This window comes from Astyanax mexicanus, chromosome 24 (genome assembly GCF_023375975.1).
Source record: "Astyanax mexicanus isolate ESR-SI-001 chromosome 24, AstMex3_surface, whole genome shotgun sequence".
Lineage (NCBI taxonomy): Eukaryota > Metazoa > Chordata > Actinopteri > Characiformes > Acestrorhamphidae > Astyanax > Astyanax mexicanus.
Window position 1 is genome coordinate 8209609 of NC_064431.1, and position 108664 is coordinate 8318272.

The following is a 108664-nucleotide window of genomic DNA, read 5'->3' on the forward strand; positions in this document are numbered from 1 at the left end:
ATACCAAACATTTTTTTTAATAATGTTTATTTAAAAAAAGGAACTTCAAATAATTAAAAACTAACAATACGAACAATGATCCACACGCCATCAGCCAACATCGGGTCGTGTGAGGATTCAGAAAATAGTCTGTGATGTAGGCATCTGTTTTCATACTATTTTTATTTTATATAAAACTATGATGTGATGATCACACTATTGCAAAGTAACAAATCAAGCTGTTTTGTGAGCTCCTCCACTTGTCTGCATTATGCACTTGACTCGCATCGCTGTGTGTAGCTGTTTTTAAATAATAGGTCTATGTTTCTTCAGTGTTGCAGTGTTAATTAACATCATTTCGCTCATTCAAACAGCCCGAAAATGTTTTTAAAAAGCTCAGTTTTAACACTCTGTTTACTAAAAATAATGGGTTTAAATCGTGCTTGGGCTCGATAATGACATTTTATAGGTCGGGCTGGATTTTTCAGACCCAATCTAAGCTATAGTTAGATACTGCTGCAGGTCAGGTGTAAAAAAAAAAAAAAGGTGTAAGGTGAACGAGCGTAGGCCAGTCCTGCGTGATTATAACATTCTGACCATCATGCCATAGCTTTATGTAAAATAAAAAATAGCATAAAAGGCGTAGGCCTACATCACTACATCACACACCGAGAAGCTTAGTGGGAAATCGGGCTCTGGTAGAGAGTCTAAACTTTAGGATAAATTGGTCAAATTGGTTAGTTGGCTCAGTGTTTGAATTCTCCTCCATGATGCTTCAGTGTGGGAGATCGTATAGGGCAGAGTCATGTGACTACAAACACGGTAGTATGTTCTTAAAGGGATAGTACAAGAAAACACAGCATGGGGAAAATCATGAATAAAAAAAAATGAGCAAGAGACAGTTAGAGGTGCTGAATGTCAGGTTGGATCCATTTTTGATTAATTGCCCATCTCTAATGAGACATTTCAGTATGCAAATGAAACGTGGACTACTTATGTCCGCATTCATTTGCATATACTGTTAAAGACTATAACAGAGACGATGTGCATAAACATGTGCATAAGCTCCATTTCTCAGACTGATTCATTCGTATTTCTGACAGAAATAGGTCACTTATATTCTTGCACGTCAACCTTCTATACAGCCAAATCCGGTCTAAGAGGAAAAATTGAGTTAATCACTGAGGTTTTTTTATTTGTCTTTCCTACCAGCATATGGGCAGAAGGTTTTCTGAATTGCCTGACATCTAGGCTGTCTGTTAACCAGCCATTATTACCAAATTACCTATTGCAGTGATGTCATAAACAAGAAACCTGGACTGCTACGTGTATGACAATTTCAGGTTCTGTATGGGATCCAGTGATGATCAGGAGTGAGTATAAATTCGCAGGACATCCTGCTGCCACATGTGCTCTTCTAATGGCAGAGCTTCCAACTGGCAATTTTCAGCAAGTTAATGCTCACCCACAACCTTCACTGGTTTTTCTAGATACATATCATCATTATTTTATTTACAAATACTGTATAAAACTTCATTTGATTCAATAATGTTATTAATTGGCCAATGAGTGTAGTAACAATAATGCTAGCATTTTGTCATTTATCTACAGTAATTATCTACAGCTATTTGAAGTATCGCAATAAGAGTTAGGCAGTTGAACCTGGTTAAAAATTAGGTTAGACTTAAGTTTTGGATTGAGGTAAAGGTTTGAGCTTCGAAAAAGGATTTGATAGATGTTTTGTTAATTAAAGATTAAAAAATGTAAGGACCAATAAGGATTATAACGGATGTAACATCAGATATAAAGTAAACACGTAAAATTTAAGCACTGTCATCTCTTGTTAGCAGAGCTTTACCCAGTATTTTATTACTGGAACTGTGCAGTTCATGATGGAAATCTGTGTGGGTGTTTCCTCTGGCTCTGCCTGCTCCTCATATACCAACACTAATTCCACCCCAAGGTTGCCAGGTTTAAAAGCATAACAGCAGCCATGAAAGCTAAAAAAATCCTCGTCCTTTGTCCCAAAAACGTAATGATCAAAGACGATTAAAACGGGACTAGTCACCACGTAGGAGCAGACATGTCATGTCGTACTACCTCGGCAGTGGCGCCAAAAATATACGCCAGAAGTACATTAGACACTATATTGACTCAATTAAGCTGTGAATGTGATTATATATGTTAAATTATATGTTAAAACGAGGATTGGTAAACATTACTCATGGCCATTCCTGTCAAATAGCGTTAGCTTATTAACTGTAAATTTCCAGTCTTCACCAACTTAGCTTGACAGCAGTGAGGGCATGTCATAACTGAGATCTAGATCAGGCTGCAGATGTGTAAGTTATCTGCTAATCTAAGCAGTAAATTACTGGGATCTGTAAAGTTGTAACTCAAACTCTAAGGTGTGTATTTTCGGAGCAGTGGGCTTTTTCCCAGTATAACAGATTTCGTTCAGACTAGCACAGCTAGTGTTGAATAAAGCTGGCTAGCTAACTGTGGATAAAGATATATTTGAGCCACATGAGCTGGTTTATAACGTTTCTTGCCATGGTAAAAGTTAGTGAACTCGTTCTTGTAGGTTCAGTGTCCTCACCCTGGCAACCCGAGAGAGCTTGGCGTCTGTGGAGAGGTGGGCTGGAGAGACAACTCTGGTGTTTTGAAATTGGACTGCTGTAGCCATTCCACACACTCGCTTTCATTTCCTACTGACTGCTCCTTTAACATATAGCACGTTATCAATATTAATATTTTCAGTCAGTATTAGCATATCTATGGAGCTAATTTGCAAGAAATAGCACATGTATTGTGTGTTTAATTCCAATGTGTCTAATTAAGTTCTGTTTTTGGATTTTGCTGAGATTTCACATACTTCAGTTGACTGTGGTATCCCACTGTTAAGTGGGTTCATTCGGTGCGGATGCATGTGTGTATGTGTGGCCGAGGGCAAATACAGCCTGCAGCACTGTATTAGAGTTTTTTTTGTGTGTGTGTGTGTTAGTGCAATAGAGTTAGCATGGTGCTCCTCAGAGAACCAGTGGCTGCTGATAATGCACACTCGCAGGCAGGGGGTCCTGCAGAAAGCTGCTGTGCTCCTGAGCTTTCGCACCCCCTACTGCTAATCACCGCACCACCCGCCACCCCCCCACAGAGAGGGGCTTTTTTCCCTTTTGACAAAGTTTCTGGCGCTGCTTTAACGCAGTGAGATGTTCTGATGTTGAAGAAGACAACCCTCTCCAGTGAAATTTGCATGTTGATTGATTTTCCTTTTGAAGTCTCTCCCTGAAACAGCAGGCCCTGTTGACTGACTGAGAGCCTATGGCAGCGGGATGGGGGAGGAGTCTGCACTGTTTATATAACATTGTTTATGTGACAGGTTCACAGTTTATGAATTTATGATGCTCTTTTTTTCGCTTCATTTGTTTTTTGTATAGAATGCTTTCTATATCCTGTACAACAGAGGTAACTCTTGCGCTTCCTTTCCAGGGGAGGTCCTTAAGAGAGACACTTTCATCATCATGTTTTTGAAGGTTTTTGCGACTGCACTTGAGAATACTTTCAAAAATCTTCAGACTGACTGACCTTCATCTCTTAAAATATTTTTTTCTCTTTACTTATTTGAGTATTTCTTGCCATAGTATGGATTAGAACATTACTCAAATAGAGCTATTCACTGTATACCAACTCTACCTCTTCACAACCTCTTTACAACTGAGGCACAGCTGTTATCTTAAAGGACGTGCCTACTTTAAACAATCTAAAATATAAAACATATTTTGGTGTATTACTTTATTGTTTACCAAATAATTCCATAAGTTTTCATTCATAGTTTTAATTCAGACTTTTTAAACATTTTAAAAGAATGAAAAAACACAAAATTAGTAGCGTACAAACTTTTGACTGGTACTAAGATTTAAATGTACAGTTATACAGTTTATGCAAATGGCCAAAAAAAGTCTCCATCTGGATTTAAGTAAGTAAATGATGTGGGGTTGATGCTGCAGTTGTTCAGGTCTGACAGTCTTTACAGTTCATGAATTTATGATGCTCTTTTTTTCGCTTCATTTGTTTTTTGTATAGAATGCTTTCTATATCCTGTACAACAGAGGTAACTCTTGCGCTTTCTTTCCAAGGGAGGACCTTAAGAGAGACACTTTCATCATCATGTTTTTGAAGGTCTATGCAACGGCACTTGAGAATACTTTCAAAAATCTTCAGATTGACTGACCTTCATCTCTTAAAATATTTTTTCTCTTTACTTAGTTGAGTAGTTCTTGTCATAATATGGATTAGAACATTACTCAAATAGGGATATTCACTGTATACCAACTCTACTTCTTCACAACTCTACAACTGAGGCACAGCTGTTATCTAAAAGGACATGCCTACTTTAAACAATCTAAAATTCTAAAAAAATCTAAAAAAGTCTTGATCTGGATTTAAGTAAGTAAATGATGTGGGGTTGATGCTGCAGTTGGTCAGGTCTGACTACCTGAATATACTGAATATAGACCAGGTTATTCCATCAATGGATTTTTTCTTCCCTGATGACACGGACATATTCCAAGATAACAATATCAGGATTCATGGTGCTGGAATTGTGAAAGAGTGATTCAGGGAGCATGAGATCATCATTTTCACACATGGATTAAGAGAGTTCACCACAGAGTCCAGACCTTAACCTCTTTGAGAATCTTTGGAATGTGTTGGAGAAGACTTTGTGCAGCGGTTGGTCAGACTCTACAATCATCAATGCTGCAAGATCTTGGTGAAAAAATAATGCAGCACTGAATTGAAATAAATCTTGTGACACTTTTTTACTTTTTTCACATTTTGCTATAATATTCATGCAAAATTATTCATACCCCTTTTTCACATTTTGTTGTCTTACAACCCAAATTTAAATGTATTTTATAAAGATTTTGTATGATTGATTGACCAACACAAAGTAGCACCTAATTGTGAAGTGGAATAAAATAAAAATCTGAAAGTATGACATGCTAAAGTATTCAGACCCCCTATATAATTACTTAGTTGGTCTCTGCAATTACAGCTGCAAGTATTTTGGAGTTTGTCTCTACCAGCTTTGTGCATCTAGTGATTAAGATTTTTGCCCCACTCTTTTTTAGAAAACAGCTCAAGCTCAGCCAGGTTGGATGGAGAGCATTTGTGAACAGCAGTTTTTCATGTCTTGCCACAGAAGCTCAATGCGATTCAATACTGGGCCATTCTAACACATTCATATATTTTTTTTTATCTAAATCATTCCACTCTAGCTCTGGCTGTATGTTTTGGGTCATTGTCTTGCTGGAAGGTTTACCTCCTTCCCAGTCTGAAATCTTTTGCAGCTTTAAACTGATTTTTCTCCAGGATTCCAGGATCTATAACCTAACCCTGCTTTAAACTTCTTCAGAACTTTATCTCTGACCTGTCTGGTGAGTTCCTTGGTCTTCATGTTTCTGTTTGTTTACTAGTGTTCTCTAAGAAATCTCTAAGGTCGATACAGAACAGGTGTATTTATGCTGAGACTAAATTACACACAGCTGGACTCTATTAACTAATTAATTGATTACTAAACTAGATTATCTAGGGGTTTCAGAGTAAATACTTTTGCATGTCACACTTTTCAGATTTTTATTTGATTAAAAGAAAAAACGTATCATTTTGAGCTAATTTGTGTTAGTGTATCACTTACAATCTCAATAAAATACATTTAAGTTTGTGGTTGTAAGGTGACAAAATGTGTAAAAATTCAAACGTGTATGACTACTTTCAAAAGCCACTGTATAAAATTGCCATGAAGCAGTTGAAACTCATCTGCTACATTAACCTGACAGGAATAGAACTGCAGAGGAAAAGTGCTGAGCTTGGTAATTCAGCATGCAATGAGCAGAATCCGAATTTCTCTTTAAACAGTGAAGTGTGGCTTATACCCCCTCTAATGCTTAAATGACCTACCGTGCCACAGCAGTGTGATAAATATGAAAAACACTGTGCTCCACAGAGCAATCTTCAGCCTCTTTTAATAGCCAGCAAAATTATTAACAAGAAGAAGAAGCTCCTTGAATTTAATCACATTTTCTCCCTGTAGTTTGAAGTAGACCTCTTAAGATTCACTGTACAGGAAAGGAGAACAAAGCTGAAATAATGTATATTCCATTGTGTATGAAGGAGGTGATGTTGAAGTTCACTTGACTCATGAATCAGTCAATCATAAAACTGGATGTTCTATTCACAAAAAGTTCACATCAAACAAGTCTGAGTGAAGTCTGAATGAATTAAAAAGTATTATTATTGCAGAAAATCCCTCACATTTACATAAAATGTAATTTCCAGTAATGTCCTCTTGGTGTGTTATTTATTTATTTATAGTTAGTCACTCAATGAATGCATGTAGTATTTTTTTTTTTATCTTAGGAACCTGTGTGTACATTTCTGGTGCATGCAGTGCTTGAATGGTCCACAAGGGGGCAGAAATATATTGTAGCGAGCACAGGGGGTGGGTCTGTTATCCTGTGCGTGCTGCTGCTGTATGCCTGTGTGTGAGAGGATGTCAGGTGTGGGGCCTCCCTCTTAGGTGGGGTTATGCAGAGTGGGGGGCACCACTCTGAATCTACCATCCGGTAGATTCTTAGTCAGTTTAGTGACCTTAGGGCTGTTTTCACTGAATGTCTTGCCTTGGGTTTAACTCTCCTTGCTCTTGTAAGGGCAATAAGTGAGCGGTTCCCTGTTGAATAAAAGAGCTTTTGATCTACCTCGTCTCCCGAGTCAATGGCTTCCTCACGAACGCTACACTGGTGTCAGAAGTGGGATCTGGCGGCCGAGACGGACGAGCTGGACCAGCTGATCCGGAGGCGGCACAGAAAAAGGATCCAGCGGCGAGGCAGCGACCCACGGGAGGAGGGTACCGAGCGTTACGCCTGCCCTTCCCTACCCGACGGGGCTAGTCAGCCACAAGGCCGGCTGACTGGCGAAGACTCAAGGGAACGGCGCCGTCAGCAGAACGACGGCAGCGGTCAAGAGCGGGAAGACGGCGGCCGCCAGCAGCGAGACGGCGGCGGGCTGCCTGGTGAAAGAGACGGCAGCCGGGGATGGAGCGTCCAGGACCACGCCCCGTCCACCGCAGCGTTGACGGCGACGGCTGCAAGCGTCAATCTCCCACGCTACAGTGGAGAAGTCGCCTGGGAGCCGTACGAGGCACAGTTGGCGGTGGTGGCCAAGCACTACGGCTGGGCCCCGGCGATGATCGCTACCCAGTTATGCTTAGCCCTGGAGGGCAAGGCGCTACAAGTGCTGGTGGACCTGCCGGCAGAAGAGCACGGGGACCTGGAAGCGCTCAAAGCCGCCCTGCGCCAGCGCTTCAGCAAGACTCCTCAACCGCAAGCTCTTCGCCAGCAATTAAGAGAGAGAAAGCGGGAAAAAGGAGAGAAGCTGGGCGTCCTCGCAGCGGAACTCCGAACGCTGGTGAGGCAAGCATACCCCATGTTTTCCAGCCAAGCCCGCGACGAGCTCGCGCTTGACGCATTTTTCAATGCGCTAGCGCCGGGCAGTCTCCAACGTCACGTGAAACTGTCGAAAGTGACATCGCTGAGCCAAGCGGTGGAGGAGGCGGAGAGGGCGGAGCTTATCCTCATGGATCCAAGACCCGCATCCTGTTATCTGGTGGAAGCCGAGGTAACAGACGAGGTACGAGCGGCTCGAGTTTACACAGCGGAGGCCTCCCCACGCACTCTGCGATGTTGGCGATGCAAGCGGCGGGGGCATAAGGCGAGCCAGTGCCACACCACGAGGCCGGCGCAAGACAGGAACGGGAAACGGGCTGGGAAGCTCCCAGCGACAAGTACCCTCCCTACTGAGACAGTGGTTGGCCGGCTGGGCACCAAGAACGGGTTGTGGCTGCACTGCATCATTCAAGGGCTGCCCGTGACAGCGCTAGTGGACACAGGTGCCACCGTGTCCCTGCTGCAAACTGGACTGGCCGCCAAGCTCAAGTCATCACCGTCAAGCACCTGGGAAGGGACCGACACCGTGCTGCGCTCTGTCACAGGAGAAAAGATCCACATGAGGGGCAAGAAAAGGCTCAAGGTGGAGCTGGCACGTAAAGTTCTCCAGCATGAATTCTGCCTGGCGCCCATCCGCGACGCGTGTATCCTGGGGCTGGACTTTCTCCAACATCTCGGGGCAGTCCTCGATATCCCCACAGCGTCACTCAGAGTGGGCAGGACGCGCATTCCCCTGGCAAGCACAAGTGGGCCGGAACCGTCTCCAGCAGGGAGCATACTGGCGTTTCCGCAGGTGGGTGGACAGTTTATTGTGGATTCGGATGTGAGTAATCGAGGACTTGGGGATGTGTTATCGCGGGCGCAGGGGGGCCCGGAGCGCAGTTACTGTGTTAAACACTGCCCGTGTCTGGAGTTGGAGTGTCGCTATTGCGTGCGGCTGAAGCAGCGCGAGGCAGAGGTGGATGAGAGAGTGGCTGCAGTCAGCGACTCTGGCAACGGCGAAACAGAGCCGCGTAGCCGGGAAGAGTTTGTGAAAGCGCAGGGGGAGGACCCTGTGCTTAAAGAAATTCCGCAGTCGAAGCGCGCGGGGCAGCGGCCGGACTGGCGAGACGTAACGCCGCTCGGCCCGGAGTGCAAAGCCTATCGCTCAGCCTGGGACAGCTGGTGTGAGCGCAAGGGTTTGCTTTATCGGCGCCGGGAGGGCAGATCCGGAGCGCCGCTGCAGTCTTTTTGCTCGGGAGCGCTGGAGTATGGGCGCGATCTGGCCGAGCGGCCCATGGCCGTGCATCAAGCTGTGCGTGAGAGCCACGGCGTGCCACTGGAGCCTGGGAACCGTGGGTGGTTCCATGACCGGCTGGCACCTGACCGGCACAGAGAAACTTTGGCGGTTACAACACCACCAGGAACTTGGGGTGGTGGTTTTCCGGGGGAAGCGCGGGGCAGAGCCGCTGCCCGCGTTCGGCGCGCTCCCCCGCACTTGAGGGACTTTGTGTTGGACTAAAAAAAAAAAATGTTATCGTTGTTGACTGCTGTGTTGTTGCTCATGTAGGTACATGTGTTTACCCTGTGTTTTGCCACCGAGACGGTTGGCTGTAAGGGGGGGGCTATGTAGCGAGCACAGGGGGTGGGTCTGTTATCCTGTGCGTGCTGCTGCTGTATGCCTGTGTGTGAGAGGATGTCAGGTGTGGGGCCTCCCTCTTAGGTGGGGTTATGCAGAGTGGGGGGCACCACTCTGAATCTACCATCCGGTAGATTCTTAGTCAGTTTAGTGACCTTAGGGCTGTTTTCACTGAATGTCTTGCCTTGGGTTTAACTCTCCTTGCTCTTGTAAGGGCAATAAGTGAGCGGTTCCCTGTTGAATAAAAGAGCTTTTGATCTACCTCGTCTCCCGAGTCAATGGCTTCCTCACGAACGCTACAATATATCTGATAATAACTAGCCAAAACCCAGGCAATCAGGTGCTTACAAGTCTTTTCTTTAGAAAAATTACAGATAAAGCCAGAGAGTGGTGAGTAGTACTGTTTCCTACACCTTTACAAGACTCTTGGAAACTGGAGAAAACTGGTACAGGAAGACGTCTGGCTGACCCACATGGAAACAGCTCCTTTAGCTCAGCTTAACATTGGACTAAGTCTCAGTTTCAGCAGTGAAGAGAAGAATTATAGGAATGGCAGGTACAGTGAAGTGAAGTGATAAAGTAATGAAGTTATTGCTAAGAGGCGAAATTTAAAAAGCAGCTTGTCTGAGTCATAGACAACTACAGTCTGAAAAGTCTGGTAATACAATATACAAGTTTTCTTCGAAGCTTTATTTGTTTATTTTTCTTTTTTCGTTTATTTTATTTCAGCATGTGTATTATATGTGTTTGGTTGCATGTTTAGCCCCCTGTCCTGCAGTAGATGCGATTTTTGTTGTTTAGTCTGACCCCAGCTTCAGTGGATGGCTCGCTTCAATTGAATGATTCAGTGCGAGTCGGCTCACTGAATCGAATCTCGGGCACGCGCTTGGGATGACGCCCGGCTGCCGGGCACGCGCGCGCGGAGCTGGTTGGGTTAGTTGAGCTGAGCATCTCTCTTAGACACACGGCCGCGGGTCCGCTGCGCACGGTAAGCGTCTCTCTCCGTCTCTCTACATCCTCAGTGTTTCTGTATATTCTTAGTGTTTACAGGCGCAGAAAGGCGCGCGCGTGTGTGAGAGAGGTTTAGAGGCTTGTCTGATGTTTTAGGACTGGAGAACTGCAGTAGTTTCAGGAGAGATTAATAACTTTTTCGCTTTTTCATGTTTATGGATGAAGGTTCGTTTATGCTTAACTGTGTTAAAGTTAATGGGCAGAACTTGCTGATTGTTTGCATGAGTTTTGTTTAGCTAAACTTTATTATTTAGCTTGCTGTGCAACAATGTAACCCTGATGGCAGAGAACATTGAATAAACGTTACTATTTTAGTTGCGTTGCATCTTTTAAGGTTAATGATTGAAAAAAAACAACCTTAAAATTCTAATTCTAACATTGATTCTGTGTCTATTTAAGTGTTTTGAATAGTGGTTTTCAATCTACACAATAATGATTTTGGGTGAACAGTGCACAGAGGTTCCCACAAATAATAATATTAGATAATATCAATAGTAATTATTTAAATGTCCATTTGTACCAACACAGTACATGCTATAAGAATCAAATACAAACAAGATGTACATATTTATTGTCAGTAAACTTTAAAACAAACCTTAGCACGTTTGCCTCCCAGCACTGGGGTCCTGGGTTCAAGTCCCTATCTGGATTGAGTTTCCTTGTTCTCCCAGTGTCTGCATGGGTTTCTTTCGGGTACTAAATTGCTCAGATACCCTAAAAAATCGCCCTGGTGTGTGATAAATGCCCATGTATGCCTACTCCTATGCCTACTTCAGGAGTATGTCAACTCCTCGGTGCCCGATGCAGTCCTCTGGGTGGATGGTTGTTTCTGGTTGAGAGTATGCTGTGCGCGATTGGCTGCTGCTTCTCACCGGTGTGTGTTGAGCGTGTGTGGAATGTAATTGTTAGTGTCCTTGAGTGGCAGAAAGTGTAATTGTAAGTAAGTAAGTACAAATATAACCACAACATAAAATCAGTGTTTACAAATTCTGAAGTTTGAGATCAAGGTTGTTTCAATGTATTTAAGCTTTGCTTAGAAAAGTGCTATATAAAATAAATGCTTATTTACTATCAATAGAAACATGAACGTTGATTCAACATTCTTTTGCTGTTTGGGAAACTAAGCAACTATAATGTCAGTAATGTGTGTTCACTATGCATAACATCACCAAAGCGCCATGTTTAAGGTATAGTTACAGTGAGCTGTGTAGTAGAAGTAGTGAAAATACTGAGAAAAATAGCGCCTCCATACAAGCTGAATGAAGATAACAGTCAATCTTCTTTGGATTCATTATCATCTATTAACAGCACTGATAAATACGCCCTGATTACAACAAGCTAAAGAGCTATTTCTGCCATATCCACTGAAGTACAGCAGAAAGTACTAGACTTCGTACAGTTTTAATAAGACCACATTAAGCCGTGCCTGTATGCTATCCTGGCTAATCCAAAACATTGCACTTGATGTAATGTAATGGTAGCATTAGCATTAGCTACTTAAGATGACGAAATATCAGACCATTGCACCATTTTAAGGGTAAGTGAATGAAAACAAGGTAAAATAAATTAAATGTAACTGCATGATACCTTCAACTTGATGATTATAAACACAAATAGAACCTCACCGTGACACCACTTGTCAACTTTTTTTATTATTATTTAATAATTTGTTTTTATAATTAATCTTTAAAAATATGACTTTCTTGTATTTAGCTAACCCTTACTATTATTGGTCTGTTATGTGTGAAAAACCCAAGCAAGCTTAATTTCTCCAGAGCATCTCAAGCTGCTTTACATACTCTCTCAATGTGCTGAGGCAAGCAAAATACTGTGTGTGTGTGTGTGAGTGCACCTGCCGTAGTGTCCCCATTTAAGCGCTTTGTTTAGGCGAGTCTCTTCAAGTAGGACATTAACTGTATCTAACCAGTGAAGATGAATGGCCCAGTTCCTCCCTCCCAAAGCACAGTAGTTAAACACAGCATAAGCTATAATTTCGGCTGAACTCTCATCCACCCCATGCAAATCACTTCTATTGTAAATATGCTCTTTCCATGCTTGACACATTTCCTATAAGACAGCATTTGTCCAAAAGTTTGTAAGCATTAGCTCATCCATTATTTCATTATGGCTGCGTTCCAGTTGTGCACTACACACTAATGCTAGATATAGGTATCAACTATATTGGAAGTTTAGTACACTCAATATTAATGTACTAAGAGGAAGTGATGAAGGATTTCTGTACCAGCTTATGGTATGGTGGTTTATTGGTTAGCATGTTCACCTCCCAGCGCTGGGGTCCTGGGTTCCCCATCTGGATGAAGTTTTCATGTTCGCCCTACATACTTTAAACTCAAAATTTTGTTAACTAGTATTAATAATTAGTTGGGACATGTCTTCTTAAATCAGTACCAGAAAAGGTGTATTTCTTGAGAGTAATGTGGAATGATTTCGTAGCTAAAATGGTAAAATGAGGGATGGAAAAAATCACATGAAGTACATGAAGTATGGTCTCTGATTGGTCACTATTTAGGGGGCTTCTCTGAGATATTATATCCAATATTTAAAAAAATATATATCTTCATATAGTTCTTAATTTTGGTCGATGCAGTATAATTTCTGATATCATTATCAGCAGTATAAAACCCACCACACACTGATAGAGCTGGATGATATGGTAAAAATGTTATATACACAGTATTTATCATATTTTGACATGCAGAAAAAAACGCATTAGCATTGGCAGATTCTGCTTTTCTGTTATTCAAATGCTCTTTCATGTACAGTACAGTAATTCTTATTTAGCTTTTGCTGCACACCATCCAGTTAAACATATTGTTTTTTCTTTCTGTGATGAAATATGGGACAAAATGGGACAATGTTCTTTAGGTACTGATATGATATTTTTTATTATATTTTTTATGTTATTCCTAATGCACTTATTGTCCAAACCATAGGATAATTTGGCAAAATATGATGAAATGTTGTTATTGTCCAGATCTAATATATATATTAGGCACTGATATTTGTGGGATTGTGAAGAGCTCCATTACTTCAGAGAACACAGTTTCACAACTTCACAATTGCACAAGGACATTATTTCTACTTATAGCTCACACTTGGCATCAGGAATTGTTATGTTAGTTTTTTTTTGCAAGGCTCATTCTGGGGGTCAGTGCTCATCTATGGAGACTGCAGAAGCTGTGTGTTCACGATTGAATGCCTTTAAAAGAAGCTGAACTCACTTATTACAATGTGTTAGTGCTCGTGTTAGTGTGTAAGTACTTATAGACGCATAGCATATATTTATTTTGCCAAAATCTCAGCTGGCACAAATGGTGGGGTTATGGTGGGGTTTCTGTGGCCCACTCATCCGCAGTGCCAATTCATGGCAGCGTCAGCTGGTGCCAGTGCTTCATGTGGGCACCCACACATGGAGCTTAGTCACAATCACAGATTGCCACTTCTCTAAGAGTGATGTCCATCTCAGCCATTATAGTGGGCAGTGCTTTGTCTACACACCTAGAAATAAAGGGTCTCAGCATTTGGATAATAATAATCTAGATTCAGACAAATTATTGTTTCGTGCAGAATTATGACAGTAAACAATACTGTTGGGATCGAAGTTGAGTTGCAGTATATTTCTGTAAAGTTTTTTTTGTTATAATGTAATAATAAACTAAAATGTAACGTAGGTCTGCACAATATAGAAAAAAAATATGGCACTTTTTTATTTTGATTTTTTTTTTCTGGAGATGCACCAGCATGGAAAATCTAGACCTACTACTAGGCCTTTCATTACATTTTTTTTTTTGCAAACAATATGTTTTCCCAGAAAGTATTGTGATAAACAATATAATTGGCACATTAATACCATTAATGCTACTTATATAATGATAGCACATGAAATTACACACTTTTAAAGACAATTCACTTTTTTTATTCTGGTTTGCACCTAATTTTGAACCAGAAATAGGTTCTGCATCCCAAAAAGTTCCTAGCTGGAACCAAAGCAGGTTATAGGTGAAACACCAGACAGATAGGGGTGACGCTTGCCGAATAAAAGGTAAAGACTGGTTTATTTACAGAGCCGTAAACAGGATAACACAACCAGATAACAGATTGAACAGAACTCACAGTATAAACAGAAGACGTAGTACAGGAAACAGTCCAAGAATCGAGGCCAGAGAGACAGTCCGATAATACAACAGATCCGATAAGGGCAAAGACAAAAGGCAAAATCCGTAATACAGGAAAAAGGGTCATAACAAAAGGGCAGTCAGAAAAGGGTTTGGAAAAACGCTAAGTACGCAACATGAGTCGGCAATACCTCGCAAGGAACCTATGCTAACAGAACCCTATATATACAAAACATAGAATTACTATGAACCGGAACAACTTAGAACACAGGTGAGTCTGAACGAGGGAGCGTGACGCGATTGGGTGAAGGTGAGCGGCTGACAGTGACGTCATCACCAGTGGGTTCATGGGAAATGGAGTTCGGGAGTGTGAAAGGAGAGACTGGAGACGTAACAATAGGAGGTTCTTCAGTGTGAACCCAGAGCTGTTGTGTGCAACTCCCGCTGTTGATGGTGTATTTTGTGATGTATCTTCAGTTTCCCTAAAACTAGTGAAAACGTGGGCTGGTTCAATTAAAATACCAAGCTTTTTATAAGCCTAAGTGGAACCATTTGCAGAACCAGAGTCCTTTTGGTCAAAGAGGGCTAGCAGTGTGTATGGAGTCACAGTTATTGAAGCATTAACAAACAAAATCGATGGTATTACAGTCATTAAAATGTCATTTATTGTATGATAAGTCAAAAAAAGTATATGCATATTTAAAACACAGTAAATTGAATTTCTCCATCTTTTTTGTTTCACATTTTTTTTAACTAACTGGTTCTAACATGGACTGGTCACAGCTTAGAACCCTCTTTGGTAAATGAACAGGTAAAATAAAACTAAATAGATAAAATTATGCTTAAGTCAATGGATTTTAAAGTAGAGTAGCCAGTGTTGGCCAATTGTAGAAGCACGATCAGTGTTGCTTGGTCCTTTTCTGGCATACAATAAATACTTCAGCAAGTATTGGTTTGAAGTATCTCTAGGCCAGATCTAGATATCAGCCCACTGCTGATGATCCTAAAATAAATGCAATTATCTGCCGATATCAATATAAGTTTTTGTAAAAAACATACACTCAATGACAAAAAATAATGCACTTCAGATTGCTGTTTAAGGCAAATAAGCAAATAAATACAGGTGTAGAAACTAGGTGTTTGCTTAGACACTAGGTCTTACCACTAAAGGGTGTAAAAAGGCCTTCGCATAGGCTACTTTTGGGTAGTGTACCTCCAGTTGAGAGAACGTGGACTGCTAGAGATTACATCAAGCATTCCTCATTTTTTTTAAACAGATTTCACCAGAAGTCAACAGCACAACATGTTGCGATATTAAAAATGCACACATTCAGTATTGGAATTGTTTGGGATTGGTGATATTCCATATATGATTTATGGTTTCTTGCTTATTTATTCCCCTTGCTGAAGCATTAATCTCAGAAGCAAAACTAACTAACAAACTTTCCTGAAGGTGGGACAAGGCATCGACAGCCCCAGATGAGAACCTCGGGACCCATCTCGTCTGTCTAACTAATAAGAGAGGCCAGAGAGCTTGGTGTTAATGGTGTTTCTAATTGTATCGCGTGTTGGCTGCTTTGTGCTGTATAAATTGGTGATCCCACCACTCTGTACCAATTAGCCCAAATGTGAACTTCTCTCATTTGGATTCGCAGCCAAGTGTTACAAGTCTGGACCCATTTAATGGTCACTGGTGTGTGGTGTTGTTACATGGCTTTCTGGTGTCTTAGTCTTTTCTTCATGTTGATTAGAGAAGCTTGTAGAAAAGTGTGTGAGTGTGAGGACCATGTATTTCCACTTAGCACTGCTCCTTTGTTTTGCGTTTTCAAGCCTAGGGGTAGGGTTGTCCCAATTCTTGATAGGATAAAGGGGTAGAATGATCAAATGGTAGGTCGATATAACGCAATACAACTCTGTACAATACTTCATGGCATCTGTATTACTGAAATGGATAAAATATTTCTAAATAAGCAAATACCAGAAATTATGGATTTAATGGTGTCAGTTTCACAGAATGACAACAAGTATTCTTTGCCACAAGCATAAAAAATCGCTAATACTATGTACTAGCTAACTAAATTTCCTGTTCCACCTTAAAAGGTACAGCTGCTGTATGATTTAGGGAAGAATGTGAAAATTCGAACAAGAAGATTTGAAGCTTTGTCTTCTAAACATGTCTGACTTGAGCCTCATTTAGCTGGAACACACTCTGTGCTGTTGTATTAGCTGTTAGCATGTTAGCTAACATAATCTAGCTAGTTAACTAAACTTTGCTCTCTTAGATTACATAAGTTTTTATCATGAGTACTTTGGTTAGTTAGTTAGAAACAGCTGTACTGAGCTGTCTGTTACTTTGTGTATCTGTACTAGAAGTTAGCGTAGCTTAGCAAGAACCAACACCACAGAATATAACCAAATTTTTGCTTTATGTCTGTCCAGTCGCTCTATCATTCTCCTATAAACGTTTAAAAGAGGAGATTTAGTCAGACAGACTTGAGTGTGTTCTGTGGTGAACTGAATGTTCGCGATGTCGCTAGCTGTGAAGTAAAGTCCTCTGATTAGCCGTGCTAAACATGTTTTATAACATATATAAAACTGATAGTTTAACATTTACTGTACGACTGAGTTAAATGTGTGTGCATTGTTCTCTTAGTCTGTAAACTAGCTGAACTTTTTCACCACTGTTGAATGTTTTGACACAGTATGAAAAAAGTGGATAACCTTAGCATTAGTGAGAAATAAGCTTGTGCCTGACTGTCCTCTCCAGAATGATGAAAACATGAGTGTATAGATTTTGTATGGACATTTGGCTGCTTCCCGTTCAGTTATTAATTTATGTATTTGCTTGCTTGTATCAGTTCTGATAAGACGATAATGTGATGTGAAATACAGCAAAGCGGGTAAAAGATGACCTGATTTCCAGAAGACATAAAGTTAAAGATGACATTTTTGTTAAATATTTTAAACAAGATTACTATTTTATTTCCGTCTTATACAGTTTCAAAATAACTAAAAAGCCAGAAGCAAGCTAACCTTTTTGTCTTGAATGCACTGCTTTCCTGAGGTCTTTCCTCAGATTTTCAGTGATGTTGAGGTCAGGGGAAGTTGAGGGCCATAGCAGAACCTTCTGATGGATATTGTAAAGTTATTCATTGTGGATTGTGAGGTGTGTTAAGGGTAATTTATCCTGCGGTAGAATCTCTTTTCAGCTTGTGACTTTTTTGCAGACAGCATTAATATGCAGTTTTGCTGATCGGATCATGATTGGATTTCCTCTGTTTTTTCCTGATTGTATTCATCAGACAAGCAGAAATATGCCTGCTGAAGAATAGGTCTTATTTGCATACATATTTGCCCACAGATGTTGCTGCCGGGCCTATAGATCCTGCACACTTGTAGATTGCTGAAGCTAGCATCAGTTGGCAATAAATCTAGTGACTAGGCAGGTAAAGAAATGGTTTCGGTCTAACTGAGATATCTTGGGAAACCCTTGCTTTGTGTGGGTGATAGGGCTGCAATGATTTGTCGACATAATCAACAATGTGTCAATGTGTTGTTAATGTGTGATGGACTGCAGCTGTAGTCAATGTAAATCAGCTCATCATACATTTAAAATTTGGTTTGAATTCCTGTATTTTTTTATATTGCAATATATATTGCAAAATAAGTAAATATTGCAATGCAATTTTTTCCGACATTGTACAGCCCTAGCCCTGGTTCTTGTTTACAGCATTACTGCAAACAAAGCCAATGGTAACTGGTTGGCAACCACCCTGCTACTCTCAGTTCAGTGATGCTCCCCCTTTTAAAGTCAGTGAACTGGGCAAATATTTTGGAGTGTGTTGTGGAGGCATGTATAGCAGTCCATGATCTCTCACCAGGAGGTATACTACCCAAAAGTAGTGTGAATACTTGGCAGCAATCATTGGGCTGATGCCTAGGTTTTGCCATTATTTAAACTGTTACCTTCGACACTGCTACACTGGCCGCTCTAATTTTAAATCTATTGATTTAAGCAAGTTTTTTTATATATTTGTTTCAATAGATCTATATTTTTAAACTTTTTAGTAATAAAACGTCTATGTAAGGACCAGTTAACTAATAAATTTAAAACCAAAAAAATGAAATCTCAGGAAAAACCTTTCATTTTACTGTTTTCATACAGTTATTTGGAAGCTTAAATATGTTTCTAAAGTTATACCAGGGTGTGTTGTCTTCCTGTATGTTACATTAGCAGTCAAAAGTTTAGACACACTTTCAATTCAGAAGCACATCTTGGTATTTTTCAGTCAGCTTTATGAGGTAGATTCAACTGGGATGCCTTTAGTTAACAGCTGTGCTGAACTTATCGAGAGTTAATTACTTGAACTTAATGTGTTTGAGAGCATCAGTTGTAAAGTTGTGAAGAGGTAGAGTTGGTATTCAGAATAGCTCTAGTTAAGTAATGTTCTAATACATATTATGGCTAGAACTGCTCACTAGAACTACTCAACTAAGTAAGAAAAATATTTATAGAAAGTGGTCAGTCAATTTAGAAAAATTTCAATAACTTTAAAAGTGTCCTCAAGTGCAGTCCTAAAGACCATCAAAAATGTTATGATAAAACTGGCTCTCATCAGGACCACCCCAGAAAAAGAACCGCAAGTTAACAGCATTCTAGTAGGAGCCAGCTAAATGCTTCACATAGTATTTTGGTTTGTTTTTTTTGTGTCAATTTTGAGTTACTTCATGACTCTTTAAGTGTTCCATAATATTCTGGCTGATGTCAGTATTAATTTACAATGTAGAAAAAAATGTACTGAGGTGTGTCCAAACTTGTGACTGGTACTGTGTACATGTGTAGTATTGAATATTGGCTTCGGCTTAGAAATTCCCATGTGTGAGTTCTTACAAAAATGTATTGCATTTTCAGTGTTATATATTGCGCAGCCCATATTGTTGACTAATCAACAAAGCTAAGACTACATACACGTGTGTGTGTGTGTGTGTGTGTGTGTGTGTTCCCCTGCTGTATGAAGCCCACTCACTCCTGGTGCTCTACATCAGATGATGGATAGGGGGCCAGCACCTCTGCTGTGATACACTGAGGTTTGATTGCACTTCACAGCTGTTGTACCTGCAGCACTTACCCTGCCTTTCTTTTAGTCACTTTTTTTTCCTCTGTCTTTCTTCTCTGTTCTTCTCCCCCTCTTGTTCTAAGCAGATGGGCTCTCCTTATGGCAATTTTGACACCTAAGCTGTTCCATTGGGCTTTGAGTCTCAAACACGTTCAAAGCTGCCAAAAGTTGCAGTGAGGGGTGTGAAATCCCTGATATTGTTTGAGAAGAGATGGCAGATGAGTTTCTTGAGGACGTGTTTACTCGCTTCTTGTGGTGTTTGCCTTAGTTAATCTAAGAGTGCTCGGAATCTGATTTATTTAATTCATGAAAATGTTAAACACCCATTTAGTGTTCTCATAGAATATATTTAAATGAGAATGGAATGGAGCTGTGTTGCTTTGGGAATAGTTGGGGATAGTGGAATTGGATAAATGTTCAAAATATAACTCCTAGGAAAAGCTTGGCATACCCCCGCTCCCACCCTTACCCATTTTTCTGAAAGCCATAATGACTATAATGTTATATTAAATTTGTTAATGTTGAAACATTTGCATATATACCAATTGAAAAAGAATGCATATGATTTCAATGTAAATATATTAGATAGATAGATAGAAAGATAGATAGATAGATAGATAGATAGATAGATAGATAGATAGATAGATAGATAGATAGACAGACAGACAGACAGACAGACAGACAGACAGACAGATAGATAGATAGATACTTTATTGATCCCTGAGGGGAAATTCTAGAAGAAGCTTAATTGATCGTTTGTCTGGAGTTCTCTTGAGTCTCTGCACGGATCATCTTCATATTAGACTACATACGTAACATATGTAATCATACCAGCACAATGGGTGTAATGTGGACACCTCCTTCAAACAGGTATGTTTTTGCAATATTAAAAATAAATCTGAATTAAACTGAATTGTTTCTGAAAGAATAATTTTCAAATTGATTTAGACTGAATCGTTGTGAGGTCAGAGACTTGCACTCATTATTAACGCCACATGATCACTGTCAAAACATCTTTTCTTGGCCGTTCTTTGTCAGTATTTGCTTTGACATGCTTGAGCAGTATATTTTGTCTTGCCTAACTCCATCTTCGACATTTTGTTAGTCCTTTGTAAGCCATGCCTTTGTGGTGGTCTTGCTGTATTTGTCACGCTTGTCTCCTTAGTGGAGCTGATCGGCTGGTGTGAAATTGGCCCTCTGCCAAACAAGCTGCCTCTTCATCTCGCCCAGCGCACCTCAATCTACCCTCAATCGATAGGTGTGGGTGGAGTGATGTTCTTGATCCTGATTGCTGAGCTTGAGAATATTTATATCAGTTGTTTTCTGTCACCGGTAATTTTAATCTATAGCCTAATAAAATACACATAAAACTGACTGTAGCAAATAAACAGGACATACAATGGAGTTCAGAATAAGAACATATATAAATTCAAAAGTGTACACTCTGGTTCAAGTACAAGGTAAAACCCCTCAGTTTCTGAATGAGTTTCTTTGATTTTGCTATTTATAGGTTTATGCTTCAGTTAAATTAATATTGTTGTTTTATTCTATAAACTACGGACAACATTTTTCCCAAATTCCAAATTAAAATATTGTCATTTAGAGCATTTATTTGCAGAAAATGAGAAATGGCTGAAATAACAAAAATGACGCAGAGCTTTCAGACCTCAAATAATGCAAAGAAAACACGTTTATGTTCATAAATGTTTCAAGAGTTTATAAATGAATATTTGGTGAAATAACCCTGTTTATATTACAGTTTTCGTGCATATATATACAAGAATGGCTCCTATTTAGTTGTATCAGTCATGATTACTAACAGGTCTTTGGTAATTGATTGGCAAAGAAAAGACATTTTTAACTGAATTAATAATCTAAGTGGGTGTACATATAATTATGTTGCAGCAATGTAGGGATGCAACGATATCACTTTTTTGCTTCCATTACAGACAGTCACATTTAACTTATTAACCTCTAGGGATGAGGGATATTTTCTATTTTTAGATTCCTCTAAATTCGGACATGAATAATTCTGAATTAATTCCCAAATAACTAAAGATGGATTTTCTAGAAGCTAGCTATAACTGAGAACATAATGATGACAGTACCCAAAAGGCAAAACTCATAACAGAGATGCAAGATACCCGCACTAGAGCCCCCACCAGCAAAACCAATCACTGTCTGGTTCGGCCCTGAGCATGTTGTTTGGAGTTCTTTATTAAATGCCTCTCCTCCTGTTGCAGCATTACCAGCATGCTGATTGTCTCTGAGTTAAAAGGTGTGACAATAAGTATTAGGAAAACTCATAGTCAGTAAGCAGTAAGCAGTCTTCTCATAACTGATGTTACTGCACACAGATTCGCTGTCCTGAAAATGTGCCGGATTTGCTTTAATCCAGTTCCATGTGCAACATTTACCATCCCCAGGACAGTGGGACCATGTTTGGAGCCCTGTATAAAAAAACATCTTCAGAAAAAAAGAAATGGAGCATTTGAGAACTTCTGTGGCCTGCTAACTCTTCATGAAGAATTGAAAGGGAGGCCACTTCATCTTCCTCTTTTTTTTGCCGTCTCTTTTCCTCACAGGGAGTCGGGAGCTTTTTGAAGCAGCAGATGGTTGCTGGAGCCGGGGTGCTCAGCTGGTGGAGATGTTGGTTGACGTTCTCAGTGTGTGTGTAGCTTCTCTCTCTTCGCCCCTGACTCCCTGTCCCCTGTAGATGTCACTGGGTTCAGGCGCCCTACATAAACTAGAGACGAGACTTTTTGTTGCCGTATCATTCAAGTGACTGATACAGTCTCGCTTTCAGTTCCTGCAGAAGAGGAAGAGTCTAATGACTGATGCTCTTCGCAGACTCACTCTGGAACATTCTCCAACTGTCTCATCTTCACTGACGTTCCTAATTATTTTTTTGCGGAGTTGATTCACTTTCTCAGTCTGCGTTTCTTCTGCTTTGCAGAATTCCCAGCGACATCCTCACCCCCCTGTTGCGTTCCTGCTTTTGTTGAATAACACATGAAATCTTCTGCTGCCTGCTGTGCTTTAAGACATGCCTGAAGAATATCTGCAAGAATAGATGAGGGTTCCTTATCCAATTATGTCCTAACTGCTGTCTCCAAAACCAATTTTCTGGACGTTCAGCAGCGTAATTTGCTTCTCTTGGACCCGTGAAGAACATGGAGAGCAGTTCTAAATCATCTGTATTGTTTAATGGTTTTGTGAAATATACTTGCTATTGGACTGTAACTGAGAGTATATTAGATATCCCTGCCTTTTCTTTCTTCTTTCATCATTGTTGCATGGGTTAACCCTTGCTAACCCAGCACATTATCTGCAATACGGTGAGATCCAAGAGATCAGAGTGCTGTTTTTTACCAGTAAATTCTATCATCAGCAATTGCATAAAAGCAGACAGATATTTGAGTTACAGAATTTCTTGGGCTGTTACATGAAGTTTATTTTAGTAGTTTATCTACTCAAAGCAATAAAAAGATACATTGTCACACATTAGTGCTGATATGCATTATATTCATACTGACATATAGGCCTGTCACAATAACATTTTTAAGCAGTTTTAAATTGCGTTAAGACCGAAAGAATTCCAGATATCCGTATATCCCTCGATTAAATTGTGGGACAGACTACAACAGCAGTAAAACTGTACTGTGCATGTATGTGTGTGTGGAGCCTACCCACCCTCCTGTGTCTGAGCAAAGGACAACAGAATAGCACGACTGGGAAAACACAAAAGTTATCATTGTCATTTTCATTTGTTGTACTGTAAGTTCATAACATAATAATAAAGAACAATTTTTAAATAAAATATAAATAAAGTGTATGAAATATACCAGCTCAGTTTCATTAATGGGATCTACTCAGAATCTCATAAAGATAAAGCAGTGGTCTGTTATGCTGATAGAGCTTTGCGCTGGAGTGAATCTGGATAGGGCTGTTCCTCAGTTTCTTAGTGAATGCTCTGGTTGAATTTGAGTCAGGTAAGGTAAATAGCTGACAGACTGACCACATATTTTTTATCAGAACACTTCTTCCAGCATGCGGTATACAAGTAAAGGACCGCCACTATTTAGCATACTTTCCGCATAAAACCTAAAGTATTTTTTTATTGTCTTGCATTCAAACAGAAGTTACAGATGTCTGTGTAAGTTTTGATTAAAATATGTGAAAGACCACAGCAGCAGTAAAACTGTAGCATATGTGTGTTTAAATGTATAAGTAACTTCTCTGCCTAAATTCATGCAAGGGCAGCAAAACTTATCAACGTCATGTTTGTTTATCGTACAGAAATTCAATAACATATATTCGCAACAGGTCTACTTAAAATAAAACACACCAGAATTCATTAGACGTGAGTCATGTCCCACCTGCTCGGGTACCGTCACACAGTCGGCTTTTAAAAGGTTTAAAAGGACTATAAGGTTCACCGTATTATAAGGCGCACTATCTATAAACATATAACTATACATTTTCTGGTCTATTTTCATACATAAAGCACACTAGATTATAGGGAGCATTTTAAGCGACAATAGTAAGGAACAAGGGTGTCACCATGTTTCCCTCCTATTTCAAGCAGGTCTCGCAGCTGGGGCGCCAATGTAAATGAAACTGTAATTCTTAAAAAAAAAAAAATCCTTTTAAAGTCAAACGGGCGCCGGATGTTAATCTACACAGATTTATCTCCTGAAAACTGTTTATTTGGGTGAGGAAAGTGATTCCATTTTCTTACAGTAAGTTTAGATTTCCAGTATTTTAGTGCGATTAGCAGCAGCGCTAGCTGTGGTGAGCAGCAGTCCTAACCTGGTTAGCAGCACTTAGCAGTAGTAAATGTCACCCGACAGTAAGTGCTAGCTAGACTAAGGAACTCTGAGTGTTCCAGTAAGCCAGGGTGCTATCAGCTAGTGGTTTGTCCCATATAGCTTGTTCAGACATCCCAAGTTGCAAAAGTTGATTTCAGGGAGGCCCCCCCATCTAAAAAAACATTTCATATCATATTACAATAATTATTAATATTGCCTCTGCCATGATCTGCTTTCTCTCACACTCTGAACAAATCCCGTCCGGGAGGGGGGAAAAACACTGCCCGCCCACACTAAAAACTGATTGGCTGTCTCGCAGACTCTTTGCAGAGAACAGGCCAATCAGAACCCTCTCTGTTTTCTCTCTCTCCTTCCCACACGCGGTTAGAGGAAAAAAGTCTGTGGCCTGTGTGCGCGTTTGGGGCGCTCGTTCTGAATTCTGGGAGATTATATGCGACTCGCGGGCATCAGAGAGCCGCTACCGAAATGCGGGAGACTCCTGCAGCTTCAGGGAGACTTGGTTTGTCTGCTTGTTTTAACACGGTAAACACACAAACTACAGTTCGATATTGTCTCCTCTGAACGATGAAAGAGCTAGCGCGGCGGTTATTTTCTAATACTAAATATGGCTCCAGCTTCTGGTGCTGGAGCTACTTTACTAAATCTTTTGTATAACGCTGCACTTTAGCGGAGTGACTTTACTGCTCCTTACAACCTCCTAAAATACATTTATAAGGCGCACAATTTTTAGGCAAAATTAAAGGATTTTATAGTTCAAAAAATACAGTACTCTTAGTTTGAACTTTGAAAAACCATGTAGTGTGTAAATGGCATAAGACAGGTCCAGGAATGTTTTTTTTTATTTCCAGTCTCAGACTTTCGGTCTGTGGCATCTAACCCCAGAAATCTAAATCCTGAGTGGGTGGGCTGCACATGGTCAGTAAAATGGATTAGCATATAGAATTGTGCTTCCTTTATTGTTGGATGCACTGCTGCAGTTTCTGCACACACATTTAGATCACAGTTTAGATGCTAAAGGCTTGGTAATGAGTTTTTGGAGAGTAAAAATTAATAATTATTAGTAGTGTGGTGTAATTTACTCATAAAACCCCAGACTGTCACATCTACATAAAACATAATACCTGCCTCTTTTCTGAAGATAGTGTTAACGTTAAATGAGAGCATACCTGTGAAACTGTAATTTGCACAGTTGGCAGGTTAGACTCACTTACATTTCTATGTATAATTATAAGGTCATTAACACATCCATGTTCACCCGTAAATGTGTCAGTTGTAGGTGTATTCTTTTGTAGAGCTCTGATGTAGGTATCATCTTAGTCAGTAATCTTCATTTACTTGATGGGAGCGGCTCTGGTCCTGTAAGCAATTACACCACCCACGGTCACATTTACATATGAATTCAAGATGGTCTATAATTTGCTTTGCAGTTTATCATTCATCATCACCAATTATCACCTTCTTCTTTTAAAGCTTGACAACATAATTTCACTCAGGGTTAACATGTTTGTCTTGTATGATAGTTTAAAATATATTTATTTTAAAGCAGATAAATATATTAGAAAGCAGAAAAAATTGGATCAGAATTAGAAAATTAACTGAACAAACTGTACAAAATCCTTTAGTGACTTTGTCAAAGATATTTGCTGTATCAGGTGGAGTAATGCTGCATTTAAGTCTACCCAGAGGAAAACTGTATTTCTCAAATGTTGATATTTGATGTCTTCTCCTAAAATTGCATAGATACTAGCATTAGACAAAAATAAGACATGAGATACTTCTGGGGTTAAAGGAGTTCAAAACTGAGAATTTTGTTTTAAATACAAAGGAGATCTGAGGAGATCTACAGGTGGTCTGCCAAACCCAGGTATTAAACCCACAACCTTTACATCAAAGCTAACAACATCATTCAGAAGTTAAGAACTAATGCATGCTATAGCTCTTATAAAGCTGCATAAAGCTGGATAAAATTGCTCTTCTTCACCTGTGCAGCATCTGATGAGTCGCTGGCAGGCATGTTTACCATCAGTAGACAGGTAGTACCTTGGACTGAACTGTGTCATCTAACAAACAATTTACAGTTTTTCCCAAATGTTTAAACGCATTTCTATAAAACTTGGCTCAGTTTCTCAGAACTCTAAACACAAACTGCAAATTATTAACTGCTTTCAATTTGTACAAATAAGTGATGTACGATCTGAACTTTGTAATATTACATGTGGAGTTCCTCAGGGTTCTGTACTTGGTCCAAAGTTATTTATTTTATATGTAAATGACTTGGTAAATGTGTCAGGATTTTTTAAATGTATTCTATTTGCAGATGATACCACTTTTTTTTGTTTAGGTAAAGATATAGAACGAATGTTGGATATTATACAGATAGAATTTGTGAAAATACAAACTTGGTTTCAGCTTAATAAATTATCATTAAATCTGGATAAAACAAACTATATGATATTCAGTAATAGAAAGAAAACTATTGATGTTCCATTTAGAGTTGATGGTGTTGAGGTTTGTAGAGTCAGTGAGGTGAAGTTTCTGGGTGTCATCATTGATGAAAAGCTGACATGGAAACCACACATTAATCATTTAAAAACTAAAATCGCTAAATCTATTGCATTATTGTACAAAGTAAGGGAGTTATTTAATGATAAAGCTCTGTATATATTGTATAATGCTATAATTGTTCCACACTTAATCTACTGTATTGAAGTCTGGGGAAAAGCGTGTAAAACAATTACAAATTCTATTCTTATTCTACAGAAAAGGGCTGTAAGAATTATCACCAGAAAACATTACAGTCATCCATCAAATACACTGTTTTATCAGTTGAAATTATTGAAATTCTATGATTTAGTTGACTTTTATATTTTATTATTTATGTATGAGGCTCATAAAAAAATTCAAACATTCAATTAAATTTTGTGAAGAGAAAAAGTTGTTATAATCTTAAGGGGATAGAGATGTTTGTAAAACCTAAATTTCGAACTAGTCTTAAGGAGCGGTGTACTGTAATTCAAGGAATAAGATTATGGAATAATTTGGAGAGTGATGTTAAAAATGCTAGATCAATGTATGTGTTTAAAAAAAAATGAAATAGTATAATGTGTAACTATATAAATTGTTTGAGAAGGATTTGATGTTTTTGTCTATTTTTTTTTGTTTGTTTGTTTTTGTTTTTGTTTTTTTTTCCCAAAAATTTACTATTGTTCTTAAATATTTTTGGGATAAAAGGGGCAGATATTATAAGATTTTTTTTCTTCTTTCTGCTGCCTTTCATTTTATTTGTGATTTGTATATTTCTTTTTCTGTAAAATTGTATTTTGTTTATAATGAAATGAATAAATCTTCTAAACTAAACTAAACTAAAAAAAATGTCCTGCAGAGCATCAAATAAACACTGACAAGATAAATTCAAAGCACTTTTATCAGAAGTATTTGGTTGTGTTTTTGACTTCATGAGGCCGCTGTACAAATTCAAATGCATACAAGTCCATGGAAATATGTTGGCTTTCTGTTGTTTTTGTTTATTTGTTGTGGTGTAGGACCCCCCCATTTACAGTACTACACAAATATAAGCTATGTGTACTGTATGTAAAATGTTGCAAAACTGTAATTTTCACCTATTTTCACAATGAGAAACATGATAAGGAAAATTCACATACAATGAGGACACAAAAATGTATTTATTGCAAAATGCAAAAAAACAGATCACTGTTCTTCAGACCTCTGATATTGGTCAGGCAAGAAGACCTCATCTACATCAGCTGCAATATTCTCCCTCGCCAAACAGTGTGGGAAAAATGCCTTGCATGACAAATCCATCCATGGCAATCATGTGCGTGGATGTCATCACATGCCTCCCCCATTACATGAAGTAGAGCCACACGCTCGTGGGGTCTGCGTTTGTACACTTTCCACCTCCATGCAGAAAAGAATTCCTCTATTGGATTGAGAGATGGGGAATATGGTGGAAGATGCAGCACAACAAACTGTGGATTTAGAGAACCAATCATTGACCAGAGCTGCCCAGTGGAAACTTACATTATCCCAGATGACAACATAGTATGGCTGTATCAGTCACTTGAGGCCTCTTTTATACTTTGACAAATGATTGAAATGTTCTTCTAATTAAGTTTATATAGCTGCAACTTGTGTGAGACTACTTGGTAATTAGAGTTTTGTATTTGGAAGTCAGTGATTCTTAGGTGAGCAAGGTGTTCTAAATGATGAAATTTGTGTTTAGTGATTTGCAAAGCTGTGATTTAGAATGATATTTGAGTGAGAACATATAAAATTGTGTTTAGAGTTTAGCAGTTTGGAGTCACAATGTTGACACATGAGCTTCATGTTTTTGGATTTGTGTGCATAGTTCCACATTTTTTGTGTAAACATTTGGGAAAAACTGTAAACAATATATGTATGGCTTTATTTATTCACCAGAGGTTTACAACCCAGCCAAAAGCTTTCACATAATTGGAAAAAAAGAGCTACGTTATTTTACTCTAGATTGCTTAGGTTTTAGCAAACAAATAGCATTGGCTCTTTATTTCTGAGGGTAAAAACTCCTGCAGAAATAAGAAAATACAGAAATTAATAATAAAAGCATTATTGCACTTTACATATAAGAGTTTGTGCTGACTGTTTGTGTGCTTTACCAGAGGCTAACTGTGTTTATGGGCTTTGCTAGCAGAGGACTCCACCTTGAAGTACGTCACTGGATTTGCCCACTTTGCGATGCTCACAATTCCGAAGTCGAACAGCTTTCGGCCGCTCTGTTGCTTTCGTTGATTACAGAGTGCACGCACACTAACATGTACATATCTGATTTTTCTTTTGTGAAAGAAAGATTGCTATTAAAAATGTGCAGTTGCTATTAAATCATTTGTATAGCATTATTTTTAATATGTTCTGAACTAAAAAGTAAAGTTGGGCTCTTCAAAAAATGGTAAATACGAGTTTTTTTGCAGCAGTCATGTGCACTTATTTTGTAAATACGATATTTCCAAAGTAACATAAAGACAGCAAAAGGGCATTTTGGCTGCACTGTCACTATTGTAGTGGTGGGACAATTTATGGATTTTGCAATATATTTTATTTACTTTTGATGGTATTATACTGTATTGAATCGTAGCGATATGTGGCATTTGACTTACTAAAGTTACTGTTCTTTACTGCATATGGTAGTAAAAATCTGTAAAACTGACTCCAATAAGGAGTATTTTATCCTCTTCAGTAACTCTGATGCCATGAAGTATCGCAGAGAATTGTCTTGTAATATATCAAGAAATGCAGAATCACATCCCCAACTAAAAAGTAAAGTTGAGCTCTTCAAAAAATGGTAAATATTAAAAATGTTGGTGTCATTCCTGTCCACTTACCTTGTAAAAATTATATTTCCATTGTAACGTGAAATCTGCAAAAGGACTGTTAAGGTTCTGTGTTTCACTGCTGATTGGTTTATGTTTGCTGCATTTTTCGCTGCACTGTCACCACTGTAGTGGTGGGGCAATATATTGATATTGCAATATATTGTATCGTTTCGATGGTATTATACTGTATCGAATTGTAGTAAAATATGTCTTCAAATTTGGAAAATTTGAAACTTGCCCCAAATTTGCCTTACTAAATGTACTGCTTCACGTGGTGACACTAATCAAATGAATAGGTAAACCTGCAGTGAAGTATATTATTGGTTTTGAAATTGTCTAAAACTGACTTCAGTAAATTCACAGTTCCTGGTATTTTCTTATTTAGGAGTATTTTATCCTCTTTAGTAACTCTGTTGTTGGAAGTATTGAGAGAATTGTCTTGTGATCGAATATCACAGAATTAGAGTATCGTGATATCATCATAATTGAGGGCAACGTTTCTTGATAATATTGTATTGTGAGATGCCCTCTGATTCTCCCTTTACTGCTGATGGGTTTGTGTCTGATTGGCTGCAGTGTCCTGGTATATACAGCAGCAGACCTTGACTGAATTACTCATAATTATAAATCAAGCTCTTCTCAATCCAGATAAGCAGAGAGCTTGAGTCGATTATCTAACCGCTCATTCTTCTCCTCCTGTCATCCCACGGTCACTCCGAACCCCTCCTGACTGAGTGCTGAGTCTCTGACAGGCTCGGGCTCCTGTGCCAGATGTGGTTTACGCTCACTGTGGCTCTTGTTTACAAGCTTGTGATGCGTGTGGGGGGGACATCCCGCCGAGCGCAGCAGGAGGTGAGGACTGCGTGTTGCACCAACATCCTCCACACCTCCCCCGGATCTCCAGGACGCTTTGTTTCATCAGCAGCTCTTTCAAAGGCCCACCTGTTTCGCTCGTGTGACAGCAGGCCGCCGCGGACTGCGCTACTCCAGCCGAGGCTTTGTGTGGGCCCGAGTGCAGGCGGAGAGCACCAGTAGAGCTGTGCACAGCTTAAAAACTCCTAAAGCTCCCCTCAGGGATTAATAAAGCACTTGAAATGGTGTATCCGCATCAGTAGGTATGGGTGGTTGGTCGATGTCAGCAGAAAGTGCTGGATTGGGTATTGAAGGGGAAACAAGAATGGATCAGTTCCAGTCCTGGAAGAAGTCTAGCCTGAAATAGCATGATGCAATGTTGTCATAATGTTAGCTACACAAAACTGTTTCTCCAAAATGACAACTTTATAGAAGAAGAAGTAGAAAACTTAACTTTTAGTTGAAGTTGGTGTTATTCCCAGTTCAGTTGGGAACTTTTGAGCATTTTTTATGGATCTGCTTATCATATATACAGTACCAATCAAAAGTTGGACACACCTAATTTACTGTTTTTTTCTTTATTTCTTTATTTAATTATTTTCTACTTTCTAATGAAATGTGTTCCTAAGAAGTAATGAAACATACCAATTCTGCCTAGAATGTTTCCAGACTTTTCCTAATCTTTAAAAAAACGCTTTTATTGTGGTAATTTCCGCTCTGTAGCACCCTCTCAGGTTCAACTGTGCTATAGGCGTAAATGATGTGTTTGTGTACTTTAGTAAGCAGACACATCACAATATGCAGATCAGTCAATCAAAAATTCTACCCCTCTGCTGACGTCCAACCCTCTGCGTCTCACCACTATCAGAGGCACACTGCTGCTGCTGCACTTTAGCCAATCAGCTCTCCTTCCTGCCCTGCCCCTAAACCCATACATCACCAAGTGCCCCTCCCAAACTACCCCTCCATTTTTTTTAGCCTTTTTCACATTTGTCTTTTTCTGAGGGTGGATTCAGCAAAAATCACAGTTTTTTTGTGCCCCATTAAAGACATTAAATAATGCAGGGACCTCAACAATATTCTGTAATTAATCATGGACAAAATTACTGTAAAAAAAATTTAATATTTTGTGTTGCTCTAGCACTTAAAATCTCAATAAAATGCATTTAAATGTGTGGTTGTGACGTGACAAAATGTTAAGGGGTATGAATACTTTTAAAGCCACTGTACAATGTGGAAATTAAATTAAATAAAGAAATAAAGAAAAACACTGAATGAAAAACTGTGTCCTAACTTTTGACAGGTCCTGTAATGATTTTTTAAGCAGTTCGCACCAGCAGCGCCTCATATTGTGTAGGTTCCTCTTGTGCCGCCAAAACAGCTTTAAACCGGACCCCTCAGGGCACAGCCAGCAGAAACTGTTGCAGCAATCTGTGCTACAGTCAATCTTAAGAGCTGACAGGCTGGCCTTCCCTCCCCACTCACACACTTCAGTGAGTGTTCAGCACCCATGACCCTGTCACCGGTTCATTGGTTGGCCTTTCTTGGGTCAGTTTTGGTAAATTTTAACTACTTCTTAGTATATTGTATTCTGGGAACACCATACAGGACCTGCCTGATGTTCTGGAGATAGTTTAACCCAGTTAACTATCATAGTTTAACCCTTGTCATTTAGATCTTAGAATTAAGCTGTTTCTGTTACTGTGCCTTTAAGACTAATTTATGTAAATCACTGTTGACTAGGTTCTGCAAGGATACTTTTAGTAGTCGAATAATCTGTATATTATTATTATGCTCCCCATCTCTGCTTCCTGTGGCTATGACTTCTGTTTATTTATCTTCGCTTTAAAAGGATACACCGAACACAACAGAATGCATATTTACTCACTAAATATCAGAATTTTCCACGTTAAAACGTCTTTAGTTATAAAGTTATACCAGGGTGTCTATTCTGTCTGTAAGGTATAGGCTAATTGTGTAATATCAGATATCGGCCCAGAATTCCCACATCAGTGCATCTCTGCTTCACACACACACAGATCTGTCATTTACAAGTTTATTTACTTATTAAATATCAAAACTTTCCACATTAAAACATCTTTTAGGCATTTAAAAGGCATTTAAATGCACAAAGGATGATTTAATGTGGAACGTTTTGATATTAAGTGAGTAAATGTGTAAAATGTTGTGTCTGTTACTTTTGGTGACCGAGCTAACTGTGAACTAGAGGTGAACCGATGTGGGAATATCAATGTGAGCATGTAAATAGATCATGAACTGTGATCTCAGTGGATGACTTGGGAAGGACCACTCCTGTATAAGTTGTGTGGTGTTATCTTGTGAGTGACCAAGCTAAGAGTGTGTGAACTAGAGATGCACTGATGTGGGAATTCTGGGATGATGCCAATATCTGATATTACACATTTATTCTTTACAGAGAGACTAGACACTCCGGTATAAGTTTATAACAAATAAAATAAATAAATAGAAATGAGCTTAAATCAATGGATTTTAAAGTACTTGGACCAGTGTCAGCCCATTGTGGTAGTCAGTCAGCATCACTTGGTTCTTTACCAGGATACAGTGAATACTTCTGCAAGTATGGGTTTATAGTATCTAGACATTGGCCAGTGCTCATGCTGCAAAATAAAAATATTGTCTGAAATCAGTTAAATTCCGTTATCAATGCGCATTCCTAAAGTAAGAGCATGTGCAGCCCTTAACCCCCCCCCCCCCCCCCAAGCACAATGCAACCAACCACTATTTTTTTTAATTATGACTGAAATTTACTCTTTGAATCATATACAAACAGCAGACTACTTGGAGAAGTTCATTCAGAGACATTCTGATTCAGTACGACCAGTAATGTTTTATTAATAAAACATACATCAATTTTAGCCAGTATCATTAGCTCTGGCTTTAAAACATGCCCACCTATTATGTTTTACTGCCCCTCCAAACACAGCAGTCTTAAACCGGGCCTGGAGTCAACAAATGTTTATAGTTGACATTGTCAATTACGTTGACTATTCTTGCTGTATTGTGCTTTACTCAGATAGCAATCTTCTAAAAAACCTTTGTAACTTTAACCTTAATTTGAAATCGACAGCCCTGGTAAACCCCTCATGCTTTAGTAGACACTGACAGCAAAGCAAATATAAAAACTAAAGACTAACTGAACTGTACACATTATAGTATGTTATACAATCTCTTTGTCAATTCTCACTTTTTCTTGAGAATTGCTATCGAATCATTTTGGTTGTCAAACATTCGGTGTATCCCTATTACATACAGTACATGTATTTGTGTTAAACAATCCATTTACAACTATGAGATAATATTCAGCAACCAAGCATATACCTTAATATCCACCTCCTTTTTTCTACACCTATATAAATTGCTGCTGGAGTTTTTGGATTGAGAATAGTTAACAGTGTCCTGTGGGCAGCATCAGTTAAGAACTAGAGGATGACCTACACTGTAAACTGTTCAGCAACAGATTCAGAGCTTCTGCCTCTGACTTTACTTTATCTACCAGGTGGAGCAGCTATAGGTAGGAATGTCTGACAGAGTGGAGGACAGTAAGTGAAAGGAGGACAATAATAAAGATTTTATTACACTCTGTAATTATAGAATAATATTATACTTCTGAACTTGTCCAGGTTCAAATCTACATAATCTAATTTCTTTAGCAGCCATGTATTAGCTGACAGCCTGTAAGTTTAGTTTAAATTGTGTAAATAAGATTTTTTTTTACTGAATGGTTGAATTAACTGGACTGAGTCCAAGAAACATGAGTTCCTCTTATGCGAGAACGTCTATCACCCAACCAGCCCACGATTTCGGCCACTCTGTTGTGGGGAGACAGCAGCGTACGGGAAATCAATAGGAGTGGTATATTGAGCTGCTGCAGGGCTGCGGGTCGATAAATAGACCAGCAAGCTCCTCTCTGCATTTATACAAACACACACACACACACACACACACACACACAAGAATGCAGATGAATTTACATCTACCTTGTGTAGAGGAGTGCAGTCAGGGTAGGCAACCAGGGGCGTTTACTGAGGGCTACTTAAAAGCTCGTCAGTGCAGGGTAAGTGGAGGAAATTGCATATGAGGGAGAGAGCATGAATGGTGCCAGGGGAAATTTATGGTGCGACTGCAGGCGCCTCTTCAGGGAATACAAGCCGCCCGCTTCTGTTTGTCTTTCACCAGCTGTGCACTTTTCACAGCTATATAGAAGGGCTTTAGTGCATCTGCAGAGCTTCAGCCTGATCTTCACCAAAAGAAAGAAAAAACAAAACACAATTGCTGGGTTCAGTCGCAGCACCTCAAAATGAATAGCCGTGCCAGAGTATGATAAAGACCTGCGTCTGACAGCAAAGGTAATTATGAAAACAAACTGCATCTCCCACCATCATTAGCTTGCTGAGAGGCTCTCAATTATAACAATGACTATGGTCAATAGACAATACCACATCATTATTACCAGAGTGCAGTGGGATGCACTTTACTGCCGACATGCCCGAACCAGGCCTCCACAGCTCCAACGCACACTGAAAGCCAGAGAACCTTCTCCTGAGGTGTAGAGTTCCTGTTTTATGCAGATATACAGCAAAACCTGGAGGGTTTGTAGACATACAAACCCACACCAGATTGAATGGAACACACACCTTCCAAAAAGTTCCAACTTTTGTTTTGTCAGACCCAAGAATATTTACCCAAAAGTCTTGAGGATTATCAAGATGTTTTCTGGCGAAAATCAGTCAAGCCTTAATGTTTTTTTGCTAAACAGTGTTTTTTATCATGGCACTTTGCCATGCTGACCATTTTTGACAAGTCTCTTTCTTATGATGGAGTCAGGAATGCTGACCATAACTAAGACAAGTGAGGCCTGCAGTTCTTTCAGTATTGTTATGGGATCTTGGATGAGTGACTAAAAGAGTCGCTGCACTCTTGGGGCAGTTTTGGTCAGCCGGCCAAACATGGGAAGGTTAACCACTCTTCCATGTTTTCGCCACTTCACTGGAGTCCCAAAGCTTCAGAAATGGCTTAATAACCTTTTCCATACTAATAGAGCTTAATTACTTTCTTTCTCAATTGTTCCTAAATTTCTCTGGATATTGGTAAGATATCTAGCTTTTGAATATCTTTTTGTCTACTTCATTTTGTCAGGCAGGTCCTTTTTAAGTGATTTCTTGATTGAGGACAGGTGTGGCAGTGATCAGGCCTGGGTGTGGCTGGAGAAATTAAACTCAAGTGTGATAAAACACAGTTATATTATGTTTTAACTGGCGGGCACTTTTTTAAGACCAAATTAAATATACAACTAAATGTTATTATTTTTAGTATACACCTTTTTTTCAAGATTCAGGATTCAGGATTATAATTGTCAGGTCACAGAGTACAGGTGTACATGTGAGTGAAAAACTTGGGTGCAGGTTCCCACAATTGTGCAGAGAACTATATTTACAACAAGTAATATAATGAAATAAAATAGAATATACAGATAACTTTACAATACACACAATAACAATACACATAATAACTTACACTATAGACATTGTTATATAGATGTGCAGATATCTTGAGTGTGTGTGTGTGTGTGTGTGTGTGTGGAAGTGAGGAAATAGTCCAGTAGGTAACAGAATAAGTTGTGTGCAGTGTGAAGTAAAATGCAGGCTGCAGAGTTTGTATAGATGGCAGAAGGGTGGGTTGGGCAGAACACTGTTCTACTGGCTGTTCCACAGCCCGGGGGAAGATGCTTTCTCTGAACCGGGATTTTTTTATACGATCCTACGATAATATGGCTCAAAATGGCAGATTAGTCATAATGGCTATTAGCTAACTGGCAATGCTATAGGTTTTTAGCTGGATTAATGACTGTTTGATAACAGATCAATGGTACTCTGCTGGTTAGATGAGTAGGTTCGGGGGTTTAATATGATGTGTGGATTATGGGTATAGTCACATATAGTTCAGTCTTTAGTTATTGATCTCAGAACACTGAAATGCAGCTGTCAGTTATTTTTTTTACTTATGTTTTCTGTGATTAATTAATTGAAATTAATGCATTTATTTGACAGTTCTAGGTTTTATTTTTGCTATTTACTTTTATTTCATCCCTTTTTTCCCAAGTCATTATATATTCTGTATGTTAAACTGTGCCAAAGAGATGGAGTTTTCCATTTGGAGAATGGGGAGCATTAATATTCCCCTGTACTCCCCTGTGTGATGGGCCAATATAACCCCTCTCTCATCAACTGCTCATACTTCAAATTTCTTTTAGTGCCACTGGAGTCAGTGGAATCGTTTTCTCGTTAAATGTGCCTGTAATAAAATGGCTGTTATGAATAACCTCAGGCTAATGCGAATGACAGCTCTGCAATACTAATTAAAAGGTAATGTAGGGAGAGAATGGTGTTGCTCTCTGAATAACACCCATTTACCATTTCATGGGCCTGCCTGGCTTCAACTCCAGTGGGTTTTTTAGAAAGTGAACAGCTTGATTCCTCACCGCTGCTCTGAAGGAGTCACTATGGCAAGGCAGAATTCCACAGTGTCCACAAGTGTCTGGAACTTTGCTCCATTGCCACATTTCCATGGCGTTCTCAAGAAACATAAAAAGACCTAGTCTCAGACAGTCTTCTTATTGAGGGCAGTGTAAAGAGCATTGCTTTCATGTTCTCTGGGAACAAAAGGCAGGAATGGTGAGGGGGGCGGGTACAAACCAAGTAGCTTCAGAGGATCAGAGTGACAAATGCTGGATGTTCAAAGTCTGACCCATGTCACTGATTTGCATGGTGTGATGTGTTGAGGGACCCTACTCGTCGCCTTTGATTTTTCTCCTGAGGAAAGAATCCTGCTTTGCTTTTGCTGAGAAATCGCAGCAGAAACAGTTGGTAAGAAATGTGTATATTTATGTCTTGGCAAGGTCTGGCTTGCTTGACAAAAAGCCCTAGACAATCCCATCCCGTGGATTTGAGACCAAATCCACGCTACAATATTTAGAGTGTTTATGGGTACAGTGATGCTCCTCTGTGACATGACCTGAATAGTTCAGTGAAATTGACACCATTTTTCACCAACTTAAGTTGTGTAATTGATGAGCCAAGACATGTTTTGGTGTCTGAAGAGGTGTCTGCTTCTTTTGTTTTACATTGACACTACGAGGCTGAACACAATGATAAGAATTAGTAACATGGATTAGACTAATGCCGACTTTACGTCAAACCATTTTTAAGCAATTTCTGTAGCAACTTGCTGGAGATCTCGATCATTCAGTGTAAGATGGCGAGGATTGAAGTTTTAAATCAGTCTTTTTCTGGTCCTGGCTTTCAAATAAGGTCAACTGTGTTTAATATTATCGTAAGTCTTGAGACCTGGCCGACATAAATAGTGATGTGAACAATTTTAACAACCATTAGGAGAGCTACAGGAAGCCACAAGGCAAGCACGGAAACATTTGCGGAACTAGACATGGATTAAACTCCGGTGATGGTTCGGAAACCACGGTTCTTTTTTTTATGAACGAATTACTGTACACACAAAGGTAACTGTAGCCAAAAGGTGTTTCTTTTTCTGCTCCAATGTTAAAGAGCTTCTCTTCCTGTTAAACTCCACAAGAAACATCATGGGAAATAATCTCAGAAATAATCTATTTGCAGTCTTGCAAATAGTGACCCTGCAAGATCCCCAGTCTCTGTAAAATCTTAACCTGTGACTGAAAAGTCTGTGAGGTGTCTTTATGCCAGGTTCACACTACACAGCTTTTTAGTGTTAGTGTTGTTCACACTACATGACTGGTTGTGCTGAAATTGCGAGTCCTTCAGTTTCACACTACAAAACTGATCGACGACACAGGATCACAAATTACACAATTTCGGGAAATCGCAGACTCCCCTGGCTGCTCTCCAGAAACACATTTATCATGAGACAACACCAGAACTTCCCTATAGAAGAGAATACACACTTGCGCTTGTTGTCCAGAGTGAACAGGTTCATATGAAGCAACTTTGCAAATCTGAGTTTATAAATGTCTGGTCACTTTTATACTGAAATATGTACTTATGTCCTTAATACAGAACTATATCAAATGTTTCAGCATAATTTTTTAACTCCACTTATAAACCATTTAAATACATGTATCTCCAGAATCAGCTTGCCAACCAATCAGCTCACAGTAGCAGTAATGCTAGTGCTATACAGTGTAAAACCTGATTTTTGTAGATAAACTGAAATATACAGGCATGCTTTCTTTGCTTTCTTAGTTAAACACATTATTCTACTTTTTAAAAAATGTAAGAAATACTCAGAACAAGTAGTTCATTATTATTTTTCATTTTTTAAAAGGTTTAGCTTTTAGCTTTTTTCACCCCATTCATAGATGACTCACTCACAGGCTATTTCTAGAGTTTAACAGTCATTTTATGATATAACAGGGGGACAGAGAGTGGCAGACTCTCCATAAATGGCTCTTATGCATTTTGGACCCATAGTCCTCTTGTTCTTCGTAATTTCAAGGGCCGTAGGTAGCCGCTGCTCCTGACTCCCTGTCGCCGACTGAGTCAGATATTAAACATGTTAAATATTTGCCAGACGTGCCAGCTCGAACTACTGAAAGACGCTTGCCGAGCATCTAATGTATGGTTAGCATGAACTCTGCAGATATCTTGTAATACACTTTTCTCACATGTTTTTGTCTGGTTAAGACAGACTTTTGGGGAGGTGTGAATACAGTAATCACACTTGAATGTGGACCAAAACAAACAGAGTATCTGAGTAACTGATTCAGTCGACAGTAGAAGTGTAAAAACACAAACCATATGTGGTTTCTTCCACTGTGATGATGCTATAAAATATAGAATTATCCCTCTGATTAGTGTTCAGACTCACTTACAAGATAACACCTAACAAGATATAGAAGTGTGGGTGTTCCCAAATCATCTCTCAAGGTAGGTGACAGGTAACAGTTTCCTGAACATACTGCTATCCCATGACTTTTGGGATGCCGTTGTCCCTAGAAATAGTTACTAGAGAGTCAATAGTGTAGCAGAAGGACTGCATGCTCTGGATTAATGGAGTTCCTTCCTGCACCTTTGGAATAAGCTGGAGTGGCCTCTGTGATCCTGAACTAATCATTCCATGTTAGTACTCAAAAAAATAGTAATTCTTTTGTGGCTGAACACAGTCAGATCCTCAAAGCAATGTTTCACCTAGGACTAGATATCAGAAACGGACACCAAAAAGGCACCGGCTGAAACGTTTTGGTTATATCTATGTGATGGGCACATGTGCACATGTCGAAGAGGTCAATCAGACTTTGACTAGTCCACTCCAAAATCTTCATTTTGTTTTTTTTTGTTTTGTTTTAGCCATTCTGAGGTTACTTGCTGGTGTGCAATCACTGTCCTGCTACAGAAACCGAGTACACAGCTTAAAGTCACAAACTGATGGGCAGACATTCTCCTTCAGGATTTTCTGGTAGAGCAGAATTCATGATTCCATCTGTTACAGCAAGTTGTCCAGGTCGTAAAGCAGCAAAGCAGACCATCACAGTGTTCTTTAGAGTTTTTCCTTGGAACTCTTACACTTTACTCATTACACTGACCTTGACTGAGACAAACGAGACCTGTAGTTCTTTAGATGTCGGAAACTCCTGGATGAGTTGTCCTTGGCCTTTTTGAGTAATTTTGGTAGGCCAGTTACTCCTGGGAAGGTTCATCAGTGTTCAGTGTTTTCTCCATTAGTAACTAATAGCGCTCACTGTGGTTTGTGAGTCCCAAAGCCTTAGAAATTACCTTGTAACCTTTTCCAGGCTGATAGATGTCATATACTTTTTCTCATCTGTTCTTGAAGGGGTTTAAAAAACCCTTAATACTGTTGTTTTCGTTCTTGATAAAATACCACAGATATATTATTGGTTGTTTGTTCTAACAAGATGCAAATAAAAAGATGGTTGACTGTAAAAGAGAGATATGTTGTGTGAGAAAATATATATATATATATATATATATATATATATATATATATATATATATATATATATGTGTTACAATTAAGAAAAAGCATAGAAAACAATATAATTTAGGTATCTGAATCAAATTCAAGGTATCGTATCGACATCCAAAAATTTTTAACGATACGCCGCCCTAGTTCAAGCATCAAGCATAAAGCCTTCCTAAGAGAGTGGTGACTCTTATTGTAAACTATAGTATAGATCAATAGGACAAATAGATCCATAGGACGCATGGCACGTATTGATCGGTAGGACGTGTCAGAGATACTGTTTGGGATTTCTTATTCCAAGCACGCTGATCATGTTGTTCATTTCCCGTGTTTGTTTGGTCCTTTTTAGCACCTTACTGACCTGAGCCTGTATTTCTCTGACTAACAGGAGGTGCTGTGAGTGAAGATGAAGTCCAGCTGGTGTTTACCCTTCGCCCTCCTCCTCACCACCCTCACTCCTTCCTCACAAAGCAGCGACGACAGCCCGCCTCTGAACACCAAGCGAGGCCTGAGGCAGGCTTCTCCCGCCAACAGAAACGCCCTGCAGGACCCTGAGGCAGCGCTGCATCATGGAGGCCATCGGCGGAGGCAGGGGGTGCTATCCCACAGGCCCCTGCAGACAGCTGCCCGGCCTGAGGACGACGGGACGGGCCTGGAGGGCTTGAGCCCCGTCAGGCTGGAGATGGGGCCTGGGGAGCGAGAGAGAGGTCACGGTGGGGTCAGAGGTCACTCTCACATGAGGGACAATCACCCTCCAGGAGGAGAGTTCTCGCGAAAAGGCAGGAGAAACGGACACCAGCCTGAACACCGGAGACACGGCCGCAGGGACAAGACACGAGGGAAAGGTGCCTGCATGACATAGTCTTCTGCAATGATGGATAATTAATTACAGTGTCTATTTACACAAAGCAGCTTGGCTGTTTGTACATAACCCTGCCTAGTAAATCATGTGACTACAGCCCACCAATAGAATCTCTGATGTCCATATGCAACATTTGGTGCCAGAATTTCCCATATCAGACTGCTGTAACTGAAGGATACCACGTATTTAGCTGAGTAGGTCAATTTACATAAGCTTGTTTAAAAACATTTATAATTAAGGGCTCCAGACAAACTTTTTTTCAAAATTTCCCAAACTGAGAATTATTAATCCTAATTTAAATTAATTAATTTATTTATTTAACATTGCAGTTTATTTTTGTGTAAAATAATAGTATTTCTTTTTTTTTTCATAAACTTTAGCTAGCACCATTACAACACTTTGCATAAACAATCAATAGGTTTTAATTGATTCTGTGGATCACTTTATGTCCGCAGGTTTTCATATGGTTCCATATTACTTAAATTCAGCAAAGGAAACACAGAATTGCAAAAATATCTTAATTGAAATGGCCAACATTTATTATTTTAAATTCTTAATTTTACAGTGCATAGTTCCTGGTGCATTCAGGTGTCTACATCTTAGGGCGTTAACAGATTCAGTCTGCAGCTATAGCATGGAATGTGTTGAAATACTATTATCAGATCAATACTCAGTATCAGCAGATCCACAATATAACAGAACTATTATTATAGCTATTGAGCTATTTCTATAATATCAGTGACAGCAAGTCTTTTGGTTTGGTCTAGAGTGCTGGGGAGTGTGGGTTAAAGAGGTGTTTCTATGCCAGATTAACCATGAATGCCACGTCCAGTTTAGAGTTCTAATTTATTGATTTATTGAGCAAGACTAGTCATGCATGTAGCCTTCTTTACAAAGCCTTCAATGGCACTCTTTCACCAGTACTAAATCCTGCATGAATAAATAAATGCATATACTTTTATTGAACGTACAACAAAAGATGGTAAAAGGTAACTTTATAGTAGAACACCCCCATATAAGCTCTTCAGGTACAAAAATGGTACAAAATCCAAACTTTTGCAAAAATGTGATTATTGTAAAAAAAAATTGTCTAGTAAAAGTAAAAAAAAAAAAAAAAAGAAAATTAGATTTGTTTTAACAATGCATTACTTAACAGCCTACATATAAGGTACATCCCCAGCGACAAGCTTTATATTCTTATAAGTACAAATCTGTACTTATTTCTCTTAGTGTACAGCTTGTCTGAGCCAAACAGCACTGCTGCATGACTAATAATAAAGGTATAAAGACTAAGGGAAAGACCAGAGTCTGTTAAATAGCCACATTGTTGATTGTCTTGATTTTCAATTAAAATTATTTACAAAACTACCCTTTTACAAATATTTATTGATCCCTTAACATCCCAGCAGCCATAACTATGTACAACTAAATACACTTACTTCAGCAGTGCTTTGCTACTGTTCTAATTATTTACTTTAGCAGTGCTACTTTAGTCACACATTTACATGAGTTGTGCAATTTCAGTCATAAATTTACCTCAGCAGTGATGTTTTGTGTTGTAATGTGAGCATGCTGATGCTGCTGAAAAAAGTCCTAACATTATAGGAGACACTGCAATATGACTGGAAATAAACAATTCATTGTCTAGTCTAAATTATTTATTTTGGAACACGAAAATGTATTTTGTTGCAATTTTCGGACAGATATATTTGTTGCGTCCCTAGAATGAATAAACTCTGAATAAACTATCCTTAGTTTAACTTACATTAAAAGATAAGACTATTTTTTCTAAATATTTTCCACAGTTTTCCACCTGTAAAGTTAGTTTATTAAATAAAAACACAGATATTAGCCCATCCTTCTTTTAGCACTTTAGCTAATCCTGCACATGTTTTAGCCTGGTCTTTGAATAAGATACAATTCGATGTAGCCAAACAGATTAGCAGTCATATTAATTAATTAGTCATGAAAGCAGAGTATTTAGTATTTAACTTGTTTAATCTGTTATTTAAGACATAAAGAAAGGTCAGAAAAGATTAAAGCACAAGACAGATGTAGGAAATGGATGTAGGAATGGGCCATTAAACTATATGCCACAACATTATGTTCTATTTCTGCTGTCCATTCTTCATAAAATGTCCCGATCTACAGCACAGTTGAAAAATGTGAGCATGGAGTTGGTTGGAAATAGTTTTGATATGAAAGTGACGAATTATAAGATGTTAAATATAACATCTCTGTCTCTCTCTCTCCCTCAGGGTTCTTTCCTGACCCTAATGCAGAATTAGGCTCTCTGATAAAGGACTTCGATGCGCTGGACGACGCCCCCTTCACGCCCTCACCCAATCACGACGCAGCCGTAGCCGCTGAAGCCCCCTCCCCCGCCTCCCGCATCCCAGTTGCCACGGTAATGAGCGAGCATCCCCCAACTCTGCCCCCGGCCTCCACCAAACCCCAGGTAACCGCTCGGCCAGAAGCGTCCTTCAATATGAAGCTCTATTGTGCTTCTGAAAGTGTGCAGTTCAATAGGATGTTGTTCTACTGGAGGGATTTATCCCCCTGTGGCCTGCGTTTCCGCATGATGTGTAGCTCTGAATAGTGGCATTATTTGTGGAATAGAGAGTTGGAGAAAATGGTCAGTGTGTTACAGAATGTGGAATTTGGAAATTGGGTAATTTGTTAGGTTTCAGTGCTTCTTTTCAAGAATTTTAACAGCTTCTCTAAACAACAGCCTTTTGGACTGTTGAACTTCAGAAAGTATGACCATTATTAACAGACCAACACTAAATATCTCCACGATTCTAGTTATTATTTACTAGTGCTGTCAAGCAAATAAAAATTCTAATCTAAAAGAATCTTAATCACCTTCATCACTTTTTGCAAAGAAAATATGTAAAACTCAAAATAATTCAAAATCATTTAAACAAAGGGGCAAACAAATCAATGAGTAACTGGTGTAGATAAAAAATTCCACATCTCCTTATTCCAGACGTACTTCTTACGCCTCGTCCAACCAGTTAAAGAAACAAACCAGCCTGCCTATGTTCTTAAAGTAGAACTCTGGTGTGAATTTGACTTTGGGTGTAGTAAAACATGATAAAGAGTACTAACCTTTGTTGAATAGCCCACCTTCACTCTCCTGCAGCTTTCCAAGATCCAGACTAGAATGTTTTTTTATATATATATAATTTTATTTCAATTTTTTTTCCCCATTTTCTCCCCAATTTTGCTCAGCCAATTACCTAACCCACTCATTAGGACTTTCCCATCACTAGTAATGCCCCAACACACCATGAGGGTGAAAACTAACACATGCTTCCTTCCTTCAAGCTGCTTCTGAGCGAATTGGTTCTGGTACATCAGCTCACAGACGCCCTGTGCTACGGTCATCACTCCTGGAGAGAGCGCCATCTACCCACCCTGAGGAAGCAAGGCCAATTTTGCTTTCGCTGAGCGCCGGCAGCTGATGGCAAAGCTGCATGTGCGGCGTTTAAACCTGCGACCTCCCGCTCATAGTGGCAGCGCTTTAGACCGCTGGACCACACGGCTCCCCTGACTGGAATTGGTTTTAAGAGGGCATATTTTGCCCCTGCAGATAAATCATTTTTTCACACCGTTATTCAGACTTAAAATAGCTCCACACCTCATTGGCAGAATCCGGAGAGCCCTGACATTTAAAACGAGGCATTTGAAAAATGTAAACGTGTGGAAGAAGTTTTTTTTTAAAAACACTGTTTACAACCCATAATGCACCCTAATCTCTGGGCTCCACCGTGTTAAAGTAAAGTCATGATCAGTAGAGTGACGAGCACGTAATGTTGCAGCCTGGAGAGGCACAAACATGAACCATTCTCATCTATTATGCCGACTAAAGCTGCAGTCTGAGCACAGCCCACATACTGGCCACATCTTCTTTATGTATACATCATGTACTTCTTTCAACATTACATGCTCTATCAAATAACACATCCTAGATGTGAATGAATGAAATATTCTCATTGAATACTTTGTTCTGTACAAAGTTGAATGTGCTGACAACAAAATCACACAAAAATCATCAATGGAAATCAAATTTATTAACCAATGGAGGCCTGGATTTGGAGCCACACACAAAATTAAAGTGAAAAAACACACTACAGGCTGATCCAACTTTAATGTAATGTCCTTAAAACAAGTCAAAATGAGGCTCAGTATTGTGTGTGGCCTCCACGTGCCTGTATGACCTCCCTACAACGCCTGGGCATGCTCCTGATGAGGTGGCGGATGGTCTCCTGAGGGATCTCCTCCCAGACCTGGACTAAAGCATCCGCCAACTTCTGGACAGTCTGTGGTGCAACGTGACGTTGGTGGATGGAGCGAGACATGATGTCCCAGATGTGCTCAATCGGATTCAGGTCTGGGGAACGGGCGGGCCAGTCAATAGCTTCAATGCCTTCATCTTGCAGGAACTGCTGACACACTCCAGCCACATGAGGTCTAGCATTGTCCTGCATTAGGAGGAACACAGGGCCAACCGCACCAGTATATGGTCTCGTCTCACAAGGGGTCTGAGGATCTCATCTCGGTACCTAATGGCAGTCAGGCTACCTCTGGTGAACACATGGAGGGCTGTGCGGCCCTCCAAAGAAATGCCACCCCACACCATTACTGACCCACTGCCAAACCGGTCATGCTGAAGGATGTTGCAGGCAGCAGACCGCTCTCCACGGCGTCTCCAGACTCTGTCACGTCTGTCATGTGCTCAGTGTGAACCTGCTTTCATCTGTGAAGAGCACAAGGCGCCAGTGGCGAATTTGCCAATCCTGGTGTTCTCTGGCAAATGCCAAGCGTCCTGCACGGTGTTGGGCTGTGAGCACAACCCCCATCTGTGGACGTCGGGCCCTCATACCATCCTCATGGAGTCGGTTTCTAACCGTTTGTGCAGACACATGCACATTTGTGGCCTGCTGGAGGTCATTTTGCAGGGCTCTGGCAGTGCTCCTCCTGTTCCTTCTTGCACAAAGGCGGAGGTAGCGGTCCTGCTGCTCGGTTGTTGCCCTCCTACGGCCTCCTCCACGTCTCCTGGTGTACTGGCCTGTCTCCTGGTAGCGCCTCCAGCCTCTAGACACTACGCTGACAGACACAGCAAACCTTCTTGCCACAGCTCGCATTGATGTGCCATCCTGGATGAGCTGCACTACCTGAGCCACTTGTGTGGGTTGTAGAGTCCGTCTCATGCTACCACGAGTGTGAAAGCACCACCAACATTCAAAACTGACCAAAACATCAGCCAGACAGCATAGGTTCTGAGAAGTGGTCTGTGGTCCCCACCTGCAGAACCACTCCTTTATTGAGTGTGTCTTGCTAATTGCCAATAATTTCCACCTGTTGTCTATTCCATTTGCACAACAGCAGGTGAAATTGATTGTCAATCAGTGTTGCTTCCTAAGTGGACAGTTTAATTTCACAGAAGTTTGATTTACTTGGAGTTATATTGTGTTATTTGAGTGTTCCCTTTATTTTTTTGAGCAGTGTATATATATATATATATATATATATATATATATATATATATATATATATATATATATATATTAAAAGTTTTCTATATATTACAGACATAAATGGGCTCTAGATTAATAGTTTATAATCTGCACTATAATGGGCTATGAGTATGTAGTTATTTATTTAAAATGTTTTTGTCATTGTGAACCATAGCTGTGACTTCCGTGGGTTAAAGCAAATCTCTAAATATAGATCCACATGCTGAGGGACTGGGTTGGACAGATTAATTTGTCCGAGCCACCCTACCTCTTTTTATTTATTACTCCACGAGCCCTGGACTGGGACCATGTGCCTCTCTCCATCACACAGGCCTTATTACCCAGTTCCCTCAGTGCATGCAGGGAAGGAGGCAGGGGGGAAGCGCTTAGCAGCAACGACAGAGAGAGAGAGAGAGAGAGAGGTGTTGCTCTCCTGTCCTCCTCCTCTTTCATCTCATAACCATCTGTTCTCCTCTCTCTCCTTCGTTTGCTCCTTCTCTAACATACGTTCCTCCTCTTCCTTTACCAGGTATTCATGTATTAATGGTACCAGTTCATGTCCCTCTGAACATCACCTCAGTGGATGTGAAATTTAGCAGAATATATGCATGAATACCACTAATGTTAGGGGTTATTTGCCCGATACCATGCTCATTTACTCTTACTCCTAACAGCAAATGAGACTCTGATGCTAACTTCCAATACTGTGTGCCTAATATACATTGATACACATACAAACAACGATCAAGTCATAAATATACACCTTAAATTAAGTGTTTTTCATTATTTTAGAATGTTCTGCATTGTACATAAAAACTAAAGTCATCCAAACACATGTTCAACAATTTTTTTTAAGTAGCTCCCCTTGCCTAGATGACAGTTTTGCACATATTGGCTGGATTTTCTCAGTCAGCTTTATGAGGTAGAGTCACCTGGAATGACTTTCAGTTAACAGCTGTGCTGAACTTATCAAGACCATTAAACATAATGAAACTGGCTCTTATCAGGACCACCCCAGAAAAGGAAGACCGAGACATAGAGAGAGAGAGAGAGAGAGAGAGAGAGAGAGAGAGAGAGCAATAAAGCGAGTTGGGTAGAAATAGTGGTCTCAAATTTAAAACCCAGCATCTCACGGAACCATCTTTGGCACAATGAAACTCATGAAGCACTTCGTCCACCCACTGTTACTCCACATTAACATGAAAGAATTACGTACATACAGTACAACGCCAAGTATTAAGTGAAACTTCTTTTTGATCACTCTTTTCACAGTTTGGCTTCATTAAAATTAGAAAAAAGAAGAGATTAATGGTGTAATCTGCTTTCAGAGCTGTTGAATCTAGTGGTTTTGGCAAGAACTTCAGGTCTTATTCAGCATTTTTTTGACAGTGGGTGAAGGATCAGATATAAATTGTGTTTGGCGTTCTGATAACTTCATGTTTTGCAGTAGATCTTTTATCAGCACCACAGAACAGAAAAACTCCCAGGAAGACCTACCAGACCATTCTGTTCCCTCCCGAATCAGGAATACTACAATTTTCAATTTAAAAGAGAAATTAGACGGATAATTTGACGGATGGGTCCTTAGCTACAGAATAGTGCTTAAAAGGAGTGATATAAGCGTGGTGAGCAGGCGGTCAGCCTGTTTTGTATTCTGTCTACAGGCACATCCTAGAGTTAAGGCGTCCAGCGATGAATCCCTGCTCGAACTGATATGGTCATATAGATTTGGGCTCAGTGACTCGATTCACCTCAGGCTCTCTTAATTAAGCTTCGATCAGCGCCGCTGCTTAGATTAAGAGGCCACAGAACCAGAGTTCCCCTGTAATTAATCTAACTGGGCTGGTCTGTCAGTGGGTTTTGACGAATGTTCTGCGCTGGGCAGAGCTGGAGCTTTGTGGGTAATGGATATTTCTACAACAGCAGGAGCTTATTTGTTTGTTCCATTATGTGAAAATGAGATAAGGGACATGGCGCGATGATGGGAGTATACTTGAACTGAAATTGGTGATTGTACTGTAACAGCACGCCTGATAGGTTTGTTATTTTACTCAATCCTGCATGCATTCATTTCCCAGCAGTCTGGAAAGTATGGTTAGAATAGAAAGAATCATAACAGGAGCACCACCAGGTGAACGTTTAATCAACTTTTTGCCCCTGTTTTCCCTTTATCAGCAAGGGGAGAGCTTGCTATGTATTGCAGGTCTACTTTAACTGTACATCTGTCATAATCAAGATCAAGATATTGGTAGAATAGAAGAAAAGTTAAATATTGATAAAATGAAGAAAACCCACCTGATATATGAATCAGTGGGACCCACTTGTTGCTAATGTCACACTGCACCAATTAACATGAATACAGTATGCCTTTTGCAGTGTTTACCATGGATGTCTGGAGCATTAGTATTTAAAATTGCATTATGTATATTTTTTTAATTCAATTTACTGAATTTTAATAATTCTCTGCATTCTGAAATTGTAAGGTGGCGAAATTTGCTTTTGGAAAAATACATTTATAAACAATTTAAGATACATACATTTTTTTTATTGGTTCCATACATTTTTAGATAAAAAAAAAACATTTTCAGATATTTTTTATTTTGTCTAATATATCTAATGGATGGTTCATATTTTGTCTAAATTTATATTTCCGAATTTTGAATCAAAGAAATTGTATGTATTTGTATGTTTTAAATGTGAAAATGATCTAGCAAGATGCTGCTGGACATAATCATGGTAAACTAAGCATGCTATACAGGGTAATTTGTAATATTACACGTATTAGAAGACTAGAGCAGTGATAAGTCAAGTAAACATTTTTATTTCACATTGTTGTACTATTGCACTCGTACACCTCTCTCCATCTCTCTGGCAGTGCCGCTGATTTATTCTCTCCTTTGAGACGAGTGTCCTCCCCTTCTTCTGTCCTTTACCTTCTACAGCAGCAGCTTTAGCCCCTGGCAAAGACAATGATGTCCTCTACAACACACTCACACACACTCAGGACATCGGAAACAACACAGAGCATCTGACTGTGTTTTAGTTTCTATCTCTCTGTCAAACACTAAACCTTTCCCCCCCCCCACACACACACACACACACACACACACAAACACCTTGTGCTACAGACCAGACTCTCCAGAACAGACGAAAACAGCCTCTCCGGCAGAACGTGAACATCAGGAGCAGCTCAGATTGGTTAGGGAGGTGGTGAAGCCCCACAGGCAGCGACTTCCACACACTTTTCGATGGGGAATACAGTAACAGGAAAGCGTCTCACACACTGGGAAAATAGGTGCTCCTCTCTAACACGGTTTAGGAGAATACTGTGAAGTGTGAACTGTGGCATCTCTGACACTTCTAATAGCAAAGCTGTTTTCACACACTAAAATAACCAACATCATTAACACATATGATCAGTGAACACTAAGATCAAATGGTAATCCAACAGAATGCCTACTTTTAACCCATTCACGCATTAATTATGATAACATAAATCAGGATTTTTTTCCAAATTCTTTTATTCTTCTTTCAACTTTTTTGTTTGTTAGTTTTTTGTAATGCAATCGTTCAAGAGTTATTGCGTTACATTGGCTTTCCATCAACCATTTTGGTTTACTATATGGTTTGCTGCACTTGCAGTTTTTGGCCACATGGTGGCGTGATGCAGGGTTATTTGTTATAGCAGTAAATCACCAAGGCAAATAGAAAATAATAACTTTTAAATAGCTGTACAGGCACTATAGTGACCACTATGCATTTATTGGTTATGTTGAACCAAGTTCCAAGTTATTTTAGAGCATTTCTAGTTGTAAACTCAACAGGAGATTTTGACACAATGTACAAAAAAATAACTGTCTGATCTGAATTTCAATATTCCCAGAATAGAGTATACATACACTGAGAAATCCCAGAACACTCCAGTTAAGAGAATAATTGCTTTGTTAGTCTGTTCTGTTATTATTATGTCAGTGGCATTTAATGGTCTTTAAATTACAATAATATTGTTTATAAATTAATTGCATGATGAATTAGATAGTTAGGTAAAATACTTAGTAAATCATCAACTCTGTGCAGTAGAGATGGGTCTGAATACCGTTATCGTGATATGTCAAATTGTTTTTGTTTTTGCAATACATTAAGGATATGTGGCATCAAATATCAATATTTTTATTACAGAATCCCATTGTTTTTATTATATCATATCATAGAATGCCCTGTTATTCCCACTGTCTACTGTGTTGTGACTAGTATGAATTTAAACTGTGGCTTTATATTTGTGTGTATTTTTGTGTAGAGGGCAAGTCGAGGAAAAGGTCAAGGGGAGGTGCAGCCCACTTTGGACATGGCTCTATTTGACTGGACAGACTATGAAGACATGAGGCCTGTGGACAACTGGCCATCCAACAAGAAAAAAGGTAAAAACCTGTACAGTAAATGCCTTCAGCTTTTTACTATCTTATGTGCTTTATTTCATTTATTTCAAACGTTTCTTTATTATGTGTTTTCAAAGAAGAGATCAATATAAATAATTATTAGACTCAATTTCAGCATTCAGCAGCGCAAAGTAATACCCACATTCATCTGCTGTTGGATCCATTATTGATTTGTGAAAGTAAAGCTGAGGCTCAGGCTGTAATAGGAATCGAACTGGGGCTATTTTACAGTTCTCACAAACAAAACTGTTTGATTTCTGTACATATTGTATCTGTTGTCATGTTAATAAAAGGTTTAGGTATTTATACAAACTACTATCATGTCCAATGACTTTTGTCACTTTCAGCACTAAAGTATGCTGCTCTGACCTGTAGAATGAGCCCTCCTGAATATAATGTAGATGCTAGCTTGTCCATTCCCATGGACAATTCTCACCAGACACCACTGGCAGTTCAAGGGGTGGGGCCACAAGTCATTGGCCCCAGCTGAAATCTTATTGGCCCTCTGAAGTGCCCCTGTCCTGTCATTAGAGTGATGAACACTAGTGGCGCTATTGAGCCAAATGAGATGTCCAGCCGGATCAAAGCTTATCAGCAAATATATCTACTTCGTTTAAAAACACATTTAATTTACATTTTATTTATATATATATTTTTACAATGTTTACATACTTTTAATAAATACAACTTTATTGATGTTTATCAGCATGTAATTGTATTCCTATAAATCGGTGGCATAAAATGGACATAGAAAGGCAATAATATTATTTATTGCAATAATAAAAATTAGCTATTGAGATTGTACTATCCCTTTTTTATTTAATTCATTTTATTGCTCCATTTTTTCTTTGTTTGTTTTATGCAGTTTTCCTATAGTTGAACTTTGTGTTAAGATGCTTTCAGCAAGCCCAGCCCTGTTTATTATATTTTGAACTCTAAACTAAAGCTGTATTAAATAAATATTTTACTTTCTTTTCATTTTTACAGCATTTGAACGCACTTGTAAAGCCCTAGCAGTTAACAGTTATTTTATATTTGAATTAGGGGTGGGCGATATGGCTCTACAATATCACGATATTTCAGGGTATTTTTGCGATAACGATATAGGAAAACAGAAAAAATAATTAATTAATTTCAGGAATATAGTATAATAGTATAACAGAATAATCATAATGTGGCAAAATAAATAATATAGCATAAAATAATATAATGCAGCAAAAAATATTGCAGAATATTTAGTGCATGCATATAAACTGCAAACTAAAACAGTTATACAATAAATACACCTAAAGCTTCACAGTAAATAACAGACTTCTTTTAAGACAGAACAGCCCTATTATCACGATATGGATTTTTAATATCATATAATATTTCTGTGTCACGATATATTGTATACGATATAATATTGCCCACCCCTAATTTGAACATGCAACCAATTTGCCTTCATGTTATTGAAAAAGTGATTTAAAATCTATTATTTGTTTGTTTATTTGTTTTGGACAAAGACAAGCGGCGCAGCAAGAACATGAGCAATGGCAACACGACTGACGCTGAAATCATTGAACCATGTGACCATCATCTGGACTGCCTCCCAGGTCAGTATGTCCACAGACTGGTCACTGAGCAGCCAAAAAATGTATTATAATACACTAGAATAAAAATCCTCTATTGTCATGATACAGGTTAGGGATTTGCCACAGTTTCATTCACAATAATATAACTTTATAAAACAAAACAAAAAAAAAAACACATTGTGCTGTTTTAAATGTTTTTCAATACTATGAGCCCAATATTCTGTTAAGAAACAAATGGCTACAGTACTTTTTGGACATTTTGATTCTGAAACCACTGCCATGTCTATTGTTTATCTTCAATGATTATATTGTATTGTACTGTCAAAAATTGGACGCACCTTCTCATTCAGTGTTTTTCTTTATTTCTGTATTTAATTTGTTTTATACATAGTAGATTAATATTAAAGACAAGAAAACAATTAAGAGACACATATGGAATTACGTAATTAAGAGTAAAAAAGTGTGAGTTCTCCACATTAATCTCCTGATCTAAACCTGATGAACTGAGATGGTGATTTGAGGTGATTTAATTGGGATGAGCTGGAGCTTCACAGCGTGAAGGAAAAGCAGCAGCTATCGTTCAGCACCTCCAGAAACTCCTTTAAGATGCTCAGAAAACTATTCCAGGTGACTCTCCCTCATGAAGACACTGAGATTAAAATACCATGAGTGTGCAGATCTGTCCTAAATGTGCTACTTATGGTAATATATTCTGGTTTGTTTAACACTTTTTGTTTACAGAATAATTCCACATGTGTTCCTGTATAGCTTTAATGTCTTTAATATTCAATTTACAATGTAAAAAGTTTTTGAAAAGAAACAAAACACATTGAATGAGAAGCGGTGTATCCAACCTTTCAATTGGTACTGTATGTGATGTATGCGTAAATAAAAGATTTATTCGCAAAAATAATTGCCATATTTCTTAGAACAATATCATAAAAATTCCAAGAAATTGTGATAATATTTTAGAACTATTTATAGAACCAAATTACCATACATTCGGTGTGCATTTGATGTGCTTGGATTCCTAATAATAAACCCATTCATGGATCAACCATAACATTAAAACCACTGACAGATAATAATAATTATGTTGTGTTGACGTAAGTATTGTGAGGTTGTAAAATATTGTAAAGTGTGGGTTGATCTTAGTGACTTTTTTAATGCACAACCTGTGATGGGTAGACAAAAATACAATACTGCAACAAAAAAAAATTAATTATATGATTGCATACGATATAATATATAGATGTTTAAAAAATCAAGAGTTTTATCAGATTTGTAAGAGAAGTCAATGATACAAAATGTGATGATAATAATAATGCACTCCAAATATCTTCATATATCCAGGATTAAAGTAAAATAAATTGTACTGGACATATATAATCTGTTTCTAGTAGATATTTAATGGGAAATGAGAACAGTGTGAATTATTCTTTTGCTAAAAACAGCAAAAAAGTAGTATCCTGATGTGATCATTAGTGGTAGGTGATATAACACCATATTTCAGGGTATAATTTCATTCACGATATTCGAAAATGTTGGTGATATTGTGTACGATACGATATGACACACTCCTAGTGGGCAAGGAATCTCATGGTTGAGATCTTACCTTACAGTGTACAGTGATTAAAGGATCTGCTGCTTTACAGTCTTGGTGCCAGATACCACAGGACATACCATAATATTAAGCAGGTGGTTTTATTGTTATGGCTGATCATTATATAATGATGTCCTGATCAGTGTCTAATGCTCTATTTCTCTCAAACACATCCCGATAGGATCCTGCTGTGACCTCAGGCAGCACGAGTGTAAATTGCACAACCGCGGCCTGAATAACAAGTGCTACGATGACTGCATGTGTGAGGAAGGTGGGTGGACCAAATAAATGTTTACATCTCCAGTGTAGAAAACAACAGACGCTATAGCTTATACAATTTTAGCCCCTTTTAACAGCTCATGTTTATTGTTGTTGGTGACGAGGGTGAGCAATCACAGTTTTGCCATGAGCATTGCCATGTTGTATTCCCATAGCAGCATGTTAATTTTTTTATTTTTTTTATTTTTACAAATTTTTCCCATTTTCTCCCCAATTTACACGGCCAATTACCCAACCCACTCATTAGGACTCCCCCTATCACTAGTAATGCCCCCAACACACCAGGAGGGTGAAGACTAGCACATGCCTCCTCTGATACATGTGAAGCCAGCCACCTCTTCTTTTCAAGCTGCTGCTAAAGCAGCATTGCCGAGCAGCATCACAGCACGCTCTGAAGAAAGCGCAGCGACTCGGTTCCGATACATCAGCTCACAGACGCCCTGTGCTGCGGACATCACAGTAGGAGTGATGTGGGGAGAGAGCACCATCTACCCACCCGGAGGGAGCAGGGCCAATTTTACTCCCTCTGAGCGCCGGCAGCTTGATGGCAAAGCTGCATGAGCTGGGGTTCGAACCTGCCTTTCCCATGGCTCATGTTGCTATTAATGAAAGCTGAAACCCCAGTAATTAGCATCCTGAAAACTCCATGCATCATGTTCATGTTAAGTTGTTAACTAATAAAAAAAAACTTTTAAAGTTAGTTACATAGTATAAACATGTTTCATACAGGCAAAACTGAAGCTACAATTTTTTACGTAACCAAAACAACATAGGTATACAACAAATATAATGGAAATATAATAAAACAGAATATACCTAGATTTATATAACCAAAACAATTCTCATTCAGTGCGTTTTAATAGTGAACTTTAGAGCATTATATGTTTTCATAAAGGGGGTAGAGGGTGCAGCCAATTAATTATTAATGACCAACCCTTTATTTTTTTGTGATGGGGAGCAGATATTGGTTTTTATATCGGCTTTGATTTTATTTATTTTTCTGTTGCACCTTAAATGATGCAGCCTCTGCTGTGTGTTGCACTATTTAAGATGGAACAGGAAATTTTGCTAGTAAGGTAGCTAGCTAACGAGATGTATAAATAGCAATTTTATATGCTTGTTGTGGAGAAAATGGCCAAAGTTAATATTAAACTATGATAATAGATTGTTTATAATTATTTTTAAAACAAGACCAAAATTGTAGATTTCTTTGGTAGCTTGTGTCTCTCTGTTTGAATTGTGCAACATGTGCAAAACAGAGGGTTTGAGCTAAGTGGTAGGACCAAGGGGTGAAATGGGATTTGGACCTATTCTTTACCCTGCATTGCAGTGATTGCAGGAGAGGACTTCCGAACTGGGCAGAAAATTAGCTAAAATTATAAATAAATAAATAAATAAAATTAAATGAAGAGCAGAATAAATGTATCATTCTCATTTTTTTTTTCGTGTGAAGGTCTCCGCTGCTACGCCAAATTTCACCGCAAGCGAAGGGTGACCCGGAGGCGTGGACGATGTGTGGAGCCAGACTCTGCTGACGGGGATCAAGGAGCCTTCATCACCATCTGAGAGAGAGGAATAGACCACGGCCTCAATGCCCCTCCTACCCCTCCTCCCACAGACTGCAAGATGGACTAGATTTTAAAGGACAGTGGGTCAAAAACGGCTGACCTGACCCGTCGTTCACAGTACTGTACATATGCTGCGTGTTTAAAATCTGAGTACGCTGTGTACCTACATGTCTCTCTTACTGTACATATTAATTTGTTTCTGAGTTTTTTTCTACTGATTTCTACTGCGGTTCCTTACAGAAGTCCTAAAAGCTCATGGATAAAAAAATTATTTAAGTTGTTTTCCTTATCTATTTTTTCTTTACCCCTATAGTAAGTCGGTTACAAAAAATATATGTAATTTCTTTCATTCCTGAGAACTTGATATTAAACAATTCAATAATTCAGTATGAATTTAGAACAGAGCTACAGTAACTATACCTCTTCACAACAAGTTTAATTAAGAGAAATATTAAGTTCTTGTGAGATATCATGATAATCGTCCTTTCAAATACAATATATTGCCAAAAGTATTCACTCGGCTGCCTTCACACACATTTAAACTTGAGTGACATCCAATTCTTAACCAATAGAGTTTAATATGATGTCAGCCCACTCTTTGCAGCTATAACAGCTTCAGTTCTTCTGTAAAGGCTTTCCACAAGGTTTAGGAGTGTTTTTATGGCAATTTTTGATCATTCTTTCAGAAGCACATGTGTGAGATCAGACACTAATGTTGGACAGTCTCTGCTCTAATTTATCCCTAAGGCATTATATCAGGTTCTATCAGTCAAGTTCTTCCTTTCACTAGAATTAAGGGACTGAGCTCAATTCCTGAAAAACAACCCCACACCATAATCCCCCCTCCACCAAACTTTACACTCAGTACAACGCAATCAAGCGTTGCAAGGACTGTTCTCCTGGCTACTAACAGTTGACTGTGGAATATTTAGTAGTGACAAAATTTCACAACTGGACCTTCTTGCACTTTGCACACTCTTTCACTGATGTTTATAAAAACAGCTGCATGATTAAGAGCTTGGTTTTATAAAACTGTTATTGGAACACCTGAAGGTTCGGTGATCTGTATGGGTGAGTCAATAGTTTTGGCAATATAGTGTAACTCCCCAATAGTTGTTTATATTGACATGTCAGAACTACATTTGTTGTCATGTGAAAATGACAGATAACTCTCTGAACAGTCTGAACAAAAAAAGTATATATGATGTATGTCAGTCCATGACCTTTTAAGGCCTCTGTAGTTTCCATAACACTTAACTGTAAGTACAATTTCTAGTGGTGGACTTTTGCTTGTTTTTATTCGTTTTGATTTATTTATGCTTCTCTTCTCAGCACTCATTATTGAGATTCAGAGCTACTCGCCAAGTCCAATAGGTGAAGAACTGATGGAAAAATACACCAGTCAGCCATAACATTAAAACTGCCTACTGAGGAAATTAAATACAGGCCCAAACTGAGGCTCATTGAAGCGATCCATTAATGATCCTCATATTTTAGGACATAAAGGACCTGCTGCTAATGTACTGTAAATCTTGGTGAGAGACACCACAGGACACCTTCAGGGGACTTGTGGCCTCAACAGGTCAGAGTTGTTTTAGTGCCGCGAAGGAATGTTTATAATATTACACAGTTTTAATGTTATGGTTGATTGGCGTACAGGGTGTCTCCCAAGTAGGGAGTCTCAAAAGTAAAGAACCAGTTTCAAACACAAGCTGTGGCTGAAGGGGGAAATCTGTTGGGCCATGTTTCCTATTCATTTTATATGGATGTTTTCTTACTTGTGAGATACCCTGTGTAATGGATGTATGGGTGGATAAACAGTAGCAATGGAAAGTTAGATACAGACAACGGTAGATAGATCGATGTAAAGTGTGAAGGACCTGTCAATCTAAACTGGATTTTTTTTTCTTTACACTGTCTCTGAATTTATTTGAATGGAGAATTTATTCAGCTTGAGATATCCATCTGCACTTGGTGTATTGTGTTAGCATTTCTCCAAACATGCTGTCTCAAGCTTCATAAACAAGCTGTAAGTTGTGTTTTTCTGACTTTTGTGTCCTCATTAAATCTCTACAGTGACACATGGATTTGTGTTGTGTATAGATGTACATAGATCTTTGTGTAAATACTAGTTACTTTGGGGTTTTTAAGAGAGCCTAACTTCATAAAGCAATACAAGAATCTATCATTTTTTGGATATACAGTGTCAGTCAAATGTTTGGACACCTTCTCATTCAATGTTTTTTTTTCCTACATTGTAAATGAATACTGAAGTCATTCAGACTATGAAGGAATCATGTAGTAACTTAAAAATGTTAAACAAACCAAAATACTCATTTAGGAGCTCTCTCTCCCTTTCCTGTGGCGGTGCTGATGAGAGCCACTTTCATCATAATGTTTTTGATGATCATTGTGACTGCACTTGAGGATGCTTTTAAAATTCTTCATTTTTATTTTGCGCTGACTGTTGGCACACTGTTAACTGAAAGCCATTCCAGGTGACTCTACCTCATAAAGCTGACTGAGAAAATAAAGCCAAAATGTGCAAAACTGTCATCTAAGCATGAGGAGCTACTTTGAAGAATCTAAAATATAAAACATATTTTGCTTTGTTTAACACTGTTTCGTATCACTTTAGTATTAATCTACAATGCAGAAAAAAATCTGAATTTAGGGCGTGTCCAAACTTTTGACTGGCACTGTTTATGTGTTTCCTTGAACCGCATATTTATTATTATTGTAATGCAGCAATAATGAGCTCCCTCCTAAACGAGCCAAGAATCGGTACAGGGTGCAGAATTTGATTTGTCAGGTCTGAAAAAATTGCTACCAAAACTGCTACTGCAGTGTTGGGAGCAGTGGTAGCTCAGTGGTTAGATCACTAGGCCATTGACGACTGTGTTCTGCACTGTGTTCAGTGCAGAAAAGAGTTCAATTTGAAGGCCAAATTCCATCTCTGACCAGCACAAGTTTTTTTTATTTTTTTTTTTATGGTTGTTTTGTCTTGTCTTGTCGCCATAGGTGGTAACCTTGTTCATTCAACATTGCCTCTGCTAGTTTTTTTTACTGTTAGCTTGGCCCTACTAGTCAACAGCCAGATCCCTCAGTCTTTATTCCCTCCCAAAGAACAGTTATGTGCCCCCAAGTATGGTTATTTAAGGGTGTTTTTACACCTGATCAATTAACAAGTTCGCTTAATTGGAGCAAGTCCCTCTTGGTTTGCTTACACACAAGGAAAATCAAAGGAAAAGTGCAACATAATGCGTTACAGCAAACAACATGACACATTCTCTCTCTCTCTGCTAATTGGTCAGAGCTGTCTGGGGTGGAGCCAGTAAGTTAACACAGGGAGGTCCTCTGTTCCCGCCTTGCATATATATATATATATATATATATATATATATATATATATATATATATATATATATATTTGCCGCTTTGCTTTCTAAAATGCATGGCAATGGCATATTTGTTTTGGTGTGAGTCTTGATGCTGTATTGTGACTTAATGGAGTTGCGCAGGCATGAGTGCTGTACATGCCGCATTTTGTGTGAAAACAGCTTAACATGGCTCAGAAGCAGAGGTGGTATTAGTTAGTAGCTGTAATAATTCAATAAAATCAGTTTAAACTGCACCTGAACAGAAAAAGAACTCTTTCAGAATTGGCTTGGGACAGGACCACAACGATCTCCTTTTGCGAGTCTCGATGCGGATGTTTCGGTCCAAACCAAAGTGCAACTACTATGGTTTTCACACCTTCTGAAACCATCTGAACCAAAATAAAAACAAACTGGATCCCATTTCTTACCAGTCTAATTAGTCCTGGCCTAAATATTAGGGAACAGATCCTCAGTGCTGTTCAGCCCTGCAGTGGAAAAGTGGTCAAGCTGTTTTTTTATGACATGTTTTACAGAAATGTGAGTTTAAATAAAAAATATTTCTAAACAGAAGACACAGTGCTCAGAGTAAGTGGTTGCACTGACTGCAAGGCCACGCTGTGTTCTTTCCTGTATTATTGTTAGAACACTGAAGGACAGTGTTTTTGAGGCTTGCTGGGTTTGTCATTGAGGTGTGAGTGCCTGGGGCGGTGTGTGTGTGATGGTGTGTGTGTTTTACTACAGTACTGACCACAAGCCCACTCGTCCCCCGAGCTCTGTGCGGCACTACGGCTATCCTGGGACTGCAATACACTCTCCTGCTGAGTTAATGACCTTCTTCTCCTGCTCTTTCATTTCTTTATTATTTTCATCTTATTTACAGGGTAAAAAAAAATCACATTTATACAATCTTACCTTTAAGCCAAATGTAATTTATCAGCCAAGACACAGACCACACAAACCCTGTGCTGGTATGTCAACTCTATTTGATGTTAACTCTATTTTTGCATTTCTAATTATGATGTGAAATCGAAAAATGCAAAAAATTACAAATATAACATAAAAAAAATGGCTTACCCCTCAAATGTTTTAATTGGTGGCCAAATCACACCAAAGTGGTCTCATGCATTAGTGCTGTGTTCATGCTGGTTTGTACCATTTAAAAGAATCTTCGTTCTGTAATAATATTTATTGGATTAATAATATTTTAATTGAATGTTGTGTGCCACAACACTGTCATGACGTGATTCAAAATGGCATTTTTCTCTTGGTGAAATGACAAACAAATCAAAACAAATGTGTGGTCATTGTCAAGAACAGCAATTTGTTGTTAGACATCTCACATCACACACATTTGATAGTTAGTGTTACGTTACCTAGTTATACAGTGCCTGGGCAAAAAAAGTCACCACCTGGATTGCCCTATCAAATAGATAAGATCCTCCCTTTGGATAATTAGTGGATGTGTGATTACATTTCAGTTATTTAACGCAAACTGATGCTGTAAATAGCTTCTCATTTACTATTCAAATCAGGTAAAGAATTGTCCAACGCATTATTAAAAAGTGGAAGGACAGTGGGGAAACATCATCTTCAAGGAAGGTATGTGCTTTAAAAAAAATCTTGGATGATTGTGATCGACTCTCACTTACACGTGAAATCATCAAATGGTAGAAAAACAACACTAGAAGCTGTATAGCCTTAAACAAAAAACAGTGAGGCTAACTGGCAAAAAATTACTTTAATTTGCAAAAGAGCATAAAGATTGGACTCACTGAATTAATGAAAGAAGGTTATTTGGTCTGATGAGTCCAGATTTACACTGTTCCAGAGTGATGGAGCATCAGGGTAAGAAGGGAGGAGACTGAAGTCATGCACCCATCATGCATAGTGCTTACCGTATAAGCCTGTGGTGGCTGGGCTATGATCTGGGGTTGATGCTGCAGTTGGTCTGCAGGTTTAGGTTCAGCAGCAGTATGTGCTGAAAGAATGAGGTCAGCTGACTACCTGAATATACTGAATATAGAGTTATTTCAACAAGACAACGCTTGTCCACATATTGCTGCCATCTCAAGAGCTGGCTGCATTCATTGGTCATCTTCATCAAAACAAAAGCAAAATATATGTCTTAGCTGAGGGAAAGAAAGGGAGGAATTGTGTCTCTCATGTTCCTCTTGTGGTCTTCATATTGGGTCACTCTCATTCATAACCTTTCTTTGCTCCTCTGTCCTTTGTTATCAAGGTTTTTTCTACAATGTTAGATATGTCTCTCTCTCTCTCTCACACACACACACACACACACTGCTTTGGCCTACATCCTCCACCTATAAATCTCCTTCAGCGATCATTTTCTCTCCATTCTCCACAATCTACACAAACGCGCCTCTCTGCTGCACACAAGGCAGGCCAATCAATACCGCTAATTGCTTGCAAGAAAAATATTAGCTTTGGGCCGTACCAATATTTCAGTACACACGCACACACACAAAACAAAAGGCTGGAAAAGTAAGTTGTACTAATAAAAACAACTGCAGTAGGAGCAATTTGCAAATAACTCACATAACTGTCTATGAAAAGAGCATTTTAGTGAGGAAGTCTCTCAGAATAAAAGCTGGGCAGCATCTAAACCTTCTGGAAAATTTTCAGTACTGGATGCTGGTGATCTTCGGACCCTCAGGTGGCGCTGCATTAAAAGCAGGCTGTACTGATTCTGTACTGGAAATCACTGCAGACTCTCTGAATCAAAGCAGGACAGAGCTGCACAGAACCAATCTGCAAAAAAACTGCATGTTCACATTGTGTCAGAAAAAAGACTTTGGATATCTTACCCTCTGCAGCCCATAATATCATAAAAAGATATTAGTGGCGCAACCCCTAAACATATTTAGTGCTATGTACAACCCTGCACTCTAAAAATGACAAAACTGAAAAAAATTCAAATTTTAAGGCAAATTTCTGCACTGCATTTTTTTTTTTTAAGAAATCCACCACCCGTTTTGTCAACTAGAAATCTTTTTCATATGTATATAAATTTCAAATATTAAGTCTCACTAACTTAAAAAATCCACTTCATGTTTTTAGTTGGCCTAATTTAGGTAATATAACATTTGTTTTGTAGGTTCTGCAGACTATCCTTAAAGATCAACTAAAAATATTAAGTGTTAAAGACACGTTTAAGATTAATCAAAATAATGAAGTGGGTGCAACAATTTTTGGCTAATTAAAGTTAGCAACTAGGAATTTATGACTATTACTTATCTGTCTTTATTGTCAGTCATTTCAGCTTGCAGTAATGCAGTAATGAACTGATGAGCCGATTCATTTGAATCACAGTGTTTCCATACACTGCTTCGAAGTCCAGATCGAAAGGAAAAAGCCATAAGACTGTCCCAAATCAGGTTTTGTTGCATCACACAGTTTTGAAACATTTCTAGGTTTCTTTCTATGCATTATAGTACGCACCTAAGTGTAAGCAGCTGATCTGAGATCAGAATGTTTTGTCCCCAAATGTTTCTAAGTGTGATCTCTGATCTCAGAACTGTGTTTAAATACAAAGATGCAAAAACTTTGAACTTTATTGTGGAGAAATATCATGTTGCATTGCTTTATTATTTATTTCTCATAATTTGTCAAACCATTAGCATTTGAAACTGGAAGGACCTCACAAACAAGACCTAGTTCTGCTGTTTGAGATTATTTTGATGATTGCCTATCACTTCCCTCAAGTCACTGTGGTAAATAATGATTCAAATGTCTCAGAAGATTGAATCTTTTTACGAATCATTTGGTATGTTGGTGAGGAAAAAAGGCCAGTCAGTCAAACTGATTAATTTAAGTTGGATTATGCAAAAAAGAAGCCATATGTCAGCATCTTCCAGAAACTGCAGACATATAAGATGCTTTTTCTAGATGTATCAGATCACATGGAGAAGCTGCCGTTTCCCTTTTCCTTATATATTTTTAATACTGTCCCTTTATACTGGCCTGCTGGAGAAACGCCAGAGCAATGATAGATCACACTCACACACAGTGGCTGGATACGCACTGGGACCTGCCTCGACTGTAAAGCACCCTATAAAGTATGAGATAGAACATGGAGCGAGAGAGAGAGAGAGAGAGAGAAAAGGATAGATTGCAAGGCTTTCTGAAACAATGACATTGTGTATCATGTAAGTGGCTATCAGTCACTGTAGACCTGTGTAACAGTCAGTCTTAAAGATCCGAGCGCTGGGAATTTTCACCACACCTCGTCACTCATGCATTTGTTGCCTTCTAGATGTCTAAATAATGTGCACAACCTAGATACCAAGAGTATGGTGTATGGAGGATCAGATCTTCCATAATAGATTCTACACTTTCTCTATAGTCTAAAAATCTCTATGATCAGAGGTGGAGTAAATTTGAGTACATTTTGGCAGTTTTACAGATGACCAAAATCAATATGGCTAATTCTCTCCTTATTAAGTAATTAAGTAAGTAAGTCACTTCAGCTTAGTTCAGCTATGGTTAGATAGCCATAATTTATCACATTTTAAAATTAATTTTGACACTGTGTATTATAACAATATTAATGAAGTTAACATCCCAGTTCAAACGAAATTCAAAATATGCTGCACTTGTTTTACCTTAATTCACAATAACCAGCACATTTACATGTAATCTACCTATTTAGTATTTACCCTACATCAGTTTTATCATGTCAATTCACATAATGGCTATAAACACTGTTTCATTCCAGATTGTTTACTAAAGATATGAAATATTTCAGCCAATCAGAACAGCCTGTTAAATTCTGCAGGGTGAAGAAAGTTAAGGTGCAAAAGGTCCTAGTGTGGCATCTCAGCTAACATAGAATGCTATAAGAACATTTCTGAAAATGTTTCGGGAAGGTAAGGCTTAACATTCCAGAACATTCCAGAAAAAAAACAAAAAAAAAAAACTTGACAGATTAAACGTTTTAAGAATGTTAACTGTAATGTTCAGAAAATGTTCTACTAACCAAGCATTGTTAGCTACGTGTGGACCACAATTCTCCTGGACTTTCTCACTCTGGTTATTGCCTGGAAGGAGTTTAGGGAGATTTATAATTGTCTGTTTGGATTTCTTCTGGGTACTCCTTTTCCTTTCACCTTTTAAATGCATATTTGGGATTGTGCTAAATGGCTCTTGGGTGTGTGTGTTATTTTGTAACAGACTGTCCAGAGGGAAATCCACCTTTGTGCCCAATTTTCTGGCTAGGCTCTGAACCCACCAGGACCCTGACCATGGAGATACGTACACAAAAATGGGTGGAACATGTTTATCTAATTCCTAACTGTGTTTTGGTGCATGGTAATATAGGAAATTATAAAGGAGTATATGGTAGTATAAGTTAGTAATGGATAGTGTCAGGTAGTATAGGAAGGCAAAGGATAGTATAAAGAAGTAAAAGGTTGTATAGGAAGCAGAGTGTAGTATAGGGAAGTGTATGGTAGTATGGGTAGGAAAGGGTAGTATAGGGTAGTATTGGATAGTATAGGGTGCTATAGGGAAGTATATTGTACAGGCTTATGTAAAGGATTACTGTATTATAGGGGAGTATAGGGATCAGAGTGTATGATATGGACTGTATGATAGAATGGGCAGGAAAAGGTAGTATAGGGTAGTATTGGATAGTATAAGGTTCTATAGGCTAGTGTAAATGAAAAGTGCAGTATAGGTGAGTGTAGGGAGTAGAACGTAGTAAAAGGAATTATAGTGAGTATGGGGAGTAGTAGGGCATAGCATATGGAAATTTTAGATGGTATAAGGAAGGATAGGGAATGTAGGGTAGTATGGTGTAATGTAGATAAATAAGTAGTATTATATTAAGTATAGGGGAGTACATGAGAGTAAAAGATACTAGAGTGAGTGTATGGTAGTATGGAAAGGAAAGGTTAGTATAGATAGTATAAGGTATATAATGAGAATGGGGAGTAGAGTGTAGTATAGGGATGTTTTACATAATATAAGGTAGTATAGGGAGTGTAGGGTAATAAAGGGTAGAAAATGGGAGTATAGGGAAGTGCAGGATAGTACATGGAGTTCAGGGTAGTATGGGGTTTATATTATGGTGAGTAGAGAGTAGTATATGGACGTTTTGGAGAGTATAGTGTAGTATAGGTAGTGCAGGTAAGTATGGGATAATATAGAACAGTGAGTATTAAGAATATTGAGTATAGGGTAGCATATAGATTACATGAGAGTAACAGAGTAAGATAATAGAGTGAGTGTAGGGTAGTAAAAAGAGTAAAGGGAAGAATAGAAAGTATAGGGTAGTATACAGAGTACAGGGCAGTATAACGGATTATAGTGAATTATAAAAAAAATAGGGTAGTATAGGGAAGAATACTACATGGTTCAGAGCTCAACTAATGTCAGACCCCAAACATTGTCTGATTTAATATATTTGCGCAAAATAGAAACAAATGGTAGATTAGATTTTTTGCTAAACACAATAACACTGTTTAGCCAAGGGAGACAGAGATGGAGGTCAAAGGTCACACCTGCCACCGAACACGAGTGAGTAGGCAGGTCCCATCTGCCAGACGCGTGGCACACAACAAAGACGTCCATCCCCACAGGGTGTGAGAGCACCCCCCAAAACCGGCCTTCTGTCTCAACTCTCGTCTAATTCATCCAATCACAGCTCATAACTGACTTACAGCTAACGAGCTGTCGCCACACACACAATACACAGCGCAGCTGGCTAATTCAACACACCCGCATCCGTCTATCACACTCATAATTGAGTTTTTTATAAATGTAGGCTGGTAGATGGTCTCCTGGCTCTGGGATTTTGTGCTTCAGGGGGCTTTATCAAATCAATGATTTAAATGTTGCCTGATTTTAATGTTTAGATGACAGTAGATCATGAAAATTTGTCTTGATTTGCTTTCGCTTTGATAAGTCTGTGTAGACCTTTTCTCTCCTGTGTGCTCAAACCTTTTTAATAACACGGCCCAAATACAATACATGAAAGAAATTGAATTGTCATGGTTGATATTTCACACAGGACAACTCATTTCTGTTCCGGGGATCCCATGATGGAATATAAAATGTCACGATATAATGTAATTCAGTAGACTCATAACCAGGGATTTAAGCACAAATACAGACTCCCCACCAATAAAGCTGAGCGCAGACATACAGGCTGAAACTCACCCGCCTCAGGGACTCCACACAGGTATTTAAACCCAGATTTACTCTCAGTGCACCAGCAGAATGCACAAATGAAGAAAATGAATCACTGTAACTGAAGGGAAAGAATGTTAAGAAGAACAAGGTGGATAGATATATTGATCTATCTAGCTTTTCCAGTCCCTGTAGAGAAGTGTTATATAATGCGAGGTATTGAGCTGTGGAGCGGTCGAACTGTGTTCTCTGGAACTCCACCCAATACTTTTGGAATGAGGTGGGGAAGACCAAAGCTATCATAGGTATTGAAATTAATGACCCAGGTATAAGTATAGATAAGAGAGTATAGATATTAGAGTTTAAAATACTTCTGTAGAAGTTGAAGTGTCAACTCAAGCTTTTTAATCCAGTAAGAGTGTCTAAGTATTGGTTTCAGAATTACTTAAAAATATGAAAGTAAATGTAATGGCCCTTGTTGGTTTCTTGCATTATTTATTTGCATAATAGTCATATCCTCCACTCCTTACTCACTATCAGTGTGTAGTCTTGTCAACCAAGGCTGCCTTTCCTTTAGTACTCAGCTAATAGTTATTTCTATTTAGTCAGTCAGTTAATTACTAACTTTTATTCCAGGGAGTTTAGCTTGTGTTTTTTGTCTTTTAGTATAAGATAGAATCACCCTGCTTCCCTTCTGCCAGTCAAAATCAATAACACTTTGCAGTAAAGAAAACGGTAACTTGCTTTTATGCCCTACAACCAGTAATGTTAAACTCAGATTTGAACTAAATCAATTTATTTGAAAAACACAGTGTTTCGATATACTGCTTTGAAGTCTGTATCAAAACAAATAAATTCAAATCAGCTTTCATTACATCACAAAGTTTCAAAACATATATAATAAATAAATATATAATAAAGCTGACTACTCAGCGTAGCCCCAGTGGACAAGACTACACACTGATGGATTGAACTGATTTTGTGACGCCATCTTTACTGAATACTGTGGTACTGTGACAGTACCACACCCACAGAGCACACTAGCACACAAGCTTTTCATGAATTCATTAATTTATTGAATTGTGTAATACATTGTGTTGAAATAATAATGCATCCCAGCACTCACATAACAGTAGAGCATATACAATCACTTATTACAGCTGATGTCCATAAATTTTGGGATTGAGGGCCCTCTCTGTTGAGAATGGGTAATTGCACCAAAAACGAACTGGCACATTGAATCTAGATTAATGTACCTTGAGCTCTTCATCGGTGGTTGACAGGCACGTGTGTTTATTGCGTGTAACGTCACCAAAATACCACATTTAAAGTATAGTTACTGTGGGCCATGCAGTGAAAGTAGTAGAGACAAACATACATTTAATATAATCTTTTAAGAATTTAAAGGTCCCTTTCCGCTAAAATCCACTTTTTCTTGTTCTTTGTGAAATACAGTAGGTCTCTCTGAGTTGTATATTGATGCTGCACATGAAACTGTTCCTCAACCATTGCCTGCAGTAGCTAGTAAATGTTCAGAAAAACGAGTCGAGCAGTAAAAGCACAGTCTCTACCTTAATCTGTGAATTAATATTCATGGCCTTGCCCATCATGGAGCTAACAGGACTAGAAACAGCATAGCAGTTTGTTCCTGTATTATTTGTGTAAATAATATATTAGTGTTATATGCTTTTCCCCAGTAATTCAGAGGTTATTCAAACAGTTAGAATTTGTCTGTAGAATACCACCAGCACAGTACAACTGAGATAGGTAGGTGTGTGTTTACACTAGTTAAAAGTAAAAAGTGCACCCAGGAGTTTGTTCTGAATGCCTGGGCGGCTCTGCTGCAACTCAGCTGATTTTTTTTCTTTCTGGACCTGGATTACCCACCTCCATGTGTTTACATATGATCTCTGGTGGATTTTGTGTTTTACAGAGACTATGAGTCTAAGTCAGTGGCTTACTTGACTTAGCAGGGCATTACACATGTTGTAAAGTAACATATGACATTGCAAATACTGTCATTAGTGTAAAAATGTCTTTATTTTAAAATGTTTCTATCTGTTGTCCATCTCGCTGCAGTCATAGTGCTGTTAGCCAATCAGAGACGATATGTTTGCATGTATGAATATTAATGAGCAAAAGCAGAAATCCTCGTTTCTCCCACTCCACTCCTCCACGGGACTAAAGCACAGTTATGCCGAATCACCAGAGCACAAAAACCAGCACACATGGCATTCATTCATACTAGAGACCACAACTAGACATTTTAAAGTTAATTTAAAAATTATGGAATAAGACTTTTAAAGCAATAAAATTGAAACAGACACAAAGTAGGGAAATATGCTCGCCCAGATAATATGGGTAAGGATAACAGAGACTCTATTATAGATATTATTTTATTTACAGACTTCATTGCGCTCAGATAGATAGATAGTAGGGGTGGGCGATATGGCTCTAAAATAACAGTACGATATTTCAGGGTATTTTTTCGATAACGATATACTTGGCAATATAGGAAAACAGAAAAAATAATTCATTAACTTCAGGAATATAGTATAATAGTATAACAGTATAATCATAATGTGGCAAAATAAATAATATAGCCTAAAATAATATAATGCAGCAAAAAATATTGCAGAATATTTTCATGCATATAAACTGAAAACAAAAACTAAACTAAACTAAAACAATTATATAATACATACACCTAAATCTTCACAGTAAATAATGGACTACTTTTAAGACAGAACATCTCTATTATCACGATATGGATTTTTAATATCATGATATTTCTGTGTTACGATAAATTGTATACAATATAATATTGCCCACCCCTAATAGATAGATAGATAGATAGATAGATAGATAGATAGATAGACAGACAGACAGACAGACAGACAGACAGACAGACAGACAGACAGACAGACAGACAGACAGATAGATAGATAGATAGATAGATAGATAGATAGATAGATAGATAGATAGATAGATAGATAGATAGATAGATATTATCTGATTTGATCAGTGGAATGTGTTATTAGGCAGGCTGTGAGATGCTGTATAAGACCTCAGTGCTCTCTGGCGTTTATTTAGGAAGGAATCAGGGTCACGTGGTGGAGTCATGCTGCAGTCACATGGCTGAGTCCGGCAGTGCAGCAGCAGCAGCAGCACAGTGCTGGACTTCACTAACTTTTCCCCCAGTCTCAATCTGAAGTGCTGAGGACAATCACAGCTCACAATATGGAAATCCCGGCCATAAACCTCAAGGTAAACATTAGCCTGTGTTTAGATTTGCTGGCTGAAGCATTAAAGAGTCAGCTTTTATTAGTTTATTAATTCTATCAGCAGATTCTGCTCATCAGGTGTTTCTATTAGAACCATTATCTCCATCCTTTTATCTGCTGTGTTTTATCTGATTTAATCATGTTATACAGGCAGAATGTGTTATTTTATGATGTTCTAGATGTGTAACAGGCTTTATGGTTGCACGTGAACGTCTTTGAACTGGATTAGTGAATTTGTGTGTGTGTGTGTGTGTGTGTGTGTGTGTGTGTGTGTGTGTGTGTGTGTGTGTGTGTGTGAGTGTGAATCAGTGTTTGCTTGTATTGCTATTTCTGAAAGCACCAAATATCTTCACAATGAAAAGATATGAAAAAGTGAATTAAAGGTTTTGGATATTGTGAGTAGGTTAAAGCGTTAGGTTTACGATGCTATTGCATTACTTGTTTACAGTATATTGTAAAACACATATTAGTGTATTTTATTATACGTTTAACTTTCAATGAAAGTATTTTTTAAAATTAATATAACTTATTATTTTATGCCTTTGTCCTTCCTGGCAAGCTGTAGTGGACAGTAACAGACCAGACATTTTTAACAAATTAAATGTTGATGGAAACTTGATTGACCTAGATTTGCAAGTTGTAGAATTTTTCTTTGTAAGCTTGATCTGTTTTGATTTACTCAAAATATTTTATTACTGTTATATTTCACCACAATAGAATAGGTTAACCATTCCACTGTATGTGTTATAATATAGTGTGTTTATTATTAATATGTAGGTTACCATTGTACTGTATATTTTATAATATAATGTGTTTATTATACATGTGTGTGTGTGTGTGTGTGTGTGTGTGTTGTAGGCCATCGTGCTGGTCCACTGGTTGCTGACTATCTGGTGAGTAAAGTGGCTCCTTGGTGTTTTTCCTCACGTACCTGAGGAATTTCCCCAGCTGCTCCGTCTGTTTGTGAGAGGTTGGGATTTTCAGGGCTTTATTTGGGATAAATGTCTGGATTGAAAAAGGCTTTCACTTTCCTCACGGCTGATCTTGTCTAAATAGTCAATCCCACTGATTTTAATCAAATGAGGCAATACAAATAGAGCCGCAAGGTGAATAAAGCAGGGAGAAACAACTACATTGCAATGCAATATAAAAAAAATACAGAATTTTTTTTTACCAATTTTTAATTTTGTGCTGAAAAGTGAAATCTTCCAAATAAATATGTATACAAGTAATATAACATTTATTGTGTTGGGAATGTTTTTTTCAAACACTTTATACAACTAAGTGAAGCTAAGCAACATGACTATTTAAATGTATCATGATAAATTTACTTGTCAGATCTTTTTAAGCATGTAGAGCATATAATTAGTGTTTAAATTACTATGACCCAACTGTACATTTCATTATAGAGAGTGTTCAAAATCCTGTTTAATTGGTAAATGTGCAGCAACTATCACTGTGCTGTGCATAAAATAGTTGAATTCTGTTTTTTTAAGAATCTGCCGCTGTTGATGCATTTTGTGAGTGTCAAACTTTTGTGATAAATATTGTTTATTGTGTTACTTACACCATGGATGCAGGCTTTTATACTGTATATATCAATACGGGAATTATATCAACATAAATAAATAAGTGCTTTTATCTGGGGTGCTGTTAACTTGCGGTTTCAGAGGCTGGTAATTTTGATGGACTTACAACAGAGGTAACTCTTACACTTCCTTTCCTGGGGTGGTCCTAATAAGTGGAATGTTTTGGAATGACTGACCTTTATTTCTTAAAGTATATATTTTTTACTTAGTTGAGTAGTTATTGCCTTCGAGTAGAACATTACTCAAATATGCCTATTCACTGTATACCAACTCTACCTCTTCAGAACTTAAAATTCAAGTAATTAAGGCTTGGTGAGTTCAGCACAGCTGTTAACTGAATGCCTGAATTCCAGGTGACTCTACCTCATGAATCTGACTAAGAAAATCAAGCCAGGATGTGCGAAAATGTCATCTAAGCGAGAGATGCTACTTTAAAGAATCTAACAATTTAAATGATGAAAAACTACTGAATTTATGGTGTGTCCAAACTTTTGGCTGGTACTGTATATTGCTTGATAATTAGCATATAAATAGCATTTTTTTTTCATTTAAAACCCAAAAAAATAAACATTTCTTGATACTCTCTGATCCAGATCTACTGGGTTGGATTGATACACCCCTATTAGAGGCATTAAACTCTGATGATTCCCAATGACTGGGGTGAATAGATTCATTGTGCATATCAAACTAACTGAGTGTAGCTCTCCAGCCAAAAGTATCCAAAGGACAGTGCATATTAGAAACTGCTGACTGCTGATGAAGAGCTACAACTGATAAAGTCAAAAACACACACCAAGATTCTGAGCAAATGCGTCTCAGATCCGCCAGTGAGCATTATTTCCGCATGACTGAAATACCTCTTAGTTTAAAAGCATTCAGACATGAATTTAGCTCCTTATTAACAGACTCTGAATTCCTGCAAAACTTGATATTCAATTATTTATCACATGTAAATGCTTAGAGGTGTGATCTAATTAGAAACTGGGCCTCTTAAGCCACAAGAGGATGTAAGAGTGTCTCCCACTGACCTTTTAAAAAGGCTTTCAGAGGTTACTTTTGGGCAGTATACCTTTTGGTGAGAGATCACTGATTAATAGACATGCCTGTACAATGCACTCAAATGCACAGTCCCACCTTTGCTGTGGAGTGATACACCACCCCAACTGCTGATAAACTACTGTGATGATCTAGATTGGATTGCATTGCAGACGACAGTCAGTCACCCCTAGTAGTGATACAAGGGACTTCCAAATGCCATTATTCAAGTTATTAAGTTTCGCACTGACCTCATAGAATATTATTTTTGATTTGATATATTTGAAGGGAAGTAATGCACAAATGAAATTAAAAGTGAAATGTTGTGTTTCCATCTGTGGGCTTGTAGAATGTGTAAATGGTTTTCAGTTTGTTTTTGTACTTTCACAATGTCTTTGTGCTGCAATGCCAGGTTCCGTTTCCCTAAAACATGACATCTAATTATGTAATAATTTCATCTGCAATAACAGGGGTTGCATGGCCATGCCACCAAACTCCTACGCCTGGGGAAATTTCAGCGTTTTGGCTGTGGGTGTGTGGGCCATCGCTCAGAGGGACTCAATAGATGCTGTGGTAATGGTAGGTAACTAAAGCTAATCAATGAGATACTGTAGTTGAATTATATAGGGTTAAAAGTTAAAAGTTGCAGGACTTATTTTGGAAACGAAATGAAAAGGAAAATCGAAATATCTGAATACCAAAGGAAGTAATGGGTAAGGTGTGCCTACCTTTTAGGCTGTGTCCGAACATGGCACCATCTTAAAAGCCACTGAATTCTGTTATTTTTTTTATGATTTTTTTTTATTGTAAATTTAGTATTGAAAACATTAAAGCTATATAGGAACATATGCAGAATCATTTTGTGAACAAAAAGTGTTTAACAAACCAGGATATGTTTCATACTTTAGCTTTAGATTCTTCTAAGTAGCACATTTATCTTTAAGGACAGATCTGCACACTCTTTGTATTTTAATCTCAGTGTCTTCATGAGGGAGAGGGGTCTACCTACTAGTTAAACCACAGTGACCACACCTCAGCCGTGCGCTAAATCTGACGAACTTTCTCTCTTCTCCATTTCCGTCTCAGTTCCTGATCGGCATGACTGCGACGATACTGACAGACATCATCCACTTTGGAATTTTCTACCCTGCGTTTCATGAAACCAATGACTTCATTCGCTTCAGTATGGGCATGGCCATCCTCAGCCTCATCCTCAAGCCTCTGTCCTGCTTCTTTGTCTATCAGATGTACCGCGAGAGGGGTGGAGACTACAACATCAACTTTGGTAAGTGAAGCATCTCCAGAGACGTGATAAGTGCTTCTTCTTGAAGGGATCTAGTGATGAGCTCTGGGCTGCTTTGAGATGCATGTGCCAGCGCTGTGGCTTGTAATAGGTGTGGTGATGACAGTAGTTATTTAAGATCACTTTAATGGCATTTGCTTGACCAAATAGAGTTTATTTTATTTGATATTATTTGATTTTATTTTTATTTTACTTTACTGCTTACCCACTAAGAGCATGCACTTTATTGCTTCTGTTTCTTTGGTTTATTAAACTAAATTTGAGTAATGATAATAGGGATGTACTAACTGAAATCTTTAGCTGAAATCCATATGGAACCAAATAAAACATTTGGCTTAAAGTCGATTAATAAAATGTTATTTTTAGCATTGCATAGAATAAATAACCTAGTGGCTCTGGGTGGTTCTGCAGGTTTGAATCCTGGGTCATGCAGCTTTTCCTTCAATAGCTAGTGTCTGAGAGAGAACAATTGACCGTACCCTGTCTGGGTGGGTAGGTGGCGCTCTCTACCCCCATCACTCCTACTGTGATGTTGGTCAGCACAGGCGACTGCTAGTTGAGGTATCAGAGAAAAGAGTTGGTGGGTAATTGGCCTTCCAAATTGGGGAGAAAAATGGATACTCACATTGCAAATGAGTCAGTTCTGATTTTCTCTCAGATATTTGGACACATTTGGATACATAAAAAAAAAAGTTTCAGTTCACATTCATGTCGCACGCTTGTACCGTATTTTTCGGGCTATAAGGCGCACTTAAAATACTTATTTTTTCCCAAAAATCGTCATTGCGCCTTATAATGCAGTGCGCCTTGTGTATGGATTTTGCTTGTGTTTACTGACCTCGATTTTTATGTGGTACACGGCGCTCTGTTGTGCAGAATTCCTCACCCACGCCAGAAAAAGATCCCCCTCTTGGGCTAGCGCGCGGTTACCTTTGACTGCCGTACTGCCTCTCGGCTGTGGTTCAGGGTAGCTAGTTTCCACTGTAGCTCCGTGGCCAGAACAAGGTGCCGGTAAACTTTCCTTTCCACCCGTTCTGGGGTAATAGCACAAACTGTTTCTTTTTAGCGCCCACTTCTAAGTAAAGTTAACCTCTTAACACGCGCTGGCCCACCGGCGGGCCAGAAATATTTAATATTTCATAACTGGCTGTGTTTCTGAATAGTTATGAACAGTTACAGGTTCAATATAGACATCCAATATACCATTTTAAAGCTTAGAATCTCTGCTTTTGAGCTATTTAGCCTATTTAGCCTATTTAGCGGAATATCCTTTCAGAAAATAAACATTTAGGGCGAAATATGCCTTGGTTATGATTTTAATAATTCATAACTCTCATATTTGCGTTTATCGTTCGTCCATATTTCATCGAATGCGGTCATGTCATACACCATTCGAACCGTCTGGCTCTCCGGATTCCAGAACTTTGCTTTTACTGTAGGATGTATGTTTCATGAATTAGAGCTGCGTCAGAGCGCATGTTTCCAGTAATAAAAGGCTCTCCTTTTGTCCTGGGGTAACCTCCGGTCACCGCCACCCCCCGAACACACACCCGCGCTCAGCCACAGGTCCTACCTTCAAAACGCGTCCAGACTAAAGAGAATCCATCAATCCAGTCTCCTGTAATCCACAGTTATATCCAAACAGCGCTGGAAATCACTTCATCCAGAAATGAAACTTATCCAATCTTTATCTCTGTTTTAAAACCGTTTTATTCACCGAATTCGGCACAACATGCTATTATAGTCAGAAGCCTCGCGGAGTAATGCGGTACTTGCTGTGCTTCAACATAATATTATGGTCTGTCGGAGCGTTGCGGCTACCGTTGTCAGGAGCCTCGCGGAGTAATACGTACTTGCTGTGCTTCAACATAATATTATGGTCTGTCGGAGCGTTGCGGCTACCGTTGTCAGGAGCGTCGCGGAGTAATACGTACTTGCTGTGCTTCAACATAATATTATGGTCTGTCGGAGCGTTGCGGCTACCGTTGTCAGGAGCCTCGCGGAGTAATACGTACTTGCTGTGCTTCAACATAATATTATGGTCTGTCGGAGCGTTGCGGCTACCGTTGTCAGGAGCATCGCGGAGTAATACGTACTTGCTGTGCTTGTTGATTTATTGCTCAGAGATGTTGTTATTTTTCACAGATATTGTGAAGGATTTATTGCTCAGAGTTATTGTTACTGATATAAATAAAGTTTCATTTAGTGCGCCTTATAATCCAGTGCGCCTTGTGTATGGACTAACACTAAAAATAGACCGTTCACTCATCGTGCGCCTTATAATACGGTGCGCCTTATAGTCCGAAAAATACGGTAATTCGTATTTACATTCAATCTAGAACCAAGATATGAAAGTGACTCAAATTTCACTTTCAGGATTGTATTTGATGTGTTCACACAGCCTGAAACAAATCAGATATGTGTCACATTGAGGCAAAAAATCTGATTTTAATCACTTAATCCTAAGTGTATTGATTGATTGCATCATCAAAAACTATATTCCTCAGTGAAAAATGATTCAGTTTTCAGTAATTTGGCTAAAAAGTGCTTTCCATTAGCGAATATTCAGTGCATCCCTAAATAATATTTACACCAACAGAAATAATATTATATTGTTTTTTTTTATCTGTCTTTTTTTTGTTAATCTGTTTATCCCCAGATGCATTTAATCCATTAACAGAAATAAAAATGTTTTATTTGTTTATTTGCCTTTATTCATTTATGGCAATACAAATAAAATCTGTTTTCTAACATCATAGATTCATAGACATGAATAAACCCTGTGCTGAACAAAATATCAAATGTCCTTTGTTTTTAATTTATAAATAAATCTGTCATTTGCTAGAACGCATTAAGTACTTGCTCTTTTTGAAATACAGTAGGTCACTCAGAGCTCTGAACAGATTTCGCACATTCAATGTAGTGAAAAGGTCAGTTATAAAATGACAGTAAAATTGTTTATCTGAGCCGTTTCTGGTGATGTATCCTTCACAAACATTTGTAACGGGCCTACTAGTCATCCTCAAATGGTGGTCTACACTGTTAGTTTTACAGCAGTTATTGAAAAGGTGTTAATGCAAGATTGATAAATAAATCATAAGCCCAGAATAAGCCTTGTTTGGATTTGTTTTTTATACTTTTTAATGTTGTTCGAAGCAAAGCAGAAGCGCTGTATTTCTCTGAGAAATTGAAACAGGGCAGGCAGATTGAGTCAAAGAAGGGGGTAACTGAATTAGTGAGACGGTCACAAGACGAATGCCTGATGGAGTAAGTGCTGCAACAGAGGAGTGTGCAGCAGAGAGCAGGCAGATCCTCAGAGATAGAGGAAATGAATGAGTGTGTGTAGATCCCTGTAGAATTGGCTCTGGGGCGGACTAGTCTTCATGGTGAAGATGGATTATGTGCAGGGTTAACTCTCTGAAGCTCATTTATATGAAAGCTGTGGAACTAAGTGTGTAAATTACGTTGTAAACGGCAGTCATCTGACTATGTTACAGGCTTCTTATAAATTAGCTGCATCTTTTCTTATCTTATTAATCCACTAACCTACATTTTGGCACAATAGCTTGATGTACAGTAGTGTACAGCTGCCATGCATCCATCTGATCAGCCCAAATGTACATGTTGACACTGTTGCAGGTGAGTACTCAATGCTGTCACTTGTTTTTACTTAGATTTAAGCACAGTCTCATTTCAAATTTGAATCCTTTCCCTTGTTTTTTAAGTGTCACCCTTCCCCGTGGAACTGAGTAAGGGGTTGAATTCCATTTCACCTTATATTGCAGCTACTTCAGGTGCCAGAATGTAACTGCTGCGTTTTTTAAGGTGGAACAAAAGGTTTAAATAGCTAGCTAACTACCAAGGCTTACTGCTAGTGTTTGTTTATAATGGTTATGACGAAAAGAACCAAAATATATTGAAACTACAGTGGCTTGCAAAAATGTTCATACCCCTTTAACTGTTTTTTTTTGTCACTTTACAACAACACATTTTTGCAAAGTAGCACATCATTGTGAAGTGGAATGAAAATTTTAATTACATAAAAATCTCAAAAGTGTGATGTGCATCATTACTTAGATACAATATGTCAGTACTTAGTAGAGCCACCTTTTGCTGCAATTACAGCTGCAAGTCTTTTGGTGCATGTCTCCAGCAACTTTGCGTAACTTCTTTGCAAAATAGCTCCTGCCAGAAATGTTCAACAGGATAAGGTCAGGACTTTGAGTGAGCCATTCTAGCACATTAAATATTCTTTGATCTAATCTATTCCACTGTAGCTCTGGCTGTATGTTTAGGGTCATTATCTTGCTGGGAGGTGAATCTCCTTCCCAGTCTCAAGTGTCTTGCAGCCTCCAACAGGTTTTCTTCCAGGACTGTCCTTTATTAGCTCCATCCATCTTCCCATTAACTCTTCTTTTCTGTCTCTGCTGAAGAAAAGCATCTCTACAGCATGATGCTGCCACCACCATGTTTCACAGTGGGAATAGAAAAGTTTAACATTGGTCTCCTCTGACCACAGCACCTCCTTCCACATGTTTGCTGTATCCCCCTATATGGCTTGTGGCAAACTGAAAACCGCACTTGTAGTGTTGGGTGGTATACCGGTTCATCTATTATACCGGAGGGGTGTAATGCATTTTTCTCATACTGCCATACCACTAGAGGTTCTTCGGAGCACTGTGTAGAACAGCACCACCAAAGAAGCAGATACAGCTCGTTAGCTAACGCTTTATGAGGCTGTTTTTTTTTTTTTGTTTTGTTTTACTAGTGTTCTCTAACAAACCACTGAGGCCTTCACAGAACAGCTGTATTTATACTGTGACTAAATTACACATAGCTGCACTCAATTAACTAAGTGACTACTGACTGCAATTGATTAATCTGGATTTTATTTAGGGGTTTCAAACAATTATGTGCTTCATTCTGTTGGTCTATCACTTACATTCTCAAAACTTTGATTTAAGTTTATGGTTGTAAGGTGACAAAATGTGAAAAAGTTCAAGCGGTTTGAATACTTCTGCAAGTTAATGCAATTATTATTGTAAAGCTTAGTTTCCTAATACTTCATTCTACCCCCAACAAAAGTTGGTAGACCCTACCTCTAGGTGTGAATGCTTAAAACATAGGGCTAGGGCTTAGTGGCAGGGGATGAAATGGGATTGGCCCTTAATGAGCACAGTTGATTTGGCTTGATAGTGAGCTGATGACTGTGACAACTATAGCTAAACAGAAAACTAGCTGTTCTTTATTGTCACTAATCAAACATGTTGTACCATTTAGAAGTTTGGACAAACCTTAAGTTCAGTATTTCTGTATTGTAGATTAATACTAAAGTCATCCAAACATGGAATTATCTAGAAAACAAATTGTTAAACAAGCCAGAATATGTTCCAGTCACCTGGAATGGCTTTCAGTTAACAGCTGTGCTGAACTTGTCAAGAGTTAATTATTGAGTTTCTTGCCTCCTGAGCATCAGAGCAACTGAGCATCAGTTGTCAAGAGGTGGAGATGGTATACAGTGAACAGCTAATTCATACTTTGAGAAATGAAGGTTAATCAATCTGAAGATTGTTAAAAGTATTCTTAAGTGCAGTCACAAAGACCATGAAAAACATTATGATGAAACTGGCTTAAATGTTGTCCAACCTTTTTACGGAGAGCCTTCCCACAGCTCACCTATTATATCAGAAAATTACTGCAAACCTCTAGAGGGAGCCAGCAAGGGAGTCATCAATAAATGGGGGTGAATAGAGTACAAGTCAAGATATTCTTTTAATTTAGAAAAGTATAATAATTTATTTTGTTCAAATAAAAAAGCAGAAGCCTGCCTGTATATTAACATGTTTTTACAGCAAATAGGTTTTAGCCGATAAAGACGCTATAATTACTGATGCTGTGTACTGATTGGTTGGTGAGGTGATGCTGGATTTAAGTTTAAAAGCTTTACAAATTATGTTTTCTTTACTGAAACACGTGATATTGTTCTGTGTTGAGAAAATGAGTAAATGTTTTAGTATAAAATCATCAAGCATTTACAAACTATGATTTTGTGCAGTTGCTCCATATGAACCCATTTATTTTAGATAAATTTTGCCCCTTTGGTGGCTCATTGGTGGTCAAACAAACTGAAAAAGATTCTTAAGTGGGTATTCTCCTCTCTATTAGAGATTCTAGCAACATTAGGTATGGAGTAATTATTGGTGGGCGGAGCTTGGTGAGGTTAATGAACAGTACCAGTTGTTTGGACACACCTTCTCAATCAATGTTTTTACTTCTTTATATTTTTCCCTTACATTGTAAATTAATAGTCATTCACACTGCATCATAATATTTTTGATGCTCTCTGAAACTAGACTTGAGGATACTTTCAAAGCTTTATTTCCTAAAGTATTTATTTTTTTAGTTAAGTAGTTTTTGTCATAATATGTATTAGAACATTACTCAAATAAATTTAGTCACTGCATACCTGCAACTCTACTTCTTCACAACTTTACAACTGATGCTCTCAAACACATTAAGGTGCAAGAAATTCAGGTAGATAACTCGGGTAGAGAACTGAGTTCAGCACAGCTGTTAATTGAAAGCCAATTCAGGTGACTCTACCTTATAAAGCTGACTGAGAAAATCCAAACAAAATCTAAACAAAATGTGCCTAATTTGAATAATCTAAAATATAAAACATACTCTGGTTTGTTTAACAATTTTTCGTTTACTAAATAATTTCATGTTTTTTTCATAATTTGGACGACTTTGGTATTAATCTACAGTGCAAAACATTTTAAAATAATGGAAAAACACTGAATTAAGGTGTTTCCTAACGTTTGACTGGTACTGTATGTTACATTATATTCCTTGTTGTTTTGTCATCGTCTTCTTGCACTGTTCTGTTGTCTGTTACTGGTCCTAACTTTTTGCTTTGTTTCACATTATTTTCTTCTCTCTACTGTCCTGTCTGTCTGTCTGTCTACCTACCATTCTGTCCTGTCTGTGTGTCTGTCCCTCTGCTGTTTGTCAGACTTGGAGACGTCAGTGGACAGTCGCTGCACTACAGACAGTGCTGACAGCAGTCTGTTTGGTCGTCGTTACTGAAATCACTCCCTACGCTTCTGTCCACACTTTTATATTCCAACCCAAATTCACCCTGTTTATTGTGTTTGTGTATCTTTCTTTATTCTTCACCCCCGCCCCCCACCCTGCCACCTCTTACCTGCTGTTTATATGTGTTGTGAACACACACTTACGCTGTCTCTTGATTCTTCATAAAATCTTCTGTTTTAGTGTAAATGTTCAGCTGATTTTTATTCTGTTGTGAATTAATTGTTAGTGTATGGATTTATGTGGATATTTTTGCGTGAGTAAATGTGTGTTTGTGTGTTTTTTGTACATACATATTTATTCTGATTTAGATAAGTCTTGAAAACTACGGTCCAAACATTTGGAATCTCTTACTATTTTTTATTTACTCTAAAAAATATCTATGTATAATAAAAATATATGTATTGACACATTGTGTAGGATTTTTTAAAAATGTAGAAATCACAGTAATCCAGTTATTCAGCCAGCAAATACACCCTTACAAAAAAAACGATACAATCTTTTAAAAAATTGCACCCAAAATGAAGTGTCTGATTACAGTAGTTGTTGAAAGGAAGATGAAGGTTGCCAGGAATAATAAATGATTAAATATTTCGACTGATCTGAGCAATATTTATTGAGCTTTACATGCAGTAATAGTTTGTAATGCATGTGCAACAATGCATATACAATATACTGTACCAGACCTCTCAGCATGCAGTTCCTAATGGTGTCCTGTGATATTCCACCTCATGCAGATTGTGCTGTAGTGGTGGTGTGTTGATGGCCCTTCCAAAATCATCCCTGCAACCAGTGGCCCTACCTTTTGTGAATGCAGACTTCTGTTCGCTATTTAAACAGGACAATGCTCGTCCGTATACTGCTGCCATCTCAAGAGCTAGCCTTGAAGACAAATATACTATTCCATTGCAAATAAAATAATCTCCAGACGTATCCCTGATTGAAAATGTGTGGGCCTTAATGGACATGCTATCAACACTCACATCCTCCCCTACCACACTGCAGGAACTGTGTGACAATAATGGAAGTGATGGATTATCACAGGACTCCTTTAGGAGCCTCTACAACTCTACACACTAAGACATTTGGCAAGTTGCCTTGCCCACTCATTACACACTATTTGTGTATGCTTCTGCACATTTTTACAATTACCGTATATATTTTTGCACAGAAACTCAAGCTGTTCTCACTTGACTTTAAGATCATTTAATGTCTGATTGACATGAAGCCTAGTGAGGAGAATTTCTGTACTCACTTTAATCCCATTTAAAACCAGTCAAACGCATCAGAACTTGAGGTTAGTAAACAAGTAAGGTCTTATTAGGAGCTCTTTTGGGTAGATTTTAGTCTTATGTGTAATTTATTTGGGTAATTTTAATGTTTCTTTTTAAGATTGCAGTAGATCAGACTGCTTTATTTATGTATTTATTTAACAGACGCATATCTTACATTTTCTTTTGTATTGTTATTTTTTTCCTGAGGGTCCATTTTACCACTTTATCATAATTTATAATTTCCATGTGACCAGTTTTAAGCCTTTTTTATCCTTTTAAATAAATTGTTTGAAGTTGACAAGTTACTGTTTACTGTTCCTCTGTCTCGACAGACTGTGACTGTTATATGTACATGTTGTCTGTATTCAGAAATTCAGTCTAATTCAGATGTTCAGCTGTTTGAACGGAACACGTGTAACTGAAGTGCTCTAATCTGAATTGACTGATATATGTAAATACGTTGGTTGCTCTGACCTAAAAAACCAAAAGATAATAATTAAAACAGTCTTGCTTTCTCGTTAAATTATTGGACATGAATGTGAATGTGAAAAAGTTTTAGCAGTGTTGACAGACTACATCAAATTTATAAAGTTCTATACCCTACCGGTCAAAAGTTTTAGAACACCCATGTAGTAGTCTATTTCTATTTAGTAGTCCAATGGCAGTTCTGTATGACCCACAAAAGCTGTTCTCTCTTATTTTCTCATCTGAGCCATCACTTTATTACTGCACTTCAACTGTCAGATCTCTAATTCTTCTCTTCACTGCTGAAACTGAGACTTAGTCCAGTGTTAAGCTGAGCGAAAGACTAAAGCTGTTGCCATGTGGGTCAGCCAGACCTGACTCTTCTTGTACCAGTTTTCTCCTGTTCTCTTTCTGTTTAGAGTCTTTTTAAGGTGTAGGAAACAGTACTCACCGCTGTCTGACTTCATTTGTAATTTCTCTAAAGAAAAGACTTTTAATAGTTACAGATTTATCTGTGTTCTAGTCTTTTTCTAGTTATTATGATAAAAGTGTGAATGTGATGTGTGTAAGTGTGTAAATGCTGCAGTATAGAGTGCAGTAACAATACTTCTTTATTACAAAGACTTTGTAAATTGATATTTATTAAAATCCATTTCCAAAGCTCAGTTTATTCCATTTCTTCTTCTCAACTGTAAGCTGTTAACCAATAAATTGTTTGCTAAAAATCATCCCCCTTTTTTTTTATGAATGTGATTTTTTTTTTGTTTAAACTAAAATTATTTTTTAGTTTTTAGTTTACTGCAAATATTTTGTACACTGGAGTTTGTACCATTTTTGGTTATTAACTGGACCTAAAGAGCTTAAATGGAAAAAATAATGGGAAACAAATGGGGGTGTTCTATAACTTTGGACCGGTAGCGTATAGGAAGCTATACTTTATGTCCAAACCCGTGGCCAGGACATTCCAACAGGGCAGTTAACACAAGCATATCCCAAAATCCACTTAGGCTTAGTTTCAGAAAAAATACGTGAAAGATTCTGGAACTTAAACTCTATAGAAAACCCTTGGAGGGATTTGAAGAAGCTGGTTGCAGCTTGCAAACCAAAGAATATTGGTGGACTAAAAGCCATTGCTCATGAGTATTGGGCTAAGAATCATCAGGAACACTACCAGATGGGTTTGAAAATACTATAAATAAGCTTCTATAAATTGCGTTAATAAACATAATTAAGTTGACATCCAGGCAGAACACTGCCTTTTTCATGCACTGTGTGTTGCGATATGTGATTGTGCCACAATAGACTTTCTGTTGGTTTGGACCAGATAGAAAGGATAGCCTTTATTGCTGTCAATCAGCAATGAGCTTTTAGAACTCAAGCTTTGGTAGATACTCCTCACAGTGTCCTGAAGAATACCACCCTGTTCGATTAGCATGTTTCTGTAATGTTCTGACTCAGGCATTCAGTCATTGCGATTTGGCCCTTCTCAGTGTTGGTATGGTCTTCACAAGTGGCAGGAATTGAATTACAGTGTAAAACATCTCAGAGATTGACATACTCTGGTTACAGGTTAATCATGGTGATCCATATTTGCCATATCTGCAATGGTCATAACGTTTTAACTTGATTTTTATCAATTAAATCCTTATTAATCTACTACTACTGACAGAATGAAGTGTGAACGAGTGGATATGAATATCTACCCTGACCTTATCTCCTCAGGCTTTCCCACAGTGACTCGGAACAGAGACGCCTACCAGTCCATTGACCAGCAGGACCAGTCCAGCTCGGCCAAACCATTCAACCAAGCAGAGGACCACAAACCCGGGGTTCGCACATACTGAAGACTGCATTCATTCATTCATAAGCCTCTGTCTGAGCGAATGTTGTGTTGGTTAGAGGTCTGGTAAATGTTAGCAGGTGCAGTTTGGAGGGCAGTAGTGCACCATATTAAGTTATATTTTTTTGTTGGTTTACAAGTTTTCAGCGAAATTCTGTGTTTATTTTTTCGAGCCTTAAAAAGTCGATTGCTGTATTCATATGGATAGTCATTGAATCATTTCATTTCAATGTGCCAGATTGTCTAGGTTTTCTAAGTATATGAATCAAAGGTACTTTTTAGACAATTTATTTTATAAGCAATGAGATTAATGTAATATATTTTACAATATTCAAATCAGAGCTCTAGTATCTAGTTGGATTTGTATTGTTCCAATATGTTTGGATTCTAACAATGCAATTATTACCAAATATAAAATTAAAAATAGATAACGTGTTACATTTACTTGATTCAAATATGTGGCTCACTTCCACATTAATAACATATACACTGTAAACCCACTATTTGTTTGAACTCACATATAGTTAAGGTTCGTTTTGCATAAAATTGGATATTTCCAAACAGTCAGGTGAACACTTGTGGACACATACATTTTTTTTTTTTTTTTTTTTTTTTGAGTTGAATCCATTTCTGACGCGTCAGTGTGTAGTAATTCCCCCAGGCTACCTTAAGTGAACTTATAGATATATATCATAATTATCTGTCTATCTGTGTTGAAGGCTGCAAGCATCCTTTTCTGAGCTGCTATCCCTGTGTTTGCTGTTTGTTATACTGTTCACTCTATAACCTCTATAGTATTTCAAATCTATATTGTACTTAAATTAAATAAAAAAGGAGACTTGATACAAAACTATTTCACTACCTGACAGTAAAAAATGATAAGTGACATTAAACACTGGCCATTGTGCTCATGGCAAGGCCACATCATTTATTGGGATAGCTTGACTAAGGCCTGATAGTGGGTGCCAGATGGATGGAAATGGACATTCCATTTATAAAGTTGTGTGGGTATCACATCTGTACTGTAAATATGTAATATTACTACCCATTATACAGTGATTGTGACTAGCGGTATAAATAATTTGAATTGGGTTACATATCCTATTGTTTAAAAAAGTGATCACTCATCCATATAGGAAAAGAGTTTAAAATGGAAAACAAATGAAAAGTACAGTAAAAATGCTAATGCATTACATTAAATTAATGTGGAATTGAATTAATTTGCATCAAGTAAATTGAATACATTCTGGGCTTGTTTCCCAGAGATGGATTAAGCCCAGTCCTGGACTACATTGCAATGCCAGTGAGTGCTGTATCACCATTTGAAATTCTTTTTAGTCCAATATTAGCTCTGATCTAGATCTGGTAACCAAGCCCAGTGTTTCTGTGTGTGAACACATTTTAGACAGAATATTATATCCACCTCTTGTTAATTTTGTCAGCTTCACTGAGCATATTGGACAATTTGTAGTTCTATAATGACAGACTGTAGTTCTGTATCTGTTTCTCTGCATACTTTACTATTATCCTACGTTCACCCTGTTCTTCATAACGCAGGACCCCAAAGGGCAGCTACTATTTAGGTGGTGAGTCTTTGATTTTCAGCTCTGATTAGCATGGTGGTGGTGTATGATCCACTTGTACCAAGCAGAACAACACCCACTAACACCTCAGATACAGCAGGGTAGATAAAGTGACAGTCAGAGACAGAAGCTCTGAAACAGTTTGTGTTGACCATCCTCTAGTCCTTCACAGTGTTGGGCACGTTAATTAAAAAAAGTAGTTAGTTATAGTTACTAGTTACTCCTCCAAAAGTAACTGAGTTACTAACTGAGTTACTCCACTATAAAAGTAACTATTGCGTTACTATTGCGTTACATGCCCCCCCCCTCAACTTCCTGTAATTGGTCTGAAAGTCTGAACAATCTAGAAAAGTGTTTTCAACACTGCATTTTCACACCTATAGTTTCTTTCTATGATTCGAATCAGTTGATGAGTTAATTTTTTTCTCTGTTTGGTTTGGTTTCACACAGACTAAAACCTAAATGCACCAATAAACCACTCGAGCACATTGTTTTCTCTGATTGGTCAGAGCTGTCTGGTGCACTCTGTTCTATCAAACAGTGTTTTCAGTGGGACATGCAGTGCAGAAGTACACGTAGTACACAGAGTGGCATCCTATCAGCAGTTTAGCTCAAATAAAAGGAGTATATTTGATAGCTGGGTCAAATCGAGACTGGAACAAGTTTTCAGCGCATCGAACCGTTCAGAGTTTGAGACCGGACCAAGACTACCTCCTCTAGCAGGTCTCAGTCGGGTTGTTTTGATCTGCACCCGAGTGCGATTACTCTCTTCACACCTGCTCAATGGAACTGCAACAAGGGTACAAACAAACCAGAGTCCGTTTTAACTGGACAAACAATACTGGTGTAAAAACACCCTTAGTCGGGCGAACTCTGGTTCTTTGTTCTGGAGCGTGGTTCACAGCCTCTTTCATGCCTGCTACTTTGGTTCAGACCTAAACTGAAAAGTTGAAAAGTCAGGAACAAACAAGGTAGGTGTAAAAGCAGCCTTACACACCACCAGCATGTCATTCAGTGTCACTGCAAATAATAATATCTGCTCTGTGGTGGTCTCTCCTGTGGGGTCCTGAGAATTGAAGGACAGGGTAATAGGAGAATAATAATAATAAAATATGCCGAGACACAGATACAGGACTGCAATGCTGCCTGTAATTAATAGAACTATAAAGTGTCCTATGTGATGAGAGGAGCTGGAAAAGATGAAGATTGAGTGCAAATTCAAGGAGGTTGTCATAATATTCTGACTGGACTTTGTATATCTAAATATCAAAATGTTGTAAATGAAATTACAGTTAGCAGCAGGAACTCTCAGCTTGTTTGAACAGTATTGGTGTATTTATTGGACAAATTGTACTGGGTTAGAAAGAAAATGCTGGATAATTGTTTTATAGTTGTGTTCTTCATGTTGTGTACACACTACTCTTTTGTCAGCCTGATGACTACATGGTGGTTTGTGTGAAAGACTTTATCATGTGGCAACTCTGTAGTTTATATCTGCCACTAAACGCAATACTCACTTCCTCAGTGTGTTTCTCTCTTCCTGTTGATGTGATATGTTGCCTGTTTCTGAATGAGCCAGTTCTTCCGCCACTGATTAACCCTGGTCTTGGATTAAATTGCTCAGTCTGTTGTGATTCATCATTGGAAAATGCTTTCTGCAAGAAGAAAGGCTCAAAGGAATGCTTGGGTAAAATCAAACACATTTTCGACCTTTACCTCAAACCTGTTCTATCTGCAGACATGGCTCGGTTTGAGTTTTGTTTCCTGGCCTGTTTTGTTTTGATGCTTCACAAAGAAATCTTTTAAATTGATTTTAGTCTTTTTAAAATATTTTTTGTAATCCTTTTCCATTTTTCCCTACATTTTTTCAGTTATAATCTGTGGCTTAAAGAAACAATCAGTACTAAATAAGAGCAAGTGTGTGAAATTGTTACAGCAGTCTACAGTTGTCTGATCCACCCGTGAAGCTCATGCGGGGTTGCCAGATTGAGGACACAGTGGCAAGTAATGATGAGTCTTACTCTGTAAGCTGATCAGCAAATGTATAGGTTTCAAATGTTTTACAAAAAATGTACTTGGATATAACATATAGTAGTCAGTATACAGATTGTATAGCTGTATAGATTTACTGTTTTCAGAGAATAACTCAACACACAGCCGAAGGTGATTGACTGAGCACCCGTGGGGCATCCTCAAGTGAAAGGTGGAAGGAGTGCAAGGTGTCAAACATCCACCAGCTCTGTGATGTCATCATGGAGAAGTGGAAGAGGTTTTCAGAAGAAGTGCTCGATAATAATGTAAATCTATACTGCTATACAGGCTGTACACTGACTACTTTAAGTTACTTTAAAGTGTTGTCCCATGGAAAGATGAAATAATGAAATATGTGCAGAAATGTGAGGGGTATACTCACTGTTGTACACTGTATATTAATAAAATAGTTTGTTTATTTTGCAGATTATCATTCTATAATGCATTTAGCTCTGCAGAAAAACTACTGAAATAAACATCAGACATAAACCGTGCCTCAGCCCAGTAATATATCTGGAGCAGAAGGAAAAATGATTCTTTGATCTGTGACAGTATGGGTGGGAAATATAATGCGCCATAATTGTGATAAATGCATTTCAATACATTCCAATATATTTTAATACCCAAAAATAACATGTATCCCATCACTGTATATCAGAGATATTTTGGCCACAAACAGTGCAGGATAATCTGGACTTGGCTATAATCATGATTTATTTTCTTTTTTTGTGATTCTGTCCAATTTATTAAAATAATGACATTCTGTTGTGATTTTGACTTTTATTTTGAAAGATTTCTTTTGTTATAATCTTTACTTGTTTTATTCTGATTGTATTAATTTTATTTCAATTTACTGAAATAATCATGATTTTGAAAGTGTTTGTTTAACTGATAGCTGGTAACACTTTCCAATAAGGTCATAATTAACAGTACTCATGACAGTAGTAAACACTGTTAAATGATTATATAAATAATGTTTCAAATAATTATTAATTGACATTAGTTAAGACATTAAACACTGCTATATTTTAATGCTTACAAATGTTGTAAATATTAATGAAATGTGACATTAGTTAAGAACAATGGTAACTATTAACAATGTTTTAAGTAGTGTCAGTACAGACCCTTAATGTAAGGTATTACCCAAAATATTTACTTTTTTGTGATTTTGCAATTTTTCTGACCAAGTTGTCAAAAAAGTATTCTCACGGTTTTGACAGATTTTATCAAAATAATATTTATTGTAATTGTAATTTTGACCACTTTACTATAACAATGTCTTATTCTACTAATATGTATGTTCTGTTTCTTAAAGAATGTGCAGTTATTTAGTGCTTTTTAAGTACTTAGAATATTCCAAAATTGCTAAAACAGTTATAGTTATATATTGGCCACCCTATTAATAAACCATTGGTCATCTGTTGAAGAAGTTGATGTACAGTCTGTCCAAAAGTTTGTAATTAATCATTATTAATTTATTAATAAAAAAAAATAGCAGTGTTAAATATGAATAAGTGTTCACCCCCTCACCCCTTAATAAATGGGTAATACTTTACAATAAGGGTATGGTAAATAACAGTACTTACAGTACAGACAGAATGGCTTGACTAATTATTATTAAGTGACACTGGGTGAGACATTATTAATCATTACAATCATTTAAATTAATGTCTACGTTTATTTACAAATTCATTAAACATTAAATGCATTAGTGTTTAGGGCTGCAACAACTAATCCATAAAATTGATTAAAATGTTTGATCCAAAAAATTACCTAGTGTTACTTAATAATGATAATAATATTTATGTTACTGTTGGATTAACTCTTTATGTAAAAAATAATATGTTTAATAATGGTAGGTTATGTGTTCACACTAATCGATTAACTGAAAAATATTGTTAGTTACAGCCCAAGTAAGGTTTAATCATTTTAATAATGTCTTCATTAGTGTCAGCTAATACTTAGTTGAGACATTATTTACTTTTACATTTAACATAATTTACATTTAACAATATTTATTACTGTTGTAAGTACTGTTAATTTGTACCCTTATTGTAAAGTTATTACATTACATTCTTTTGACTTTTCAGTATTGCTGTTTTATATCACTACACTAGAATAGTAATAGTAGTGAGGTTTGGTTTTGTGTATTTTGAATGATTGAAGACACTCATATTTGTGTTGTCATCTCCCATTAGGGATGTTAATGGTTTCCATAGGAACTGTGCAGCATGTTAAGCAGACAGTAATTTGCCCGCTGTTCCAGCAGTTTGTGTTTATGCTACATTTTTTATGTGGATAACGTTCGAGCGCACATCGCCAGCGGTGATGATAGACACGGAGGCGATTATATGGGTACAAATGCGAAGACAGATGATTAGCAAGCGTATGCCTCCGCGCTTCCGCCATTATTACTGTTCTCTTCATTCTGACAGGATAATTTATACAGTGTCCCCTCTCCCTCATTAGTGCTCAGAGACTGCAGCCGCCAATGAATGCTAATTGTTGCTGTTTTTATTTTATGTTACGTTATGTCGGTCAGGGTCACAAATTATGAAAAACATGCACATCTACACTCACTGGACATTCGGCATTGATTTTTAAATTTTAGTTCTTTTTTATCAGTTTGTTAATGTATGTTTGTAATTATGTGCTGCATCATTAATAGCCTTTTCATTTGTAGTGATTTTTTAAAGTTAGTAGAGCCTCATCAGTACAGTCGCTTGTCACTGTGGCAAAAACCCTTCAAGGTACAGCTAACAGAGTTTTTTTTATGTGTGTTGGCTTATTGTTTTTAGGTTTTTAGGTTTTGTTTTAAATCATCCATGCCAAACATCCTTGTGAAATTTTAATTGCCTATCTCCATCTCAGGCTTTCACTGGCTTTGTGTGTGAGCACCTGGGAGAGGCTTTAATTAACCAGTAGCCCGTCTGTTAATGATTTAATCCTGCAGGGTCCTTTACGTGCAGGACGCTCTGATGTCCAGGAGAAGGAGAATCAAGCATTGATTAATTTTCATGTAGCTGACCTGAGCCTTCTCTTGATGGGCTGAACCACTTCTCTGGAGTGAAGGACACCAGGCCCCTCGTCTCATCTGATTCACTGGTGCAAAACGCTGTATTTTAGATTGTGCACTGTTATGATGGGATATCACTTAATGTCAAAACCAAACCTCCCAAACGCTGGTACTTTTAAAAGCTCACTTTGATATATTTGATATGGGGGTCCATAAAGGGGGTGATAATGCTGCTATGGACCCTCACATCAAATACATTAGCCTCACTGCCCATGCCAAGGCCAAGAAAACAAACCTCAATCACTGGAAAACCAGAAGCTACTTGAGCTATACTGTAACATTTGATAAATTGATTTAACTGCTTGCTCTGAAAAAGTTCAGTAAATGTAACTGTTAGTTTCAAGATTTTACCTAATATCTACTATTTAAGTGTACTTAAAATAGTTTCGTACTCAATATATCTGAGTTGTACTGACTTTAAATTACACACATGGTACAATCTGAAAGTGTGTGGTATGGATAAAGTGAAGAGATATGTAACATTTATATGCAGTTTATTTTGTTTTAGCTTATAACATGTGAATGCTATGTGAGCAAATACTGAGGTCCAGAATATACAGTAGCTGGTAATACTTTATTTGGATGGTCCATTAAAGATTCCTCATTGATGCTTACCTAAATTTCAAATTCAGTAATCTGTATGTGTGTTAAGTGCAACTTAAATATAAATTGAATGGTAATTATTATCTGTAAAATAATTATCTCTATCAACCCTTAAACCTAGCCATAACCCAAACCTTAACCTTAAATCTAACCATTAAATGTTAAGATTTGAGTTCCGGTTAGAGTTAGGTGTAGGGATGAATTCAACAGAGATTCTTTGCTTTCACAGTTGAATGTCAGTTGAACATCTATGAGGCACGGTCCAAGATATTCAGCATCTTAGTAGAATACAGTATTTGGCAGCAAATATTTAGTTTCAGTCTCTATGTTAAATGAATTTGGGGAGTGTGTGTGTGGGGGAGGGTGGTCAATTTGGTCTGTAAGTTGAGGAGTCTAATGATCTGAGTGTAGAAGCTGTTGCAGAGTCTGGTAATGGAGGCTCGGACGCTCTGGTTGTAATGACTCAAAATTGGTGACAGGATACAAATGCAAGGCAGTAATAGAAACCATCATAAAAATAAAGTAACAAACAACACTAAGACTAGAAAACAAAGTACTATCTAGACAAAGAAAATACAAACAAAAACAAAATAAAATGAACTACGAAGTAGGTCAAACAAAAAGAAAGGAAACATGGAGTAAAGGTAGAGTGAGTAAAGAACTGAGATAGAATAACCAGGAGGGTGGATAACATATTAGACACAGGTGTGAACACTAATGATAGGTGGGTCTAGGCTGAAGACAAGACAGGAACAATAACAGAACCATATGTTAAAAGGCACATTGTAGAAACCCCCCCCCCCACCCCCAAACGCTGAACAACTGAAGAAGAACAGCGCGCATCCAATGCTGTTGAACAGTAAATTCTAGTGCTTCTTACCATAATTATAGTTATTTTACCTTAAATTCTACATCTGCATTGTTAAATGCATTCATGAACACAAAATTAAAATATTAAAGCAGTAACTCTGGGAGGAGCAGTCTATAGGTACCCTATTTAGTTCTGTATACGTCTGTTTAATCTTAACCAAACAAATAAGAGAGAATATTAGTGGAGATTCAGGTACAACTGTGTCATATTTTCTCATCAGAATTTTCAGTATCAGAATTTTTTTTTGGGTCCCAGGGAAGACCAGACAGGCTTTGTATAAACATGATTTCTGTGTACTGTAAAGTCTTGTATTACTAGTTTCATAAGTCTATTTTGAAGGTAAAGGTTTTTTTTTTTTTGTCACATGACATTACATCAGTTCTCACGTGTTTTATTCAGCATGACATTTTAAGGGAACAGTGTTTTTTTTTTTTCAGTGCCAGTCCTGAAGGGCCCTGGCTCACAACATCCTAATTATTTCCTCTCTTCTAATAAACCTGAGGCACCTGGAGATAATTAGCTAATGTGCTGAATCCTGAACGAGTGCAGTGAAGACAATACTCAAACTGTAGTCCTTTCTCTGCAATTTGTAGAGTCACATTAATGATAATTATGTTATAAATGGAGAAAAAATTCGAATTTCTTCTGAAATCAAGGGATTCTAGAGACCCCCGTGATCCTTTCACTGCTCCCTTCTACCCAATTTCCTGCTACGCTCCAAACCCATCACCACCAAAGGTGTGAAAAGTATTCACTTTTATTACTCTGAGATGTAGATACTAGGGGTTAAATACTTCTGTCTAAACTACTTAAAGTATAAAAGTAAAAGTAATGTAAGGGGGGGAAAATGCCAATAAGGACAAAATCTTAGTCTGCACCACAGGATCCTATAGTGCACTACCCCCTCCCCAAAACACATTTTTCTAAAAGCCATAAGGACTATAATATTATAAGGTTTATACTTCTCATCCAACCACAATCAGATACACTCTATCCAGATGGTGAGATTTATCTGGATAGGTTTTTTTTGAACAATGATAAGCCGGAGTGAAAACAAGCTGAATTGAAATAGGAATAACAAGGCTATTTTTAAAATGTAAGTAGTAGAAAGTTTAGATAATTGTTTGAAAATGTAAGAAACATAATTACTCCAGTAAAGTATAGACAATCTGTATTTGTACTTCTGTACTTGACACCTCTGATCATCACCATGACCAGATCTGTGGATCTGGGACTGCATATATATATATATATATATATATAGATTGCTTAACTCTCATATTTTTCCGGCTGCAGAAATCACTAACATGTCTGTCTGACTACTGTCAGCAATAACAATGTTGTAATTTCCTGCATTGTCTGTTACAAAATTTAAAATTGTGCTTACAGTTTTGGACTGCATTCAATTCATTGGCAAATTTGTTGTCCTAAGCCAGATCGGGGCCTTAGGCAATTGATTGGCTTGCTTGCCTTGTTGCAAAGGGCCTGAGTATCGATTGTTGGTATTGGAGTCTGGTTTGTGATTATGAGTACAAGTACATTTTTCCAACAGTGAGTAAGACAATGTTTTTTTTCTTGACTAGCAAAGTACTGTGGCGAACCCGCAGCCGAGCGAGGCTAGGTAATTAATTAAGGTGTTTTTTTAATAAAAAAGGTCGCTGCCACCACCTTTGTTTCACCGGGGAGGTCCGGTTAGAGGGAGACAAAAAGTCTGAAGACAGAACCTGACGTTCAATTATTTTATTAGACACAATTATAAAATAGCTATACAAAAATAAACACTCCTATATATGACCAATATAAAAATAGACTTATTTAAAAAGTACTCAGCCCATGTAGTTCATTCATTCACATAGAAGGGTAACAGGTTACTTAAAAACTACACACTGTGAAATAAACCCACTCTAGTACAGACTCACACGTGTCAATCACTAATATTACACGATCAGAGAAGCACCGTTAATTAATTCACATAGAAATGTAACGGGTTACTTAGAAACTACACACTGTGAAATAAACCCACTCTAGTACAAACTCACACGTATCTTTCATCAAATAACTCACTAATACCACACAATCAGAGAAGCACAGCAATCGTACCTAGTTTATCCTCAGAATAAATAACACACGGCTGAAGAGCTAAAAAGACATACGCATAAACACACGAGAAACTACAGACCAGTCAGAATGATCCTAAAATAATAGTGAGTTAGAGTAACAATGGCCAGAGCTCAAACAGGAGTAAGAGAGAGAGAGATAGAGAGGGAGTGATAAACACTTGCGTTCAGATGCGATAGATACAGAGTCCGGAGCGCACACTCGCTGTAGTTCATCAAAGTCCCATAAAAGTTCAGTCTTCTCCTTGGTTCACGCCAAGGCAAACAGAGTTCAGTGCACTCTCCCAGAGCACGCCACACCAGCGTCTCATCCGCCCCCTCAGTTCACTACACTACCTCCTCCTTTCGGCAGAGGCATGTCCCCATGCCCGAAAAAAAAACTGCATTACAGACATAATCTTTAAAATGTTTTGGTGGACGACGTTCACGTGTCGGACGCTGCTCTCGAGGTGGCTGTTGTGCTACTGGCCTAACCGGCTCGATTCGCTGTCCTGTTTCTGCAGTTCCAAACGTAACTGTCTGTTCAGCACTATTGGGGACCATCCCCTGTGAATGATGGCGCTGTGCTTGTAGCCACCATGATACAGGAACTCTAGGGCTCCCAGTTTGTTGCTGCCCATCTACCTGAGACTTAGGCAACGATTGCCAATGTTCAGGTTCGGAGGGCCCGGACGGGGGCCTCGGAAGCTCGGGTGCGAAGGATCTGGGCGGCTGTCTCGGCGGCTGCTCGGGTGCGAAGGACCTGGACGGCTGTCTCGGCGGCTGCTCGGGTGCGAAGGATCTGGACGGCTGTCTCGGCGGCTGCTCGGGTGCGAAGGATCTGGACGGCTGTCTCGGAGGCTGCTCGGGTGCGAAGGACCTGGACGGCTGTCTCGGAGGCTGCTCGGGTGCGAAGGACCTGGACGGCTGTCTCGGAGGCTGCTCGGGTGCGAAGGACCTGGACGGCTGTCTCGGAGGCTGCTCGGGTGCGAAGGACCTGGACGGCTGTCTCGGAGGCTGCTCGGGTGCGAAGGACCTGGACGGCTGTCTCGGAGGCTGCTCGGGTGCGAAGGACCTGGACGGCTGTCTCGGAGGCTGCTCGGGTGCGAAGGACCTGGACGGCTGTCTCGGAGGCTGCTCGGGTGCGAAGGGCCTCACGAGGTCTGTTTCCTCCAGTAACTGTGTCCCCAGCTCATCTTCAACAGGATCAGTTCCCAACGTACCTGAATCAAAGCAGGGTTTCAGTCTATTGTGATGAACAACAAAACTGCGCTGTCCCTCTCCTTTAATCCGGTAAAGAGCATCAGAGATCTTTTGCTCAATCACAAAGGAGCCTTTATACTTCTTCTGAAATTTTGGACACTTTCCTACAGTCCTAGTAGTGTCGCGTACCCAAACTCTCTCTCCTTCTGACCATTGTTGTACACTCACTTTCAAATCATAGTACTCTTTTTGTTTACCAGAAGCTGTACCTAGATGTTTTTGTACCGCTGTATGTACAGAATTAAGTGTAACACCCAAACTCTGTACATACTCTGAAACAGAAGAGAAGCCTTTTTCTGGTTCCAAACCCAAGACTACATCAATAGGAAGCCGAATTTCCCTCCCCAGCAAAACTTCATAGGGGCTAAACTTTGTACTAGCTTGAGAACTGCTACGATAGGCCATCATAACAAAGGGAAGTAGTGTGTCCCAACTATTTTGATTAGCCTCTACAAAAGATGCTAGCATGCCGATTATAGTGCGATTAAGTCTTTCGACTAACCCATCAGACTGAGGACTATAAGGTGAGGTACGTGTCTTATCAATTTCTAACAGCCTACAAAGCTCCTTAAACAGTGATGATTCAAATGTTCGGCCTTGGTCAGTGTGAATAACTTGGGGCATCCCCCACCTAAGAAGGAAGTCAACCACAGCTCTTGCTACTGTAGTTGCTTCTTGGTTCGGTATGGCATAGCTCTCAGCCCATTTAGAAAAATAGTCAGCAATCACTAAAATGTATTTATTGCCAGTAGCAGTAACTGGCAGAGGACCAACAATATCTAACGCAATACGCTGAAAAGGGCGAGTCGCCACTGATGGCATTAAAGGAGCCCTAGGGGTTTTCCCAACAATTTTGTGTGTGGCACATACCTCGCAGACTCGACACCACTCCTTGACATCCTTACTCCAGCCAGGCCAGAAGAACCGTCTTCGGACTTTATCCCTAAGTTTTGCAACTCCTAAATGCCCACCGGTTAGTGTATTATGAAGACTATATAAAACCCTCGGGACCCATGAATTAGGCAAAACCACCTGCTTACCAATTACGTAACCTGGCCTTCCACCAGATCGCACCAGCAGGCCCCGCTCTACTTCCAGCTGATCCCACAGTTCCAACAGCCGTTTCAGAGTGGGAGTTCCTGTAACACACTCCTCTTTATTACCAGTTACCTTCATGTGCTTAAGTTTCTGTATATCGGCATCGTCTTCCTGTGCACCTGCCAAGTCCCAGTCTTCCACTTGCTCCTCTTGTACATGGCACGCTGCAGAAAGAGTAGACTCCTGCACATGTTCCTGTACAGATGTGTAATTTTGTCCACTAGCCTCTTCGATAGACGAACAGTTAAGTTGCGCTGTTGCTCCTTGAGATGCTTCTGCAGACACAACAGAAGAGACAACCCTGGACACATTCACATTCCCTCCTTCCTGCTCATTCATAAGATTTCTCTCGTCAGTACAAGTTAATGATGCTGGCCGTATCGGTCGTCGTGACAAAGAATCGGCATTAACATGTTTCTTCCCTGGGCGATGTTCGATTTCATAGTCAAATTGGGCCAACTGTTCCAGCCAGCGTGCCAGCTGACCTTCTGGTTGACTAAAATTATGCAGCCATCTTAATGAGCTATGGTCCGTCCGGAGTAAAAATCTCCTTCCCAGCAGGTAATGTCTAAAATAAGAGGTAAAATGGACTACTGCTAACAGTTCTTTTTTTGTTGTTGCATAGTTCTTCTCTTGTCTCGAGAGGGCTCTGCTTGCATAAGCCACCACTTTTTCAAATCCATCTATTTTCTGGGACAAAATGGCTCCAATGGCCACATCACTCGCATCAGTGTCAAGAATGAATGTCTGCCCCGGGTCAGGAAAGGTTAGAATGGGAGCACTCACCAGCTTGTCTTTTAGTGTCTGAAAAGCAGTTTGGCACTCCTGAGTCCACTTGAATGATACCCCCTTTTCAGTCAATTTATGCAGCGGCCGGGCCAATTCTGCAAACCCTGAAACAAAGCGGCGGTAATAAGAGGCCAGTCCAACAAAACTCCGTACCTCTGACATTGACTGGTTCCGGCCATGCTTGCACCGCCTCCGTCTTGGCAGGATCGACAGCTACCCCCTCAGCTGAGATGATATGTCCCAGATACTGGACTTGATCTGCAAACAGGTGACACTTAGCAGGTTTTACTTTCAGGTTAGCTTGGCACAACTTCTGTAACACCTCATCCAACCGGACTAGGTGCTCATTAAAAGTCCGTCCGAAAATTATAATGTCATCCAGGTAAACTAAACATGTGACCCACTGTAAATCTGCCAGGACCAACTCCATCAGTCTTTGGAAGGTACTTGGGGAGTTACATAATCCATATGGAAGAACATTAAAATGGAATAGCCCGTGGCGGGTAGCAAAAGCAGTCTTTTCTCTATGCTGTGGATCAATTTGTACTTGCCAGTAGCCGCTAGCCAAGTCTAAAGTGGAAAACCACTTGGCTGCAGCCAGAGCATCCAGTGTATCGTCAATCCGTGGAAGAGGGTATGCATCTTTCACCGTAACTTCATTCAATCGTCTATAATCAACGCAAAATCTCAACCCACCGTCTTTCTTCCGGACCAGCACCACTGGAGCTGCCCATGGACTCTGAGACCTAGAAATGATGTTATTCTTCTCCATATCCTGCAGATGTACAGCAACTTCACCCTGGAGATGAACTGGAACACGGCGAGGACACATCTTGATAGGCGGAGCCAGACCGGTGTCAATCTGGTGGTGAAGCACAGTAGTTTTACCCAAGTCATGGTCACCCTTACTAAAAACAGCCAGGTTTTTGTGAAGGAGTTGTGTTACAGCCTCTAATTGTCTTTGCGAAAGGCCCCTATCATGCAAACCCAACTGTTGTAATAATTCTGACACCTGTTCTTGTTGCTCATCAATTACCCCCACAGGAGTAGCATCACTTACAATGGTTGCTTTTACACTAAGTTCACCCACCTTAGTGCCCTTATGCAACAACTGGGGTTCAACACCAAGGTTAATCAGCCTCAAGGGGGTGACACCATCCCTCACAGTGGTAAGAACACGAGCTACCAGCACATTACAATTTTCAGACAAGCTAAGACATGGCTCAACCAAGCCCTCAATTTCAGTCTCCAGCAGCCCTTCTACTTTCCCAAACACAAGACGCTCTGTTCGGGGTAATATGCTAACATCATCCTGGATTATTACTCGTCTCACCATCTCATCTGTAGAGGAGCACGTCAAAGGAAAGCATTTGCCCATTAGCTTACACCTATTCCAAGGCAAATCTAACTCCATTTTATACTGCCTCATGAAATCTATACCAAGCAGAACTGATTGGCTAAGACCATGAACCACCAGAAAGCTAATATCTACCACCAACTCTCCAAACCTACAGACTCCTAACCACTGGCCTTCCACTTTTAACTGTTGTCCGTTAACTGCCGAGACTCTAGTGGAACATTGTCGCAGTTCATTTACCCCATCTCTACACTGCTGCCAGAATTCAAAATCCATTAAACTAACCTGGGCCCCCGTATCTAACAAAAGTGGTATTTTCGTGGCATTTATTTCTCCTTCCAAGTAAATACCACTACCACACTGACCAAAAGACAAAACTTTCTTGGGTCGTGGACAAGAAATATCACAGGCAGACGACTGACCCCTATCGGCCGCCTGTTCTAGTTTCCCGGCACATATGGACAATTACGCCTAGTATGTCGATCACACCCACACTCCCAACACAGCTTTGAAGCCCTGGCCTCATATCGCTCCCTTGCCCTAGGCTGTGGCCTTCTAAACCCATCTGAATGCACCTCATCACCCACACGTCTCACTGCATCATAGCTAGGTCGCCTACCAGCATTAGGGTGCCCAACTGGGCCATTTAAAACAGTTCGCGACTGGCCAATAGCTTCTTTTAACTCCTGCACTTCCTTCTTTAAAGACTGAACTACTGCAAACATTTCATTGTCCTGAAACTTTTTATTCACTGACCCCTTATCTAATTCCACTCCTCGCACTCGAGAATCACATGCCCGCTTCTCAAAATCTCTAATAAGCTCCAGCTCCGCTGCTAAATTAATTGCATCCTCCAAGCTGGCTGGTTTAGCACTACGCAACTGGATACGAAGATCCCCATCACCCACATGCATAATAAAATGGTCTAATGCTAAAATATCCCGTGTGGCTACATCTAGATTGGCATAGGCTTGTTCAGCCAACCTACGGACTGAATTTCCAAAGTCTCGCACAGATTCTTTATGCTGTCTATGTCTATTAGAAAAATCGATCCTACTCCACTCTGAGCTTTCTGACCTAGTCAAATACCTCCCCATTGCGGCCTTTAATCTACAAAAAGTAGCACGGTCTTCTACAGGGAGACCACGATAAACTTCACGTGCCCTACGTGATAAAAGTAATGTCATAAACTTGAGCTTCTCTAATTCCCCCCAACCATTTATTTCTGCTGCTGCCTCAAACTGCTCTAGCCAATCTTTCCACTCACGTCCCTCACCAGTAAAAACCTCAGGCATAAAAATTGGTCGTTGTATAGCCATATCTACAACAGGCCCACCAGCCTGAACATGCCCAGTATCCTCCTCAGACATTTCTGTCTCCAAAAAAAAAAAAAAAAACAAAAATAAGAGTATTAAATTTACTGGACGAAAGATCCCACCGCTGCCACCAGTGTGGCGAACCCGCAGCCGAGCGAGGCTAGGTAATTAATTAAGGTGTTTTTTTAATAAAAAAGGTCGCTGCCACCACCTTTGTTTCACCGGGGAGGTCCGGTTAGAGGGAGACAAAAAGTCTGAAGACAGAACCTGACGTTCAATTATTTTATTAGACACAATTATAAAATAGCTATACAAAAATAAACACTCCTATATATGACCAATATAAAAATAGACTTATTTAAAAAGTACTCAGCCCATGTAGTTCATTCATTCACATAGAAGGGTAACAGGTTACTTAAAAACTACACACTGTGAAATAAACCCACTCTAGTACAGACTCACACGTGTCAATCACTAATATTACACGATCAGAGAAGCACCGTTAATTAATTCACATAGAAATGTAACGGGTTACTTAGAAACTACACACTGTGAAATAAACCCACTCTAGTACAAACTCACACGTATCTTTCATCAAATAACTCACTAATACCACACAATCAGAGAAGCACAGCAATCGTACCTAGTTTATCCTCAGAATAAATAACACACGGCTGAAGAGCTAAAAAGACATACGCATAAACACACGAGAAACTACAGACCAGTCAGAATGATCCTAAAATAATAGTGAGTTAGAGTAACAATGGCCAGAGCTCAAACAGGAGTAAGAGAGAGAGAGATAGAGAGGGAGTGATAAACACTTGCGTTCAGATGCGATAGATACAGAGTCCGGAGCGCACACTCGCTGTAGTTCATCAAAGTCCCATAAAAGTTCAGTCTTCTCCTTGGTTCACGCCAAGGCAAACAGAGTTCAGTGCACTCTCCCAGAGCACGCCACACCAGCGTCTCATCCGGCAGCACGCGCTTCCTCTCGCGTCTACCTGGCCGTGCCCCCCCTTGAGGACCCCTTAGGTGTTCCTTATATTGCCAGTATTTTTCAACACGTGTTCACTCATTTCCCCGCCCCCTCAGTTCACTACAGTACTCTCAGTTCCTAATTTTAAATATGGTGTATATATAGTACATTCGTACTGTATGGTACTGTATTTTTTAATTATGCTGAGAATTACAATGCAGTAACTGCAGTGTCTGTGCAGCCGCTCTCTTACTGTCTGTTTACAGTGCATTGCTAGCCATAGTTTTGCAGAAGAACATTATTAATTTTACAGCACTTTTACAGCCACTAATGACCCCAAACATGTAGTGCAGTGTATATGGTTATTGTAAAGAATAATTAGAGTATTAAAATGTACTTATATATTCCAAAACGTCCAACTCTAAAAAGCTGGAATTCTCTGTAATTCATTTACAGTAAATTACTATTCTTATTATACCTTTATATGCTGTAATATTTGACAGTGTACTAATACTACTAATAATACAATGCTAATAGCGTTACTGGACCCATATAATAGATACTCTCTTTAATACAGTATGATCTGCATGTACAGCAAGTCATCCCAGAAGTCAGAACTGAATGTCTTTTAAAACTATTATCATTTACACAGAGTATTACTGTAGGATTTACAGTACAGCTCTTCAGATGTTCGTGTGGTAGAATAACAAAACTGTGTGTTAGGACCCAGAGGACCTGTGAGGCTGAGGTGGATGATGGATGACCGTACAGACAGGGAGGCCTGAGTGTAGCTCATCCACCCCCAGCCTGCATTCGGCCATCAAATGTATTTTTAATGAGCCTGATCCTCAACTTCCGCTATATGGAAGGATCTGCTTTTGACGCTAGAAATGACCCCAGTGTTTCTCCAGCACCCATGTGAATGAACAGCCTTATCATACACACACATATACACACACACATATACACACACACACACAGTGTTGGCTTGTTCATACAGTCGTGTGATAGAACGAGGCCGCATGTATTCTGCAAGGTTATTTATACAGAAGCCTTTTAACCAGTTAGCTCTGTGAAAAGAACATAGATGACTTGCAATAAAGGCAATTTTCCATCAGTATGAGTCACAGAAGAAAGAAATAGAACTAAGCTTCAGTTTATGCAGCACCTAAAGGAATGGTTTGGAGAAAAAAAAACTGATTTGCACATTTTTCTCATTTGCTCCTTGCTAAGATCTGTTTAGTATCCATATTGTGCTTCTGTAGGTTTCCACTGGAGATATAGTGTTTGGCTAATGTTGCTAGCAAACACTAGAGCAGGGATTAAGCCTAGTTCTTTACTACAGAGCATTCTAAATGGACATTCTACATTGGAAGAGGTAAGTAGACCAGGTGTCATGGTTGTAGAGGGATGAGCTGGTGCAAGTAGGGATGTTCGATACAGAGCTTCCAAGCAGTGTCGACACTTTGCGGTTAAAACTGAATAGGTACAATAATTTGGTGCCTCGCTTCAAACATAAAGTCACATGATAACAGTAAATGAACTTTTATTACCACAATGAAACTGCTGAAGCGATTCAAACAGAGCCACTTTGATTTGATTGCACAGGTAGCCACCAACATGGAACGGGCTGTGTTCCATTTTGTTCCGTTTTGTGCATCTAATTTTGAACAATTCAGTGCATTTCAACCAACAGAAATAGGTTCTGGAACCCGGAAAGTTTGGTCCCAGCCGGAACAAAAGAATAGTAGGTTATACACCAAATCCCTCTGGTGTATTGCCATCATGGCAACAGAAAACACAGGTGCACCACTGACTGAAAACAACCTAGACAGATGTCAACAGTCAGACGTTCATTGCTACCTTGGCAACACAGACAGAGTTACGCACACAAGGAATTGCAGCAGTGCACAAACCCAAATTTTACAACAATAAACAGAATACAAACTATTATTATTAAATATAATAACAATATTCCTCTGCTGAGTCAGAGCACACCTGGTTCTTGATTGCTGTAGGCCATAAGAACAAGTTACCATCTTCTTTACTGTGAAGTGTCACACAATGCTATTTGAAGTCACTACAAATCGAGAACAAGAAAACTGGTGTTTTAGTTCACGTAAACAGTAGAAACTAAACATTAGATGTAGGCTTGAAAATAACAATATTACTTTTTAGGGCATCAGGGTCCAAATGCTAATAAGTAAAATCAACTCAATCAATTTTACAGTGTAGAAATACACAGTACAACCCCTTTACAGCCCAATGCCAAAAGGCTTTATACCCCTCTAGCCAATGCTAGTATTTAAAGCTGATATCTAGCTGCCCCAGAGCCTCTCCAGAGGCAATTCTTTAATCAGACTGTGTTATCACACATGTTTGCCTTAAAGTAACTGTAATTGTTAATAATTAGAAGAGGTGTCTGAACACTTTTGGACATTTTAAACTCTGAAGAACAAGATATGGGGAAGGACAAGAGGAGAAAAAAGGAGTGAGAGAAGCTTTGTCCTCATTCTCCCCCCCATGGCACACTCATCTGACACAAACTAATGTGCAGAAGCTGTTTAGGAGACAGAGAGGAATACACTGCTGCCCGCTAGAGGTGGGGGGAGTTTAGGAGGCTCTGTCGGCTGTCATGTTCCTCTAGTTGTGGATGATTAATGACCTGATCAGTTATCGACTGAGCCCTAATGTGCTCCCTGCAAATTGGTAGCTCATTTGTTTCCTGTATTACCCTGAGCTGACTGGAATATTGCCCAAAGCGAGGAAGCTGTTTATTATTTGAATGATTCATATGTCAGTTCTGTTCCCTCAGAGGTAATCAGATAAAATGTGAAGCTGTAACGCAGAATCTAGTGTTGCCAGGGCTGACTCAGCCACCGAAACACGTCATTCTAACATGCTGATGAAATATGATTTCCTACTTAATATAAACAGTGCCTTAAAAAAACATTTTACCATCAACACCCAATTCCCCTGTGTGAAAATAACGATTGCTTTTCTATTAGTGGAGGTCACAACCCCTTCCCTTTTCTGCAGCAAGAACTGCAACCAAGCACTTCCTGTAGTTGTTAATTAGGCTATGTTCACACAGCAGGTAAATATGGCCTAAATTAACCTTTACTGTCATGTGTGACACATATGTGAAACAGCAAATGACACACCACACTGTGCCCTATCTTGCACCCTGCGCAAGATGCATCACTATGCTCTTTGCTATCTTGCACTCCATCAACAGCCTATTTTCACACCTTCTGCCTGTACAGTTCAAATAGCAAAGAAGCTTGTGAAACACTGTATACAACCTAGATGTCAGCATTCAGACGTTCATTGCTATCTTGGCAACATAGACACAGTTACGCACACAAGGACTTGTAGCAGTGCACAAACCAAACTTTTACATCAACAATACAAAGAACACAAAATAATATTATAATTAAAATATTAACAATATTCCTCCAATGGCAAGTGACATGCTTATTGGTTTATTGCATGTTACTTTTCCCGTCATTATGATAGCAGAGACACACTGATCACCGTAAGCCTTGACGGTTCTCCTAAAGATAGCTAATTTTTTTTGTTTCATATGGTATTAAAATCCGATATATTTCTGATATGCACCAATGCACCTTAGTCTGAACAGCCAGATTAGAATTCATGTGGCACCATTTCAATTAATCATTAAATGTACTGAGGAAAAGGAAAATGGACAACAGCTTTAAGGGGGGTTTTCAGTGTTCGTGTTGGTGTTAGGAATCATACATGTGTTTGTAAAAGGGAAATGTAGCTTATAGACTCCCTGCAAAAAAACAGATTTTGTTTTAAATTTATTTTCTGTTCAGAGTGCCTGAGTTTGTTTGGTGAGTGAGTGTGGTAATAGGTTACCTGCTCTATATAAGCCTTCTCAGTATTTTCCCTGATCTGTAAAATAACAATACTCATGAAAAATTACTTAGTTTAGCATTCAGAGGCAACAGTACCATTCAGCCAATTTCTAGTTCTAGACTTTCTCACCTAAGGAGTGAAACATACCGTTCTTGGACTTGGTGTTGGGTATCATGTTATACTTTTGGGTGTTTTGCCAGATAAATGTGTTTTTGCGAAATAAATTATTTGTTTAGTCTTCAGTGTTTATACAATTAGATATGACCTTTAAGCATATAGGGCCTGGGTTGTCACGCCTGATGCCGAAGGTGCTTCTGTCTCTCCCCCACTCCTGTGATCTCCAGCCTCTGGACTATGATACGCAGAATGCACCACACACTGACATCATTCCCGCTTATGATCACATGGCACTACCCGGAAGCTCATCTTGACCATGCTCGTTTTGACAACTCTTTACCAATCTCTATTTTATTTAATAAAGTACTTATATTGGATCTGGGGGTGTCTGAGTTTTTTCCCCTAGAAGTAGCTATAGTCCTAGGAAAAGTGGTTCTTTTGGGAGATCTAATTAAATAAACCAATTCATTCAGAAAGAGAGTCAATCTTGTTGGATTTTTCAATAATCACCCACGACAGTGACATCTGGTGAGCAATTGGGCACTTGACTTGTTTGTCTTCAAGTTCAAAATGATCTCAAACATCAGACCGGAGTCTTTTTCCAGACCTTACCAATTCACAATGCTAATAGTTTCACAATGTATGGTTTATTTCGTGTTTTCCATGGTAGCATAGCTCCATTTATACCATGAATCATTTTACTCCAGTAAGAGGGAGAGCCATGTTGACAGGCTGTGTCAATTAGCTGTGGTGCAGAGGGTCTGAACCGTTTCGATTCGTCAGTCTTTGACATTTTTGTTTAGTTTTTATTAACTGACTAATTGTGTTATAAATTTTGTCATCATTTTCTTTTTTAAATATTACTTTTTATTTAGTTCTCGCCTTGTTTTCATCATAAAAAATGGTTGTTAAGGAATCAATTTCATCACTGTGTTGCAAATTAATCATTTAAGACTTTCAAAGTTTAACATCACTAAGTAGGTAGAATCAAGATACACTTATCAAGACAATTTTCTCGTTTGGTCGTTTAGGTAGTTTAATTCTATGCTCTGTTAATATTTGCAACTCCAAACACCAACCCAATAAATAAATCAACTTGCAACAGTTGTCATAGTGACATAACTTGATTAGGGCTTCTTATTGATGTTAAAACTATTCAGTTAAAAGGCACATATCTCAAATTCCGATTATAAGCCTGTAGACAGCCACGGGAGCAGGCATCATGGAAGTAAAAGAATGCAGCAAAGGCAGTAGTCAGTATGGGAGAATGAGAGAGACTGAGGCTGTAAATTAACAGTAAACGGCAAAATGTTCACAAACACATGCTAAAGATCTCACACAGCATAGAAACTAGCACATAGCATCTAATAGCACTGCAGTTTACAAAGCTGATCTTTTTAGATTTTCTTCTCTTTAGCTTGGTGGAAAAACCTTAAAATCATTCACATATTCTCTTCAGTGACTAAAACATTTATTATACCACTATAAAATAAGGTTGCACCAAATGAAAAGGCAAAGCATTTCATTATTATGTTGATGGTAGGGAAACATTATTCAGCATGTACAACTTAAATCTCCCACATAATAAATATAAAACAATACAATTTAGAACCACCTCACATAGCAGAATACATCTTTACAAATACCAGTCAAAAAAATGTCCTTAAACATTTAAATCACACAGATTCAGCAAGACTGTTCCTCCAGTGTCAGTGTCTAAAGACTAACCATATTATTTAAGTGCATAATTTATACAATGTCCTCCACACAACACAAAGCACAGAAAAATGCATCAAATTGGATTTGCTGACTCACTAAAGACTTCTAATGCCAATCTTCATGCTATCTGGCACTGCACACATTTACAACATTTGGTATAAAAAAAATCTGAATTGAACACAATTCTGTTTAGATGCAAGGGTTTAAACAACTAGTTAAACAAACATTGAGTAGTTTAAATCTAGAATATATCTATTTAATATATAGAATGTATCTATAACATATCTATATAATATATATATAAATTTCTCATGTATTGCTATAGTGGCAACGGAAAACACAGGTGCACCATTGACTGAATGCAATCTTGACAAACATCAACAGTCAGACGTTCATTGCCATCTTGGCAGGGAATTGTCAACACAGGTGCATGCCCAATGCCCACCCCCCCCCCCCGCTTGTTATGGACACACAGTAGTGCGCAAACACATTGCGAGTGCCTGTTAGCAGCTCCTAAAACTTAACAATAAATAGAATGAATGAGCAGGTCAATTTCCTCTGCTGAGAAGCGTTGGAAACGTCTAGGTAGCTGCGCCCCTGAAATAGCAATCCGCAAAAGTCAGTGTATGACTGTAAGTTCAGATATGGATCTGTGCTGGGTGTACTCTTCAGTGCCTGATGTAGTCCTCCATGTAAGAGGTCGTTTCCAGTTAAGATTACACTGTGCGCTATTGGCTGCCACTTCTCACTGGTGCGTGTGGATGATTGCTAAATGTAAATGGTGTAAAACAGTGTAAGTGTAATACATTATGGGCCAGTTGTTCAAAGGAAATCTGATCGGATTTTGGTTATCGGATTGGATCAAATCTGAAAAACGGGTTGTTCAAAAGGAAAAGAAGCATTCTGAAATCGGATCAGATCACATAATCCAATCCTAGTTTGAAAATGGATCAAACCTTCAGTTTCTGTTGTTCAAAACTTTTCAGTAGGATTTGGATAACTTTGATCCAAAAAAACAGGATTACCCTGATCCCAACAAGGGGTAGGATTTCAAAGTGGATTTCATGAAGAAAATGTAGTAAAACTTTAAAATCAAAGTTTTAAAGTAAAAAAAAAATACATTTGTACAATTTAGTGTATTTACATTTACTTCTATTTTGCACTTGACCTGTTTAACTGTTACAGTGATAAAGTAG

At 38.6% G+C, this 108664-nt stretch overlaps 2 protein-coding genes across 4 annotated transcripts; both read left to right on the forward strand.

Moving 5' to 3' along the window:
- The first annotated feature begins 10011 nt into the window (after nt 1-10011).
- On the forward strand, nt 10012-58361 carry draxina (dorsal inhibitory axon guidance protein a). Its single transcript, XM_022682350.2, has 7 exons — nt 10012-10090; nt 40819-41275; nt 43551-43750; nt 51112-51232; nt 52756-52845; nt 54609-54698; nt 56160-58361. Exons 2-7 carry the CDS (start codon nt 40837-40839, stop codon nt 56270-56272), a joined length of 1053 nt encoding a protein of 350 aa, XP_022538071.1. The 5' UTR covers nt 10012-10090; nt 40819-40836; the 3' UTR covers nt 56273-58361.
- Nucleotides 58362-69929: 11568 nt separating this feature from the next.
- LOC103021412 (angiotensin II receptor-associated protein) lies at nt 69930-89079 on the forward strand. 3 transcript variants are annotated; one of them, XR_002651599.2, is made up of 6 exons: nt 69933-70070; nt 70946-70980; nt 73182-73290; nt 73798-73996; nt 84571-85217; nt 85257-89079. XR_002651599.2 is itself a non-coding variant. In XM_007228502.3 (5 exons), exons 1-5 carry the CDS (start codon nt 70044-70046, stop codon nt 81101-81103), a joined length of 444 nt encoding a protein of 147 aa, XP_007228564.1. In that variant the 5' UTR covers nt 69930-70043; the 3' UTR covers nt 81104-83568. The 3 variants fall into 3 exon arrangements, 2 of the variants coding, with proteins under 2 accessions (XP_007228564.1, XP_007228563.1); XM_007228502.3 differs by lacking the exons at nt 84571-85217; nt 85257-89079 and adding an exon at nt 81030-83568 and having other exon boundaries at nt 69930-70070; XM_007228501.4 differs by having other exon boundaries at nt 84571-89079.
- The last annotated feature ends 19585 nt before the right edge of the window (nt 89080-108664 follow it).

Coding starts and splice junctions, on each gene's coding strand:
- draxina (XM_022682350.2), top strand. CDS start 40,837: ATGAAGTCCAGCTGGTGTTTACCCTTCGCCCTCCTCCTCACCACCCTC. Junction 41,276..43,550: donor GGACAAGACACGAGGGAAAG/GTGCCTGCATGA, acceptor TCTCTCCCTCAG/GGTTCTTTCCTGACCCTAAT. Junction 52,846..54,608: donor TCATCTGGACTGCCTCCCAG/GTCAGTATGTCC, acceptor ACATCCCGATAG/GATCCTGCTGTGACCTCAGG.
- LOC103021412 (XM_007228501.4), top strand. CDS start 70,044: ATGGAAATCCCGGCCATAAACCTCAAG. Junction 70,981..73,181: donor CACTGGTTGCTGACTATCTG/GTGAGTAAAGTG, acceptor CTGCAATAACAG/GGGTTGCATGGCCATGCCAC. Junction 73,291..73,797: donor CAATAGATGCTGTGGTAATG/GTAGGTAACTAA, acceptor TTTCCGTCTCAG/TTCCTGATCGGCATGACTGC.